A 144,179-nucleotide genomic window follows, 5' to 3' on the forward strand; every position below is an offset into this window, starting at 1 on the left:
CAAGAGCTTGTGAATTACTGTCCCTTGCAGTTGGCATAGAGAATAAGATAGCAAACTGAAAAAGCCATAGAAAAACCAAAGACCAAAAACTGTGTTGATTGTGTTGCTGTTATTTGTAAATAAGGTTCCTTACAGTTACACAGCATTGCAAAGATCTTCATTTTCCTGAAGCCCATTTTTTCTGCCATCATGAAAGCAGTTTTTTGTGTTTTTTTTTTTTTTTTAAGCAGTTTAAAAAAGATTCTTTTAAAGCTTGTTAAGATGTTTATGAGCTAGATTTTTTTTTATCTCCCTGATGTTATTTTTGGTATCTCCCTGGGTTGGAAGTGATTTGGTTTTGCAAGACATAAGAGTATTCAAGGGAAACTTTTATTTCCACAGGTAACTTTGTTCTATGCGTTTGCTGCAACAGGCAGTGTGAAAATCAATTACCTCTAACAGAAATGGTGTTGCTCTGCCATCTTATGGTAGAGCTGAAAACAGAACATACTGCTGGTTTTGGCTGTGTTGCAGATTTCTTTGGCTTTTTCTATGACTTTTGCAGTCTTTTGCAGAAACAGACAAATGAAAACCTCACCACCAGTAAAAACAAAAAGGAAAAAAAAAATCCTCTTCGCAGCCTTCTGCCTGGAAATCAGCCCTGACATTCTCAAATTTACCTTTCTACGGATCTGGCACAAAATGAGGAGTTTTATGAGTGTGCTGCTTTCATGGCTCTCTCCTCTCTTCTAAAAGCACCTCTCAATCTAAGTCAGAGCTGAATGCTGTCTGCCTGTTTCTATAGTTCTTCCTATGCAGTATTTTATACTGAATCTAAAAAAAAAAAAAAAAAAAAAAAGTAATAAAAGCTGTTTAGTAATGGTGGCCAAGCAGGAACAAGAGCAAATAAACCACGGTTACGTGTTACTTTCTGCAACAGGGGAAGCTGTTGACTGACCCAGAGAAAATACAGTGATTAGGGCTTCCTTCTGCTGTTTTAAGCTACTTTGACAATTCTTCTCTGACCTGCTATCATTTGGACCTGGTTCCATCTCTGTATTTTTACAGCAGTGATACCTGCAATTTTGGATGACCACTTCTGAACTTAACCAGGAATCTGTCCTGCTGAAGTGATGTGAAGTACAAATACTGCAATAGCAGCATATTCTTGCTAAATGCACTACATATTTATCTTCAGTATATTTCTTGGAAAATACACAGTAATTCATCACAGTCCAACAGCAATTAGATAGGGCATTAATATATTTTAAGCCTATTTCTTACCATTGTCTTAAGTTAAATGTTTCTCCCACGTACTAAAGTCAAGTGTTAAAATCTGCATTCCCTTTACTGTCTAAAAGTCAGGTAAATGGCTTTATTTTGGACCATGCATCTGCATAATAAGAGATGTAGGGTTTGTTTGGTGTAATTATGTAGTTGACTAATTCTCCCTTTACACCTTGCTCTATTATGGAATTTTGAGCCTTATTAGAAGAAAAAATATAACATGAGCTTGCAAGCAAAAGTTTACAGGGTAAGAGCCCCTAAAGCTGGTGAGGGAGAAAGGTGGAGTAGTTGTCTTGTTGATTTGTTTCATACCAATGGCAGAGGAGAGATTAGATGTCTTCTTTTTGCAAATGAAGAGCTATTGCACGTGTTAATTATCAGCGTGTATCTTCTTTATAGGATCAGGTGTATAATAAAAATTATAATGCAATCATAAAACAGACATGCTAAATGTCATTCTTAAGTTCTTATGTTCTGAAGTTGTTTGTGTTTCATGATAAAATGCTAAGGCCATCATAGAAATACTTAATCAGAATGAATGTTTAGACCTCGTAAATCTGTGTCCAGCATCAGCCCAAACATGAGAGAAGCAGTGAACAAAGTGAGAGTTGATACATGAATAGTTGAGTATTTGTACAAGATGTTGAATATACAACTCATACAAATGATTCCTATCATGAGAATGCAAGGGAACAAATTTTAAATCTCAAGTCTGGTATGCATACATATAAGCATATTTAAGTGGCTTAAATAATTATACTGGAAAGCATTCTACGTCACTGGTTGTGCTGAGAGGACTAAATTAGATATTTAGGAAAAGAAAAAAAATCTCACCCTATCTAAAAAGCCTGTTTGGATATTTTTTTTTTCCTGCTAAATATGCTAAATGGGACTAGCATCATTTCAGCTGTCCTCCTCAAAGCATCGCGTGGTATGAAAGTGTGCTCGTTAACATATGTACTTGTCTTGCAATAGGAGCTGTGTGAAGGCTCATCTTTATGCATGCAGTCACAAAGATGGATTGTGGTAAGACTGAGGGGGGGTAGATGGACTTGATTGCAAAGCAGTGCACACCAGGTAAGGCAGCCGGTGGGAATGGAGGACCTGTTTCTCTAGCGTCCGCCATATTTCTCATAGTGTTGACGTGCCTGCTGAGTGGGGAGAAGAACGACTGTGTGCCCTTTGTCTTGATAATGACTAACTCGTACAAAGCCTCCTGAGCTCACATTTATTGCATTTCAGGCTTCATTTTCCTGGATGTGATGAGGGTGAGAAAGGGCTAAATATAGATCCTGGAGATCTGCAGAACAAAGCCAGTAATAGCTGGTATGTTAGCTCAGCATAAGGCAGTACAATTGTGTGAAATAAATGCCTTAGTGTTCCTATGTTTGTTTTATTTACGTTTATACTGAGGAGCTCTCATTGTGCTTGGACTGTTTCATTAGAAATAAAACATTCCTGAGGGGATGCCATAGGTCTGGGAGCTAAGCAACCAAGATCCTCTGACCCTCACTGACTTGCTTAGTATGTATGGCAATCTTTGAATATTGCAAGTTCTGCAACTGCATGCAGTAAGCTAAGCACAGTCCTGTTCCCTTTCTCTTCCTTTGTCCTTTCCCAGTTTATCAATTATGCTGTTGATGTAATACTGAATCCTATCCGAAGAAAGCTTAGGCCTCTATCTTAACATGTGCCTTTTTTAGCGCACACTACTACTACATTTGTTGACATTGCTCATCTTGTTAGATTTTGTTCTTGTTTATTTTGGAAGATAAAATCACTATCAGTAAGAAGGCTTAGCTTCTAAGTAAAAATGTATTTCACAGTATTATCTACTGCAGGTACAAATAACCGAGCCTATGACTATGATACTTGTGTACTGCTGGGTTCTAAGAGCAGGAAAACAGAGCTATTGTGAAAAGTAGGAAAATGCTAGCAGGTGTGGTTTCCTTTGGTTCTTGATTTCCAATTGCTTTTGTCTAGTATAGCAACTATTCTGCTTTGCTTTGCCTCACGAAGAAGAGCTTAAAGCATTTCTCTTCCAAAGCTTCTCTCTTTGTGTGGGAAATGTTTATATCTGGAGAACAAATGACCTGGGGAAAAAAAGTCTTGTGGAATTTCTGTGGGCTTTTATTCTGCTGAGCATTCTTTTGAAGGAACTTGATATTGTACAGTTTGTTTTGTGCCCTGACGGATCAGCTCAAGAATTTAGGAGAGTGTAATAGAAGTAAAAACACTGTTTAAAGCTAACCTTTCTTGCTTTACTGCTCCCTCTGAGTTCTTGCTTTAGTTAATTAGAAGCAATAAAGCTTAACTGAGCGTCTCTCTGTGAAGCAAGAACACTGTCCCTTTCAGTTGTGCTGTAATGGGCACACAGTAGCATGGGAGGATATGCTTAAAGCACAGAGTCTTAGAATGTAGTCTGCATCTAAGGGAATCTGATAGATGAGGGTAAGGGGTGGGTGTAAGTAGTGCAAGGGTGGTAGTAACTATCTTCTTTGAGCTGTGGAGGTATAGGGTGACTGTACCTTCTAATTCCTGTTATCCGGCTGAAAAATTATGATGATGCTTTGTTCTTTCAAGGATCTTCACATCTTAAGAAAAAGGGCTTTGTAATTTCCAGTGTGGTGGTTGATACTTCAATGTTGCTGGGCATTTAGCTGAGGTGCAATTGCTATCCAGAACCAGATAAGAAATCATAATAAAATCCAGTTTCCTGGTTGGTTTGGGTATTTTAAACTGTAAGTGGAGAGAGGAATGGAAAAGAATGAGCTGATCTGTCTAGTGCATGCATTAATTCTTCATTGCGTTGGTACAAGCATTTAATTTCTGAGTAACAGCTTTGATCAAGAAGCCAGTCCAGCTATAAATGGAAATGCAGGTACATGAATAAAGATTAATATTTAGCTCTCCACACAGCTTGACCAGATCTGAGACTAGCACAAACAAAAGAGCAACAACAAATGCTTCCATTGGAGACTGGTGCAGCTGCCCTTCTGATAGCAACCTAAACTTGTGTTAGTTTAAAGCAGCCATGAACCTACAAGAGTGTGAAAGACATCTTAATTTTTGGATTACTTGTAAAGTATTTTTTTTGCATTTTCAACAGTTACTGTTTGTTGTTGGTATAGTAGCAATCAATCATTAGCACTGTTTTTATTAATAAATGGACATTCAGTAAATTCAGAATAGTCTTAGATGAAAACTTGTCTCCATTTCTGAAGTACTAATTTGCTTAATTTTCAGTCAAAATTTGGCTTCCCAAAAGTGTCCTAACAACTGAAAAAACATTGGTATGAATCTTTCTGGAAAATTAATTGATAGCATTATGAGCATTTTGTAGCAAAATTTTAGTTTTCTAAAGTTTTAAACAATGTTTGCCAAACCTTGCTATATTTGTAAGCCATAAAAAACAGCCTGACTAGGAGCTCCATGGTTGATGTGCGAATGTTGAGATGAGGTTCTGTTGTTTGTATTAAGCAAGAGGTCAAATTAATTTTGCAGATGAGTTTTGCTGGTCAAAAAGTACACAAATCCCAACCACAGAAACTGAAAGTGTAATGAGATAAAATGGCATGGTACTCCCAAGATGAGACTATTTGTAGAAGGGGAAATATATTTGTGAGTATCTGAATTATTTAATGTTTTAATTCTGGGAAAAGAGGATTTCAAGGAGGGAATGCCTTCAGCTTTTCATAGAATCATAGAATCACAAGGTTGGAAATGACCTGCAAGATCACAGAATAGAATCACAGAATCACAAGGTTGGAAATGACCTGCAAGATCATCCAGTCCAACCACCCTCCCATTCCTATCAGTGCCACAAGCTACTAAACCATCTCTCGTAGCTCCTCATCCAGGAGCCTCTTGAACACTGCCAGGGATGGCGACTCCACCACCTCCCTGGGCAGCCATTCCAGTGCCTGACCACCCTCTGAGAGAAAAAGTTTCTCCTAATATCCAACCTAAACCTCCTCTGGTATAACTTCTTGCCATTTCCTCGGGTCCTACTATTTGCCTGGGAGAAGAGGCCAGACCCTTTTGCACCACAACCTCCCTTCAGGAAGTTGTAGAGTGCAATGAGGTCTCCCCTGAGCCTCCTCTTCTCCAGACTGAACAATCCCAGCTCCTTCAGCCTTTCCTCATAAGATTTGTGCTCCAGACCCCTCACACCAGTTTTGTTGCCCTTCTCTGGACATGCTCCAGGGCCTCGGTGTCTTTTTTGTAGTGGGGGCCCAGAACTGAACACAGTACTCAAGGTATGGCCTCACCAGTGCTGAATACAGGGTGATGATCACCTCCCTGCTCCTACTGGCCACACTATTTCTAATGCAGGCCAGGATGCCATTGGCCCTCTTGGCCACCTGGGCACACTGTTGGCTCATGTTCAGCCGAGCATCAACCAACAGCCCCAGGTCCCTTTTCTCTTCACAGTCATCCAGCTGGTAGCCCTGGAAGTGGAAGTGCAGGACTTGGCACTTGGCCCTGTTGAACCTCATCCCAGTCACCTCAGCCCAGCAATCCAGCTTATCCAGATCCCTCTGAAGGGCCTCCCTACCCTCAGGCAGATCAACACCACCTCCCAGCTTGGTGTCATCTGCAAACTCACTGAGGATGCACTCAATCCCCTCATCTAGGTCATCAATAAGGATATTAAACAAGATGGGCTCCAGTACTGAGCCCTGGGGGACGCCACTTGAAACGGGTCACCAGCTGGACTTCACTCCATTCACCACTAGCCACTGGGCACAGCCCTCTATCCAGTTCCTTACCCAAAGAAGGGTATACCTGTCCAGGCCACGGGCAGCCAGTTTCCTCAGGAGAAGCCTGGGAGAGACCATGTCAAAGGCTTTCCTGAAGTCTAGGTAGACTGCAGCAACAACCTTTCCCTCATCTACCAGTCTGGTCACCCAGTCATAGAAGGAGATGAGGTTGGTCAAGCACGACCTGCCTTTCATGAAGCCATGCTGGCTGGGCCTGATCCCCTGGACACCACACACATGCTGTGTGATTGCACCTAAGATGATTTGCTCCATGACTTTCCCTGGTACCGAGGTCAGGCTGACAGGCCTGTCATTCCCTGGATCCTCTTTATGGCCCTTCTTGAAGATGGGAGTCAAATCAGCGAGCCTCCAATCCTCCGGGACCTCTCCAGTTAACCAGGAGCGCTGATAGATGGCTGAGAGCAGCTCGGCAATCACCCCGCCAGCTCCCTCAGCACTGAGGGTGCAGCCCATCTGGTCCCATGGACTTGTGACAGTCCAGGTGGAGAAGGAGCTCTCTGACTGTCTCCACCTGAATCGCTGGAGGTATATTCTGAGTAGGGTCCCAGACTTCCAGATAAGGGCGTAAAATGCCCGGAGGATAATTGGTTTGCCTATTAAAGGCAGATGTAAAGAAGGCATTGAGGCCCTCAGCCTTCTCCTTATCCTCAGCGGCCACATTCCCTGCTGCATCAAGTGAAGGATGGAAATTCTCCTTGGTTCTTCTCTTAACGTTGGTATATTTGTGAAAGGATTTCTTGTTCTCTTTTATTGCAGTGGTCAATCTGAGTTCAAGTTGGGCTTTTGTCCTCTTAACTTCCTCCCTGCATACCTTATCAACTTCCTTGTAATTTCCCAAGCAGCCTGTCCCTTCTTCCAGAGGACATAAACTCCCTTTTTCTTCCAGAGTCTCAACAGTAGTTCTCAGCTCACCCATGTTGGTCTTCTCCTGCAGCTCTCCTTATGACATTCAGCCTGTTCTTGTGCCTTTAAGATTTCCATCTTGAGGAATGTCCAGGCTTCCTGGGCCCCTTTACCTTTAAGAAGTGACTCCCAAGGGACCCGTGCTACAAGTGTCCTGAACAGGTAAAAGTCCTCTGTCTGGAAGTTCAAGATAGTAGTTTTGCTGGTCACCCTTCTGACATCTCCAAGAATAGAGAATTCTGCAATTTCATGGTCGCTCTGCCCAAGACAGTCCTCAATCTTCATATCTCCCACCAGTCCTTCTCTGTTAGTGAAGAGCAGATCTAGCAGGGCAACACCCCTGGTAGGCTCTCCTACCAGTTGCATTAGGAAGCAACCTTCCACACATTCTAGAAACCTCTTGGACTGCTTCCTCTGTGCTATATTATATTATCAACATATATCAGGGAAACTGAAGTCTGCCACAAGAACAAGTGCTGGAGATTGCGTGGCTTCTGCAAGCTGCTCATGGAATGCCTCATCCATCGCTTCATCCTGATTAGGTGGTCTATAAAAGACCCCCTCCAAGATGTCACCTCTACAGGCCTTCCCACGATCCTTACCCATAGACTCTCTACTTTGTCATTCCCAACCCCAAGCTCTTCAACATCAAGACAGTCTTTAATATAAAGGGCCACACCACCACCCTTTCTTCCTCATCTATCCCTTCTGAAGACCTTGTAGCCATCCAATGCACGGTCTTTGAAATAAGATGAAGTCTTAGTCTGAAACAAGTGAACATAAAGTTAATCATTCTCAGTGTGTCTGTTTTTATGTGTAATTTGTTTGTTTGTAAGTATATTAAAGTTGAATGATCTCTTTTATTATTCTTTTCAGGTCTTTGTATGCATATTAAATGCCTCTTGTTTTACAAAAATGATAGGATTTTGAGAGTTAAACTGGATTTTCTTGTTACATCGGAAAGAGGCATAATATGTGTCAAGTGATTGGAATTACAGTAGATCTAAATTGGTATAAAATAAATTTCTTTGAAAATTGAAATTAATGTAAAACTATCAAAATTTAAATAATTTAATCCCTGTTAAAAGTAAATTAAAACTAAAACTGCTTTCACTAGATTTCTATTTCCCAGGAACTACTGGATTCATAAATGTATATATATGAAAGCATTTATAAAGCATAATATTTAATCAATTATGTTTTTTTAAGATACAAAATTATTAATTTTATAGAATAAATAGGTTTTCTGGTTTTCTAGCAGTGGCCTTGTAACAAGTTCAGAAGATCAGTGAACCTTAAAAACACGTTTTTCATTCTGGTCCTGTCAGTGGTGAAGAGCAAAGGGGTCCTTAAGGTATTCAATTACAAGGGCCCCTCTGAAAGTAATGCCTCCTATTTTATTGTGTTGGCCCATGATGTCAGAGGTGGATGTTGGTGGTATGGCAGTAGAACTAGAACCTTCCCACCAGTACTCTGTTACATGTTGTTGTGTGACAGATGGCATTGACATGGAAGTGTGAATGAAGCAAAGGTGTAGAATTGAATTCCTTCATGCATGAAGAAATGTCACCCATTGATATTTATCAACACTCTAAAGGTATTTATCTCTACATTTGTAGAGACCAACCAGTGAATGTGAGTGCAGTGACACACTGGGTGTTTCAACAGTGGTGATGATGAAGATAGGTCACCTCCAGGGGTATAGACTTTTACAAGCGTGACATGCAGGCTTGTGTTCATTGCTGGCAAAAATGCATAGGTAGTGGTGGTGACTATATTGAAAAATGTTTTGTAGATGAATTTGCTCTATCAAATAGTGTTATTGTGCTCTTTGTATCTGTTGTAATTTCCATGGAAATAAATTATTTTTGGAATAACCTATGTGCAAAGATATGAGCTGCTAACAGGACGAGGCCAGCCCTACACTGGGATTCGGAGTAGGTGGGTGGTTGGGGATTGTCGTAAGATTTGACCTTTGCCTTTGTTTCAGGAGTGATGCTGGCAGTGCTGCTTGCCAAAGCTGTGAGTTTTAGGAGCAACAGAAGCAAGCTAGTGAGAGAAATAGGTAAATCATTGTTGCCTCTGTCTGTGCATACTGTGTGAAGATAGCTTCAGGGGGAGAAAGATTAAAAAGAATAAAATGAGAAGAACAAAGAATAGTTAGACAGGAAAGCCTGTCTCCCAGGCAAGAGACAGGTTGTACAGAACATGCCATTCTGTGCTTTTTCTTCCTGATCTCCTGGGCTGCTGCACAGTAAGTGTTGCCTCTCTGCCATAAATTCGAAATGAAATGATTGTTTCTGCATTTGCCAGTGGACCAGATGTTTGTATTTCTTATCAATGATCAGACAGGTGTTGTTTGCACAGCATCATTGCTGAGATTTTTTCTTCTTTCTTTCACATCATCCTGTTGGATGGCATCATTCCAAGGGATGTCACTGTGGTGGATAATCAGAGAACTTTGCAGTATACAGAACTGATACTGGGGATTTGAGGCTTTTGTTTTGTCCCTGCAAAACACAGAGGAATTAATGAAGGAAAGCAGCTTTCAAAATGTTCAAAATGATTACAGGTGATCTTGTCTGTCTGAAATGGTGTTGGTGATGCAGATTTTGGAAGTTGCAGAATTAAATGTCTCTGTAAGACCAGTAGGAAAACTTCAGTCTAAAGAAGTTCTGTATATTTATAACAGAAGAAATAACAGCAATGTTTTCCATGACAGATTTTGTATTCTATTGCTTCCTATGAATTTGCTTATTTGGGGTAAAAGTTGGTTTCTGTTCTCCTATTCTAAAACTGATGAGACAAAACTTTTAAGTGGCAAATTCACAAGATAAGTTATCTTATGGTTTCTGTTTCAAATCTCTTACTGTAACTGCTAGTTTGTTCTTTATTTAGGATTCAGACAGCCTTCTAGGAGACTTGCACTTAATTTGCTATTAAAATGCAACTTAGTCATCCAAGTGAGTTGGAGCTGGTGCTGCTGACTGCAGCAATACTGAAATATTGAAACGTTTTTAAAAAGCTAAGCCCTGACCTCCTTAATTGTTTTTAAAAAAGGAGAGATAACACTGCTTCTCTGAAGCAAAAAAAAAACATACTGTGACGCAGAGAGCTATCTTTGTACAGCAGGAGCTATCTGTGTGTCTCATACAACACAGCGTGCTGTCAACCAAATTACAATCTCTTGTGGTTCTCAGACTGAGAAATTGGCTAAATATAATGTATGCAGGAAATATAAAGTATTGCCTGTTCAGGAGCTATAGAAATTGTTGGGGCAAATATCAATTGATACTTTGTTCACATGTGTTTTTCTGTGTTTAGGTCAGCCTGGTTAAGTGTTGCTAGCAGAGCACGCAATATCTACTTCTGTTGTTTGAAAAAAAAACTCCTAGTCTTGGGAGGGGGGTGAATTTCAGCTGGTATTTTACAGCAAAGACTTCTGTAATGAATTAAGTCTTATGAAAGAATCATGCTTCATTACATTTGAAAAACTTACTTATGCAGTTAGGTGCTCTATGGCTGGATTAATGAGTAACTTCTACCTCAATTAGTTGATGTTCTCCTGTGGTGCAATATTTGGGCTTCTTTGTCACTATAAAAACTCTCCTTGTTTTCAGACTGTCACTTCGAACCCCAAGATGTGCATTACTAACAGTGAGCTGCTGTTACTCCTCATGGGGGTTATTTGTATTACAGAGTCCCGTGCTGTATCACACACTCTTCAGAAAGGTAGGATCAAAGTTTCACATCTAGCTTTAACAATTTTCTACACACTAAAGGTTTTGTTTGTAGGCAGTGAGGGCAGTGACTGCTGAAACAAAGGAGCTGCAACAGTTTCACCCACTGGGATTTTGATCCTGAGTGGTGGTAGATGAGGTACAAGGTAGTGTTAGAATAACTGGTATGGTTTTAATTCCCTGGTTTTATTCCATTCCTCTTTTTTAATTCCTTGCTTTTATTCCATTCCAAGTCTGTAATATAATGTTATTTTTAATGAGTAATTTTCAAGCAACTTCTGGCTGATTTATTGATGATTCAGAATGAGTAAAATAAATATGAATTATAAATAACTAAATTAACTACTCTCAAAACTGCAACAGATTAATGAAGGTCCTAATTTGGCAAGTTACCTGTGGGATGCAAACAAAATATGAGTCTTCCCTTACGTTGTCTCGGATCTTAAGATCCAGAATATACTTCTTTTTGGCAAAGTTAGTAAAATTGCAATTGTTCTCTTTCCTTTGTGAAGAATTACTGATCTACAGCAAACTAGAAAAGAAAGCACTGATTTTATGCTTCCATTTTAGATTTGCAGCTTGATTTCCTTCCTAAGTTCTGCAGAGCACTTTCTTCATTGCAGAATTCTATTCTGGCTGTCAAAACAGATACGGTATCTAAAGCATTATAATCTGCTCATTTCAGCAGTCCAACATGTAGCAGCATGTCTGTCTGTACGACGTTCTCTTGCTTCATTACAGAGCCATACAGGTGAAACTGATGCAGCTTACATAGAAATTTCTCATCCAACCAATGATGATTTTATTTTTTTCCCCCATTTTTAAACACAGGACCATATTCTTTTTGGTACAAGCTAAATCTCTGTATAAAAATGTTGTCTTGGGGTCCTTTTTTTTTCTTTCCTCACTTCATATTTGCACATGGCAGTGCAGTGACTTATCCCATTGTGGATTTAGGCTGGGCAGCTCATTATAAACTGTGGTTCCTGCCCTAGTAGAGGCACTGCACCTGACCTATGTTTCAGGCTGTCTTCCAATTGTATTTTGCTCAAAAGTGGAAAAAATAAATCTAGATTAAATCATTCCTTCTTTTTCTTGTTTTTACTTCTCAGATCCTAAGTGCGGGCAGAAAGTTCATGAGACAAGACCATGGAGTGACTTTAACCTTTTCACTCGGATTGTTGGGGGGAACCAGGTGAAACAGGGCTCACATCCATGGCAGGTTTGTAGAAGCAAATGTGGTTTTATCTTCGGAACAAAGCCCTTCTTTCTTTGTTTTTACAGAAATGAGAAAAGAAGAAAACCCGTTATACTTTGTTATACTTTGTACTTATTTCCACTTAGAATGTATCACTGAGCTCTGCTCTGTTTTTCAGTGGAGCAGACAGAGAGGATATAGATCTGTTATGATCTATGACAAACCTTTGCTTATCATTTATTATCTCATCATTAGTTCTGAAAAGAGTGTGTTTAGATTAGGCTGTGTAAAGAGGCACGAGTGAAACTGGTCAGAAATAAAAGAACACCTCAGCACCCCAACCATTGTCTAGGATCACAGACTTGCAGTTTGGAAGATGGAATACCTCATGAAGCTTGGAGTTTTAAGTTTAGAACGAATTGGATAAAGACTGTGGTATAAACATCAAAGACTCTCTCATGCTCTGATTTGCCCAGTGACCTACAAAGGAAAAATTCTCAACTTACTGGTAACCTTTACACAATCTTGAGTAATTCAGTGAATTGGTATCTGTTACATGTATGTTGTTTTTATCCAGGTACGAAGTCACAACCAAGGGAGACAGCAAAGTTTAGAATCACTTATGCTCAAGGAACATAAGAATACCATCAAAATCTGTTTGACTGAAGTGCTGCATGAACCTTAGCTATGTGAATCTTTAAAGAATACCTGCGTACACAACTCTGTCCTTTCTTTCTCAAGTGCAGTCAAAGCAGATGTAAAGATCTTGTGTATTTAACATGTCTTTATGTGAAATAGGTTTCCTTGAAACGAAGAGAAAAGCATTTCTGTGGAGGCACCATAGTTTCTGCTCAGTGGGTGGTCACGGCAGCTCACTGCGTCGCAGACAGGTATGGATGCAATCCATGGATCACATTGCATTGTGGAGCAGGCTGCAGGCGCAAAAAAACGTTGAGTGTAAAAACTTGTATAATGTAGTGTCTTTTTCTGGAGATTGCTCATGGATGCTGCTCTTTCATTTGTAACTAGCATTTCCCACTTTTTATCAGAAAGGGAGAAATACCTTTGAACATTCCATAAATAAGAATAAATGGCCTTTCAATTCGGATAGAGACTGATTTTGAAATTGTAGATCACAGAATAACAGGATCACAGAATTGTAGGGGTTGGAAGGGACCTCCAGAGATCATCGAGTCCAACCCCCCTGCCAGAGCAGGTTCCCTACACCAGGTCACACAGGTTGGCATCCAGGCAGGTCTTGAACATCTCCAGAGCAGGAGACTCCACCACCTCCCTGGGCAGCCTGTTCCAGTGCTCCGTCACCTCACTGTAAAGAAGTTCTTGCGCATGTTTGTGCGGAACTTCCTATGCTCCAGTTTCTGGCCGTTTCCCCTTGTCCTGTCTCCACTCACCACTGAAAAGAGTCCGGCCTCGCCATTCTGCCCCCCACACCTTAGATATTTATAGACCTGGATCAGGTCCCCTCTCAGTCTTCTTTTCTCAAGGCTGAACAGACCCAGTTCACTCAGCCTTTCTTCATAGCAGAGATGCTCCAGGCCCTTCACCATCTTTGTGGCCCTCCGCTGGGCTCTTTCCAAGAGATCCCTGTCTGTTTTATACTGGGGAGCCCAGAACTGGACGCAGTACTCCATATGAGGCCTTACCAGGGCAGAGCAGAGGGGGAGGATCACCTCCTTTGACCTGCTGGCCACGCTCTTTTTAATGCACCCCAGGATGCCATTGGCCCTCTTGGCCACAAGGGCACACTGCTGGCTCATGGCCAACCTGTCATCCACCAGGACACCCAGGTCCCTCTCCGAAGAGCTCCCCTCCAGCAGCTCATCCCCCAACCTGTACTGGTGCATGCAATTATTCCTCCCCAGATAGAAGTCTAATATCACGATAACCTACTTAAGATTATCAGGTGATTACAATATTTTTTTTCAGAGGTAGAAGCTGGCATTATATATTCAATTAAATGTTGAATAGACAAGTACTGATCTCTTGCATACTGATAATTCAGCCTATGCTCTAAAAAAAAAAATAATTAACTAGGCAAGATTTTGGTTGTGCCTTCACAGAGATTATAATGATCTTGTAGCCAATACTTTGTACTAATGAATCATTTGGAATTATAAATTTGGTCTTTATTGGACATGGTATGTGATCCCATCTTGGTTAAACTACCCAAAAACTGAAGCTTGTGTTAACTGCAGAAAGACAGGCAGTAACTGAATTAGTATGAAGTCTCTTCATACAGTAAGTCATCAGGCTGATGAATAAATTTGAAGCAGAATAGTAAATTTATCATGGTGGCTTGTGGATTTTTTTGTTTTGTTTTGTTTTTTTGATTCCTTGCTGCATGTTGGCTCTTGTGAGGCCTCATCTGGAGTACTCAGTCCAGACCTGGAGATACCAGTATGAGAAAGATGCAGAACTCTTGGAATGGGTCCAGAGGAGGGCCACTAAGATGATCCGAGGGCTGGAGCACCGCTCCTATGAAGAAGGGTTGAGGGAACTGGACTTGTTTAGTTTGGCAAAGAGAAGGCTCTGGGGAGACCTCATTATGACCCTCCAGTACTTGAAGGGAGCATAAAAACAGGAGGGGGAATAGCTGTTTACAAGGGTGGGTAGTGATAGGACAAGGGGGAATGGTTGTGATAGGACAAGGGGGAATGGTTGTAAACTGAGACAGGGTTAGGTTAGATATTAGGAGGAAGTTTTTCACTCAGAGGGTGGTGACACACTGGAACAGGTTGCCCAAGGAGGCTGTGGACATTCAATTCCTTGAGGCATTCAAGGCCAGGCTGGTTGTGGCTCTGGGCAGCCTGGTCTGCTGGTTGGTGACCCTGCACACAGCAGGGGGTTGGAACTGGATGATCATTGTGGTCCTTTTCAACCCAGGCCATTCTATGCTTCTATGATGATTCTATGTTTTGAGTTGGTACTAGGAACCCTAAGTCAGGATTCACAACATTTTTGAAACATGAACTGCGAATGCTAGAGAAGTGGTCTTAGATTTTTTTCTGTACTTCTTCCACTGGAGAAGCAGTGTGATCAATCAACTTTAAACACAAGAATCGGATCTCATTCTTTAGCAGATCACTTAAATACCGATAGGAGTGAAGGAAATCTTATTTTTTCACTGTTCTTGTACCTCCCAGTTTCTAATGTAGGGCTGATTCAACTTGTGTTGACTGCACATACTATACTCTAAAATCTGAAGATGAAAGGTATTAGATACCATTAGTAAAACTCTTCTGTTTACAAACAACTACATTTTCCCTTTCATTTTGAAGATTCTGTAGTTGAATTTTTATTTTGCAATTCTTACAGGAACCTACTCAAGTATTTGAACGTCACTGCAGGAGAGCATGACTTAAGAATCAGGGAGAATGGAGAGCAGACATTGCCTGTTAAATATATCATTAAACATCCAAACTTTGACCCACGAAGGCCGATGAACTATGACATAGCCCTTCTTAAGCTGGATGGAACCTTCAACTTCAGTAAGATCATATTTATCTGTGGCTAAAATAAAGAAGCAGCAGCACAGATAAATTATCGAATGATAGATGAAGTTTTAAATGCCATAGAAATAATTCCCTTTTTAAAAAGTGAGAAATAAAACACGGGATTTTTTGTTACTTTTTTATTTTTATTTTATGATGATGCTCTTTCAAATAGTTATCAAGAAATTTCATGTATGGCAGGTTCATCAGTTTTGCCGGCATGCCTTCCTGATCCAGGTGAAAAATTTGAAGCGGGATATATCTGCACTACTTGTGGCTGGGGCCGTTTAAGAGAGAGTAAGTTACTGGAATTTTTCTTTGACATTCTGATTTCACAGTGTTTTTGTCAGTCATTCATTCCTGTGTTCATCCCTTTCTTAAAATGGGCAATGAATTGTGAAGCAAATCCGTATCTGCATAGAAAGCAGATACAGATACTGTCTTCAGATCAGTGAATGTTTTCTTGTCAGATTTTCTTACTCAATTTTAGATACTTTTTTTAGAATTCTCTCTGTTCCAGTATGCAGTGTTTATTTCTGAAGCTAAGAGCTTGACTGCGTAAGCTGTACAGAGACCAGAAGTAACTGTCAACTGGGAATAAGCTTATAATCTCAAATTCGAATCTCTGCGGGCTTCTGTCTATCCGTAAACTGTTTCAAAATGGATCACAAAAATATATGGACCTGTATATTATGTTGGAGACACTTTGAAATTTATTCAAGTAAAACTGCTTATATATGCAAAACTGTATGTTTATCAAAACATGCTCATAGCCATAGGAAGATATGGAGCAAGTTTTCAGCGTGTTTTTCTTTGTGTATTAGCAGTGACATTAAAAGTTCACCACTCAGTATTTCATTTTGAACGATTTTTTTTTGTTCCAGATGGAGTGCTCCCTCAGGTTCTATATGAAGTCAATCTACCAATTCTAAATAGTAGGGAATGTTCAACAGCATTGTCAACTTTAAAGAAGCCCATCCAAGGTGACACTATACTGTGTGCTGGATTTCCAGATGGAGGAAAAGATGCCTGCCAGGTCAGTTGAACAAAGAGCCTTGTGTACTTGAACTATTTCTCAGAAACTCAAGTTTCTAAGTGCCTAAATGAATAAATGTAATTTTGTATTCTATTTCAATGTGTGAATTCTTTAAAAGCATCTATATGGGAGAACACAATTCCATGAAACTATTTTAATTATTGTGTGAATTGCACGACAGGTTCCTGACAGCAACTTCACAATGTATCCCAGTGCTGTGATGTTTAGGGCTTTTAAACTTCAAAGCACTTGATAAAAACATTGAGTAACAAATGTTCCTAGCGTAGTATGCAGGAAGTTAGAAAATACTGCCTTGGAAAACAAGGGAAAAAAAAGATGATTCCTTGTCTTGGGAAAATTTTAAAATGGCAAAACAAACAGTCTCCTTGCTCCTTTTGTCATGAGTAAATGACAAATAAATTCATCTCTCCTGTCATCACAATCCTGACTAAACACAGTAAAAAGGAAAGTCTTTTTTTTAATGTTTTTTTTGTTTGGTTGGTTGTTTGGTTGGTTGTTCCTTTTTTTTCTTCCAAATGACTTCTCCCTGTGTGGCAGGTTTATTGCTGCACTACAAAAGACGACTTAACAAACTCTTCAAGGCTAGCTCAGTGGTACCCGTGCTCTTTTTGTGACCTGTGAGTTTTGGGGGTTCTTACAGGGAGACTCTGGGGGTCCTCTCTTGTGCCAACGTAAGCACGGTGCCTGGATTCTCGTTGGTGTGATTTCCTGGGGGATGGGATGTGCTCGTGGCTGGAGAGGTAATGAGAAGAGGAAACATTATGAAAGAGGGTCTCCTGGAATATTCACAGACCTCAGTGCAGTGCTTTACTGGATTCAAGAAAATATGAGCGCTGGTATTAAGTCTCTATAAACATTTCTCTCTCACCTCTGTCGCTTTTCTGTCTCATAATCATATTTCATTTAATTTTACCGTTTTCAAGATATAGTACTCATATTTCTCCCACTAGAAACTGGCTTCAACTGATGATTAGGAAAAAAAAAAAAGGACCTTCGTATTGTCAAAAAAAAATGAATAGGGTTTAGTTTCTGAAAAATATGTTCTCAGTTAAAGGAAAATAAGAGAAAGGCAATGTCTTTTCTATATGAACTTACAATAATGGATCACTGAGTTTTCAAGAAAAAAAAATATTAACCAAAATTACTATAGTAACTGAAGATTATTGGCTCCAATGAGCAGCAAAAGTGATTTGGTAAATGAAATGGGCAGTCAGTTCTCAGTTGCATTATGCTAGGTTTCACTACCCACTTTTTTACACCATAGCACTGGTGCAAAGAATCTTGGCTGTTACTGCAGTCAGGCTTAGCATCTCTGTGTCCCTGGTAATAAGGTGGTAGTTGGATTCTGCTACCCTACCTTGAGATGTGTAGTTCATCAGGTATATACAGAGAGAATGCTGCTCAGACTGAGAGGCCAATCCATGTATTATTAATTCTAGATGTATCTTCTCTAGAGTTCGTTATTTAGAAGCCAGCTCTGCCTGAACTTGCAATTTTGATTTCAGCCATAGTTTACTGTAGGCACGATGTCCTCAAGAATTCAAACTTTCATCAGTGCTAGCTGTATCAACCTACTATCTCACACTGTTAAAAAAAGCCTACACTGTGAATGAGAAACTGTAATAACACTTTTTTTTTTCACTCCTTTCCCTACCCGTCCTTCATTAGATCTGAAAATGAAAAGTTCTACACGTGAGTAGTATTTTTTCAACATTTTGTATCTGCATTAGAATCTAACCAGCCTTCTCAAATAATCTCATATGTGATCTGCAAAGAAAAAAACGTATTTATAGTATGACTTATTAATACACTTTAAAATGTATACTTTAAATACATAGGGTTTTTTTTCTAGCTTAGTAAGGAATTTCCTGAAGAAAGATAGTACATATGTGCAGGTGACTTCAAAAAGGAATTTCCCTTAAGACAGATAAGGCATTAATTTATTGAAATGCAAATAGAATTAATGGGAAAAAAATGTAGAACAGAACATCAAGCAACGCATGAAATCTAATTAATGATGTTGGTTCTGTGCATGAAAGCATAGATTCTAAACAGAAAACATCAGGTAAAATTGATAGTAGTTTCTGCTCATCTGTGATGAATCTATCTACTTATCTGGTGTCTATTTCTGTGAATGGAATGTAAAAACAAACAAACAAAAAATTGTTTTCATCTATTCCTGAATATAATTTATTTAACAGCTGAGGTTATATTTTGATTCCGTGTGTGTACTTTGTTTTTGTCTTGCTAGCTTAGCTTGGCAAGGAGAAGGAAAGGCAAAGAGGAGGCATTTTTACGGGTATCTGTGGTTTCTAGCAGTAGTCATCCAGAGAAAACCACTTTTGCTTCCTCCAGTCCCCTATTGTACTGTTGCAAAAGTGTTCTGCTGCAAAACAGCTAATAAGTTTATTACAAATGGTCAGCAATAAAAGCATAATCCTGAGGTATGTGTTTTTCCTGTCCAAAAAATCCTGATACCAAAATCATCATTTAACAAATACTTTTATTAGGGTGATAAGAAAGCACCGCTGTTTTTACAGTGGCAGAGCTTGGCTTTTGCCTCTAAATTATGTGATTTAAAAGTGACTTGCTATCATTTCAAATAGAAGAGATGGAAGACCTAACGTAATTCTGCCATCAGAAACAAGGTACAGATGAACAGTCTTACGTCCCACAATATTATCTAGATGTTTGGTGTAACAGAGGACTGTGTATGTGTCAAACCTGATTCTTGTTCTAACTCTACAATGCAGCATTTTGTAGTGTTCAGGATGGCAAGCTCCCAGACAGTGAAGGAGAATTAAATTTTCCTGGAAGTTCTGAACAGTTCTATCAAAGCCATCAGTGAGTAGACAAAACACAGACTTCCCAGAAGATCTTTCTGGTACCTGTGTTGCTTTTGTTTTTTTCTTCCAGTTTTGTGAATGGGAACAAATTTGTCATTACAGGTTGTGTGTATGGACTCTGTTTGTATCAGAAGGAAATTATATATTGCTTCGTTTTTCCCACTTCGATATAGAGCTGGAAACGTTTTGCGACTATGATTCTTTATCAGTCTATTCAAAAGACAACAGACTTGTTGGTGAGTTGTTGTCTTTTTATTCTATAAAATAATGTCAGTGTATCCTTTCATTCTAACAGCAATTGAACACAGAGAGAACATTTCAGTTGACGTTTTACTCACATTTTCACGATAGAATTCTGTGTGACCTGGTCTAAACTGAAAGATGACAGATTGGAAGGGGGGGGAAAGAATGGAAAAATGCCTGTTGGGGAACTGTGTCAGCATATGAATTGCTGATGTCAAGGATTTTTAAATGTGCATCTTTTATTTGTGCTAACGGATTAATAGGCAATAGGAATAGAAAGACAATTTCTTTTTCAGCTACAAAGTTTTATAAGCAAGTGCTAGAAATTTTACAGCAGAGTTTTCTCAAATGACTGAAGACTTTAAACAGTGATTATTCTCTGATATTTTGTTTCAGGGAAATTCTGTGGAGGAGATCTTCCATTACCTATTTTGATTGGGTCCGACAATATAAGGCTGAAATTTGTTTCTGACAACAAGGATCATGGGACTGGTTTTTCTATGACTTATAAAGCTCTTACACCACGTATCCATCCTGGTAAGTCTAACTCAGAGAAAGCTTCTGTGATTTTTCCTAAGCGGATGCCATTGTGAACAAGGTAATTGTGCTTTGGCTGATGCGTGGCATTGTGGAAAAACTGAGATGCCAGTAAGAGATAGGGACAGATGCTGTTCAGAAAAAAACCCTCCTGTTACTTTGCCTCTTCCCTAAATCCTCTAGAATGATTTAATTTCCTTCTCCACTTACAGACAGTTTTAGAAATTAATAGAATCAATCACACAAGCCAAATATCCAGTGAAAGCTACTTTCAATTTTGCTCTGCAGAGTGGTTTATCATCACTAGGGGGCAGGTACAAGTGTCATCTCCTGAGTCTGGACAGTACTTACAAAAACAGACACCTGTTGTTTCTGTTTCTGTAGCTTTTTCAGTCAGTTTCATTCCTTTATGATCTGCAAGGGCAGGGAGGAATCCCCTCTGGGGGGACTTGCCACTGCTTAGCAAGAAAGTCATCCCTGCTGATTCCATACCTCCACTTTCATTTCCAAATAAAATTGGCAAATGTTCTTCTGACGTGCCTGTGTCCTGCACTTCTATCACTCCCATACAGGTAACTCACTCTGCAGCACACTGCCTGTATCACAGGGGACGTGCTGTAGTCACGACTGAACGTCTCTTCTGCCTGGGAACAGATTGAAAACATTTTGTTATGTTTTTCTTGCAGAAGGATTTGGCTTGCTGCTGTTTTCCTATTTCTGTGTGAAAGCACCACAAGAGGTTTTCTGGGTTTCTTTTTTCCCTGTTGTGTGTGTGAATAGTTTAATAGGTGCCTCAATTTTTGTTTCTTGATGGATTTCTAGATTCTGGCTGTGAGTCCTTAGCTGTCCTTTTTGAAGAAGGAGTGTTGCAAAGTATGCACTATCCAGAGCACTACAGCAATCTGGCAGACTGTCAATGGATTATTTGTGCGCCAGAAGACCATGTAATAAAGGTAAAGTATGTGCCCTTCTTGTGTTTGTGGAATGAAAGTGGGCATCATTTAGTTGACAAGAAAGTGTGCAGCTAAAGACGAGCAAGATCTAGCAACATAAGCTTGAATAATGCTGTTGGACACACTTGAGAGAAATCCCTTTCTGTCCCAAAAGGCAGATAGGTTTGGACTTCTCCTTTGGGTTATAGTAAAATAGGATTTCCTGGTTTAAATTTTACCATGATGCTTTCTTCTATCAAATTTAATGTTATGTGAGGGGCCTGAACACCACAGAGATCAGACTTTAAGAGAATCCTTGAGATTATTAAAGACATTATTTAGAGCTTTGAATTCCAGTTCGTGAATTCAACAGGATTCACTTTCTTCTTCTTCTTCTTCTTCTTCTTCTTTTTTTTTTTTTTTAAAGCTTACATACCAGTCTTTTGAAGTAGAAGAGAGTGAAGATTGTTCTTATGATGCTGTTACTGTGTATGAAGATGTGGAAAAAGAAGAGGAAATTGGTTTGGCTTTTAATTTTGGCATACTTTGGGGACCTATTATTTCTGTGACTTTCAGTAGCCTTCTTTTACAGTGTAAACTGAAATTTACCTCCAGAGTCTCAGGTGTTGCTGCAGGTACTAATTTCAGTACCTTGAAAGTGCTTGCTTGTATTGGTTCTTCCGTTCCTCTTATGGATACAAAAAGTCATCTAGCAACAGTTGTGTGCATTTACATTCTATATGGAATGCAATCTGAATTCATGTCTATTTAAAAAATAAAATGGAGGGGGGAGAGGCATAAGGCTGTCATTTGTTTTTATAGTAAATAAATGATGCCAGGCAGAAAGCACCCAGGAATTCTCCCTTTCAGCATCCAATTCTTCACTCAAGATGAATGTTCATGCAATTCTCATACAATGCTTAGCTGGAGATTCCTTTGGCTTACATCAAAAGAAGGAAAGACTTGTGCCACTCAAGTCTGATACTGGTACTAAGGTTAGCACTGGCAGATGTTAGTGTTTCAATGCTGACAAGGAAACCCAAGTTTCCAATGTAATCTACATGCACTGGCAACCTACGACTACAAGTGCTGCCATAATATCTTGTGAAATAATGCCAAGAATCTCCTTGTTCTTGTGAGATAATTACTGAACAAACTGACAGAAATAGTAGAACAGTTGTTCAGCCTCCATTGGCTTATCCGACACTCTCTCGTGCACAGTTTTGGGTTTGTTTTACCCTCTCGTGTAACAGCTGGAATGCACATTCTGTGTATGCACTGTTGAAAAAGGTAAATATGAAAAACTACCTTTTAATCCTGTGTGAACCTTTGCTTTCTCATTTTTAGCTAGATCATGTGGGTTTGTCCTACCAGCGCCTGTTCTAAGCTCCTCTTCCATGATGCTGGTTGTCTTTCACTCTGATGAAACAGAGAACTTTGAAGGATTCAGAGCTACAATCACTTTTGTACATGTTACAGGTAATAGAATTCCGTAACTTGGGAGGCTGCCTCACTAGGGCAGCAGAAAGGGCTCTGCAGTGAATAGTGATATTCAGAATGATTTTGCTCTAGGAGATTTCACCTAATGCATTGTTTCAGTGAAAAAATCTTTATTGTGATCTTCTGAAGGATTGAGCAGAGGATCAGATGAGTGGGTAAAGAAAAACAATGAATCTCCCCCAAACCTCAGGGTTTTGTTTTGTGTAAAGTATTCTGGTACATTTTAAATGGTTCTTTACTACCATGTGAAGTTGTAATAACATAGATTCCTCAGGTACAAATCTATTCCTTTCTCAGAAATGATTATAAAGGAAATAAAAATTATTTTGTAGTTAAAAAATATTATTCGGGACAGCCTGCTAACACAGTTGCTGTTTTCATTTCCTAGATTTAGATACCTTGGATTCTGCTAGTGTACAAGTATTTGAAAATACGAATATGACCGAAGAAGAACTGCAGGTTACAGCAGGTTAGTCGACCTGAATTCTTATTTCTTCATGGGAATGTGAAGTACCTCTTGGACTGCAACTTAAATGCCATTTTCTCCAAATGTTTCAGAACTGCACTCTGCATTGTCTCAAGATGTTTCATTTTCGTGCCAAGGAAATAAAAAGATGAATAGTAATGTTTCTGTGTTTTAGCTTTCAAATGACAGAACCTGTTTCTCTTGTTTCCTTCAGCATCTTGAATTATTTAGAACAATACAATGACATTATTTCAGCCTGCAAGTCAAAATAGACACTGCTTTATGGAAGATGATTGCAAAGACTGCAGGATAGCTGGAATTAATAACTGGAGTTTTAAAGCTTTTTTTGTTCTTGCCTCTAGTAGTTTATGAAGAATGGAATATGTTTGCATTCATTGTAGATCTGAGACTAAAACTTTTGAAGTGCCATAGGTTGCTTTCACCTCATTGATGCTCACCTTTGGCAAAAAGCACCTCCTTGTGCTGTCTCTAAACATGTGGGTAATTTCTAAGGAGAGAATTTGAAAGATGTAGAAAAAAGCATTGGGGGGGAAGCCTGGCAGTTGTGGGGTGGCTCTTAAATGAGCTGTTCTTTGCCTCATCAATCTTAACCTCTGAAAATCTTCTTGAGACATTAACCTTTTCTTTTTTAGATGATGTTTGTGGAATGCCTTCAAATCAGCCGAGATTCATCTTCAGTAGGATAATTGGAGGTGAAGAGGCTGTACCACACTCATGGCCTTGGCAGGTCAGCATACAAATTTCAGATCAACATATCTGTGGAGGAGCAGTTGTTGCCAAAGAATGGATTGTCACAGCTGCTCACTGCTTTAATTCTAAGTAAGTACACTTGGATGAATCCTCTGGGAATGTCTGCATTACACAATGAATCTCTGCAGGGTAATATTTGTGCCCGGGGAGATTGGCACAGTATTCTTCTGCTCCACACACATGTACTACGATTAGTGTGGCTACCTAAGAAATAACCTACTCTGTAGGCTTGGTTTTCATTCAGATCAGTTTGCAGAATGTATGTGAGGATACTTGTCATCCATCAATTATTCTTGGATAACTTCTCTCTGGATCCTTTGTAAAGGAGCATTATTTCCTCAAGATGTTAAGAGGACACAGAGGAAGCTTTTGTGGCCAGAGTTGATGCTATTTCCTTACTAGGAAGCTATCTATCTGTTAGTTCAGATCACATGGATGTTTTTCTGTTTTTATGGACAGAAGCCAAGAAGGTACTATGTGTGACTTTCAGATTCTTTAAAATATTTTCTAAAATGCAAATTGATTATTCTTGTAGGCTGAACTGACTCTTTTCCAGTTTCAAATGAATCATAAATACATTAATTTAAACTTCATATACTTTGGCTCTTAAGTCATTAAACTTTTCTTTTTATTTTTTATTTTTTTTTATTTTTTTTTAAATCCTCCCAGGATTGATGGTAACTCAGTATTCTGATTCAATTTTTAAATAAGTTGCAATTACTGAAAATGAGGGTAAAATTTCAAAAGCCCCAGATGCCAAATATGCTCAGATATCTCTATTTTCTGTTGGAACTTGAAATGAAAATGCTGTTTTGAAATTTGGACTTTGGCTTTTAGGTTTCTAAATATCAATTTGCAAAATATTGTCAAGAGCATTATTGTAGTGTGGTGGAAGTATGGCTTTAAGAGCCATGGTATGGAGGATTTCTCTATTGCATGCTGCAATCACATCAGAATTTGTGTGTGTGGCTTAATGTGATTTCATCAGGGAGTTACGACACCTTTCAATGTGTGAGAGGGTTTGGTTATGAAAACAGAGGATGAAATATTTCTGTTGCATTTGTTCATATCATTTATTTGATGGTATGAGTTATTGTGCTTTAAGTGTTATCTATTTTTCTCTTTATGATAGAAACCAGCACCATCCCTGGAATGGTGCTGGCCATGATGTGGAGGCGCTGAGTTCTACAACAGGCAGCCTCAGTCTTTATGAACCTGATCTTTCTCTTAGTTCACCGTTTGAGGGATGCCATGGCCTCATCACGAGAATGTTTCATGCTCTCTTGAAGTCAGTAAGAAGATTTCCATAGATTTTCATGGGAATGTTAGCCCAGGAATATATAGGGCTTTCAAACTTATTTTGGATGGGGGAGATTATAAGAGTCTTGCATTTTAGGAATGTTGTTATAACAGCCTGAGAATGTATTTATCCCTTCCCCCCCCCCTTTTTTTTTGAGGGAACTCTTCAGAAACTTATGGATGGTGGTCACAGGAATTCATGATCTTACAGAGCAAGAATACAGACAGGTAATTAAGGTTCAGCTTAATAAGAAAATAAAAATAAATCTTGCCAAATTATTTTTAATGTAAATGCACCTCTCAGATTGCTTATGATGCAGCAATCTTTCAACCTGAATGCTGGTCTTAATCTGCACTTGCACAACAGTTTTTATGTGACTGCCAGGGAACTTGTATCAACACAGACCTGTGCGGTCATCAGTAACGAAATCTAAACCTTGGCATCCCAAAGGGTGCTTGAGTGAAGAGTATATTGTCTTTAGTACAAAGATAGAAATAATAAGGGCTAAAGGCACAGTTTTCCTGTTTACTCAGACTGGACTAATGTTTTTCCAAGACCCTCTGCCTCCACTCGCTGAATGGAGTTTCCTGCACGTTCCCTGATTCATATCTGAGAGCCGTAATCTTGACTTGTTAATGTAAGGAAGTTGATAACTTCAACAGCTGCTTTTAGATGTTTCTTTCTCCTCAAGCATCTTGCGTATACCCTGAAAATTTATAAAACCAAAGGCTTAAATTCCCAAGTTGTTGAGCAAATGTCAATGTCCTTACTTTCCTAGAAAAGATCAGTAAAGCAATACATTATACATCCGAGCTTTAACAAGATCACTATGGACTCTGACATTGCTTTACTGCAACTGGCTGAGCCCTTAGAATTCAACCACTATGTGCATCCTGTGTGTCTCCCTGCAAAGGAAGAAGTGGTTCAGCCCTCCAGTGTATGCATTGTCACAGGGTGGGGAGCACAGGAAGAAGGTACGTAGTCTTTGCCATTTTGAGGGTTGAGCAAACTGTGGCTGCATTTTGTAGTTTGTTCAATGTTGCAACATGAATTCTATCTGTACTTTTGATTCTTGGACTCCTGGATTTCACTTACATGAGTTCAGATGGTCTTGCATGGAAATGAGTAGAAATAAAGCAATCAGTTTGAAAGGAGGAGAGTCAAGCTGTTTTCTGGAAGCCTTAAATAAGCAGACTGTATAAAATCTAGAGATATGTAGAGGAGAGCAGTCCTGCTGTACTAAAAGAAAAAAGCAAAGGGAATAGGAGATATTTATCATTCTTTGTGATGAAAGGTGAGGCGGGCATCGTATCATTAATTAATGCCTCTGCCAGTTTCTAAAATGTCTTTTATTTCAAGATAGGGAAAAGAATAAAAAGTTGCATCAGCTGGAAGTTCCCATCTTGATGCTTGAAGCATGTCAGACCTATTACATAAATCTTCCGAGTAGAGTGACTCAGAGGATGATCTGTGCTGGGTTCCCTCTGGAAGAAGGCAAGGATTCATGCACAGTAAGTGGCTTTCTAATACTTGGGGTACAGCCAGATGGATTCTGAAAAAGAGGAGTATTGAAACCTCGCTATGAGCTGTTTTCTTGCAAACAGGCTGTAGATCAGGCAAATCCAACCTGCAGCCATCGCTCAGCAAGAAATAACCGGCACTGTTCTATTAACTCTGCTTCAGCTGAAAGCAGGACAGGAGAGTGCAGTGCAGTGCCAAACCATGTTACAGCATGGCATGTTGCCATGTTATGCTATATGGCATGTTTTATGCATGGCTAAACACGTGAGCAGCTTAGACCTATTTTTACCAAAGTTATCTTTTAAAAACATAAAGAGTGCTTTTAGATGGTAACCGCATTCCTTTGTCCTTGTACAGGGTGATTCTGGTGGCCCATTAGTTTGTCCTTCAAAAGATGGCTCAGGATTTTACACCCTTAATGGAATCACTAGCTGGGGCTTGGGCTGTGGAAGAAAGAGCTACCCAGGAGTATACACAAATGTTGGTGTTTTTGTGGACTGGATCAAGCAGAGCATTAACAGTAGCGGTATGTGTGGAAACGAACAAAAACAATTCAATGAATCTTTTGGCTATTGCTAAATACTTTGAGGCTACCTTTATTATTTATTCGAGGATACCATTTTTATACTTGGTGTGCCTAGCACTCCCTGAAATTTAAGCTGTTTAAAGTATGTCTGGTGAGTGCTCAGAAGTAGGTGAATCTAAATCAGTAGTCACTTCTGAAAACTTTATTGGTGTGTTGTTATTCATGTCTTTTGTGTTTTTCCTTCTGATGAACAGTGCTTTTCTATGAAAATCACTCTATGATTTTCATTACTGCTGCTTTGCTGCCTTATTTCTTAAGGCTAGCAAAGGTGAGGAGGTGTGAAATGACACGTGGCAACAGTGAGTCCACTTTGATAAGTATACTGACAGCCTTCGATGATCTTTCCAACATCTATCCTGTTTTTTTGTTTGCTTTTTTCTTTTTGTAGATCTGCCCGTTTTCATGGTGTAACTGTCAAAAGAGTTGTGATGGACTACACTGTAGAATGCTTCCAAAGTACAGATGTCACTAAAAGCAAAATTTGGTGAGAGCGTATTAGTTTGTGACTGCTGAAGAGATCATGGAGTAGCTGATACTTAACTTGATCAATTTACTGCTTGTTTTCCTGATTGAGACCTCAACCTTACATGTGTGTTCTTGGGATATACATAAGTTACTTACAGGTTTCTGACACTGTCAATCTATACTAGAAGGAAGGATAGGTCACCACACACTGTATGTCAAGCATGCACTCAAATGCAGCCCTGGAGAAAACAAAAATCTATGCAAAATAAGCATGTATGTTAAACAACTGAAGTCAGTTATCTTTCCCTAAGGTCAGTGAGAGTGTTAGTTCTGGCTCTGAGGGGACCCAGGCAGTGGTGGTACATCTTTAAGGATCAAAATAACACTGTCTAGTGATTAGTCATGTAAATCAATCCAATTGCTTGCAAAATAGTATTTTAATATGCACAAACGATGGTCCTTAGAAGCCTGATCTGACTGACTTGTGTATCTATTATTAGAATGATTTGACTACGTTATTTTCCTGTCACTGTAACAATTTTTCTACATATAATTGTGCCAAAAGAATTTTGGTACTTGGGAAGGTGCCACCAAAAGCAGAATAGATATAACTGTGCTCAAAACTGCTTGGGCTTTTGGGATTTAAGGAAGGTTCAGTAGGAGAGCCTGGATCACTTACATGAGAACCTTCTGGTCTGCTTACCTGGTGGAATCATCCATCGATGTGAATCCCCATGAGCAAGCCCAGCTTGTGTGTAAGATTGTGCAAGATTTTACCATCTTGTTAGATTAGAATTCCAGTGAAAGGCATTTTGTGGGCATTAAGTGACTTGTTATCAATGTAGGGAATTCTACACAGTAAGGGCTGTGCTTGGTGCAAACACTCATCTCTACGATCCACAGCTTTTCAATAACCTGGGGTACTGAGTATGTTTCTCGTGCTTGATCTAAGGTTTCCCTTACATCAACCATGGTCCCAGTTTAAATGTTTTAAATCAGTTACATACAGTATGTTATTTTAGGTCTGTTAATCTTAGCAGTGGAAGTATTGACAGAAGTCTGAAGGAAGCCTTGATGACCTGTTGAAAACATTTATAGCGTGGTGTTGCTATGTACTGTTCCAACTTTCTGTATTGAAGAAAAGTTGGTGTTTTGATTAAAAAGTAACATCACCTTTTCTGGATAAGAAAACTTCCTATTTTAACAAATTGCTTGTTGTTCAAACAGAGGTGTTCAAAAAGACAGGTGGTCCAGGCCAGCAGCCTCTGGCAGCATGCAGTAACTGGCAAATGTCCTAATTAATCTATCCGTATAATCAAAGAGGTACTGTGTAATTCACACGCTTCAAAGTGAGCACATCTGCTTGTAAATAGCAATTTGTTTAATGCCCAAATGGCTGCTTGCACTAGAAATTGTGATGACAGGCTCCAATTAGATTTGCAGGCTGTGCTGTGCACGGCTGTAGGTTTAGAAACTAGATCAGTATGGATAGCATAATAGGTGATATGAGTATAATCCTTTGACTCAATGGCCTGGAAAACAGCTAGGAAGGAAGTAAGATATCTTGTCTCTGCTGATATTAGTAGCAAAACATTTTGTGTCCAGATGTAAAGTCCTCAGTACAGGAGAGATGTGGACCTCGTGAAGCATGTCCAGGGGAGGGCCACAAGAATGAAAATACTGCATGGTGAGAGGACAAATTCAGATTGATTTCAAAGATGCATAAGGCATAGCTGTGTTATTGACAGGGTATGCTTGTTCCATCTCCGAGCTCTTGGAAGGGACTCCTGAAAAGGAATGGAGGGGAAATATCCTTTGTGGTTTTTCATTGTGGAAGCTTGTTATTGTTTGGTTCTGGGGGGAGTTGTTTGCTGATGCATCAAGTGTAACTGTGCTGGAAGTTGGGGTGCCTCATCTCTTGGATGTGGTTCTGTTTTACTTAATGGGAACAGGAGGACTTAAAGTACCTGTGAAGTTGTTTTTCTGTTTGTTCGTTGTTCTGCTTATTAAACAAATACAAGAAATAACTAGTTTTAAAAAAGTGCAGAAAACCAACCCCAAACCAAGAAAAAGCAGCGACGGGGGAACTGCAGGTGGTATCAGCTGCACTCCTATTGAATGCAATGGACATATGGATAGATGCAGAGTTAACATCACTTAAAATGCCTTATGTGTGTTAGGAGCTCTATCTTCCTGTATTTGATTTTACTGTTACAGTACTTATTTTTACTTGGCTGCATGACGCCGACCTTTTGCATTTCTGCTGGTGGTTTCTCAAGTAATCTCATTTTGCTGTTGTTATATCTTTCTAGGCTATTGAAAACTGCAAGGGTCTTTTATCAATAAAAGAAGCGTGAACTGTTTTGGGATGCAAATAAAATCTGATAGAAGAAATTAAAAACAATGCTTTCAATTGAGTTAATGCAGTGGGATTGTATTTTGGCTTGGACTCTTGTGTATATGTTGTACACTTTATTCTGACCTGTGGAACAGCACTCAGAGACTCACAGAGAATATGAATGTAAGGTAGTTTTATTAGATTTAAGGTTTATACCTTACAATATGCATGCTCATAATACTGCAAACTAAAAAAATGCCCACTCGCTCTGGACAGTGGGTTGTTCTGTTGTTAACTAATTCCACGAATGTTTTCTTGTTTTTCACTTCTTCTTGGACCTGTGCAGTGTAGTGTTTGGTCCTTTCGAGTTTTGTTTCTTTTGTAGTGATTGGTCCGGTTTCTTACCTGAAGGCGTTAGACCTGGAATCCCAGGTATTTTCTACTTCCCATCGTACCACCGACAAGCGAAAGCCTTGCCCCGTTTCTAGCAAGCCCCTCCCAAGTCCCGCCTATACCGAGCAAGCCACGCCTTAATTAATTAATCTCCGCCTTTTCTAAGTAGGCCACTCCTCAATCTCCGCCTCACCTCCCTTCAGCTGTTCTCATGAAATCCAAGTGTGGACCCCCTCTCCCCAACCCCTCTTCCCCCCCGTACAGCCCTGCCTACAACCCCCCTGTACAGGGACCACGCTAGCATCTCTGCCTGCAGTCAATTCCTTAGCAGTTGCAGGAGAGCTCCCTGAGCCCTGCAATCCAAAGGTAGACTGCTGCTGTAAAATGTCAGCAGGGCTCCCCGAGTGCTTAAAACCTGGACGTACACCTTTTGTATTGTTCTGTGTAAGTAAAAATGTCTTCTTTGCAACATGGCATGGAAGGGAATTTACAGACTTCAGGGAGGATGTTTCCGTATGAAAACAAAAAGCTGCTATCTTTGGTTGTGAACCCCCCACTGTCTGCCGACAGTGTGCACTGCGCTACCTGGCCTGGAGGAGCTGACTGCTGTCGCTTTGCAGGCAGGCGGCGGCACGCGGCGGCGGGCCGGAAGCCCCGCGCTGCCCACTGCGTTCTGCTGGGCACGTGGGAGGAGCAGAGCGGTGAGCGCTCGCCGCGTAGAGGCGCCCCGCCGCACCCCAGCGGGAAGCGCCGTACGAACACGAGGCATTGCGAGGCGGAGCCCGGAGGCGGGCGGGCGGAGAGCGGGAGAGTCGGTGCGCCTGTCGGCCGTGACCGCCGCCATGGAGCCGTTCTCGGTGAGCGGCCCGGAGCGGGGCCGGTGCGCGCGAGGGGTGGACCAGGTGTTCCCTGACCGCTGCCCTTCTCCCCGCAGGGTATCCCCACGGTCGTCGCGTTGGCCGCGGTGGCCGCGACGGCGCTGCTGCTGCTGCTGCTGAGAGGGGCGGGGCGGGGGCCGGGCCGCCCTGTCACGCTGCGGGACCCGCAGGCCAAATACCCGTTGCCGCTGGTGGGCAAAGAGGTGAGCGGTGGAGCGGCGGCGGGTCCCGGGGCTGCGGTACGCGGGGCGGAGCGGCGTTCCAGATGGGTCGCTGCCGGCGCGGTGGTTTCCCACCAAGGCTGGGCTCCTCGCTGTGTGCCTTGAAGTCCTGCCTTGGAGCTCCGTTAAACCCCAGGCTTCCGCGGAGTAGCTCTGCAACTCGCGTTGTCCTGCCCTGCCCGACCTTTGACCATAGGCAGCGCGGGTGCTGAGGGGGGCCGTGCAGCTGAAGGGGACAATTCCTTGATCCTAAAACTCAGAGTTGTCTAAACTTCGTTTGCAAAGCTATTTGAGCTGCTCTTGCTGGCTCCTGGCTGCGTGCTAACAAAGAACGGGCTCCTAACTCACAGTGTGGGGTAGAGCTGAAATCAACAGCAGTGGTGTGTTGGCTTCATTTTGAATTTCGTGTTTTTTAAATAGGAGATCAGCCATGACACTAAGAAATTCCGGTTTGGGCTCCCTTCACCAGATCATGTCTTAGGATTACCCGTAGGTAAATACTTACAGCATTTAAATACATCTATTTTTGAGAATGAGGATTGTTAAGATCTTGAGTTCCTGTGTTGGAATTCAGAGCTCAGCTGGAGTTGAGAGCTGCACCTGGAAGCTGCCATGTCAGAAGGAAGTGCCAACTGGGTTTCCCAAAGAGTCCCATTTCAGATTTTCTTTGTGCTCTGTCCTGCTTGTGTTACATGGTGTGGTGTAGTTCAGAACAAGAAGGTGAAATGCAGGTGAAACTGAACCAGTCTGAGGAAATTAACCCCGCTCAAGATACAGGCAAAAGAGGTACCCTTCTGAGCTTTTTAATACGACTTACTTCTGTTCTGCTTTTCTCTGGTGCTTCAGTTTGTCAGGTGTCCTCAGGTTTTTGGCAGCTGCAATCACACCCACGGATAAGGAATAGAATTCTTCTGCCTGGAAAGACTGTAACGATTGCATGCAAATCCCAGTGGAAATTTGTATCAAAGATGTTGCAATGTTCAGAGCCATTTCTGTGCATGCACTGAGCTTTGACACAGATACGTGTACAGCTTTGGCTTATTTTCTGCACTGGGAAATTCATTTCAGACTAGGATTGGCACAGTCTTCTTTCTCGTACTCTGAAAGTGCGATGGCATTGAACCTTGGACCTTGAATTAATGGTAATTTATGCAGAACCGTGTTGCTGGCTGATATGGCAGATGGAGCCCTGTTTGTATTGTGCTGTGTTTGGCAGATTTCTTGCTGTATGCACAAGTTCCAGTTCTGTGCTGTGGGCATGTCCTTCTTGCATGCACCTGATCAACCACCAGTCTTTCTTCAGGTTCTCTTTAGGGTCATATGGGACATGGAATTGAACTAACCATGTTAAATTGGCAAATTGTAAATGCTTTGGCACATGCTGCCTTTTGTTTGGAGTTCATTCATAAGAAGTTAGGAATATGATATTGGAATTGTATGGGCTGGATTCCTGCCTCCTACTTTTACCAAGATCGTTTTGCTAAAAGTCTGCTACTGCTGCTTCTGCTTTGTGTTTTTAAGTACAGATCAATGCTGCTGCTTGTGGAGCTGGGTGGCAGCAAATGCTGTGTTTTTATTAGCTAAATACCAAATCTAAATACAGAACAGAGCATCCTACAAGGCAGGTACCCTCTACAGCCAAGCTGTGTAAACTGGAGAAAAAATATAGGAGTTATGGCTGTGAAGATTGGTTTGTTTTGTTTTTTTTTCCCAGCAATACAGATGTGGTGTGAATACATAACAACACAGGATAACACAAAATAACATCAGTTGGTGAAAACCAAACTTTCTAGCCTGGGCCATTTGCTTATTACCTATAGCAACCTTTGCATAACAAGAACTCCCTGGAACTGAACTAAGAGAGATTTACCCTTTCCATAATACATACAGTTCCATAATTTCTTGTGGTTGTAGAAAAATATGCGCTTCTTGTGTTGGCTCTTATTTGAAGGTGAACTGCCTGAGAATACGTGTGCATGTGTGTGCCATGAAAACAATAATGAATTATACAGCTTTTTAAAGGTCATTTTTCCAAACTAGATGCAGTGGTTAAGGCTGCATGTTTTATCTTCCACTTGCATTGTAAAGATTAACTCCACTGTTGCTTGTGCTTGGTGGCTTACAGTACATGTTTGTCTGTTTTGTCGTCTTTGCCAAATAATATTTTGAAACCAGGTAACAAAAAAGCTCATTAGATTGTAATTCTTTCTCCATAGGCCAACACGTTTACCTTTCTGCAAAAATCAATGGCAATCTGGTGATCCGAGCCTATACCCCAGTTTCCAGTGATGAGACAAAAGGTTATGTTGATTTGATTATAAAGGTAAATTTTAATTTCCTTTAATACAGATGAATTGCTTACTGGAAAGAAGGGAACTATTTCATTTTAGTGAAATAGAGTTTATTTTAATTGGTTGCCTTTCAGATAGGATGACTGCATGGCAAACTCACACCTGCTCACGAATAATGACTTGTGTATCTGTTGCATGTCACAGAGAAATAGTAGAGGTGAGGGAGATGGAGCAGAGAGCTGACAGTACTGCAAGAACTTCTCTGTTTTTGTTCGTTTGGGTTTTGTTTGTTTGTTTGTTTGCAATGAACAAATAGCAATTGCTCTCCCTCAGGCTGCCTTATGCTGCTATTAGTACTCACTGCTGATACCTGAAAGAAGGAACATGTTAGTAAGAACTGTCTTTTGTGACCCTAGAGAGAGAGAGCAATTATATGTCTTCAGCATCAGAAGTTGTGCTAATGGGCTTATTGAGAAAATGGGATAAGGAAACAAGGAAAATCTTATAAACTAGGGGATGCTAGATGATTTGATCCCAGGTCTGGATTTTCCAGTTGTTTTCTAAGACATTTTGCACTTAGGCAAAAAAATCTGGGCTTTTTTGTTTTCTCTGTTCTTCACGTTACATATACAGTGAATGGTTATTAACTACTTAATATTTATCACGCATCTTGAAAGGCTGAAATGCTAGCATGTGACTGAAAGGTCACAGCAAGAAAAGATGCAGTAATGCTATTTTCAGAAGGGGTGCTTACAAAAATGGGGGTAACGTAAGGTTCTTTTTGGAGAGATGGTGAAAGGAGGGCATAATGTGCCTGACACATGTTCTAACTAGCCTGGCTGTTTGCATAGGGTGTTTTACTTACTTAGTCTGCTTACTGTTGCATGGCATGACAGGTAACTGAACAAAGAATTGTTGCAATCTTTCTTCCAAATGGTAAATGTCAGACCTGCAGTGCTGTGATCTTCAGTATATCATTCTGACTCCATGAAAGCTAATGGCTGATGTCATAGAAATGCTTGTTTTTATAGGTTTACTACAAAAATGTGAATCCTAAGTTCCCAGAAGGTGGGAAGATGTCCCAGTACCTAGACAACATGAAGATTGGAGATGTTATTGACTTCAGGGGGCCAAATGGATTGCTTGTCTACAAGGGGTCAGGTACTGTGACACAAAGGTGGGAGAGCAGAAGGGAGGAACTTAATTAGTTATTATCAGAGGCGTTTGATAAACTGTGGTTTGCAGAGAAACTACTTTGAAAAGTAGGAAGAGAAAATCTACGCTTTCTGATCTTGCCCGAAAGCCCATCAGAGTTGCTTATGATGGGAAGAGTACTTCGTGTTTGCAGAGTAATAGCTGGTTGTTGTCTTACTCCTGGGACCATATAATTAAATCTGAAAGATCTGCTGTTGCATATTTACTAGGAAGGCTGCACTGGAAATCCCTCGGATATGGACGTGGAGAGAGATGTTCCAGATACATGGCAGGTTGTAGCCTCAAATGCCCTCTGAAAATCTTGGCAGTGTTACTAAATAATTTATTAACTGCCAGCCAGCTCCATTTAGGTATTGAACTGGGTCTGAACTGGCCGGGAGGAAGTCGTCTATTCAAAGAAATAAACTTCTTTGAAGATGCTAGTAAAAGGCCAAAGGATTTTGTATTTATCTTGACTGAGAGGCACTGTGCACTTAATATTCCTGCTTCAGGGGAAGCAGTGCTCAGCACTTCCCTGGATCATGGCCTTTTACAATGAATAATACACTGATGAATCAGTTACATCTCAGAGGACTTGAGTGGTGTATGTTTTACAAACGTTCTTTCATCTCTGATTTGGTTGCTGTGAAGAGTAGTAGCTAGGAGAGCTGGTTACTAGTTATAGATTTCTTTAAAGATTATTGGAGTATGTCCAGTGTCTTTTATGTATTATACTTCTCCTGGGCTTTTCTCTTGGGTGAATACAAACTTTCTGGTTTTGTAACAGTTTTAAAGTGACGATGCACTCAGGCGTAGAGCAGAAATCAGCAAGGTCTTATCACAGGACAGTAAAGGCAGTCACGTAACTGACTGCAAGCAGCACAATGATCTCCTTAACTGAAAGCAAAAGACAGAAATGAAGTTCTTGATGAAAGGATGCAAGGATTTGATTATCTTTGTGGCATCTTGCTTGATGCTGGTTTAATACAACTCCTTTGAAAGTGGACACACAGAAATGGCTGGATCCATGGTGTAAATGAAGATGATGAAGGTGGCCTAATAAACTTTTCTGTCGAGGCTATGGTTACCCTTAGCTATCACCAGCTTTTGCAGTTGCTGAGTGATGTAGTCAGTGATAAGGGAATTCCTGAGTCGATCACAAATGATGCTGGGTAGCTGGCAAGATGAAGCTCAGAGTGTGCAAAGGCTTCTAGCCTTTACACTCAATGCTGTGCTGAGCACATTTAGCATGTCCAGCAGATCTGCCCTAATTGATTGGTAGGCAGTAGTAATGTATTCCCATGGAAGTTGCATCTGTTTTTGTTTAGGAGTTAACGTGTCTATAGGTTTTGAATATTTCTTCTAGGTACCTTTCTGATCAAGCCTGATAAGAAGTCTGAAGCACAGAAGAAGTTTGCAAAGCATGTGGGGATGATAGCTGGGGGAACAGGTACAACTATTCTCATCACAGCAAATGTCACTCTGGAGAATTAAGCGGTCTTCAGGGATGCTTGGGAGGAGTCTAATGTGCTATACTTTGGCAGCAGAGCGCTTCCATGAGCACTAAGCTGCTCTTTCACACTGCTTGCATGTATTTGGTGTTTGGATCCATCTGGGATAAAGAACATATTTGAAGTGTTGAGTCAGTTGTGTGTTTTAAGAGTTGTGCACTTACTGGATCTCCTCTCTTCTGAGTCCTGTTATGATCAGAATCTAACTTGTATTTCTTTTTATACATGAGTGTTTGGTGACACTGAAGCATTCCGGCAGCTTGAGCTCTGCGCTGAGGGTTAGCAGCTTCTTTGTAGTTTTAGTCTCAATTTACTGTGTGACCTCAGAGAAGTCACTTTACACAGAGCTCCAATGTCAATGACAAAAAATATTTTAGGAGAATATCCTGCAGGTGAAATCAGTGTTCTTATCACATCCACTACAGATGAAAGCCCCAGAACGCAAGCACTGTGGTTTTGTTTTAATCTTCATCTATATGAAATAACAAAAACCCTTCAACTTCTGCATTGAATCTGCATTGCACTGAAGACCAAGTGAAGGCAGCAAGAATATTGAAAGTGCAGCTTTATGTAGATTGAAATATTTGCATTTTTAACTGCTTTGTTTTGAACAGGAATAACCCCTATGTTGCAGCTGATCCATCATATCACAAGTGATCCTAAGGACTCTACAAAATGTTACCTTCTTTTTGCTAATCAGGTAAGTGTGCTGATGCATCCGTTTGTCCTTTTATGGCCTGCCTTTTTTGCTGGCTTAAGTTTTTGAAGCTGCTGTGACACAGAAAATACTGCTCTACATGCTTCATATCTTTCAGTGTCTGTCTGATCTGTAATTCTGGCTGAATGTGTATGACAAAATGTGACCTGAGATGGCATATTTAGTATGATCAGCATAGATAGGACCAGAAAGTAGTTACTAAATAAGTTTCTATTGTATTGTCTTGGATTAAAATGATTTAAGAAGGAGAAAGTGAATTAGAAAAGTATTTGCAACTATTTACCAATACTGTATGGTGCTGTTGTAGTTTCAGTGATATTTCAGTTGTTTTGAAGATGGCTCATAGTTTCACTCATACTCCATAATTCCTGTATTGGAATAAATTGTGAACAGATTGTTGCTCCTGCTAATCTTACTCCTTGACTGACTGCAAAGAAAACAGGACTTTGTTCTGTTTAATTCTGTTAACCAGGGTTAACAGGAGCTAGTTGTGATTCAGAAGTTGTTCAGATTGACATCTTTAGAATTGTGTTTAGGTGACTATTAAGTCTCATATTTGGAAGCTCTTAATCTGTAATGATAGTAGCCTGTCATGCAAAGGGAAAGTTTGAATGAGTTACCATTGTATTTGTCTTGTTGCACGCTAGGTAAGCTCACAGCAGAGGCTATATTAAGGTGTTTTAGAGCTAAATAGCAGTGTTGTTTTGCAGACAGAAAAGGATATATTGCTCAGAGCTGAGCTAGAAGACATTGCTAAGAAGCATCCTGATCAGGTCACGCTCTGGTATACACTGGACAAGCCTCCACAAGGTAGGCTACTGGTACACACTGGACGTATGCTTGCTCTTGTGAAAACTGCTGCTGTTTTCATAACAGCAGTATCTTTGTGTTGATAAATCAGTTTAAAGCACATATCTTTGTGCACTGAGATAGTGGGGAGAAAAGGATGCTTTGTTCACTTAAAGTAGCAGAGGTATTCAATGATACTGCTCCTTGAAACCACCTAGCATTTCTTTTTCACTTTTGTAACAACACTGCTGTCATCACCGAGCTTGTAACCTTACCGGTCCTTTCTAGAGTTTTCCAAATGTGTTGAGTAGCACAGGTCTGAATAATCTGCCCCTGTACTGCTGTCCTGGGTGACCTTTCTCTCCTGGAAGAAAGCCTGATTTATTCTTCGTGTTTATTCCTGGCTGATATCTAATTTGTTTAAAGCTGTCATTTATTCATAGGCATTCTTGTCTGAAAGTCTGTATAGTCCCTTTTCAGCCAGATTCTTGTTATCCATGTGCTTACTGTCCTCTTTAAAAGGAACCACAGGGTTTGAGCAAAGTGAGAGATGGGTCCCTGTCTGCTTGCAGTGATGGTGGCATAGCTTCAGCTACTTTGTGACAAAAACATATGCAGTTTAAAGAGATTTCAGACTGTACAGAGTCAGATTAATAGTTTGATGTGTTTGTTTCAGATTGGAAGTACAGTTCTGGCTTTGTCACTGCAGACATGATTAAAGCCCACCTCCCTTCTCCTGGCAGTGAGACGCTCATTCTTATGTGTGGGCCACCACCTATGATTCAGTTTGCATGTCAGCCTAACCTGGACAAACTCAGCTATCCCAAGAGCATGACATTTTCTTATTAACAGTGATGTCATCCAGCTCTTTTTCTTAAGTAAGTATTGCATATTTTCCTACAGGAACGACTGGTATGTAACTGTGCAGCATTTCTTAATTCTGTGTGTGTTTTTTTTAATGGCATAGTTTAATTTCTGTGAGTTTTAACTTCACAGTGACCTTTGACTACTAAGAAATGTGAAATTATTTTTCAATTATGTGGGAAGTAACTAATTCATAAGTTAATATGAAGTGTTACACCTGCAGTTCTAACGAAAAAAGTGTGTAAATTCAGAAGCAGGACAGTGATAAAATGAGTTGTTTGTTGACATGGATATGGTATTTGGGAGAGGGCTGTGAAAACTGGAATAGGATGTGAGCACTCTGTAAGTAATTAATTCATTCTGGTGAAGGTGAGAACAAGGAACAGTGTTTTCTCAAAATGCTGTTCTGCAGCCCTTTACAAGACTTTAAACAAAATGCCAACAGTATGTCACTAAAAAGCATCTAATCAAAATTTAGGTAATATGTAATTGCTTATTACTGTAATAGTAGTTCTCATTCATGTGGAAGTTATTGAGGAGGATTCTGTAACATCATGCTGTTTTCTGATGGCCTGAGTGTTTGTTGTTGTGGCCATTCCCTTTGCTTAAGAGAAAGCACGGCTTCTTCCTTCCTATTTTAAGCCTTGCTGAGTTGGTCTTACATTCAGCTGTACTTTGTCTGAGTATTTTTATCATGTAGCATTGAATTTTTAGTCATCAGTGCATGCAGTACTGCATATTCATTTTCAGGAATTAGTTCATGCTGCAATTGCTGTAAGGTCTGAAAAATCTCAAAGACAGTAGACTTGATTCTTCAGTTGCAAACAACTGTGCTTACTAAATATTTTAATTCCTCTGAAGCAAAATCAATCGTTTAGTAGTTAAAGCTTGACTTAGTGAAGTTGCAGTAATAATGCAGAGGAAGTCACAGACATTCACAACTGTGATTCTGTCACTGATAAGAGATCAGCTACCTCTGTTTCTGTTAGAATCATTCCAGTCAGGAAGTAATAGAAGAATATTCAGAATTTATTCATAACAGTCAAAGATGTAGGCATGTACGCCTGTGTTATAACTAGGATTTCTTACTATATTAAAAAAGGAGATATTCACATCAAGCTTAGCACAACACTACAGTGAGTTATAAATACTCCCTCAAAAGAAAAAGGGAAAGCTGCTTGGAATAGCTCATTGAGACTAAGGCTGCCCCTGCCAGAGCAGTTGTTATAGTATTATGACTAGGATGAATTTGATCAGTTAATCTGACAGGGTATTTCATGTGTCTGTTAGTATATGCCCACACTAGTGCTGACTGCACTACTCCATTGCCAGATCAGAGGGGGCATGTTTAGTTTGTTCATGTGCAGATTCACATATCGCTCCTTTGGATTTTTATTTACTTAATTCTTCAGTGACTGAAAAAAAAAATCGGCCTTAATTTTAACATTTTGGGCATGCTCTGGACAGCACCTGAGATTTGCTATTTATTTTGGAAGGTTTGTGGCTAGGAGTAGCCCACCCTTGGGCTTATATTAATAGATAAACCAACATCTCGCAGCAAGAAAGGAGGAAGTAATGCAAACCATGCATAATCATAAAAAGCCTTTTCTTTCCAGTTGGACGGATTTCTTTTTTGGCATTTCTCTGTATAAGATACAGTGTTAGTTATTAATTACCTTATTAATACATAAAAGGCATGTGCTATCAGATTGCACAAGCATTTGCAGCTGTGAACACAGCACTTTCACCCTTGAACTGCCCCTTGTGTAAGTAGGCAGAAGCTGCATTTCCCTGTCACAGTACTGCTGTCTTACCTACCTCCACGTGATTGCTACAGATTTATTTTGTCAAAAGAAACAAGTTTGCTTTACTATAGTCCTTGATGTGCCCTAGTCATGTTTTACATGTGACAGGCAATAGTATTGATTTCCCACTGCTAAATAAAACACTATGTGAAAATCTGCCTGTAGCTGGAATGAAAGAACTGAAAGTGTAAAATAATATGACCAGTTCTTATGCAAATATTACAGTTTCTACTACCAGCTCCAATCCTAAAGGCTGTTTACAGGCATATGTTTAATTAGCTTTAACCTCTTATAGCTCTTATAATTTATTCCTTGTCTTCCTGAAAACTGTGCTGCATCTTATATCAACCAGGTATTATGCTGAGTGTTCTCTCTGAATTGTGTGGATTGTTCAGAAGGCTTATGAGCACCCTGATGCTTCCACATGTGCCTCAGTACTAACCATTTTAGACAAAACAGGAAATTACAGAAAAAGCCCTATCAACACTTCAACTTCAAGGCCTACAATTTAAAGCAATCACACAGAAAATTTTGTTGCAGAGTACAGCAAGCATCATCCTAGTATTCTAGTTATATTTTGCATTAATTATTTTGCATTAGTTATTTTGATTGTGCTTTGAGTTAGCTAAAGATTTGTGAACAAGCCATCTTGATTGTCACTCTCCTGCAAGGGCTTGGTTGGATACAATTACATTTTATTTTTCCTATTCTAAACCATGCTTATTGAACAACAAAAAAGGGCAGGGTATGTTCTAGTGAAAGGGGTGAGGGTCCTTCTATGGCAAAGTATTTCTGGCATGACTGCAGTAATAGTGAGCCATGACAGGTGTGCTTGCCAGCACATCTGAATTGCTAGGTGGCTCTGATTAGTCCATGTGGTATAATAGAATATTAATGATTCCCGCATTACAACTTAATTATAAAAATTAAAAAAATATATACAAAAGACTTTTTCTATAGCAGTACATAGATATACCATGTAAAAGACGATAAAATACAAGGGTAAAACATACTGGCTTTCCAGACTCTGCATAAAAAACAACTGTGTAGCACTTCTTTCAGCACCTCTTTTACATTATATTATATGGAAAGAGTGCAGAGGAGTTACCTGTGAAGTGTTGCTTTGCTAGCAATACTAAATACTATGTGGTGTGTGTCACTAGAGGAAAAGAGGTAAAGCTTTTCTGTACCACAGCATCAGGCTTCTCCTGGCCTGCCCCAGGCAGGCATGAGGTATTAGTGGTCTTGGTCACGCTGAAATATCATCTCCAGTCTTCTAAGGTAGGTGTTAAAAATCTGCTGTCGTTTAGCATTTCATCTTGGCTTAACATTGTCTGAAAAAAATCACAGCAATATTAAAACAAGTAGACATAGTCTACTCTACGTCCATAGTTTAGAGAAATAACTATAGTTTAGAGAAATCCAACTGTAATGAGATCAGATTTACAACAGAGGGGGTTAGAGCCATGCAAAATTAAATTGGAATCTCCCAAATGGCTGCTTTAAATAGCAAAAGTAGAAATTTTCACACAGATGTGTGGCATTGTTCGTACACCTGCAGTCAATTAACTAATTTAACAAAAATGGACCAACATGGAGTCAGGAGTACATAGTTATTTATTTCCCTGTGATATTTTCTCTCTTGTACATCTTCAAGTCTTACCTCTTTGCCAGTCCTTGGGAGGGATGCCTCTTACTGTGTCACAGAGATAAATTGGTGAAAACTTAGAAGATGCTGAAGTGAAACTTAATTTCTAGTAAAAGTGATTCTTTTTTTTGAGTGTCCATGCATGCATATAGCATGCAACCAAGCTATAAAGGAGGTGCATAACAAGAGTAGTGACCCACTTACTCTTAACCACCACTAGCAATACCCGAATTTCACTGAGTTGTAGCAGATTACATTTGTGACTTCAAAAGGAATAAAATTGGTACGTACCGTAAGATTGCTTATGCCTTGAGAAAAAGCCCCTATTTGCTTTACTGTTCCTTCTGAATGTTCCATCTGTAAAAGTATTCAGCAGCTAATTCAATTCAGACAGTATGTGCAATGTTATTCACTGTACATGCATCATGGGGAGGTACCTCTGCCTTGACAAAGGGAGATGCTGTAGTTTTAAAAGCTAATTTCAGCACATTTCCGAGTTGCATGTGAATAAAAATGTCTCCGTGCTGTAGAGTGTATGAAAATGCATTAACAAAGGATTAAATCCTGATTAAGAGAACTGATTTATGGAACCTGATCTGTAATTTAGACAAGAAAAGGAATAGCATAAATAACTACCAGCCAAGAGTAATATTTTCCAGAAGACGAAACATGTAATTCCAGTAGTAGAGCTGCCTCCATAGGCAAGCAATAACAATCCTACCTCTGCTTACACAAAAAGGCTATCAGTACTAGGGCACTGAGGTTTTGCTGTGTGACCACACTAGAAATCAGGCTTAAGTTAAAGGCCACTCTGCTAGTGAAAAATAGAATATTTCTGTAATGTTTGAATAGCTCTGTGTTGTAAGCTGTCAGAGTTAATGCATTTCCTTTCAACTCTTAATTGTGTAAATGGACATCAGTACTAAATTAGTGTGTATATTTGTTTGTCAGGGCTTACTACTGTCACCATGTAGGAGCAGCTCTGGATTTTTACTACGGTGCACACTAAAAAAGACAACAGTTAGATAATGAAAACAAATGAGATGTTAGATGCAGTAAACCATGCAAATGACAGAATGACTTCCACAGGATTAGCAATTTTGTGGCCATTTTCTCACTGAGTTTAAAATGTTTCACTATGGTCACAGGAATTAGAAGGGTGTACCCCAGCTGCCTCTTTGTGGGTCTTGCATGTTGTCAAGTCCACACAAGCCTCTGGTAGCTCCATTTTTCAGGGTTTACATTCCTTTACACAACAGCAAAGTAGAGTAGAGTTTGGTGGGTTTTAATTTTCATCATTTATGCAATGTCTGGACACAGTTTCATTAAGCAGTTCACTACTAAATGACAGAAGTGAATTATTTAAGTGTTGGTTTATTAATAATTTTGTTCATTACCGAGGCCATTGTTTTCATGTCTACTGTTTAAGCCTAACTACTTCCCATGTACATAATGAAATAATGCAGTTGGAATCCTTGATTAATCTGTTAGAAATATATGATCCAGTTGTACTTTAATATATAACTCGATAGTTCTGTACAAATTAGTCCAAATAAACTTATCACATTAAAAACTGCCCATATAAAGAACAAAGGTGTGTGCCATACTCAGGTTATGAAAGCCGAAAGTACAAAAGTCTTCTGTTTACTGCAGCCTCTACCTTAATTGCCAAAATACACTGACTGTGGTAGTGTAAAGGTGTCAGGTTCCTGAAAAAGGGCTTGAAGATGAATGAGTTCATTGTTATGTTGATGGAAAAAAAAACAACCAAACACACCTTGACATTCTTAGTATAGAACTCTTTCAAGTGTCCATAGCCAGTACTTTCTCAATGAGTTCATGCAGATACAGCAAATACTGTTATATGCTAACATTTGATTATTTGCAAGCTTTGGAATGCAGGAAGAGGATGAGATGAGAATGGCATCAGTCTGTTTGTCCCACCTGATCCAGTTCCCTATCAGTGAGTGGACTAAGGCCTTTGTATCCAGTGTAGTTCTTCTGAGTACCATTTGTAGCACCTGGGTTTGTATCCATGGGACAAACATAGTCCGTTGATTCATCAAATTTCTTTTTTCTTAAATTTCCAAAATGTGAAAATCCAAGTTTCTTTGGCTAAAATAAAAAGAAAGCAAGTATTAAACCTGAAAAATAAGGTTATTCTTTAAACATTCAATATCCTTTCCTTTTTATTTACTTAGGTACTGTAATTCTTCAAATAGATTCAGAACTGTATACATTGAATTGTTTACAAAGTGGGGAGTTACAGTTCATTTAAGTAAGTTCAAGTAAGTTCCCTTCAAAGAAAAGAGGAGATTGCATGCTCATTTCAGAAACAAATTTTAAAAGTTAACTGCAAATTAAATGCCTTGGTATCTAGAGTTAAGAACAATGTAGCACTGCTTCTAGAACAGATCTTTCCCCACTCACATATGTATGTCCTGTATTTTCTTTATGAGAAGTGAAGGAGTAAGGCTGAGATTCTGTAATATCTTGTTTTGAAAAGCAGCTCATACCCGAACTTTGGCAGTGGTGGTCAGAGGTGTGTAAGCTGTTGACTCCGTTATGTCCCTTTTTTCTTGCTGTGTCTCTGGCCCAATTAATACATTAAAATTGGTTGTTAGGTGGCGTCGCAGTAGGGTCTTCTGAGGTGGAATATTCAGCAGCATTGCCAGTGTGTCACCGTTGAAGCGAGGTTCAAGAATCTATTAAGATAGGGTTTGTTTTTTTTTTTAATAATATGGTTAAATATTTGCAATAGTAAATCATTATGGTCCTTAGCAGAAGGATTTCTTCATTCCAGCTGTCCACAGTAGACATTTTTAAGTCAGCAGTATTATGACATTCACTAGGTTTGAATAGGAAATGTGTGGAGTTAGACATTAAGAAATGCAGAGTGTAACCAGACAAATGCCAAATTATATTTATCATCAACAGGGTTGCTTTGGGGATTTTTGAGCTCTTCTTTTTTTTTTTTTACTACTGTATTATTATTCTAAAAACAAACTTAATCTTAGTACAATTTTTTTTCTATTTATTTTTTTCAAAAAATCTGCAGCACATCAGCATCACAGTATTTCAGAACTCTTGGCTTTTCTAAGCTACAAGCTGTATTTTGGATCAGAAAAACTCTTTTCAGGCAAGACAAATGTGAGTTCAAAACAGTTATTTCCTGTGGCAGGGTGTTAGCATAATTTTATTAAAGCTGCTCCAAGGGACACTCAGCAATAGAGTAATTTTCTCACAGTACAGGTTGTTGTTCTCTAATGTACTACTGTTACTGTTAAGCATACACAGCTCAGCATTGATATCTTAACAGTTGCTTTGCTATTTAAATTTTCTTTTGTAAAATTAATATGTACAGATGCAGAAGCTTTTTAAAATGCCTGATCATGCTTTTATTTTGCAAATGTCCACTTGTGTTTCTTGCTACGTGACCAGAACAAGATAAAGTAAGGTTTGCAATACAGTCTTGTCAATTCTTCATAGATATGTAGTAGGATGTTAAAAAGAATTCTTACAATGAGGCCACCGTGCACTCCACTTCCTCGGAGGTTTGGTGCATATTCTGCCAAATCAACTGATCTGAGCCATTCCATCACTCTGTGATTGGACCACTGCACCACTTCAGAAGGTGAAACATTGCTCTGTTCAAGTAACCAGAAAAGATGGTGACAATACAGCCTGGTCTGTCACAGCATGTTCACAAAATGAATCTTGAGTTTAGATGAAAACATTGTTCCCTTCTCAACACAGAGGAGCATTTCCTCTTTCTGTTCAAGGCATCTCTTAAACATCCTCTAATCTGGTGGTATGTATTAGTCTAGGACAGATTAAACCTATGTACAGCATCAAGTTCTAAAATAAGAGTACACATTCTAAATGCAAAAAAACCCAAACATTTTGAGAAGAACATTATTAACAAGGCTGTCATAGTATCACTAAGAATAAGCTCTGGTAGGTAGAGTGAAAACAATATGCAGTCTTTTATAATTCAATTAAGGAAGCCAAAAAAGAGCATTCCAAATAATTTGCTCGAAAGTTGAATTAACATAACTGAGAAAGTAATTTTAAAAGAAAGATGCATAAGATTCAACTAGTAAGTAGCTCAATCACTTGTGAACTGAGCAGGTTTTTATTATCAGAGAGGACATGTTATATTCCAGAACAGGAATGCAACACAGCTTCTGCTTTAGAGGCAATTCCCTAAAAGCTGTGATTGAGGTATTATTGTTCATGGAGTATAATAACAGAGTAATTAGTGCTTGCATAAATGAAGTTACTTAAACATACTTTTACCTCCTCAACTGGTCGTCTGCGTAGACAGTGGGGGTTAAAACTGTTGATGTGCAGCACATGAATGGCACACTTAATACTCAGATGATGCAGCTGACTGGTGACTTTTAGAAAGAGAAGGTCGTTCTGTAAAGGAGAGAGTCTTTTAAGCAGCACAGAATACATTCAAAAATAGTACTTTTGCCAAGAAGAAAGATTTCAAGCTTTGTATGTAGTTTTTGGTTTATAGTATTGTACCATATTAACATGGTTAAAAATGGGAGGAGAGTTTATAGCCAGTTAAATAAAACCAAGGCTCATGGACAGTTTTTGATCATGCTGCAGTGGGATCACAGAAGCTAGCAACTCATACCTGGCATGGACCAGTAGAGATCATACTTCTGTGGCAAAGGTTCTGCAAGCAGCTTAGACATGGTTCTGTTTTTGACTACTGCTAAATTATGTTACTGTGCTGTGATGAAAATACAAGAACATTTATCTAAACCTGGGCAGGGAAGCTGTACAAGTAACTTCCTTTAGGAGGAAGTTTTTCACTCAGAGGGTGGTGACACACTGGAACAGGTTGCCCAAGGAGGTTGTGGATGCCCCATCCCTGGAGGCATGTAAGTTCAGGCTGGATGTGGCTCTGGGCAGCCTGGTCTGGTAGTTGGTGACCCTGCATATAGCAGGGGGGTTGAAACTAGATGATCATTGTGGTCCCTTTCAACACAGGCCATTCTATGTTTCTGTAAGTAAACATAATGGGTATATGTATTGTATTGTTTGCTGCTAATTTGATGAGAGCTGTACAAGTTACTGGATTTGTTCTTTACCTTTAATTTACCTAATGTTGTTGATAACTTAGTGAGGAGAACAAAACATTCCAGAAGCTGTATGTAAAATAGGTCATTTTACCATCAATTATTTTGTATGATATTGAAAGAGAAACGTCTTGCAGAAGTCAGCTGTAACACTGTATTACTAGTCCTAAGGTGCATAAAACAGGTAATCTTGCACTAAACAGTACATAGAAGTTCCTACCTGCACTGTTTCTGGTTTGCAAAAAAACAAAAAACAAAAAACAACCTTGTAATTCTTTGCTCACTCTGAAATTCAGAGTTTGGCAAAAAACTATTTTAGCTTACCACAGTTAAGTACTGCAGCATTCTCCCATCGACTCTGGACTCATGAAACTGGTCTTTGTACTGAGGTAAACCAATATCATCAAGCCAGCCTGTAGATAGAAGAACAATGGTGTATCCAAATTTGTATCAGTGAGAATGAAGCCAGCTTCCTCTGAGGCACTCCAGTAGCTCATTCTACCTATTCACTTTCCAAAGGACAGCCTCTTATCGGGAACTTCCCAGCAGCCAACAGCCAGCTTTGTCAACAGTACCTCTGCTGTATTTTAAGTATGTACTTTCTGCAGTGTAATTTAGCTCTTGCTAGACTGAGACCTCTCACCCCTATTTGTATTCCTTCCCCCTCAAGAAGGATGGGCTGCCTGAGACACGTGCATGTTTAAGCAGTCACCAGCCATCTTTTTAAGAGCGCTAAGTTTAAACAGGACAAGTTATCTCATGGAATGATGATTTTTGTGTTGTTCTGAACATTCAAATAGGCAGTTTTATAGTATGAACTTTCCGTGGGAACTCTACCGTTCAGATGGAAGAAAAGTTGTGGAACAATTTGTGAAATGTGGATGCCATCATCAGATTATTACATGATATTTATTAAATTTTCCACCCAGTGCACACACTTAAGATTGTGCTGAAAGACCATACAGTCTATCGGAGAGAAAAATTCATCTGATGATTGATCTGAAAATACTTCCGTTTTTTGACTGCTATTTCCCTATAGTAAAGAAACACAAAATTTTCTGAAGAATTTTTCACTTACGCGTCACCCAGATATGATCGAGTTGTGCAGACTTCTCATCTTGTTTTGTGTTTATTGATTTAATGGCCAAAACTAATTTCTTCCTGTGCAGTGGGTGCTTTATTCCCATTTCCTGTAATAATAACCATTAACAAATAGTTTGCTTTGCCTCTGGCCCTCTTCATCTCATTAAACATCTATGAAAACATTTCAAAAATGTAGAACTGCCTGTTATTGGTAGGGGCCTAGTTATACAGAAGCAACTGGAGTTTGCTTAAGTGAAACAGGTACAAATATTACCTTTTCCATGTCCTGAGGCGTCGCAGTTAACAGTGTATGGCCTGAAGTCACCCACTGCCGGGCAAAAATGACGTACTGCCCAAGACCAAAGTCCTCAAGCCAGTTACAAACTCTTTCAGTACTCCACTGAGCAAATGGAGCATTGTAGTCACTGAAAAATAAAAGAACTCTTTGAAATTCATAAAGGAAAGATAATGGAAATTATGAGAAAGACCATCGCAAACTAGAGGAGATACTACAGGCCAGTTTCTAGCACGCTTTATTCTGTGCAGTAATCAGCTCTAGCAGCCATTCTTGCAATACATGCTGTGGTACGAGTATCCTCTTAATTTGACTGCCCAGCTTCTTTTTCTGGTCATTTGCAGCAGGGCAAGAAGAGAAGGATAAAAGTTTCAAATAGAAATGGGAAAGAACAGAAAGAGGTAATTGCTGAATCTTCATGTCTGCAGATATTCCTACAGGAGATGATGAGAAATTTTCTGAAGACATTTTTTTGCTGCTACCTGCAGTTGAGGGAGTGCAGAAAAGCAAACCGCTTGGGTTATGCTTTCTACCAGAGAAATTCTTTCCAGTTGTAGAATTCCATGTGTAATTAAGTATGTTAATGCATATTTCACGAAAGGAACATTTTACCGTTCAGTATATTTAACAATACCATATAATAATCTGTGTAAAAAAAAAAAAAAAGAAAAAGAAAAAAAATGTTACTTTTTCTGGCCTTTGGTTTCCTTTGATCTGGATAACCGAGGTCCGGCTGTTGCACGGAGACCACCCCTTCGAAACTCTGCCAAACCCAGATCGTCTGCAGGGAAGTTACCAGACTGAGTTCTTCTTATTCTTTCAAAACAAGAGCGCCAAGACAGTACTGTTAGTGTCCAGCAGCAAAGTGTTTCATACGGAAACTATAATGACAGCTGGAAACTGTATTAATCTCCCCGTAGAGCACAAACATCTGATTCAGGCAGCAGCTGATGAAGGAGCAGGCAAACACTGTCTAGACTTATCTCAGAAAAGAAAGAAAAGCTTTGCAAAGCAGCCATGACCCTTCAACTCAAATAATAATTCACAGAGGTCAGACTTGTAAATGGCTGCAGTTCTGAAGTAGATAAAAGGCACACAGTAAAACTTGGTACTCTCAACTGTCAGCATAATTACACAGGAGAACATATTATTTCTTCCAATAGCACGGCACTCTGAACCTTACCATCCACTTTCCTCCAGCCGTGTATACAAAGAGACACAACTACCCGTACAATCAGAGAGCTGCTTTCCCTCCTCTTCCTGAATTTTATTTTACTCTTGCTGTATCTTTTCATGAGAACCAAATGAATTCTCAGTTTGAAATGCTGTGATGAGGAACTAAAAAACATTATCTTACTTTCCCCAGATTTTCTTGATTCCTTTTGGACTCTTTCTGTTTTCTGGAGACAGTGGAGACTGTGGACCTGAATCCATTCCCAAAGAAAGAGGTGAAAGATCATCTGAAACTACTGTACCGTCCATGTTCTCTGTTTCTCCTGGGTTAACAACAATAATTGTCAATAATTAGTACAAAATGTGACAGGGTTGTTATACGGCAGACTAATACTTAAATTAAAAAATATAATAAAGTACAGATAGCTATAAAAATGTTCTTGTATAAAAATAATCTTAAAAAAAAAAAAAGAGTAGTTGTACCTTTGATACAAGAAAACGGTATTATAATATTGTAATTTCAGTGTATTTTAAAACCTTAATTCCTGATCTTGATCTGCTGTTGCGTTTCCTATTTTTAATACCAAAATTCATCCATCAAAATCAGTGGGAATTTTACTGTTGACTTCAGTGAAAGTAAAATAAGACCAAGAATAAATATCTTTAAAAAAAAAAAAAAAAGTCCCATCTGAATGCTATACAGCTAAAGATTTTCTTTCATTTCAGTATTACACTTAAGGAGTTCAGTCTGGATTGCCCACTCAGTGTCAGTATTTTACAGAGAAGACGAAGGGAGGGAAAAAGGAAAGGAAAAAATAAGCAGCAAAATTCACGTTAAAAGTTGCATCTTGTTTGGATACGATACCTAGCACGGGTGCACTGACACTCCTGATGCGATCTTCCAGTCCCAAGAAGCAGAAAGTCAGATGAAGAAGCAAAGAAGATATAAATCACCAGCAAAATAAAGTTACAGAAGAGCAAAGTGGTAAGCTAGTAGTAAGCTAGAGTAAGTAGTAAGCTATTAAAAGCAGAAACAAAAAGAAAAGAAGCTGTTATGCTTGACATCAAAGGGATTGTGCATTGGTGTGCACAAGCCCCAGGAATCCTGGACCAGTCAAAGAGATAGGAATGATCATTTATATTTCATCAATTCTTTGGCAACTGTAACACATCAAGCATATACTACTGAAATAAACAATGTCTAAAACCACATCAAATTTCTGTGAAATACAGAACTGGAGGTATAATGAGTTTACTGCATGTGGAAGAAACAAACCAGACTCTGGTAATTCAGTGCTTTTTAAGAACTCATTGCTTGTTTCTAGAATAACATTCTGCTTTACAAGATTCCCCATCCTTTGATCCTGCATGTAAAAGACCTAATAGCATGGCCAATAAATTATCTGCTGACTATTAATGAGGATCTACAACATTGTGATCACAGAAAAACTACAACAAACAAACAAACAAACAAAAAAAAACCAACAAAAACCAACAAAACAATCCACCAGCAATCTATTGAAGTGTTTAAGCTATGCTACTTAGTGGTCTTAGGACCATGTGGCCTTACCAAACAAATGAAAAAACCACCACCAAAAAAATCCACAAACCAGCAAACAACTGTGACCCCACAACAATTAAAACAAAACAGATTTTTCCCTGAAATGTGTACATTACTGTTGGTTATACTGTAAAATGTCACACATTAAAATGTAGCGAGATGGGAACTGGGAGACTTTTCTTTTTTAACATACAGTCTAGCATAAATGTGCGGTTTTGTTTCCTTGTTTTTTAAGAAAGCATCAACAAGCTCACGATCACTGCAAGTAGACAAAAAAGAGGACCTTATTCCTAATATGAATATGTTTGGATCACCAAAAATTCTAATTTTCAGTAATAGATTTTTTGGCTTTTAAGAACGCTGCCTTCCAAAAAAAAACACTAAACCAACAAAAAGTCTCTTCATTACACTGCCACTGGTATTTGCAAATTATAACATCTGGTGCAAAAAGAAAAACAAATGCTCTAAAGTAAATCCAGCCTTTATTCTCTAGCAAACTTATCTAAAATACTTATGTATTGTTAAAGGAGCAGAGCTTTCCTCACTGAATCATCTGAACAGCTCAGTCCATTCATGTAACACAGCAGGTTACACAGTGTGCTATTTCCCCTTGTTGGTTTGCTTTTTTGCCTCTTCCATAACCCCCATGCTGCCTCTGAGAGGCACGGATACATACTCAGATACGGATACATACTCAGGCCCAGGATGCTGTTGTACTCAGTGTCATTCGTGTCAGGTGAATTTGACTCATTATATGTCCCCTGGTCTCCATTCTGCGTGGGTCGAGGAAGTTTTCCTGGCAAAGTTTGATATTTGCTGCCTTTCACAAGTGGCTTACTCTGCAGATTTGGTTTTTTAAGAGGAGAAAAAAAATAAAAAAATCACTCATTGCATTTACAGTCTGGCACACAATAATTTAAAGGTTTAGAAAAAGTATTTTGCAGTTTACAGTTCTAAATGACACCACCACCCTTCATGGTTCTTTTTACAGATATTCAATTTAAATCTAATTATCAGCTGCCAAGAAGTTCTAGGTAAGAGCCAGCCTTCTCTTCCCTTCTTTTCCCCTTCACCCAGACTGTAAATTATATTAAACAATAATATATACTGAATATTTCCTAGTTTCCTCATAAATATTCTTCTAGCCACCTCCGCTTCCTTCAGGACCCTGACACCACATAACAATTCAGTCCTTCCAAGGCCAACTTTGATAGCAGCATAAATGCATTTAGTCATTTCCCAGCCCATTCTTTGCTGCCACATTTTTCCTTTACACTTCACCCAACTGCCTGTGTTTTGGTCTTACAGATGTGTCTCAGTTTAAGCCAAAGGCATTTTGATAACTCAAATTTGGTCAGACGTTTTGCCCATCAGTATTAATGACATACAAAGAATCAACAACGAATTCAGGATACAGAAATTTAACTTTTGTAAGCTAAGTTACAGGAATAGAGAGTTTTTTTTTGTGGAAAAGAAATGATCCTGCACCTCCAATTATGGTAGAGGTGTACATTCAACGTGTGATTTGAAAGCAGCACAAAAACAATTAGTATTCCCCTGTTTAGTAACGTCATTTAATTGTTTTGGAACACCTCGATCAAACTTGTCTGGGACAGGATAATACATAATTACTGGTCTATCCATTCTTGTTTCAAGGCCAGAAGTGATTTCAGTGATTCTATAATCACAGAGCAGATTCCTCAGTTTCAGGGACTGTGTGTCTGACCCCTGCTCCTGTTTTGCCAACTGCAGTTTCACAACTGTCCCAGCTTGTACCAAAGATTACATGAGTAGAGAAACTTCATACTACTTTTATCAAAGATTAGCACTGTGTTTCCTGAAGCTGACTGACTTCCAACCTTAGATACCCAAAAAGCTTGGCTGAATAAAAAACACCACCACCATCACACAGAAAAAAGAAAAAAAAAACCCACTACCAAAAACCAAACAACTCTTCAATCCTTACCCCCACTTTCAAATTTTGTCAGGTAGCTGGACTTTACAAACATTTTAAAAGGGAAAATGAAGTGAAAACACAGCCACGACATCACAGCAGATAAATGTTAAGAGTTTACAGTTAATATACCTCTTGTTCTACAACAGGCTGTACTGGTTTTCCATCTACATACTATGGAGTTGCAGGGAGAGTAATTTCAAAGTTTTATGGAAAAAAGCAACAGACAAATGTTAGTATTAATATACATACACAAAACATCAACTGTAGCTTGATTACTATAGTGATGCTATTTAATACTATGACAATATGTTACAAGGTCTGATATCTCCTCATTTTCATTATGTATTTAATATTAAAAGCATAGGTTCAAAAGATTACAAAATTTGTGCCCAGTTTACGTTCTGCTATTAAAAGGATTTCAGTAATTCTGGGCTTCTGAGGGTTTCCATTGGACTTGCATTGAGCTGGGAATGTGACATTCACATAACACTTAAAACAATGTGAAAGTGACTGACGTAAGAGACCATAGGCAATGCTGTATGTATCCAGCTGAAACTATAGAAAAAGAGCTGTGGTAAAAATGAAGTGATAAAAAAAAAAAACAAACAAAACAGCATGGGGAGGTCAGAATCACCAGAATGTTTCATCTTACTGCTGGATGTAATTAAAATTTGAATCTTGTACAAAAAACAACTCCAGAAATGGTGTCGTTAGCACAAGTTCCACTGGACTCAGTGAAAGGAGCAAATTCTGGTGCTGAGTCAGCAAAATAATCTTTGTTTTGGCTAAGTTGTGACTAATTCATATTTAGTCAATCACTTATGTGCATAGGGAGGTCTGTTTCACTAAGAAGCCTTGTACCTAAATGAGGGCACATAATTTAAATGCCCTGATAAACATGGGGCTCACTGGCTATGGTTGTGCCATATCTTTGATTTCAGCCTGATCTTATCATAAAGACAAAGGTTTTTCAACTTAAGACAAAAATAATTTAAAAGTTATGAAAAGAAAGCAGACCTTCATAAATTCCACATGGAGTAAAGTGTTAGTTGTCATTCAGTCGGTCCTGTGTGCGACCACACTCAAATGAATGCAACATAAATTTCAAACATTTTATTTGGTGATTATCATTTTTAGACATGTAAGAACAAACTTAATGAAATTTGAAGTAGGAAAACAATCATATTACTAGGGAATGTGGTTATTATCCTTTTTAAATGGCATTACTAAGTATGCATAATTCATGTTAAGCCTAATTTTGGTACAGAAAATGTCAATAATAGTTTCACAGATTTTATGTGTAGAAAAAGCTTCAGTGTACACGACAAAAAATAAAACCTCTGGACCATAGCATAAGGAGATTTTGTAAATTGTGAAGTCTTAATTCTGGAATTAAGCCATAGAATTAACAACAGTGCTCCTGTTTTTAATGAAAACAGCATTGCTGCCATCTTCAATAATGCCATTTATATCAGAAGTCAAAGTTAGGGAGTAACACTCATAGTTATGTGCAAACACTCAAAAAGAAATCCTATGTGAAAATGCATGCCCATTCTCAATACTTTTTGATTGCTTTCAAGTTCTGTTGGCTTAACATTTTAGCAAACAGGAAATCAAAATTATCTTAAAACCACCTTTCTTAAACAAACTGTTATACAGTTCAACAGAATGGCTCCTCATTATCATTATAGTTATACTTCTCTTAAATACTTTTATCATAGAAATTCTGAGTACAAATAAACCAACCTTTTCCAGGGATTCACTCTGCAAGTCTTCTAAGCTACTTGACTTTTTTTTCTGTGGAACCCTTAAAATAATAAGAGGCAAAAAGACCACAATAAATATAATATGTTTACATCACAACTTTCTCATGACAGTTGTTGTATATCACAATTTCTTTGTCTAACAGATAATTCATAAATAGATTTGTTTGTACCCTAAAACTCATAGTACTGGGTTTAAAACATAGTGCTGACACAGATGAAGTCAGAAACGTGAAAAGGACTTTTAGTCAACTATGAAAGGCAACAAGTACAGTGACCAAGTTCAAACCATAAATTACTTTTTAGAAGCTCTGAAGCAAAAGTAGATGTTAATAAAGCTCTGCAAACACCATGCAACATTAAGGGCTTTTAAGAAGATTTTTAAAATGGAAGGAAAAAAGTTGTTGAAGAGCTGAGAGGACTAGATGCAACATTTAAACAGATTAAATAATGTAGACTTCAGACAACCTGCACAAAAAGTAAGAATAGCCTTGCCTGATTTCCGTAGTTTTGTGCGTCACTGGAGATAGCAAAGCTGGTGACAATTCTCCTGCAGAGACCTATGCAAAATAGAAGTATCATGCCTGTAACTCTGGTGTCTTCATCTGAACCTACAGTGAGGCACTGCCACAGGTTGCCCAAAGCTGTGGTGTAAGCCCCGTCCCTGGAGACACTCAAGGCCATGCTGGATGGGGCTCTGAGCGACTCCACGTAGCAGTGGGTGCCCCTGTTCACTGCAAGGGAGTTGGACCAGATGGCCTTTAGAGATTCCATCAAATTCTAAAGATTACCAGCAGGCACAAAAATTTAGCAAGGTCCAAACCCGTGTCTGCATTACCTCTGCTACAACAGAGAGACCAAGACAAACAACTTGAATTTACAGCAGAACCTGCTTCTAAGACATCTTTACTAAGTACCTCTGCTTTAAATACTTCTCCTTGAGGATTATTCAAAACATTCAACTTCCTTAAAGTTGCCTCAAGTTCTTCTTCACTGCCACCAGAGACAATTCTGTCCGAAGAGCCTGCAAGCATTAAAAGCAGAAATGGAGATAAACAGGTAAAAATACAACATTTAGGACTGTATTTAGGCTATCTAAATACTAGTTTCTAAATTCCACTTTTTGACTTCATCTGATGCATATAGTTCGACCTCAGCCACTTCACTCTACATGCCTCCTTAGGGCTCTGACTTGTAAGCAAGGTGATTTGTATTTGAGCAACAAATATAACACAGTCATCTGTTGTGCTCTGCTCAGAATACGTGAGCTGATTGTGAACCACGCTAACTCACAGTTTGGTGTTCTGAGGCAAGATCAAGTTGGTACCATTTTCTTTCTCACACTATGTCACTTTATAGGAATTATGTTAGATGTCAGATGTATCATAAAGCAGTGTCCTATTCTCAGTTTGAGGATAAACATGTAAACGTTTTTTTATCTGCGTATCTTGGAGTGAAACAAGGTTTTTATTCTTGTCAAATGTAAGAGGAGGGAAAGGGCAGCAAAACTTAAGGTATTAATTGCAGCTCTTTTTAGCAATATGTCATGTACAAAGAAGAAAAGCATCCTCATAACAGATTCCTTGTGATGAACACAAGTATAAAAAGCATGACATGAAGGGAAAAGTACTCCCAGATGGATGGCTGGTGGCTAATCACTGCTGCCATTCCTGAACTGAATGGTAGTGTAGAAATCTCAATATCGGATGCCATTAAAAGTTCATCATCTGCTAAGGTCTCCTGGTTTCACTTTACACTGTAAGAACTTGCTGTTTGTTACCTAATGGTCATAGAAATAAAGCATCATGCAAACGTAAGGCCTATCTGTATACTTTAATTCATCTGTAGATGATTAAAGTGTCATTTTAATTTTGAATAACAGATTCCAGAAGGGGATATAATGCTATCTAGCAAGACTACTTTAAACTTGTGCCTTTAGCTAACTTGATTGAACTATCCTAATTGTTTGTGTGTGTCAACAAATTATTTGTCAGCACAAGCATTCTGCTCAGTCTTCTTCACCCTTTCTTCTATAATTCCTTCTCATGCAACATCTACACCCTTCATTACATGGATGTAGGTGTTCTGCAGTCAAAGCCCGTTGCCCCACTGAGGTGTATAGAAAAGCATTTTAAGGAAAGCAGTGCTGACTTTGGATTGCCTTGACACATAATGAGTAGAACTGCAGAACTTCAGACCTGACAGATGAGCAGTGCACACAGCTAAACAACCAGAGCAGTCATCTCATCAACCATCATTCTTTTATATTCTATGATTCTGAATGATAAACATAAATAGCAGCAAAATTAGGCCCAAGAAGGAAATTACTAGTAACTGATGTGGAACAAAATTTAGGCAAAGTCCTACGGAATTCAGTTTCTCTGAATATTAATGTTGTAACTCAATCCTCAAATAGCCTTGATTTTTATTTATTTATTTATTTGTTTATTTATTTTTGCAGTGAACACAGGCTAAAAACCAGGAAGGCAACATCTACCAGCTAGAGACAAAAACACACAAGCCTGCTCAAGCAATACTGTCGCTCCCTCTACTCTTACAGCACTCCAACACGATACCAAGGTATGGATAATGAACTATATGAACTATGTAGAATTATTCATGTATATATTAAAGCCAACAAATAGTAGTCATAGTGGATGCAGTTTTTAAAACACTCAGAACCAGGAAGTTATTCACAAGACATTTTACCTTGAGCTGCAATCATTATCTCCTTGACCCTCCTGTACTGGCTTAGCAGTAGCGTTAACTCCTCTATTCGCCGGTCCTGTGAATAGCATTAAATAAAATGCATATTTTCTGCCATAATCAACACAAGAAACCATTCTTAGAGTTACTGAAAAAGCTGTTGAGAGATACTCCCTTTAGGAAGAACACTTTATTTTGCAACATTATTGAGCGTAATAGCTCTGCACTGAATATTTATGAGGCTGTGGGTAAACCATCTGACAACTAATTTAAACACTACGTTATCCAAATAAATGACCTTTGTTTCCCTGTGAGTATATCCAGGTATTAGCTCATAAAAACACCACCTTATGTTCCCTTCAAATGTTAAAATCTTATACAAACTTGGAACAATTTTGCAAAGCAATGATGCTACATCTTATTTTCTAGATGTAAATTCTAGCTTTTTTAGTGCTTGAGATACTAGATACTGTCTCACCGATGCTCTCCAGAATTAACATTGCTCTGTCAGATCCCCCATTTACTGGTTTTTAGGGATGTATGTTATTGTCATCACACCTTCATTATATATGAAGGTGTCACCATCAAAGAAAAAGCTTATTACCTGATTTGTTATCATAAAACAAGAAATAAAATTTTGTCAATTTAAGCAGGGAAAAAGTACTACAAAAATAAAGAACATTTTATGTAATAAAGTCAGTGGTACCTGAAGGTTTTGCACTTGAGTTGCCCAATTAATAGAGTAACAGCATAGAGGTTAGAGAGACCAAAGCCATATTTGCTATTTCAGTGGGTTTAATTTTGCATCCCCTAGTTTTTTATTACTCCTCACACCTCTTTTTTTGTTTTGTTTGCTTTTAAACTCGTCCTTATTTTAAACATGGCCACATTTTATTAAAAGATTTTACTTTCTTTTTATATCATAATCTGATCTGGGCATACCATTGCAGTTCAGATCAAGTTTGAAAGACTAAGAGCTACCTGTGCGACCTGGTGTAGGGAACCTGCTTTGGCAGAGGGGTTGGTCTCAATGATCCCTTCCAACCCCTACAATTCTGTGATTCTGTGAGATAAGCAAACCTTAGAGCCTTTCTCGCTCTAGCAGAAAACAAGAGATTTTGCTCATTACAGGTTTTGCTTTGCTTTCTGCTCTTCTCAGGAATCCCATGTACCTAACAAGTTCTGTGACAAGTTAGCAAGGTCAGCCATGCTTACTATTAAAAATCAACCTTCTGGCACAGTCTCATGGGATAATCCAAAAACCAGGGCACTATCATAATTAAGGAAAGCAAGTTATTCAGATCTTTACAGAGATTCAAAATTATAATTTCAGCTTTGTTACATAGAAAGAGGATTATTTTCTCACCTTTTCTTCATTTGCAGCCAATAATGATTCCATTCCTATCTTCAACCGTTGTACTTCTTGATCTAAAAATGTGATCAGAAAAATTCTTTCTACATTTAATCTAAACGGTATCTATTTTGCAATACTCTCTCTTATGTTCTTACAAGTAACCCAAACTATGTAAATTACTTTTAATTTAAAGCTTTTGAAAAGCTGAACTATTTAAAGCACCACAGAATATGAACATGCTGGGTTTGCTTGTAACAGTCTACACAATGCTTGGGAAGATTTCATATTCCCAAATTCCCGTAAGAGAAAAAAAAGAAACAATGAAACTTATTTTGCAAAAATGAGAGGGTGTTTGCTGTTCTGTATTTATGGAAATAAAAGTAAACATGGCTGAAAACTAATTATATTCCATGTCAGAAAAATATTATCCAGTTTATGAGATATTCAAGATCCTTCTTTGAGACTTGAAAAATAGCAATAATTATTTTCATATTCTCTAATAAGGAAAATTTGTAAATATTTTTTCTGAAAATGTCTCAGTGTAAATAACTGAGTTAATGTCTGCATCAAGAAGTAATACATAATTGCCTTACACAAGATAGCAGTACAATACAGATTCAGAGGTTATTAAAAATGTTGTACTCAGTGACTGAAAACAAACTTTCTGAAAACTGACAAGGTACTTAATGACGTCATCCCAACTTTGCTGAACCACATCCTTTGTTTTTTCTTTAGATAATATTCGTATCAGTTCCAACCTGCTTTGAAACAAGTATATATGATGGAGACAGAACTGCGTTGACATTAGAACAGACCCATTTGTTTCACAGAGCACTATGAAAAACAGATGTGGAAGGCATGAAGTCAGAGTGAGGAAGGAGTCAACAGCGTAAAAAAACAGTTTAAAATGTTGTACAACTAAATGTTGGTATAAAAAGTAATCAATCATTTTCAAGAACTGTAATTGTTTTCTCTGGTAGTGATTCTGAGAAATAGGCACTTTGTAATGATTACATTTTAAAACACGTAAAGGAACTTCGCAAACATTTCTCTTTCAAAAAAGAACACTTAACAACACAAGGCATGCTCAGACACAGCCAAATCAAAAACTGAAGCCAGCAGACAGTGGGCAAGCAATTGGAAAATGTTTAAGAAGCCGTTACAAATCACAGTGCTGCTCATTTCAGCTCATAACATAGACTTCAAAAAGACCTGGTGTTGAGGTATTGTTAAGCACACAAAGCAAACTTTACTTAGAATATATTTATAAGAATACCAAGTATGGAAACAGATTTTTATTCAGACTGATTTTTATTTTTATTTTAATTTACTGCTCTGATTAAAAACAAACAAACTCAAATGCTTTCCTTTGAGGAAAAAGGCTTTCAACTGAAGCCATCTTCTCAGGTATTATAAAAAGAGGTAAAGGTGAAGTGTTGGCTCTGTTAACCTTGACAATGTCAGTTTGAAGTCCCCAGCCATCTGATTAGTGAGCTTTTGATTTATTTTCTGAAGTGAAATCTTACTGAACAGGGTAAGTAGCTGTCTGCTTGCAGCAAGCAATAAAAGCAATTTCTCATGTATATTAGAATTAGACTGTCAAATCTAAACAGACATTGAATTACTGCTGCAGAATGCATTTGAGTTACAATTTGTGTGGAAGGAACAGTAAGAAAAAGCCACAAGTGAATTGCAAGGCTTACGGTTTTTTTTTAGCCTTCTCTTATAAACTTCCTCTATGGTGGTAAATGGTGGGAGTCAAATAAAATATATAGAAAAATATATAGAAAAAGCACAGATTAGATAAGGTTTGCATTTTAATGAGAATACACATTCTAGTATACTAGAAAGAACATTATTTTTCTACTTTATTTGAGAAGACTCCTGAAAATCTGATGAATTGTTACAATTTTTTTCAAAAGCATTATTACTGCTGCATACTGTCTCTTTTCAAATATAGTCTAAGTGTTTTCCTTAAGGTAGCATGAAGAATCTGTACAGACTCTTCTCCCACTGGATTCAAGCTGAATTGCACCTATCTTCAGCGTGAACTGGGCAAGACACTGCTAGAAGCTGAAAGTTGCTGAGCTCTCAACTTGTTGGCATACAGCTACCTGTCCCTTGAAATATCACAACTTGAGAACCTCATAGAAAATACAACATTCTATTAGTAGGAGAGTCTGCCCATAATACAGTGTTGTTAGAGAAAGTAATATCTAGTTAGACATGCAGTATTTCACATGCACTCTGCAAATGAATAAAATCAGCACTAGGTACATGTTAAGGTTTCACAGAACAGGACTGTCACTGCTTCCGAATAAACAACAGTCAAGTGAGCACTAAGAATGAGGGAGCACAAACCTCCTGAAGTCTCAAATAAAGGCACTATTTGTAAACAGTAGGTGACATCCACAAAGAATTTAGTGCAGCTATCTGATACACCATGGTAAACCTGCACACAGATAATCCTGCACTAAGAGTCAGTATTGTGGATGAAAAAGTTCACTAACGTCATAAAGCTCACAACTGACAGAAGCTGTAGGAAGACTGTGGCATCACTGGTTGTGACCAAAGGGTAAGCAAACTGATCAATCTGTTATTCACCTCTATCAAGTATGCAGACTTAACACAGAAATCTGTGACACAGTCCTGAACAAAGGAAAGATGTGCATTAACAGATGTTTTAGAATGTTAAATCATTCCAACATCATACCTCGCTACTATTGAGACTGTTTGTCTTAAAAAATGGCAACTGTCAAGATTTCTCAAAGTAATTTTGAAGGTATACACAAAAATATATATTCCTTCTGAACAACTCTTTGAAATTATAAATAGAATCCCAGTTGAAAAAATTTCAGTGGAATTCCCCTCCTCTTACCTCTTTCTGCAACTTCGCTATGTGATGAGGTCCTAGATAGCTGACATTGTAAGCGTTCAATTTCTGCATCTTTGAGAGCTAATTGCTCCTGAAGCTGGGCTATCTCAGCCTGAGAGTAAAACAAATTCAGAATAACATGATTATGCGTTCTCTGTGATTTTCTTCCTATGAACTAGAAGATTTCTAAACATAACACTACTTTGAATTAAGTTGTTTTCGCAGTTTGGGGCATTTCATAAACACTATACAACCTTATACATTTCCTGGTGTTCTTCTACAATTCCTTTCACAGAAGCTCCATTTTACAGTACAATTAGCTCTCAGAGAAGAGAGGATTGTGAGACATGTAACATTTTCAAGGACTCATGTATGTAAAGAAAATACAACACTACGAGAAAGCTTTCAATACTACACTGCTGATCATGCAATATTGACTGTGATAGGGCAACTCCTGAGTTTTGCATGAAGACCACTGTAAGACAGCAATTTTTTTTTCATATATTGTTTTTTATTCTAGTTACTACTTCATATAACTTGGGAAAAGTGATTCTTCAGCTTAAAATACAGTGACTCATCCCTTTTTTCTGTTTATGATAAAAACTGTCAATAGCATCCTTTACTACATTAGTAACTAAGTTAAGATTTTCTTCAGCAGCCTGTAGTCCTTTATATTGAATCATTGCATTTCCACCAGCAAAAGCATCAAGAACTTGCTTCTAGTTTAAAGAAAATAATTAAAATCCACTAATGTGTGACTAGTCTTTCAAAATATTAAAATAAAGGCAGAAAAATGCAAGACACTGAATATCAGCTGGACAGGATAAAATATAGACTAAAATATGGACTAACACAAACTTTCTGTTTTTAAACCAAGAAAGGAGGAGGCAGCTGGATGGCAGGAAGAGTTCACCACAATCCTGCCTGCAATCCCTCGTGGAACAGAGAAATCTGCCTTGTTGCATCTCTGAGGGGCTCCTACACTTCCCAGTGACTAATGTGCTTTTTATATCCAGTCATGGAAATACTCCAATTCCTCATCTAAGAAGCTGAAGCAACAGAAAGACAAAGCTGCAGACCTCTTAATACCAGATTTGGATACGCCTCTGCTGGTCTATTTGACCTCGTAGTTCTCTTAATTATTCTCTTTTCTTTTAAATTTTTCATTCCTGTCATCTCTGTAATTATTTTTCTTCTTCCTCTCTTTTTCCCTGTACTCTTATTCTCCCTTCCTATTCTGTAACTTCTCAATAAGTGTTACTAGTCATTGTTATTTTTGCTCTGCTTCTACCCTTAATCTTCATGTGTCTTGGCAGCTGACCACATGCTGCTTAACAAAATATTTTCCTCAAGACTGTTCATTGCTGACACGTCAGAGGAGACATTTTCATGGATATAAGAGCTTTTAACTTAATAAATAAATAATAATTAAAATTAGAGCAAAACATCAATATTCATCTAAGAATTTTCAAAAGAAATGTTAATACAGAAAACAGCTATGTGTCATTTCTGGATCAAACTTTCAGCTATTACAATCACAACTCAGTTTAATAATTTAAAATGTTCTTCCACGATACAGCCACTCAGAGAAGTCAGTCATTCATACAAACAGTGATTATAGCACTGCATGTATGAAAGGTAACATGATGACAGAAGTGTTCCTTGGATCTAAAAAAGGGCTAAAAATTCGAAGTAACTAAAGTGTAACTGTTTAACAATGAGAATGTTCAACCAGAAAAAAAATTACTGGCAAAAATGGTCAAGTGTGTCATATTAAGTTCCTCTAGATTGAATACAACAGCTTTCCAGAAGTTAAGGTCAACACAGATGTAAGCAGATACACATGCTCTCTGATACCGTCACAAAGTCAAAGTACATGGTCTACTGGTGTATTCTGGGTTTAACATCTAATAATCACAGAATGGATGGGACACCAAGGATCATGAATCTCCAACCCCCTGCCACAGGCAGGGCCGTCAATATCCCTATTTAATACTAAACCAGGTTGCTGAGGGCCCCATCCAATCTGGTCTTGAACACCTCTAGGGATTGGGCATCCACAACCTCTAATGAAATTCCATGGTAAGCAATACTCATCCAATTTTGCATGTCTCTTCAGTCTAGAAAGCACATTCTGCAGAGACTTGTCACCATTACACAAAGCAGGTATCTTCCCAGAACAAAATGCCTTTAAAAAACAAAAAACAAAACAAACAAACAAACAAAAAAACACCAAAAAAACAAAGTGTAGGAGACTGGAAACTGCAGGGAGAAGGGAGCAAAAGGCACAAAAAGCAGCTACAAAAACTGTTCTCCAAAATACTTAATACACAGACCAAGGAAACCCGGTTTTATAGTAGGCATTGACACTGTCACAAAAGTAAATGATGATCATCAGGAAGCGCGTATATCCCTTTCTAACTGAAGTAAGTCTGTCATTAGTAAGTGCTAAGCATTCTCCTTACTTTAGTTGCTTTTAATTTCCACTCATATTGATTTCTTTCATTTTCCAGTTCTTCCACTTTAATTTTGAGGTGTCTGAGCTCCTGTAGCAAACCCTGCAAAGGAAAAACAGATAAACATAAGATTACTCAGGCAGATATTAATTCTCCATGGTTATGAATTAAGGATCATGTATTAACCATGTAGTAATGAACACTGAACTATCAGATAAAAAAGCGGTGGTTTCGTCTAACCAGATAACAACTATTTTGAAAAGAGAGATTATTCTAAGGAACAGTTTTCTCTAATTCTCTATCAGAAATTACGAGCAAATTTCTTGGTCCTATTAAGGAAGACAGCTAACCTGGGGAAAGCTGACCTCGGAGAAAATGAGCCCACAGCTACAGTCTCATGCAGCATTAACTATTGTTTTTTACTTGTTTGCTTTTGCCACCATTTCAGAAAACAAGCAGAAGCATATGAAGCTCTAACGTGAGTTATTTCTATTAAAGTGACAGTCCAAAGGAACACTTAAGCTACTTACCAAGAAAAACAATTCAGACTACAAAATGCTTGTTTTTTGGCATTGAATGCCACACACGTATAGTGTGTGTATATGACTATCAATATACTACTTTCTGCATGGATGATTGCAACTTGGCAAACAGAGTTGCTGCAGACCAGAACTGCAGCAAACTCTTGTCTATTCCTCTGACAAATTGTCCCTTCTCCCTTTCCACCAGCCATATCTTAGTGTTCACTCTTGAGGACAACACAGTGACGCACTGGAACAGGTTGCCCAAGGAGGCTGTGGATGCCCCATCCCTGCAGGCATTCAAGGCCAGGCTGGATGTGGCTCTGGGCAGCCCGGTCTGCTGGTCGGCAACCCTGCACACAGCAGGGGGGTTGAAACTACATGATTGTTGTGGTCCTTTTCAACCCAGGCCATTCTACGATTCTGTGATTCTCGATAGAACTTCGATGAGACCAATGAACTGAAGAACGGAAAAATTCGGAAGCAAAGCCACGTTTTGGAATCTTGTATACTACATGCATCACACAACCACAGTATTATCTTACTAATGATCATTGTGAATATTAAAAATGGACTTTTTAAAGCCAGATCAACATCATTCAACCTTCATTTTAAGCAGTTTATGCACAATAGCTTTTGTTTAGACATCTGGCATGATTTTGACCAAATACAGCTAGGATCTACAAAGTAAATTTAAGAACGCTTTTCTCATAACTGCTGATGTCAGAGTCGGTAAAAATGTGTCAGATCTGCTATGTTACAGGCACAGGGAGATAGTTTTTATAGGATATACTTCAAATAGACTTACCTGAATGTGCATTTTATACCTGCGTTAAGCTTTTAGATATGCAGAAATGAATAATGATCAGCATTCAGAGGACTGGTTAGAGTGATGTTATTGTGAGGAAAGTTAACAAACTATCAAACCATGCTACACAGCAAACAAATCTCAGTGAAGGGAAAAATAAAAAAGGCAGACAAGGAGAAAACCAAGCCAACCAACAAAACCACACCAGTAGCATCGGCCTACAAATAAGATGCAAATAATATAAAACCTGAGAGAGGTGATGGTTCTTATGGATATCTGTGTTTATGTAGATAAGAGTGCAATGATGACCAAATTTGTCCTAGTGACTGGGTAGAAGATAAGGGGGCAAGGTGTCTAGGTTTTTTTGTTTTTGTTTTAGTAAGTTTGACAACCACCTCTCTCTTACTCCTACTCATGAGAGTCAGAATGATTAATGTCACTAATTCACAACATAACCCTGGTTAACATAATTTAGTTTCTGCAAGAGAAGAGGCAATACACAGGCTGCTGCTAATGTATACCTCTTGTACATCACACTGAGAGCAATTCTTCTGGCTGACAGTCTCTACCACTGATGTTGGGCTAGACTGAGGACCATTAGGTGTCACACTGGATTTCCTATCTTGGGATTTTCTTTCTTGGATTCTACTATTAATTTCCAGCTGCAGTCTACACATCTGCTCCTGTAGCTCACTTATCAGGTTCACTACCGACTGAAAATATGGGAATAACAAAAAAAGACAGGTGAGAAATAAAAATGCAGACAATATGCAAAGAAAGTATTGGTATAGCTGCAGCACAGATAAATACAGAAGGAATATCAGAGGCAACCTAAAAAGACAATGTGTTCCCTTTCTGGTAAAACCTGAGAATGGGCTTTGTATAGAACGACAGATTAAATAGAACAGAATCTATGTTCCAGACCAATACATGACTTTTCATTTCTTCCAAGTGAATTAAATTTAATGAGATTAATCCATCTCCCACAGGAGTAAAGAAGTTTTTAATGGACAAAAGACAAAGTGTATATACACATTTTTATTCTTCATTATCATACATATAAATCTTGTTGTAATCCGAACTCTGCTGATTCAGTAACTTCAAAGCTGCAGTGCCAGAGCATAAACTGCAAGAACCGGGCACTGCTTCAACCAGGTTAAGTATTGAATTATTCAATCTCAAGCTGCACCAGCAACCACAGACTACTTCAAATATTCACAAAGATTCTCTTTCAAAAGCTTACATGTAAGTTAGCTAAAATAAATTTACATCTATTAAATATTTTTGAAAAGCACTGTGCTTAAAATGAAATTCAGAATAGCAGCTGCAAATATTTCCCTTCCTGCATATCACTCTGAGTCAGGCTCACAACATTTGATGCTCAACTTTTCTCATCCAACAAATCTTTTACGCACCTAAATGAGGATTAAACTCCTTAAAAAAAACCCAAGAAGTTTAGTTGGTGCACCTGGCTCCAGCACACCAACTCTCTAGCATCCAGTGTTTTATAGGCTGAGATGCTTTTCCAGGGCTATTCAGTTAAGAAAAAGATAGTTTATTTCATATGAGCTCACCTAGACGAAACTACATCCCCTGTATTTTCAGTACTGCCACTTCGCAGCAACACAGGATATTGGTGAGGAGTGCATCCCTGCAGCTAATCCATCCTCTTAGCAGAGCACTGCAAAGCAGAACACTGTTCATACTTGCTGCATGTATAATTTAAATGCTATCCACAATCCTTCCATCTTCCATGCTTTGAATTTGTTTTCTCTTCTGTCGTCATCTCCACACTCAGACACCTCACTGAGGAGCAGAGTCCTTGTGGTACATATCTATCTCCTTTCTTTTAAGCACCACTTGTCTTTGTCAGAAAGCGCCATTAAACAATTTGTTAAGCCACTGGTCAAACAAGATGCACAGACTGGTAATTGCTCTGGTTGTAGCACAGTGAGAGAGTTCAGAATCACAACTACTGCTGCTACTTTTCTGCTTCATGTTCACAAAAGCAATGGGAAACTCTCTGCATCTACACAGACTTCCTTCAGGGAACACCTGACAGCATAGAAGTGGCAGAAAACTTTATTCTTCACTGGGATACCTTAATCTTTTCCATAAGCCTAACTCCAGAGCCAATGTATGTCTCACAGTTGTTTTCAGTTTCCAGATAAAAATGTCTCCTTTTTTGAGATTCTTTCACAGCATGATAAATTATTAATATTAAAAACCCTGTCTTAAACTTGATTCAGTTGAGGCAGCACAATCAACTCCACAGTGCTGTGCTGTGTCAAAGACCAGAAAGAATTACTTGGCTCGCTGACTCAAATTTCTCTGAAATGGCAAGTAATTGTGCATTAGGTATTTATATCAGAAGTGTCCACACAACAGCCATAACACGGTTTCCAACAGCATATAGCAAACTTCAGATCCTCAGCACAAAAAAACCAAACCCCACAAAACTTACCACATTAAAACAAAATATAGGAGGAGAGAATAAGGCCTGTTAGCAAGTTGAAATGGGCACTTATTCTTGAGGCCTCCTGATAGCAATAGGTCATCTCTATTGCCCATGTTTGGGTAAGGCAAGCTGCAGATAATCACTTGATCACTTGGGCTGCAGATAATCACTTGATCATGTTGCTCTCTCAAAACTTGCAAACACTGAGGAAACTTATTTCTAAGATTTCTAAGTTTCCTCAGGTAAGAGAAGTTACACAAATGCCCTCGGGTGGGATCTCAGAAACCTTCACAGCAGACAAGACAACATTATTCCACATACAGGGAATTCAAGTGACAAAGGCAGGAGTGAGACCATCCACTTACAAGTAGCTATTCTCTTGGCTCCTGTGTTATAACTAAATGCCATTATAAATTTAGCATGTGCATTTGAAGAGCCAAAGACAAGTGGCATTCAGACCTGAAATTAATACCTTTGAGAGCCAGATACTCAAACTCTTTGCTGCTAACTAAAACTAAACCACAGCTGCATAAGATAAACAGAAATGAATCTGATTAAGACTCATTAATATTTAGAAAAATATCTTAATTTGCTTTGTTTCTCCTCAAACCAACCAGAAAAATAATTATATGGATAAATTCAATGTGACTGGAAACAGCTGCTGTGAAATGAACTGACACAAAATTAAGAGTACAAAGGAAGTATGTTTTAGCTGACTTGTTTCACAATTTCACATCTTGTTTTAAACTTTTATTAACTTGCTATCATACTCAGAAATGGCAGTCAACCATAAATTATAATTAACGGGCACCTTAACAGTGTTTGAGTTCAAGACGCCTCCGTAACACGTGGTAGGGTGAAAGCAGTACTATTCTGATAGTAAGAAAACTATGAAATCACTGTTCTGCTCACCTCTGTCAATCCTAATCTTAGTCTTGAAAGCAGCAACCAGCCAACTGCACATAAGAGAAAGGCTCTGTCACCGACAGCTTCGTCCCACTTGTATAAAAGTATTAATTGCAATTTCATTTGACATATTAGACACTGAAAGAGCCTGTTGAAGTAGCCACAACACTCAGAGATACAATTACAGGAAGATTAATTTCATTCAGCCACTATCAGTTTGGAGAACAGTGTCACCCAAGAAATTAGGTTACCCCAGATTCTTTGCTTACTTAAGAATAGATTACTCACTTGAAAGTCATAGCGAGGCAGTGAAGGCTCAGAATGAATTTCAAATGACACTAAAGGCATGAAACATAAGCAGCATTTGCAGTCCAATAGTATTAAGAAAATATAATAATAAATTTCACTGTGATGTTTGAAACCATGGTTGTATTGAGAATTAACAAAATATAATAAAAAAAAAATAATAGTAAAGGGAGCTGAAGTTGATAGAGTAAAGCATTAGAACTCAAGTAAGCATTCAGTTGAACCCCCTGTTTGTCTTGAAAAATTGGATTACTATTTACTTATGGCAATCTGAAATAAATGTATAAAAGAGTTCAACAAGCAAACTGAAAATGCTTTTTATTTCTTACAGTTTTAGTTATAAGACTCATTTTCCTTGCTTTGTATATGTAGGCTTGCAACTTTCAATAGGCCAGAAATCTAATCACTTCTCGGGGCAATCAATAATTCATAGAATACTTAACACAATGATTCTCAACTTTTCCATTAGGTTAGGATCCTTTTCCATCTCAAGAGGGCATTTCCTATCACTTAAAAATACAACAAAGGCTTCCAGACCAATAAAACTAAACTTCCATCCTAGGAGGCTACACGTCCTGCTGCAGTAGCAGAAGAATTTCACAGATCACAGACTCACCTTCATCACAGCCCCAGACCTACTCAGCACTTAGAAATACTGTCAATGCAAATGCACTGAAGAGCTTTGTTGCTTTCCAGGAATTAGGCTGACTGTGGATATCCTGAACTAATTCAAACAGCTTCTTCCTGGTATTCAACATGTAATGGGAAGTGCTAAAGGCCTCTCAGAAAGATAGCAGCTGAAAACAGGCTCCCACCTGTAGCAAGTACATGTTGCACAGACCTTTTTAGATTTCCAGGTAGTATGCCACTGCTCAGGCCTTCCGTACACAGGACACTAATAATTATGGGTGAAAGAGCATGAGAAGGCCATGGATAGCAAAAACAGCAGCTGGTGCCTCTCTGGCTTGCAAACTGCCAGCAAATGCTCTCTGTAAGCAATCTTTGGATCTCTAAACAAAACTTCAGAGCACAACTAAGTCAAAAAACAAACACACCCAAACTTATGTCACTGCAGGTGAATTACTTAGAAGAATACTTGATAAATGTCTATTAACATTACAGAGAGCAATCTGTTTTCTAACACCGCCTGTATTACAGTTTCTTTTAAGGCAACATGGAACAAAGTCTTTTTTCAGTTATCGAAGCATAAATCTTGGCCAACGCACAGCCCTACTAATCCTTTCCTGCCAGGTAACCCTACCAGTTTATGTGGTCTCTCTACAGGAGATGGCACTTCATCTGAATTACTGTCTTCCATAATCCGTTACCTCTCCAGTTCCCACCTGCTGCTCACTACACAGAGGTTTCAACGGAACTGTGCTCCCTCAAAAAAATAGTTCATTTTATTCCTATTTCATACTCTCTTCCTTAGCTAACACAGTGAAAAATAAAGCTGTGTTGATATCCCGAACTTTCCAGTTCTAAAGGAGAAAAATGATTAGAATTTCTTCCAGTGCAAGTGATTTCCACCCCCCGCCCCACTAAATATTTGTTATGTAAACAAGGGAAAGGGATTATTTGAGGAAAATACCCTGCTCCTAGCCTGCCTCTCCCAACAACGATGAATACATTAAAATTACTGAGGGCCTCTGCATACAATTTTCTGCAGCATTCCTGATACTGCTAAACTTACAGTCTTCTCTGTCAAGAAAACATGGAAATAGATTCAATAGGCTTCAAACAGCCATGCCTGTGGAAAGGAAAGAGTTAAGTGAAAAAAAACCAGCATGCTGCTGGAATGGACTTTGTGTCTTGATTAAAGCCAAACAGCAAGCTCTGAAACATAATGAGAGAGGAAAAGAAACCACATCCCAAAAATGCATAATCATATTCCTCACTGAATTCACAGGACCAAGAGTACAGATGGGGTCTAAGAACGAGAGGAAACTGCATGCTGTTTCCAGATCAGCAGATGTATGACCAGAGACAGAGGACAAAAAAATAATGAAAAAGAAAGAAGCAAGAAGCTCACCTCAGCTTTGTTCTGTTTCTCTTCGTATTCACTCTGTTCCTTTTCCATGCCAACAAGCTTAATCTTCAAGTCGGAAACTTCAGCCATTAAATCTAATTTCTGAGTCTCTAGTGATGTTCGACTTAGCAGCTCCTGAAAGCAAAACAGAATATTTTCCCAAGTTATTTTCATTTAAACACTGACAGAATGCTGCATGATTTGCTGGCAAACTCATAGGTCTCTACCCCTTTGTTTACACTTTCAATACAAAAGCAAAATGGTTCTCTTCTTCAAAAGCCACAATCACTACTACTTTACCATGCAAAAAGTGCTTAACACTGCAAGTAGAAGAAGTAGCTAAAAGAGTTCAGAGTGATCAACTAGTTCACATGAAAGCAAATTTCTCTCTCCCTCTCCTCATGTTGTATATACTCTGAACTGTTTGAACTCTGTTTCTCAAACTCTGCAGTTATTTTCACCTACATGTTCTCCTGTGTTAATCACTAAACCACTGTCCTCCTCCTCACTTCAACACAATGTCTGGCACAGAGTCAATCCCTGTGCAAAACACAAAATCAGAAAACAGTACTAAGGCTGAACTAACACAATGCTACATAATGCCATAAAGACCTTCAGATGACACATTACAGAATGATTGACTACTTTCTAAAACACTCAGACTAAGCCATGTTTTAGTATTATAATGCAAAGTTCTACAACATTTTATCACGTGTTATTCAGCACAGGATGTACTGAAGCACAAGCACCGAACCAAAACCGAGTACCAGTGCTAAGCAAAATTTCTGCTGTCAAGCTAACAGTACTTGAAAAGTTAATACTGTATAGCAGTTAGTAACTTCACAAGAATACTAACTTTGGAGGGAACAGTACTGAATGAGAAATGGTGTGACATAAATGGAACCTAAGTGCAATGTCTAAACTGACTAACACCATAAGCTAGGAAACAACTGACCATGCTTGTGTGTCCTGAGCTCAGTTTTCAGATTGCAGAAATACTTGGTGGAGACGCTATCACCGTCTTCGGAAAACATTCCACATTCACCTTTATTGCAACTTTCAGTTTCCAAGAAAGCCAAAACCAGAATACACTATCCAAAATTGCCTCTCTTGGTCTCTAATTTCAAAATGAGAAATCCATTCAGAACTTTAAGTCTTACAGAACATTCAATACCTAACTTTCCAAGTGCCTAACTTCTTCTGTAAAAGATCTTAGGTTTCAGAATAGAGGCAGGTTGCTCCCAAAGCCACAGAATGTGTCTTGTCCTTCACATCACTGTTGCTGCTGCTCAGATGCACCACCCACTGCACCTTACTTTGCCAACATCCACCATTTGATCTCCATAAACATTCAGCCAGTGTTGACGAACATCAGTCAGTACCAATTTTTTTTTTCATGGAAGAATTCAGTAACACACTTGTGCTCCTCCTGCACTTCCATGTCAGACACCATTCTGTCAGACTGTCCCTCTGCTGCCATCTGTCACACAGCAACAACCTCTACTATCATCCCACCAAAATCCGCCTCTGATGTCATGAGCCAACGTAATAAAATAGAAGGCATTTTTAGAGCACTCTTCATGTATACTAATTTTTAGCTTGTTTTGTATTTTTAATTAGATGGTAATCCATAACTGACATTGATGTTTTGGTCATATTAAGCATACTGACAAATTTCAGCAGATTCCACTTTGGATTACATGGAAAGTGATTTAGAATTTGCATAGTTATTCTGGATCTGTACTAATGCTACTGAGAGTTCAGGAGCTGCCCTTTTGATCAGCACCCTTTTCTCATGTCTTCCTTTTACCAAGCTATGAAACATGTTGTATACCACCCTTTGGAGCCAAGGAAGCCACAAACCTTATTTTAAAAATGATGCCGTTAAAGATCACTTGGAACCCAAATCCGTTTTACATGTAAATTGTTTTAGTCTGCTGGGGAATACTGCCCAAATTAGAAATGGTACTGAACTCGCAACTGCATTACAACACCAGTTATCTAAGCCACCCACTATTCCCAGTGTCATGCCCACTCCTGCTGACACTGACAATGGGATTTGTGTATGGGTGGAAAAATAAACAAATGTAACCCACCCCCACTTTTTTTTTTTTTTTTACCTTGAACAGAATAAGTTAAGTAACAATCAAGACCATTCAGTTCTAAAAATCAGTCACCTAGTGAAATCCCAGAGCTAGCTAAATTCTACTAATATGATTTCAAGCACAATTATAAAACAAACAAACAAACAAACAAAAACTCTTAACATTCCAGGAATACAGGACTACATCTCCACTATCTTGGACAAATTCCAGAGGAATATTCCAGCCCAGACTGGAATGGGCTCTGTGCAGCTGGTAACACAGGAGACTTGTAGAGATTAATATACAGCTGAGATATAAATGAGAATTTGTATATGGAAATAGGGACAAAACATCAAAGAGACTGGCAGGATGGGGTGACTTTAGCCTCACTGACAGGCTCTATTCACTGTTGAACTGAAATAACATTTAGACTACTCTTTTTTTCTTTGACATTGATGTAGCATTTGATGATGCAAGGGGAAGATTTCTTAATAAGTCAAGGAGACAGCATCCATCTAGACATTTTCAACAACAGAGCTCCTTTGAGGTACTGTCTGGTATTAATGCTTAGTTTTTCAATAGACTCCTAAATTAAATTTGTTTGTGCAACAAAGAGTAATACCTCAGTCCTCTCCTGAGTTCCATAGCTCCATGTGAACGGTAAGGTGCTACCTGGGATGACTGAGCATGAAGGCAGCTTCTATTTACTGATTTTTTTAAACTCAAAATCTTAGTTTGTTCTGAAGATGGACGATTGGATCCTCATCTCGTGTAAACTGGCATAAATCTCTTGCCTTAAAATAGACAAAATAGCTAGCTATCCCTGGTTTGTTTTCAGTGGATTTACACTGATTTAAAACAGCTGACAATTTATCTTGCATCTAGAGTGCCTAACTTTTGCTTTGAAAGAAAGTGCCATTTTAAGTAACTGTCCCCTCTTGAAATGGATAGAACATCTGGAAGCAATTATTTTCCTCTTCAAGCAGATGCTCAGAGAGAATAACTCATTAGAGAATGTGACCCATTTTGCTACAGAGAAATTATAGTGTATTTCAGTGGTAAGATGCAACATGAAGCCATCCAGAATAAATATGAATTGAAAGAAAAGAAAATACAAATTTAAGTTATTGGTTTTAAAGCAAAAAAAAAGATAATGTAAGAGAGGGAAAATTGTAATTTGGCTGTAGTAGCTTTAGGAGGATCTTAAAGATCAGACGTATAGAACAGAAACAGAATGTATACTATGAAACCTTATGTATAATAAGCATGTTACTTGTTTTTCATTTAGTAAGTACTGTAAGTATAATTTATTTCCCTGTAGTTCTTTTTCTGAAAAATCAACTTTAAAAATTAAGGAAGAAACTGTTTTAGAGAAGGACAGTCACAAAGATGGTTTTGCAGAACCTGCAATCTGTGTATATCAGATGGATCAATGCCAAACTACTTCCAAACAACTGTATTTTTAAAATTCACACTGTGTATTTTTTATTTAATCATGCTTTTTTTTTTTCAATATTCTCAGTGAAACTGAAGCATGTAATATGTGTCACTTTCAGATTTTGTTGGCTTGGAAATACATATTTCTCATAAAGCTGCTTATAAAATTTAACATCATAGAAAATAACTTAGAAAGAAGCACTGCTCTGTTCTAGGCTGTCTGTTGCAAGCACAGTAAATTACAGAATATTTAGCAGTCTCCAAAACAGAAAAAAAAGGATCAGGCTACACTGATTCATAAATCATAAATACGATTTTAGTCAAGTGGACAAAAAGCACCCCAAAATCCCATTTTGCACTTGTACAAAATACAACAGTCAAAAATGTCTTAATTCTCATATTCATTAAAGCAGCCGAGAGATAGACAGAGAGAGAGAGAGAGAGAGAGGCAGACCCACCTACCTGGTAAGCAAAATTCAGCAAGAACCACTGCCAGAGAAGACCGTACTTTTTGAGTGCTGTGTGTCAGCTGTGGTGGAAATAAGATATTTAACTGAAAACACAGCTGACAGCAACGTACGTGTGTAATTGCTATGAAATGGTGCAAGTCAGTAGCCGAGAGTGAATTACAGCCCTCAAATTCATCGTTTGTCTATTATATAGTTAAGCAACAGAAAGAATTTCCCAGCGCACTGACGGTTTGAACAGTCCTTTGCGTACATCTGACAATCAGATGTGCCTGTAGCTGTTAAATAGCAGAATGGTGTACTGCTCACCTGTATAGATAAGCTGCACTTGAGAGCACGCTCTAAAAATCTCAAGCCTTCTAACTAGAGCAGCACGGAACACATTTCAAACTCTGAAACACTAAGCCAGCAGCTGGCAAGAAGTTACTGCATGTTATAAACAAGTGCTGAAATCCATTTAAGATCAGATAACTCAGGCAATTGAAAGCTGAAGGAATGAACCTTGCCAGCCAGCAAAGTTCCTGAGAAGCAAACAGATATATACCAGATTTGAACTGTGCAAAAAAGATAGGATTCTTGCTTCTTCAAGTACAAGACAACAGAAAACCAGAATAGGTTCATGTCAAAACACACTGAATTCAAGTTTTTACTCTTTTATAGCTCCTCCTTGCATTCCTTTAATCCAGTGTTTTTTAAAAAGAGTCTCCACTGTGCCTCACCAAGTCTTTGTCTAGCACACATTCACCTGCTATGTACACCCAGGTAGAAGCTGGCCATAAAATTACATCAGAGAGAAGGAAAGCACTGAAATTAACTCCTGTTTGCATTTAATAATTTCAGTTTCCATGTGTTTAAGACAGAAAGAACCCTAAGGCCAAGTCCTTTGTACTCTGCAACAGAATTTACTTGATGGAAGACAATTAGGTTTATGCAATGCAGCCATCTGACCGGTCCTTCAGGATTTGGTGCAGGTCTGATATAAGACAGACACTGCCACACAGATCAGTGTTTTGGCAAAATAAACATAGAGCTTCAATGGCAACAAGTATCTGTTAAACCAATCAAGTGCAGAACAGAAATAGCAAAGAGTGTTTTTACTTGTGGTAATTACTATACCAAATGCACATAAACTGTGGAGGTGAAATCTGTAAGTGCAGACTTTTCAAACTGAACTAGCACAACTGACAAGAGCAACAACACTAATTTCAAAGCACCGGTGCGTTTACACTATGCATGGCTGGTGCTTTCTGATATGGGCCAATATAAGCTACTTCATAGAGCAAAATTTACTTTTGCTTTCCAATCACGTTCAACAATTTGTATACAGTACAAATATATTAGAAATGGATTGTCATAGTATAAGTATTTTTTTTAAAGATAATTCTAGAAATAGGATTGTTTTTTATTATTAGAGACAAATTCTTCTCTATCTAAGGTGCAAGGGAGCTAACAATTCACACAGCAGTTCCGTATCTTTTACAAGCTTGATGGTAAGACTTGATGGCAAAATTGGAAGGTAATTCAGAGAGACCAAACTGGGGTCTTGTTCCCAGACAGCCTCCAGAAAGTTTTCTCTTATCTTTGAGTATGACTGAAGGACAAGGAAACAGTTTTCTTACAGCATAATACAAGGATACCTAAGGACTGATATCAAGTTTTGCCATTAACTTTCACAAGACAGTCCTACTTTGTTTTAAAGAAATTGCAAATGTCTTCAAGACAGAAAACGTTGTTTCTTAGAGTCTGTAGTAGTGCAAGTATTCTTAGGTAAGCAAAATGTTGAGTTTGATACTGTAGTATTACAAGTCAGGGAAACATACAGGTGATATTTTCTTCAGCTGCAGCTCTATAAACAGCTAGGTCAAATGAGCATCCACACCTACCTTGACCTCTTCTGTGAGCTGGTTCAATTCAGTAACACAGAGGAAAAAAACACAACAAAAAAAAGACGAACATCCTCTTCTTTTTATAACCCTCCTTGCTTTCTATCCAGTCACTGGGTCAAAATTATGAAAAATTATGAAAGTGAATACAAAAAAAATTGTAGAAGCACATGGACAAGGACAAGAAAAAGAGCAGAATGATGAAGCTTTTTTTTTTTTTTTTTAGTAGGAAACTGCTAGATAATATCAACTAATTTCCTCTGTGCTTTCAGTAAGAACTGTTGCTCCCTCCTCTTAGAGAGATGAAGAATCACAATTTCCCCCAAAGAACCTGCAATCTCTGTTGCTGCTATTCAGCATTTAAGATGCCCACTCTAAACGCTGAACAACCGTTTTATGTAATTCAGATAAAGTTTGTTCTAGCTGCATTTGAAAAGTTGCCATGATAGCTTTGTAGCTGAGTTCAAAACAACTGCATAAATCATAAGCCAGAAGGATTTTAGCCAGTAACCCCACCCGTACAAAGTGGGCAAGCCTCTGCTAGCATAGATTTAGCAAAAACTATTTTGCAGGGGAGAGTTGCACACCCTTCTGTTCTGGTACCACCAAATATCTTGTTATGTAACTTCATTAAATTATCTGAATAAAGTGCATTAGTCTTTAGTGTAGCATTTTGGGGGCAGAATTTTGTAACATTTCTTATAGTTCCCAAATTCAAAAGATATGGCTATCCTGGACTCATGTATACTGCTTCCCAAATAAGTAAATATGCTGTGCCTACTTATACTATATACCGCAGTTAGCCTAGTTATATAAAAAAAAAACAAAAACACATTAAACACATGGCAACGAAAGGCAATTATTTTCATTCATTTTCCCATTTAGAAGCAGCAGTTGACTTAAGTTCACAAAGGTAAGAATCAATGTAGTTCAATAGATTCTAAAAAAACAAGCAGATCCAAGTAAGATTGGATTTACAATGCACCTCAAGAGAATAACCGAAGTCTTCCTGGAAAGCAGGACTATCCATACCCATAGTTAAGACTGGATGATTATTTCTTATTACAAACAAGTTAGTTTACTGTAAAAATAAATACAGTTTGATTGCCCTTGAAAGACCAGAAAGAAGCTTTTTTTTTTTCTTTTTTTTTTTTTAAACTGGAAAAACGTAACATCAACATTAATATCTTTCATTTATTTGCTAACTACCACAGGCTTTTGTACAGAACACTGGAAACTTTTGGCTAACAAGATCTCGTTTAGATTAAAACAGGAACTTTCTACACTCTACTCCATCTTCCTGAAGTTTGAAAACATTTCCATAATTTAAGTAGTTACTGTTCTTTGAATTTCACTTCAGATATCTAAATTAAACATATCTGCTGGTTATATTTTCTAAAATGTCCTCTCCCTCCTTTAAGTAAAGCATAAAACTTTTCTCAGTTGTAAGCATTTGGGGTTGCAACAGTTGTGTGGGGTTGCAACAGTTGTGTGCGACCAATTTTGTTTTCTTTTGATGAAGAGCTTTAACTGCAAGAGGTTTAGGATACACATTTACCAGATGGAACACTACATCCTGCACATTCCTGGTCTAGATTTTAAAGGCTTTTTATAGTTTTAAATTTATTTTCAATATCCATGTACTGTATTACCAGCAGATTATCTGCATATGTCGTAACTTGTCTTGATAGAGACCCAAGACTGCACGTGGAAAGTTCTTTCATGTCCACAGACTTGTCAGCTCCGCAGTAACATGAAATGTAAGACACTTATTATTCATTCATTCTCCTCAATATATACCATGAAACAACAGCAATGAATTAAACCACGTAGCTTGAAATTATTGATTGAAATATTGAAAATTATCTTCATATACTTTTTGATTTTTCAAAAATAAAGGAAAAACTCCTAAATAAAGCAAAAATCATTAAAGAACCAACTTTGATAGAATAATTCATTTCAATGCACTAATTGTTCAGCTTTAAAGATATAGAAAAACTGAAACTATTTAAGTAAGACAACTTAATTCTGTAACTGCTACATACAGTAGGTACTCATAACCTGTCTAACCAGTTACTCAACCACATCCAAATTTAGTTCGTCAGCACAGTACGAACAATACACAATAGTTTCATTTTACATGCTGCCACATACGGCATTATGCAACCAGCCAATAAAACATTTCTGCAACGGGAAAACAAAGAAATATTTATTGCAAAAAAGTAGTTTGCAAAGTAGCAAGAACACAATAAAAAGAGGCAATTCTTTTTCTGTTTTCTCTTGCTACCAAAGGCACTCCCACATGCAGGCAAACAGAGAATGTACGTTCTCATCTTTCTCAAAGGAGATTATGCAAAAACCTTTCCAATCTAGCTCTTTACCTGTTGAAGCATTTCTTCTGTAGCATTCAGTTTCAACTGATGTCCCTCAAGACAGATTTCTAAGTCCCGTATTTTCTCTCCTTGAGCTTCTACCTGGTCTGTAAGAACGCTCACCTGTAATAAGAGAAGAGAAACACAATGATACTGAACTGACAGTAAATAAGTTTGAATTACCTTGTACAATGAACATTCAAATGCACATTTTTACAATGAATTCCCTTTTAAAGTCCTCAGTTGTTTCACACACTTTCATAACTTGCTCTATTGAAATAGACAACACTCCATTCTCGTGTACAAATAGTTTGATTCAACTCCTGTCCGCTTAAATCGTTTTTGTTGGCTTTTTTTTTTTTTTTTTTTTTTAGTATATAGAAGAACATTTCTAGAAGAGCTAGAAGACTACTTACAGGTAGCCTGAGTCAGTTCACGTACAAGTCTGAACAATCAGAAAACAGTAAACAAGAACATAGTACACTGAAAATATTTTAAGTGGTATAGAAACACTGCTATTTCAGGTTCTATTGGTACTTTGTTTCCCTGAGCAGGTAAATGATAAAACTGCTCATTTGGAATCTAACCGATTAATTGACATCTTACAAGAAGAGAAAAATAGCTTACCTATAACAAAGCATGTTGAACTTACAAAGAATGCAGTAAGTAAAAGGCATGTTTTAGCAGAGGCAAAGTTCTATTAAAAAAAAAAAAAATTCCCAGGTTTTGCAAGCCAAAACATGAAATCAAAAGAAGTGAGATACAGACAACAAATCCCAGGAAAAAGAAACAATAAGCCATACTGGTAAAGAACTGTGGGAATACTGGCTTGTGAAACTTAGGAAAATTAAATGCAGCACAAAATTAGAAAGATGTGAAAAAGCAATGTTAATTCCTATGTTAAGCAGCACATACACTCCATGTATTATTTTTGTTATTAATTTTATTAAAACAGTTTCCACCACAGACAACTTTGATTACACTAGAAAATGTTACCTCAATCAAAAAAAGAAATTAATATCAGGTTTGTATACTCTAAAATGTTTTAACAGAAATTTACCTATGCTCTCACATCCAACTCTGGAGTACCTCTGCTTAAAATCAATAACTATCCATTTTTGTTTTTACCTATTTTTGTTTTTTACCTAAGCACAATGACAATGCTAGCTGGGAAAGGAATGCAGAAAAGTAGAGTGTTTTATTTTTATGTCTTTAAAATCAGCTGTTCCTAGAGAAGAGCACAGATGGATACGGGACAAGAGAAGACAGGAAGGAGCAGGTGGAAGGAGATCATGATATTTTGCCACTCTTGCCAAGAAGGGCACTAAGACACATCTGAGCTGGCGGGGAGAAAGTAACTCCACACAAGAAAGTTTGTTGCTTACCAACTTTTTTAAATTTTGCTCGCATTACAAGGGTAAGGGAACACAGAAAACCCTGAGAGGTCAGAAAGCAAGAAGAAGCAAACTCAAGCCCCTCCTTCAATCTAATGCAGTTTCCAGAGCAAGAAAACAAGCTTGACAGAGGGATTGAGGTAAAGTTCCACCCAGTATTGTAACCTGTAAGAAAAGTTGTGTGTATTAAATGGGACCTGCAAAGCCATTTTGCAAAAGCTTAGCTTTAGAAACATTCTGTTGGATATTCCAATGCTAGGCTGAGATACATTAGCTAGTTCAAGCTCATATTTTCCCCTCCATTTAAGATCACACGTGCCAGACTCTTCTGGGAATCAGTAAGCAGCACACAGAGTACAACCTCAGTCAGTGTACGTTGCACTAGCAAGTCCATCTTGCCTTAGCAGTGCAGCACATACAGAAGACCTGATTATCTGACCATAGGTAATATGTTTTCTTTGAATATCTGTAATGGGGTATATTGTGTTCAAGAAATATTTAAACATTGTACCGAGGGACGTGCTTTAGTGGGATATATTGGTGATAGGCAGACAGTTGGACTGGGTGATCTTGGAGGAATTTTTCAACCATGGTGATTCTGAACAATTGGCCAAATTTAAAATGGTATAAAGGTTTAAAATATCTTAGAAACAAGATATTTGTAGGAAAAACAAACTAACAGAAAAAACATAAACAATAAGAACCAGATAGCTCAGAACCTAGCCCAATTCTGTACCTTTGCATCCTCTTATTTTTGTTATTCATGTTCAACTGCCAGAGAATTTATCACCATGAGAAGTCCACCTGTGCAGAATGACCATAAACAGCTGGCTGCGTGGCTTGAACTACAACCAAAATGTGTATATGCATATGTATATGTGATGACACAGGGTACAAAGGACCCCTTCAGGGTCAAGGCCACAGATACTTTAATTGAACCCTATGCTTCTGAATGAACAGCTGGGTTTGGTCTCTTCACTGTTGCTTCAATTATGTGTATGCGTGCAAGTGTGAGAAATGAGTGTACTGTGTGAAAAGTTGTTTGTTCAAAATAGAATCAATGTGCTTCACTCAACTACAACGTGATCCACAAAAGGTAATCTAATAAATATTAGTTGCAATGCTGTCTCCCGTACTAGAAAAAAAAACAAAACAGGAATTAAGAAAATATAAACATTTGAGTTCTAACTAGAAAAACTTATTTTTCACCCAGGATTTGTTTTGTTGAATTTTTACTTCGTAACGGCAGTTTTCATGTAATTGTAACTAAGCTTCAAGAGTGTGTCTTACAAACAACTTGTTGTTTATTTAACAACTGTGAGAATTCTGCAAACTTCTGTAAACAGTGCAAGTGTGAAAAGAACATAAAAGATAAAATATATTCACAGAAACTAACAACAGAAAGGAGAACACTTACCCAGTTTATTCAAGTTGTTTCTTTTTTAATGTGTGCATACACATACACACATACTCTTATGATGTCCTTTCACAAGTGTGCAGTGAATAAATATGCAAAACCATTTAAAGAACATCCAGCTTCAGTTAAAATCATGCAGTGCAATTTCATAACAGTGAGGATATTCAAGCAAAAAAAAAATCATTATTTGTACAATATGCATTTTTCCCAGAAAAAAAACATATGTGGAACAGAAATCTATTTGAAAGCAGGTTGGCTTGGTAAACTGAGAAATGGGAAACTTGGAAGAAGTTTGCATTTTTATTGTCATTTTTTTAATTCTCTGTTTTCACTGTCTCCTAATCGTTTTGATGATGCAGAGTATGCAACACACAAGTATGGAAAACATCACTTCTATCCACCTGTGATTTATCAAAAACATTCAATTTCTGATTTTTATTCCTGAGATTTACAAATCCTCCAGTGATGACCAAACCAACATCCATATGGGGTGTGTTGTTTTGCTTTTGAATTCCTTTTCTCAAGATGCTGAATAGCTTCTCGTATTACAACCTATCCATCCTCATAAATGGTAGCATGAAGAGACAAGCTACCCAGAGGAATGATAACACTGATGTGGCACACTTTTCCTAATTGAATTTTAAGGACTTTTATGGAGAAGAAAGTAAGGGAGGACGTGTTGTCTAGGAACTTGATGATATACAATATGTTTAATTTTTCTCCCCCTTGAAGAATTTCAGTCTTGCAACTCAAAAAAAAAAAAAAAAAAAAAAAAAGTGGTGTGCAGAATCTAAAAGGTAACTAGCATAACCCAGCAAACCTAGTATGAAATCTACTACAGCAGCATTAAGACCATGGAAAAAAAATTAGTAACACTGTCAACTTTCTTAGTCATTCTTCTTATTGCTGCTACTCCCTTCTCCTCCACTCAGTTACCTCACCATGAGACAAACTACAATAATTAAACAAATAATAAATTAACTCCTGACTAAATATCACATTTGCTGACATGTTAACATTTCTACCACAGAAAATACTCTATCACTCAGCTTCTATTCACTGAATGTCAACTACATAGACAATGTTTTCTTTAAAACATACCTGCAGTATGAGAGACTCTTTATCGCCTTCTAATCGTGCCAATCTTTCTTGATAGGTTTCATTATTAGTAGATGAATGATGATTCACCTGTGACTAGAGAGAAAAGGGCAGTAAGAATTTTTGCAGTTAATCTTAAAATTTCAAGCAGTAGTTCATAAAAATTGATATAGTGCAGTTTTCATAATGCAAAACACAGCAAAAAGTTTGTCTACATACCGAATCTTTACTTTGTACACGTTAAGCCTTTTGAATGTGCATTTTGAATACTTACTCTTTTCCAGCACTCAGTAATTGTATAGGAATAATTTTGTTATTTTCCAGCAAATTACTGTTTTTTTTTTTTAGAAGATGCCAGCTTACCAAGATAAAAAAAAAACACTGTTTACACTATTTGGACTCAACAGTATTTTGCCAAAGTCAAGGAATTTTGATATTTATTTATAAATACCTGCCATATGTATCACCCTATTCCTAGAAATTTACTGAAAGAAAAGTACAAATTCTTTTCTAATAACTAACAAATTATTTCAATCACTAAATTCCCATCAGGAACTATTCTGGTTACATAATTACTTACATATTTCTAAACATCTCTGAAGAGCGAGACCACCTAAAGCTTGGCCTATTCCTAAAAATTATATCTCATTTTCTACAGATCTTAATACACCAGAGACAAATACCCCAATAATAATAATAAAATAAATTCTTACAACAAGACAAAGACATATCTGCAGATTTTTAAAGAACAACAACAACAAAAAAAAAACAACAAAGCAAAACAAAACAAACTTTGGAAGAATTCATAGTTCCATGGTTCATCATGCATCTGGAAGCTTTATGCAATTGCAGGACTGGAACTGCTTGCTTAAAGTACCCAGTTGTAATATCACCCCATAATGGTTCATTTCCCTATTGCAGGCAATGCTTTTCTGCCTCGAAATAAAGCATGTTTTGGTTACATCAGCTTTCCAGCTAACATAAGAATCCAGCTACAGAGTTGCCTGTATCTGCGCTAGTTTGCAGCACGCTACTCAATTACAGTTGCATGTACAGCAGCAGCGGGAGGATTGTCATCTGTGTGAACTCTGTTCTTTTCCAACCAAACAAGTTTATCTATTTTTTCCATAGTTTCCTGATCTCAGCTGAGGTTTAGAGGCCTAACTGTAAAAGAGACCATGAAAATAAACATAGCACTAATTTACGCAAAGCAAGGAGTAGTTACCAATCAAATGCCAAAACACACTTTTCAAACTATGAAATACTGAACTATGTATAAGTTTAGCATCTTTAGTAGTTAAGCTATGATAACCTTCATCTCTGATATTTTTGAAAGTATTTTAATCAAATATATACATCAACAAACAGGACTGAGACATATCTGAAGAAATCATCTGATTCGTTATTCTGCCTTGGAACAGATGATTATTTGCAATTCTTGTTTTGTCTGCTTTTAAAATCTCTAGAAATGAAAACAGGTACCAGTCTTCACAGGTAATCAAACACCATCAATTTAACTTAGGTCCTACGTATTAAGCTGTATGGTCTTACAGACTTAAATAACTTTTGTAGTACTATAACAAAAAGAAGGTTGTAAGTAAGCACAATTTATTTCTGTATGTCTGTGTAGGCAATCCTTCGACTCCGGCTATACATCCTCAATCACACTGCCAGCAATTTTGCTTTAAACTATGTGAAGAGCGAAGTCCTTTAGACCGGAAAGCTTTACCATCGGCAGCTAGGTTTCCATTACAGCCAAACACTCCTCTCCATCTCATTACAAGCTTTTCCCAACAGACAGCCCACAGCCTTCCCCAGCATGTCTCTGACCCATACGCCATGGTAGGGGAAGACACAACTTCAAGCACCTAGGGTACAACAGCAGACTTCTAGGCAGGAGAAGATTCTCTGAACAACAAAAGCCAGCAGTGAAAACCACTCAGTCAGGCAGATCTTTGCACCTGTTATGCTGTTGTAATTTGCTGTTTTCCTATGCTAAATGTAACCAATCATGTAATCATTCCCCTGCTCCCTTTACAAGCACAGCATTATTGCCAACACACTTTTACATAAGCAATCCATCATCAGCATAAACTACAGTTCAACATTTTATATAATCAGTGATTGAGAATTAATTCAACGACAAATAAAGCAAAAATTTCACTGCACTCACATTTATCAAATATGCAGCCCCAATGATGTCTGCAGCACTGACTGATAAGGAAATATCCTATGTTGGAACTTCAATACTCAATACCCATGTAAGACCCAGTAGATCACACACCAGTGTGAACACAGAGAAGGAAAAAAATACCAACCCTGCCAACAGGTCAGAAAGAACGCTCAGATAAGTACAGGACAGTACAGTAGACAGAAAATGGCCTGCTTAAAAAAAAAAAAAAAAGTGGCTGATTGACACACAACAGTTGTTTAAGACTTTGGAAGTCTTTGTGGCATGCATAAAGACAAGATAAAAAATGTAACATGAACCAAGGCCATCTGTGCATGGTTGGAGTGCATTCAGCAGTTGTGAAAGACAGTACTGAGATAAAACTAAGTATAGTTACATATCACACGTATCGGCAGGACCCAAATATAGGACACAACACTGAAGTCAAGACTAGACAGCAAATCAGGGTAGGAAATCACAAACACACACTAAACTTTTGTAATCACATTATCGAAAGGTTGAATCACCAAGATTTTCTACAAAGATGTTACTCCAGAAAAAGTAACGTAGAAAATTAAAAACCATTACTTGAGCTTAACAATTTATAGCTAAATGTGTTAAATATATTTCTTGCAATGAAAGAATGGGTAGCATAATACACAGGAAACTTTCTGATAACATGATGAAGAAATAGAAGGAAATATATGTTCAGTCAAGGTGATTGGAACAGTTACAACTGCTGCAGTGCTACAAACAAGAAGTCAAGTATACAGCCTACGTGCTCTGTTAAGACAGAAACTGCAAAGCAGTTTCTTGAAGCACCTATACTACATAAGCAATCAGCACCTATACTACACTCTCCATAAAGAACCTGGATATAGTTTAGTGCCCCAACTGCATCAGATACGAATACAAAATATTTCCTTGAACAATTCAAAACCAACCATTTCTTCCACTTTTGGAAAAAAAAAAAAAAAAAGATTTTTGCATGTCAACACCTACTTCAACTTCTTATTCATCTCAAGTTTCCAGGTCTATCTTGAAAATGCTCTTTTACCTCTAACTTGGACATAACACTGATATGTGCTGGAAAATTGAGCATTTAAGTATCATTTACATGATCCAGGAACTACAGAATCCTATTCCAAGAAAAAGGCTCAAACATTATGATTATGATACCATAAATAAATTAAATCAGAATACAGATCATGATTCAACAGCTTCAGGTCAAAATAAAGATAAGCAGCAATAAATACAGCAAGAGTATGGCAAGAAAGGCAGGACATCTGATCAACTAGTTAGCTTAATTTTCAATAGCCTTCTCAGATAGGAGCTCAGAGTCCAGCAAATGAGGAATTTTACAGTTTCTTCCATAGTTTTATTATTTCTTCTGTGTTATTTTAACAGGATGCAGCATACTGTCAGAACTGAACAACCACCACTGTTTAGAGTTTCTGTACAGATGTTCTAGTCTGAAGTTTCTGAAACAAACTTGTTGAATCATGACAGACTGTAGGAGTAAGTCCCTTAAAGGAAGCACATTTTCAAGATAATGGAATTGAACAGAGGCCAATTTATGTTCTCCTCATGTGTTAAGTTTAATCTCTAAGAATTTCCAACACAGCTAATTTTAAAACTTCTGAAGTTGATCAGCCAGCTGTTACACAATTATTTTTCACTAATGTCTGGGTCTCATATTGGGTTATAGAAGAAAAAGAAGTTGAGAAAAGAAACTTGGCAGTCAGCTAGACTGGTGATTTGTAAGCTTTTTCAATAAGTCACTTGCCTCACAGAAAACAGATAATGGCAAAACCATCCTTTCCTCTTATTCAGTCACACGAATCAACTTCAGTTCCACTGATAATTGAATCAGATGCTTACGGCAACTGGAGTGCTTGCATTAGTAGGAAAGATTAGGGACAAACTTGATAAATTGTCTGCTGTTGCAGTTTAGAAGCTGAGAACAAGGAGTGTAGCCAGCACAGTTCAACCAGCCAGTTTTCCACAAACTACTAAGAGCACAAAGACTGCAGGAAAAATGTAGACTACAGACATTTTTCAGTCTATTTGGAGTTGATAATATTTAGAAGAATATGGACTTCCCAACTCCCCCCCTCCACTGTTTTGGGTCAGCAAAACTGATGCTGTGTTAGTTTTTGCTGTTGTAATATTGAGTCAGAAAACACAAAGAGTGAGTAACCAACAAAGGAAACACTTTGATTTTGGCACCTATCTGTTAATATAAATTTAATTTATTCTTTTGATACCTGAGATATATGCCCATGTGAATCTATGTATATTCACTCAGTGTACTTGAGGAGGGAGAGATGGCTGGAATGGGATTTCTGGATTTTGCCTTTCACCTGAAAGCAGAAGTAACAACTGGATTTTCTGTTTTCTCCTGCTCCTTTTTGAATAAAGGAAAGTGAAAGTCAAGCTAAAACAGCTAAGAGCACACAGTACAAAGGTAGGTAAATTTATACAGTCCTTAAAATCAAAGAATTTTACCAAACATTTACACTTTTTTCAGGAGAACTGCTAATGCTAGTACTTAAAGGAAGATGTCTATATGCAAGTCATGATGTTCATCCTCAATATCATCAGCTTAAGTGATAGAGCATGAGCTCAACCGCGTCACCTTTTGCTAGTAGAGATTATGTATAGAGTCAGAACCACTAATATATATCTTTCTCAGGTCAACCATCGGCTCAGCTGTGTGAAGACTTCAAAAGGTAAGTCCAAAGTAAGCTGCAAGAGTTATCAGGTGTTTTGATTTCACATGAAGGCATTTCTTTCAAAATGAAAAGCCTTAGCACCTCAGTGTTTTTCGGACAAGAGATTCTCCATTTTGCTACACTCCATCCGCTGCAGTTCAAATAGCTCAGTTAATCTACAATTTAATTAGAGACCCATTACACCATTTAGTTCTGTAATGAAACATAGTAATTTTTTTTAATTATACCTATATGCCTATGCACAAAATTTGGGCTATGTCATTTTTATTCAGAATAGTGTGCTCCCAGTTAAGGTCAGATAGCAGGATAAGAAAGCAACAGGGCCAAAAAGGAAACTGTATGGGAAACCTTTAACCCAAATCCCTTGGGAGAACCAAAGCAAACCCACGCTAAAGACAACAAACTTACCATTTGGGAGGCAGGGAAGAGAAGAGTTTTAGGCACTTTGGATTCCAACAGAAACTTAACAGCAGCAGATTTATGCTTAGATCTTGTAAAATAACATCAACTACCTACAAAATGCTTCCCACAAACTGCCAACCAATTACTTTATGAGAATGATGCTGCTGTCTTAGCTGCAATGATATAAGTGCCCTATATACATACAAAAAATTTTCCGTATCCTTCTAGAAAGAGACAACTTCAAGACGTGCTTCTTTTGTTATTTCCCATCACCTACTTTACTAGGCTTTATGCCTCACTAGCGAGATGTCTTTGAACATCTGAATCACTAACAAATGAAACCTGTGTGGTATCATGTTGCTATGGCAGGTACCATTCAGATCTAGGCCAGAATAAACAGATCAGATAGTTCTGACGTTACGACCACAATATCGTATGCCATAAAGTGCAACATAGCTGTGCTCATCATAGAGTTATGCCTTTGGTATTAGGCAAAATATTGTCAACAGAGAAAGTGAGAAATTTTACTACTACTGCAGGCAATAATATATATACACGTTTACTGTTAAAAGATAGAAAAATTAAAATATAAAAAAGCAGTAAACAAAGGAAATCTGTGATTCATATGTATTTTCTCTTTTTTTTGCTCTCTCTGCTCTTATATTTTTGTACCGACACTGCACATATGTACAGCCTATTCTTGGCAAACCACTTTTCACAGATCATTTTAACATCAAGAAAGCCTAATGGAAAGACTTGAAGCGTGGCAACACTTTATTCAGATTTGACCTAAATATTGCCTTGTCTCTCCCGTTGCTGCATGGTGCTTCTGTACATATTGTATTACAAGACTACTGATTAAAACCACATCCTTTGTTCTATGCATCTGAAAATTGTAGTTTTATTCCTTATTTTCCCCTGCCTGGATTCACCATTATTTATTTAACAACTGTTTGCTGCCCTAATACAGTCCAAGCCAAAAAACACCATGCAAATATGGCATGACAGACTGACTGCAACATCAAAACTGATTCTGGTTTCTGAAGTGACTTCTCTTAATGATGAAATTGGAGCCAGTTCTAGCATATTTCACCAGAGCTTATGAGAGTCTTTTGCAATTACTCTCTGTTAAGCGCCATTCATTAGTCTGGAGCAAAAAGCAACGGTATTTAGTCACAAGGCCTTGGATCCTTAATGCTACCACAGTGCCAGACATGAGATGCTAGGATTCTGGAATATGGAAATCAAATAAATAACCTTGATTTTTTAATTTTTTTACAAGATCACTTATCAAATAAACTTTGTATCACAGTGCTCAAAGTTCTCCTGGGAACTATGAAAGATTGTTTTCAGTTCTCCTGCACCCCATATACATTCAACCCCTAACAGCGCCTGCAAGGAAAAGAACCAATACCGATATTCTCCTTTATCTATCTTACATAAAAAGAATCAAGTGCAATCATTTAGTTATGCAAAACAGTTTGTACTATATTTGAACACAGTGTCTTTTCCGAAAAGGTACCCTCTGTTGTTAGTTCCTCCCAAATCTGTGAACATTTCTGCATGACACCATGACACATTCTTCTCTGAAGCTACTTCTTTCTCATTGTTTTATCATTCTCAGTGCACAGCGAATGCAACTCAGTTTGATAACGGCACACCTCAGCCTTTTGTCAGCAAATCTATCTTTTGGATATTAATAGGGAAGCAGAGGTGGCAGATATATCATATTTAAAACATCATTTAAATAACAAAGTAATGTGATCTCAAAAACCACTAAAGAGTTATCTAGTTTTAACTATACAAAACACAAATTAAACTAATAGTGTAATGTTCCCAACTGCTACTTCCTGTTGTCTCTTCTCCTTCACTCACCCACTCAATTCCCCATTTAATCCCCTCCCCATCCATACTCCAGAAACACAAAGAGTTTTGAGGAAGAGATCTAAATATTTTGTAAGTAAACTGAACTTCAACATTCCCAAGCTTTTGTTAAAGACTCAAATATCACAAATATTTTACATTCAAAGAAGCTACCCAAGTTAAAGTTCCTGTTCACATTTAGTACAGATATTCACCTACATTTTATGTTTACGCAGACAGTTAAAAATAGTGTGCACATATGTATGCATGTGTTTTTAATCAAGAGCCATGCAGAAGCACTAACATAAATAGCGTGCATGGAATTTATAACAAAAGTACACAGTTAAAATAGATTTTTTATAAGTATAATGGCAAGATGTACTGCTCACATGATATACAGTTAAATTAATATTGCAATTTAATAGAACAGTTTACTGTGAAGGAACTATTCACATCCCATTTTAAAAATCATAAAAACTGAAAAGTAAATAGTTAGAACCTAAGAAACTTAGAAGCAAAGACTAGATGATTTTTCCAAGATGATCAGACTTTTTTTTTTTTTTTTAATTTTGCAGGAAAACAAAAATTAATCTCCTTCTATTACACAGTTAATTCATGTTCAGATTCACATTCATCACAAGAATGAGAATAATAGCACTGCCTTTTAAAAAAGCATAATTTAATCAGAGAACTGTGAGCAGGAAAAAAAAATACCACCATTTTTATTCAAAACAAAAGCACACTAAAAGATCTCAGGCAGTTACAGCAGTGAAAAATTAAGTGAAGAACCAGTGCAAATGTTTCTTAATTTTAAACCACAATGTGATAAACAATGTATTCTAATTTTTTGCCATGCACTTCAATGTATGCTATGCTTTGCTATATTACCACCTCAGGAAAGCACGAGCGCTTACTAGAGCCTATTGCCGTTTGTTCACAGACTGACTCTAGAGTTTTGTTTTTAAAGACATAGACAGCTGATCGTCCCCCTGTACAGCCTACCCCCCATCAAGCTTCCTCCTCCTGCTTGAAGAAAAGTCCCTAATTCCTTTCTCACAAAGGAACTTACATTATTTCAGGTCTGAGGCACTCCGTGCGTTTCCTTCCGCAAAGCTGAGAATTCTGACTTAGATTGGTAACATGCATTTACAAAGACAAATCAAAGAACAGCAAATCACTTACCCGCTTTAGCCACGTGAAGTGCTTGTAAATATCAATCTCACCATCCATGCTTTGGGCCCATCTCAGCAGTCACGTTCCCAGGGCTAAAAGAAACTTTTGGAAGCAAGCGAGCTGCTTTGTTCTACAGGATATAGCTGTGACTTCTTCCCCTTTAAACCCATCTACTTCTAAATTCTTGAACGTGTGTACACATTTCAAGTTAAATCTACTGCCTCTGTCCCACAGTCTTATCCCAAACACTTCTCACAGATGTATATATAATGCACAACTGTATAAACTTCAGACTCTCCCCCAAACATCTGTTTTTTTAAACAGCAGATCTGGTTAGCAACCAGAACAATGTAAATCTAAAAACACTAAAAATATAACTTGCTAAACGGTCTTTAAAAAGGGATCTTTCAAGAACAGTATAAATCTGCAGAAACTATTCACTTTTAGCGCTGAATAACAACCTAAAATTATTAAGCTGTCACTGTGAAATTATTTTCAAGTAATGCTCTCCCTGGCTTTCTGCTTCAAGAGTGGCTGGAATTCATTACAAAGACCCCCTATTTCCTGTCTCTGTTTTACTCCCTGTTTATCGTAACACTACTCAGCCTTCTCAGTTTATTTCAGGCCCTGACTAAACCTAAAAATAAGTTATGCTCTTTGAATTAGTGGCCTGTCCTCACAAAAGACATTATAAAAAAGGAGAAATTCAAGGACGAGTCAGTGGATAATCTGATTATTCCATAAATAGTGCCAGGAAGGCAGTTTTCCATCTTAACTAAAGATGATGATACCCTTTTTAAGATTTTTGTCTGCTTTTGCTGAAACCTCGTGGAATGGCAACTTTTCAAACTTGCAATACGGAGATTAATGCATATGCAAAGCAACATTCTGGCAAAGAAGGGATCTTTAAAAATACTCCCTGTTACTGTGGGGTCCTCTAGTGCCTCTGCACAGTACTTATGACTCTAACCTTTCCCAACAAACTTCAGTTTCTTGATAGGTCCCACTATTAAAAGTGGCTTTGGTCTTAAACTGTAAAACTGTTCCATATACAAACACAATGTATTGGGCAATGCCTGTTAACACCAAAATGCTGCTGTCCCCTAGGATTTTTTGTGATGATCTCAGAATATTTATTTTGCTCCACTTTTTTTTTTTTTTTTTTTTCTTTCAGTTCCTACAGCCAAATACATTCATGCATTTAAGACAAAGTGCAAGAACATGGAGCCAGGACCAAAGTTGCCCATCACACTAACAGTATATGCAAAGAATTCGAAGTCTGAAACTGTATAATGCTCTGAAAAGCAGTTGTTAAAGGGATCTATCATACTTAGCCATCTATCCACCCTTCAAACTGGAAATCCTAGATAAAGGAGTTTCTGCAAAGAGTTTTACTATTTCAAATATTCTCGATCCTTCTGACCAGTGCATGTCTTTTTTGGATCTTCCAAGTGACAAGCAGAGACCTAGACTACCAGCCTTCTTTGAGTACTGGACAGTAATAAATATATCAAGTTCTATGACAAGAAAAATGTGAAAGGTTTTTAAAAAGTTAGTACTACGAGTCTTCTAAAGGTGCTAGAGTAACTAAAATTGGCAGAAAATGGAACAAGGTAGAAGAACTTTTCTAAAAGTGAACCATGCCAGGAGACAGCACCTGAAAAGAACTCGACTTTCTCTGTACATCAAACATACTTATTTCTATGCCAATTGTACAAGTTTTTATGCTATGATAACATTGGTGAGAGCAGCTCTTTCTTGGATAGAAATCATTTGAGATGCACTCAGTACAGGACATTTCTCTTTGTCTGATAGCCTCTGTCATAATTGACTAAGGGGGTTCTCTTGAGATTAAAATATGAAATCCCTAGGGGCGCTTTTATTTCCCAGAAAATGAGTTATCTGATTATAAAGAATAGCAAATGCATCAGACTTTCTCACATTACGGTGTATATACATACACATACATATATGTGTATATTTATACACATACTGTGTACAGCCAATTACAGAATCCCATATCCATATTTAATCCAGCTCAAAACAGAGGTTGCAAGACTTATTTCAGGCTTATTTAGCAAACTGGGGGAAAGTGCTCTGTACTCTCTTAAGACGTTCCACAACATATTATGTCTTAATGATTTTGCTTTACAGCAGAGAGAAAAACAAAAAAACAAAAAACCAAAAAACACTGAGAGAAAATTGTATTCTTCCACTTACAAGTACCTCAGTGTAGCATCTGCAGCTAGGCAAGTATCAATTTTTCCTGTTAAAAGTATTTTAAATCACAAACGTACCTTATTTTTGCCTTGTCACTTGTTCTGGATTTCATGCAAAGGTCTCTTGATTTTGTTACAGTCATTCTTCCTGATTAAGAGGTAAACGTGCCTGAATTTTCTGCATCTTATCAGCTATGAATGTTGACAACATACATTCCAGACAGTCACGTGTTCCCTTTCAGCCTGTCACCTGCTTGCTGAACTTTATGTCCTGCTTGAGCTTTGGCCTGAAAAAGTTTCAGGCACCAAATGAATTCAAATCCAAATTTGCTTAGAATTTCTCTGGAAAAACAGGTTATTTCCTCTGGGCAGTGTGAAAGCATGGAAAATATGTTGCAATGTGAGGATTGCTTCATCGGGTTAGTGCTGTGTTTAAGGAAAAAAAAAAAAAAAGCAAGTGAAGGAAATGCATGTTTACGCATAGTTCTTCACTGAGCACTGACTTTTAGTTGAACGGAGAGCTAAATATCAAACCAAATAAAATAAAATCAGCCCCCAACATCACTGTAATGCCAATACCCTCATATAAATAAGTCAAAGAGAGAGAATGATCTAGCTGTTCACTCAGTATTAAGTTTTCCTTCATCCATTACTCTACATCCATTACTTCCTGATCCTTATGTTTGAACTGGCTTGGAAGCAAAGGGATTAGAAACACACTATATCTGGGAAAATGTCCTCAACATGCCAAATTCACACATCTCTCATTGCTATGATGCAGAAAAACGTGGGAACTGGAGAGCAAGGAGAAAGAAAATATGAGAATGCACCTGCACGAGAATACAGGTAAAAAAAGAAATAGCAACAGAAATCCTTTTTGTATACTGAGGAAAGTTAAGCATTTCCAGTAAGATTGTTGTTCAGAGTCTTAATAATTACTAATTGACAATTTCTAAAGGACAGAGCTAGATAAAACTTATTGAAACAAACAAACAAAAAAGGCCTACTTCATTCTCTACATGAACATATTTGCTTTAATTGTAATAAACAAAATGAAATCAGCATCCTGGGAAAGACCATGAAAAACATTATGTGGACAAGCTCATCTATTTACAAAGACAAGAAACGTGCCAGCCTACTGTATGCTACTTCATAAATGTGAAGTGTAAAAATAACTGTAACTTGTTTTTCTTTCTGAAATATCACAAAACCTGAAAATGTTTAGTTGTGTTTGAACTGAACATCTTTGTTGACTGTTGCATTATTGCCTACTATGTAGGTATTTTATAGAATTACATTTTTACACTAAAGTTTGTTACATTAATGCAGTATACCATATTTAAAACAATGAAAAGCAATGCAGCCAGAAATGAAGTGACAGAACACAACGTCAAGTAAAAAACCGTTACCACCCATAACATTAGCTACAAAACTAAAGAGAAACGTGACACTCTGTGACTTAGTGCAAAGCCACTGAAGACAACAGCTAAAAGAGTCCTAGGCAAACGGAGTCCTAGATAATATAAATAAATCATTTTCATCCTTTTGAAGGCTAGCATGCAATTTCTGCATACAATCATGAATTCCTACGAGGAGGCTTGTAGTCCATCTGACAATATCAAGGTGCAGATAGCCCATATGGGTAAGAATTGCCCTCAAGGGCTAAACTTCATAGCATGTCACCAGGCTACCTTGAAATATTGGAACATTTAACATAAAAACAAGTCTTGATATTATAACCAGAATACTGTCTCTCATTCATGAGCGCTGAAAGCCTATGGCCATAACACAGTTCTGTTTAATTGCTTCTGGTCATTGTAATTGAAAGTTGACTCTATTAAGTATTATTGGTCATTACATGGTTGCAAGAAACTGCAGAAAACTAACCTCAGTACATCATTTTAAGAAAAAGATCTAGACCTACTTGCTGCAAAGGTATTTTCAACTTGCTTTAATTCTTTGTGCAGAATAGATTTTCCTATCTATGAAAAACAGCTAATACAGAATTACACAGAATAGCCAGAATTGGAAGGGACCTCAAGGATCATGAATCTCCAACCCCTCTGCCACATGCAGAGCCACCAACCTCCCCACTTCATACTAGACCAGGCTGCACAGGGCCCCATCCAACCTGGTCTTGAACACCTCCAGGGACGGGGCACCTCTCTGTGCAGCCTGTGCCAGCACCTCACCACTCTCTGTAAAGAACTTCTCCCTGACATCCAACCTAAATATTCCCTTCTTAATAATAATATCCCTAATAATAATATCCCTAATAATAATAATAATACAATGAACTTCGCTGACAGAAAATATGAAACTGACTCCCAGACAAGCAACAATGGAATGTTAAATAATAACAATAATAAATCAATTCATCCTGGCTTAGGTAAATTCCATGCAAGCCATTTACACCTCCCTTCCCAGCAGTTCCAAGGCATTCTCTAGTACTTATAAAGAGTAGGCATGAAGTATATTGCTGCTTCCTGTGTGCTGAGAATTACTCTTACATGTTTGAGGAAGTCAGAAGACCAGACCTGCCTGTTCAGGGCCTCCTTGCATCACTAACTCATTGAAAAGGAGCTGGAGCACAGCAGAGGACTGGGTCACTCAAAATTCAACTGGAACAACTGCTGAGAAAACATATCCATCTAGTATTTCAAACTGGAAATAATAAACATAAGTGCATACAGAATAATGGCTTGGCTATACTATCCCAAGCAGACTTTGCTGGTGTATTTTCAATTTAGCATGTGCCAACGCCACTTGGTAACGGGAAGATTCAGCTACATATAGCTCTGTCATGACTCTCAACATTTGAGTCCTGCAGTCAAACCTACCAGGAGATAGATGTACTGGATTTAACTGACATTGCTCACAACATATTCTCTTCCCATTCAGCTGCTGTTGAAGAGTCCTACTGCTGCATACATGTAATTCTTCTGTTTTTAGTAGCAATAACTTACATTCCAATTAAATATTTATACAGTACACTTCTAAAGACTTCTTGTAACAACAGTTCAGATATAAGAAATATACAATTATTTTTTCTTTTAACTAGCAGAGGATATTACTACTATACTCCATCTTTATAAAAGTATTTGTTCGAGTCTGTCTTGAGGTATCTTGCCCTGAGGAGAATGACCAGGGGATCCTGATGGACAAAAAGCTGGACATGAGCCAGCAGCTCTTGCCATCCAGAAGGCCAATGGTATCCTGGGCTGCACCAAAAGAAGGGTGGTCAGAGGGAGGGGATTTTGCCCCTATACTCTGCTCTTGAGAGGCCCCATCTGGAGTACTGTGTCCAAATCTGGGGATCCCAGTACAGGAAGGACTTGGAGCTGTTGGACTTGGTCCAGAGGAGGGCCTAAGATGATCAGAGGATTGGAGCACCTCTGCACCTCTCCTATGAAGAGGCATTGAGAGAGCTGGACCTGTTTAGCGTGGAGAAAAAAAAGGCTCCAGGGAGACCTAATTACAGACTTCCAGTATTTAAAAGCAGTTTACAAGCCAGAGGGAGATTGATCTTTTCCACAGCCTGATAATGATAGAACAGAATGGCTTTAAACTATTTAAAAGAGAGGAGATTTAGGTTAGATGTTAGGAAGGAATTCTTTTCTCAGAGGGTGGTGAGGTACTGGAACAGCTTGCCCAGAGAAGTTGTGGATTCCCTATCCCTGGAGGTATTTTGAGGCCAGGCTGGATGGAATCCTGGACAGCTTGATCTAGTGATTGGCAACCTTGCCTGTGGCAGGGGGTTGGAACTAGATCATCTTTAAGGTCCCCTCCAACATAAGCAATTCTATAATTCTCTCCCCTTTCTGTTTCCTCAAATTTAGTGCCTTCAAAAAAAGATTTTCAGAATTAAGCTTCTAAGAAAAAACATCATGAGGAAAATACTCAGGATTTCTCATGAAGCAGCATTTTAAGGATCAGTATATAAAGCTACACAGTGAAGTGGCTGAAATTTAACATAAACACTCCACTAGAAGTAAGATCAAGTTTTACAATCATGAAAATAAGGGTTTTCACCTATTTTTAAAATTATTTTAGGACCTCTGTAAGAACACTAGAGTTCTCCTTTGTACTCAAAGAAGTGATCAACAAAGATGAATTAATAAATGAACAGTGTAGACAGTCAGAGTTCTAAAATAAAACTGTACCTGAATGTATTCTCTCACAGCTCATTAATTCAAACATAGCCCGTTGTTACTGCAACAGTTCATTTTTAATGCTGAAATTACTATCTACTTCATGATACGTCCTGTGGTTGTTAGCAGTACTAAAATATTTATTGAGAAGCAGTGAAACCACACACAAAATGGTTTTATGTATTTGAAGTTTCCTTGAAAATTCTTTTAAATGTCTTATGACAACCCTCCTCTTCTTTGTTGTTCAGTTTTCAAGGCCAAAGAATTTACAAACATAAAGCATGTACAAGACTGCATGAATGCACTTGCAGGCACAAATTTTTAGTATAGTTCTTAAGTAGTAAAAAAGCTACTATTACTGAAGCTTTATTCCATTTTTGTTTCATCAAAAGAACAGCGCTTTTCTAACATCACAAAAATTGTTATATCCTCATTCCATTCTATGTAGTAACCACCTAAATTCAATGCTACTTCATCTATCTCAAATCAATGTTGTTGAGGTGAATACAGTACAGCTGAGTGCAAATTCGATATCTTGACGTTCAGAGATACCAGACTACAGAAATTTAAAAAGGAGCCTTTGCAGAATACACAAATTTGCAATATGTGGAAATTTTAGTTCCACAAAAAAGTACAAAATCCAACTCCACTTGAAACACTCTATCACCACCAGAGGTCCCATTAAAAATAAATACAATTAATGCCCTCCAGTGACGGAATAAGCAAAGTAATGTCAGATGTGAAACAAATCCTGAAGTTTTCATACCTTAGACACAACTAAATTTTCCCACATCTTTGGTATACATAACAGAATTGTTAAGAAACATTTGGTGATACTTCATACCTAATAATGGTACTAAATGATAAAATTAATGGAAGGCAAGACTCAATAATGACATCCAACTCTCGGTTCCACACAGGACTACCAAAAATTTTAAAACATGGAAGTTTTGTGCATGCTTATAGGTGTTTCTTTGTTTGTTTGTTTTAACTGTAAAGAAAAGTGCACATTCTAAGATTGAGTTTAGTGGATGTTTTGTAATTAAAAAAAAAAAAAAAAAAATTACACCTACTATGCTCAAATCCCCTCATGCATATAGATGTCCTTAAAATAAGTGTAGAACTTGTCCATACAAAACAGGGCAAAATATTTTAAGAACACAGTGGTCTCAACATACTGTGCTATAAGATCTGCTCCTCATCTGGATAAGGTTCAGTCCTTTCAATACAGCCAAATGTTTATTCCCTATCTATCCCAACATAAACATCTCTCACTCAGAAGCTAATGCTCTTTTCATTTACCATCATTGCCTGGTGTAGAATATACCTTGGAGTTTCAGAATACCAACAAGCAAAAGGATAAAGAATCATGCATCTTATTCCTATTTCTTCCTTCATCAGACAACATCACTGAATTCCAAATTGATAGATTTAAAAATGATAAGCTTTATTTATATACACACTCATATGTTATCTTCAGGAAAGAATGAATATCCACAACAGAAACAAATAAAAGCAAAAAATGTCACAGAAAAGTTCACTTTAAGCTTTGCTTTTATTACATCCAACACAACCTAAGGCCTATCAACTATTCATACTCCTGTGTTCATTTAGTCGTCACCTCATAAAGTGGTGATATCAACAGCTTTTTATGATTACTTAATATCTGCTGCAGTTCTCTAACAAGACAGATTTCAGTCATTATAAAAGTCACTGAAGCATGAGAATACTTGACCTAAGGCTGTTTACAAACAAACAAAATGATAAAGTTAGAAGTAAATACTCACCAGATTCTCTTCAAACCACTCCCGTATACATATTGCTGTGGCCCCTGGAATTTGATTTCGCAGTGCTTCTTTCTCTTGAGGATCCTCTAACATTTCCAAAGCCATCTTTAGATCTTCCAGGAGATGCAAAATTTGAAATGTGCCCAAATATACTGATGGAGCAGGTGACACAATATCATAAGCACAATTAGCATACTCTGCAGCTGACTTTGTACCTAAAAGAAGCGAAAACAGGAAAGTCTTATTTCAAGTGACAAATACTTAGCTACTACACACTGCTATATTTGGACTTCAAATATTGACAAGTTTCAATACTTCCAGTAAGACTTAGAAATAAAGCAGATATTAGTTAAATAATGAACACTTTAGAATTAAACATCAGAGCAATGATGTATTATATATGTATTATATGAAGCATATTTCAACCTAGACAACATTTACAATGTCTCTTAAATTACAGACTCCAAACTTTACCACAAATCACCTGTAATTTTCCATGGTTACCATGAGATGTCACTAACTTCTCAGCTACACAGAAGTCTCCACACAGAGCAGTGTTTCTCAAGCAAAACAAGCAAGATTCACTCAGCCCTTTGACAAGAAACTTAAATGAAAATAACCTGTATTACCAGAAATGGAAAAATATGTAACCTCAAACAGGTTTAAAGCACTTTTCACTGAGAACAAACTACCCAAAGTTCTGAGAACTTTGTGAGCTCTCCAAATTATAGAAAACTCTAAAACCCAGCCACTCGCTGACATCCTTTCAGCATCAAACATCTTTCCTCAGAAACATATCTCATGAAATGAAGAATTAGAAATTATAACATCTTTGAATCTTTTGTTTTAATACCCTGTTTAGCGAGCTATCTTTTTTTCAGTTCTGAGTTTCATTTGACACCGTTTGGTTTACTTAACAAATACTCAGATGGAAAACTTGTAAAACTTGTAAAGCTTGTATTGGCTTTACTTTTTATAGTTTATTTTATTATATATATAGTTCATTGCTCCATGTACATAACAGATTGCACTCATGTATGAATTCATTCCTGTTCTCTGGCATAAACAATCCCATGTTTTCTCTTATTTGACTTCATGGGAGATACTTACAAAATAAAAGGATTGAGAGGAGGACAGTAACATTTTACATATGTATGCTGTACTGCATCATTGATCCATACAAGGTGATCAAAATCATTTCCACAGATTTTTCCACTCACTCCTCTTTTTAACATCACTTTCACCTTATACTTTAGTTGCAAGAGGAAGAGAAGTCTTCATCAAGTTTTGAAAATTACTGGCTAAGATTTTTTTCCCTGAGCAGCTGTATTTCATTTGAAACACAGACGTATGACTAATCCAAGTTTCCCTCATCTGTGCACACTACTTTGCATTAATCAATGTTCTTTTGTCTGTTACAGTTGTTTATCAGCTCTGATTTGAACATTACATGTTGTTTGAACCCAGTGAATCTAATGGTATTTTACATATAGCACTATATACATATAATTTAGTAAATATAGCTCACAAATGCATTAACATTATGTCCTAGTACACTTGAATATCTTCTGCACCTAGATGGGCTTTTTGCCAGAACACTAATTGATCATTTGATCCTAACACTGTTTTCCCATCTCAGTGAGTCATCGATCCAAGAAAGCATTTCGTCTCTCATTTTGTGAATGCTAAACTTCACAATAATCTTAAGGGAAATCTAAATAATATTAACCAGATGTTCTTCAACCACTGCTTTGATGACTGTGATCTACCAGATCACTTACCTGTGCAGATGACTGCGTCGTTTTAATTCTACTGTTCTATTTATGTGTTGTTTGAATCAAAACAGTGCAAAGGCATCCTTGAACATTTCTAAGATTTAGCAACACTCAGTAGTATTGGCTGTCAGATGGGTTGTTTTGTTTGTTTGTTTTAAAGCAACACATTTATCTTCATTGCCTGACTATTTAATATAATTCTAAGCTCTTTTCAAACATTTAGTCCTATTTACTTGTATTACATATAGGTTTATTTTGATATGTCAAGTGTAAGAACTCATCTTATTTTCTGTCTAAGACTGCAGCCAAGATAGTATTTCTCTTCAATATCCAGTTCTAAGACTGCTAAAGACAACAATTTTACCTCCTAAATCAATTTGTCTTCCAGATTTTTTTTCCTTTTAAGAGAATCATCTGTTTTACTGAATTTGATTATTCTAACCAATAAAATATATATTCTTGTTTATTTACATCCTCCTCAATACCTATGCAAGCTGTTTATTTACTTCCTAATGCAGTTTAATCTAGCACAGTATGAACTAAAAACAGAAGTTTGCAAATTGTGTACAACAGGAACTTACTTCACATAACATCTTAAACCTTTTCATTTGGCCAGAGAGGTCAATTCTTACTTTCCTAAAGAGATACACACAAGCTGAAATCAGAAATAGCGTTGCCAGCAGAAGTGAAGTGATTGTGCCTCAGTACTCAACCTGGTGAGGACAAACTTTCAATGCTGCATTCAGTTTTAGGCCACTCGCTACAAGAAAGAATTTGAGGTCCTGGAGCATGTGGGGCAATGAAGGGCAATGAAGCTGTGAGAGGTCTGGAGGGTGAGTGCTATGAGAAGCAGCTGAGGGAGCAGGGATTTTTTAAGTCCGGAGAAGAGGAGGCTCAGGGAAGACCTTACAGCTCTCTACAAGTACCTGAAAGGAAGCTGTGGTGAGGTGGGGTTCAGTCTCTTCTCCCATGTAGCTAGCAGTAGGACTAGATCTGCAGACAATGCTTCAAGATAAATACAGATTTAAAGCAAATGTCCTGGGTTTAAATTGATTATGTTAGCAGCTCAGACAGTTTACACAGGCAATGTAAAGCCAAACTGTACAAACCACTGTAACTTGCTCGTGGACAGTACTGGTAACATCTTCTCTTACCCAACTAAACACCTCACTGCTTATCACATCTTGCTTCCATTCTTCGATTACAATGGTGACATGACACACAATTACTATCATATCCACCTTCTTCAAAAAACTATTTAAAATTCTGTAGGAAAGTTGTGATAGTTCAATTCAGTATTTCACTTGTGAAAGCTTCCTATTTTACTGCTTAGTTTCAAGTGGATCATAGGCTTGCTTCTCTTACTTGCTTTCCATATAGTTTGATATTAAATAGATTACATACAGTTCGACCAAAGGACAAGAACACATCCTGAAAAATTATGTGCGTAGGAGTAAGTATATCAATTTGCATTAGTTTAAATCTTCACATCATCACACTGCAAAATACATTAAACTTTATCTCCAGACAGTAAGAAACTGGATCTCTTTGCTGACTGAAAAAAAAAAAAAAAGAAAAAAAAAAAAAAGGAAAAAAAAAAAGGAACACCCCAGTGCAAACAAACTTCTAGATGTTACCAGTCAACTCTACCCTTAACAGCAATTAGTATGCATCTGACTTCAGTATAGGCAACTGATGGAGGGAAGAATATGGTTCAGTCACTAGAATTTCATTGATAGTCAAGAGAAATGAGTGTAGTTCTGAACTAAAAAAAAAAAAGCAGCAACCTCACTGTATGATTTTCAGCAAGTCAGAGTGTTCCTGTATCTTTTTTTTTTTTTTTCCCCCCCAAGGCCAAAAAAGGACACAGGGGAATCTTTTGTCATTATATTTATATGAAGTTCAACATGATGGTATTCTAGGGCAGCACAATTAATCATGATGAATGTATACCTTAAAGAGGGAAAATAATAAAGGAGGAAAAAAAAAGTAGTGGATAAAGACAAGCTGCTCAATTCTCACTTTCACATACAGCCAGTGGATGAAGAGGTTAAAGTGTACTACTTTCTAGAAAGAATAAGAAAACTATTAAAAGAAAAAAAACAACTTCAAGTTACATGTTTGGGTTACACATTGACCATGGAAGCACACTGTGTGTTCAGAGTTCCTTTCAGTTAGCTGAATGGTTTCAAAGAAAAGTCCCTTTTGGGCAAATACATAACCTATTCAGAGAACAACACTGTTTGCAGCATGTGAAAATAAATTACTAAACAGTACTATTGTATTATTATTTACTACTGTAAACAGTACAATAAAAATCAGAAAACCTTGCCAGTTTGAAAATCCACTCTCCTCAGCTTCTATTATAGACATTCATCTGTCATTCATTTATTATCACTTTTAGCAGTAAAAACTGTTTCTCATCTCTCATTCTCCCTTGCCCCTTTACTTCTTCTCCACTGCATTCATCAGTATGATCTGTTCTCTCTAGTATATGTATCTATTCTCTCAGTATAAATCTATTCTCTCTAAAACTGCCTGAATATGGTAATATTAAGCTCAACAATTAGTGGTTTACAAAGAGATTTTTCCTGAAACTGCTGATTTTTTTAGTCCAGAAAACAGTTAAAGAAAACATTAAAAAAAAGTTACCTCAAAAAATCCAAACCAAACAAACTGACCTTCAACAACAGACACCCCTCTATTCCCAAAATAAAACCAACAGAACCCAAAAGCTAATTCTAAAGTGGGGTACAGATTGCTTCCTATAAACCTGAAATACACAAATAATTGAGTTTTATCATTTATTCTAATCACCTTTGGACAAAGTTATAAACATTTACTCTGGCTTTTTAGTCAATCATTGTTGCACTGCTACAATATATATATATTTTTTTACCTGAGTTTTTACTCAATGAGTATATAGGTTGTCCAAGTTCTTCCTCTCTCCTTCAACTCTGCAAAGTATAATTCCCTTTTGAAGCATGGGTCTCTTTTTCTCACGAAGCCCTGAAAACTTGAATTTATGTAAACTAGCAGTAAAGTTTTGACGAGACAAAATTCAGACTTCTCACTCCTAAGTCTTCTCTCAAAGGAGTGGAGAGGTAACTCACACAATCCTTTCTTTTAATACAATAATGCAAAATACATCACAAATGTTGTATTTTGAATCATAGCTTGCATTAGCTGATCCTTAAATGTCTGCTTTTAGATCTTTAACTACAGTGAACAGCAACAGTTAAACTGGATTAGCAGGAAGCCCTAGAATAGTTTCCAAAGCTAGAAGTGTAGATTATGGCTATAGGTCATAATCAGATGCAAGTTTCATGTAGCTTGGATGATTTTCAGCTGAGCTTTATTTACAACCACTTGTGGAATACTTTAGACAATTTTCAAGAGCGTTCTATAATTTCATATGCAAATCATCTGCTCAACCCTTTTCCTTTTACATGCTTATAGATTTCAAGCAGTGATGCTCAGCACGTTATGTATGGTACACACAACTGCAACAAAGATCTCCCTTATCTGGAAACACAAGCCAAGCAGCCTTACAGGTGGTAGAGAAAGGAGGATGGATTCTGCAGTAACAGTGCAAATTTAGCAAAGGTAGGAAAACACAAATCTTAATGTTGTATTTGAGGTCAAGTAACAATAGCACAGGAAAAACACAATCAACACATTTCATTAAAAGACAAACAAATATTTCCATCAATCTCTTCACTTCTCAAACATTTCTCCATAAGCATTTACACACACACACACACACACACACACAAACTCACAAAGAGTGCATTTAGAGCCAAAGAAACCATTAGTCAATTAGAAGTGTTGCAAGTCAACAACTACCTCTTTTTAGCATAAAAATTCTACAATGGCTGTAGCAGCCAGTGGTAACACTAAATAATGTTTAATGACAAGATACATCTCTGCAATCAGGAGGAAAATATCTGCATCCAGTCTGTTAAAAAATAAAAGCATAATTTCATAAAAATCATATTATTCTGATTTCCAAAAATTAATACTTTTTTTGAATCAATTTCATCACCTAAAGTAGAAAACAGAACAGCTATGATTCTGCACTTAAAGAAATTTTGTTTGATAGAAGTTGCTCCAATCTACCTCTTAGAAATCTGTCTAACAACCAAATGACTCACATACTGAAGAATAGATAATGCCCTATAAACCACAAAAGAACCTCTGTGTCTCAGATTTTCAATTATATGGGGCTATGACCGTCATGGTTGAACTGCCTTTCTTTGCTACATACTGTATTGGCAGTTATTTACATTTCTCTGTCTTTTCCACCCTTTGCTGCTATGCCAGTGGAATTTGACAACATCATACTCTGAAGCCAGTTTCAATCCTTTCTCTTCAAGCCAAACTTTCTGAAACTTTTCATGGCAAGCTGCAGAACATCTTGTCTACCAGTTTGAACTTTAGCTAGAAAGTGGTTTTAACATCAGAGACAAGTAATTAAATACTGTTAGGCAATTTCCTCCACTCCACACTGGCATAACAACTCCATTAATCCTTCTAAAGAATTACTCTAGGAGAGCAATGCTTCCAAATCTATTACACTAATAGAAATTTTAGCACATATGGACTATTCTCACATGAATTCCATCTCATGCTGTTCCATGGACATGCTATATCTGCCTTGAGTTAAATTACGCCAAAACTTAATACAAATACCTATGATGCATGGATTTTGTTTTGCACAAACACAATGCAGTACTGCAGTTCAGGTATGTTGTTATTGGTACCCAGTCATTATGTGGTTCTTGTTTTATATTGACAGTCCTGCTTCTCTGTACTCAGAGACAAAAAATATTCCTGTTATAAAGTTTTCTACATTTTGAATTAAATCAAGAATTTGCAAGAGATCTTCTAAATCTGCTGTTTTGCTGAAAAGGCAGGACCACATTCAAGGGAAATCAAAGACCAACTTGATCATAAAGGACAGCTTTGTCTTTTACACATGCAGATGTTTAAAGTTGTTTTAAGTTGATTGTTTATAGCAAAATTCTCAATGCCTGTCAGCTCCATCATATTTTGTAGTATTCACCTGTTTACAGAGAGATTCCATCGGCATTACAAAGAGTATCTTGGCCCTCTATCTTGTCAGATACCCACACCCACATCTGTGAGAAAAAATGCTTACAATAGTGAGAATATGGGAAGCATGTTTGGGACAGCAGCCCAAATAGCTATAACAATCTCTTGCAAGGTTAAGCACTCGAAATTGAGGAAATTCCGAACTTCAAGTTGCTCTGGCAACCTTGAGTAAGGAATGAGTAGACGACGCCTCACAAGTGCAATGATCACTCAAGATGCGATGATTTTCATATGTCTTTAACCATATACCAAAACTGCATTTGAGCAGTTATATAAGGTCATGCTTAAAAGCTACAGTGTATGTAAAAGCCTGACAAAATACAGCAGCAAAAAAATATAAAAGTTTGTGAGTTCACGTCTTCTATGACGGTTAACAAACACAAAAGAAAGATCAGAGAGTCGATGTGAAAAATTACAGATTAAGCACATAAGCAGTTAGACTTTTTAAAGGTTTAAAAGATTCAAAATTGTTATACATCTGTTATTGCTAACAACTTCTAAGACATTATTAATTAGCTTTCCTAAGGTCAAGTATCTGAAGCTAAACCCTAGCATCTAACAAGCTATAACAAAGGTTACAAAGTGAGCACCAAGTATTTCTAATTTTATTCATTATTATTAATTTTCCTCTAATTTTAAGGATAATTGAAGGTCACCTTTTTCATCTTCTCTAACCCTCGTACTATCTTGATATACATTTTTACAAGATAGTTAACGATAGGAAACTATTCCTCTATCAAAGACCTGATTTCAAGTCATCTACAATTTCATTTCCTTTTGAATATCTCTACTGCTATACGATCTATGCATATTTTCTAGTCAACGGATTCAAAATGTCACTCTACTATAGCGAGTATTGTAGAATTTCTAAAATGCTCACCTTAATTAATATCTAGAAGTAACAAGGAAAACAAGTACTGTAGATATAGCTTCTCTTTTGCTCAGAAACAAAAGCCTAAATTATTGAACGTGAACAAAAAGTAAAAAGGGAAATACAGCAATCATAATTGAAGCATAGACCATTAACACAATTACAATTTATCTAGAAAATATAAGAAAACCACTCCAGTTGTTGCTTCAAGCTATAAAGAAACGAATTGCTCATTATTTCAATTATTCTGTTCTTGTAATCTCTACTTCAACTACAGTTTGTGTTAATTTGATATTGGAAATGAAATTCTACACAAATCCCTGTCCTACAAGTTATAACTAAATTATACACTGTTACTATAGAAATTAAACTTTGAATGTGAAAATTGTGTGACAGAAATCATAAAAATAAAAAGCCATCTGGTAGTATATAAAACCAAAGAGAAAATGGTAGGGTCCATTCTCTATTCACTCTTCACAATCACAAGAGGCTTGCACTGCCTGTCAGCTGCATGTCACCCAGCATACATTTCAGATACAACATCCCTTCAGAACAGACCACAAAAACATGGTATTAAGTGCTCTCTGTCTGGTCTGGACAACCTCAAATCCTTATGAAGCAGAACAGAGAATTCTATCTTCTTCATTTAAAGTGCTGCATGACTACTGCTTACATTCTGAATGAATCCTCTGAGTGAATACCTGATTGTTCATGGGTGAAGCATAAGGTCATTAAGAAATCTTTCATTTTCTACTATTTAAGTAGAAACTCAGTGAAAACCTCACTCTACAAAACCTAAAATCCACTCAAAGGGGTTCAAAAACATGTATCAGTATTTTTTGTCAATTTCTGCATTTTCAATCCAATTTCTGATCACCTAACTAGAGCTCATTTGGTAATCCAACACACACCAAGTAAGATCGCATAGCTCTGGAGCTTGAGCTCTTTCATTTCTGTACTCCAATTAAGATGGGTCAGAAGTTGTAGTACACAGCCAAGGTGATGGCTGAATGCGAGTGGACTGCCCTTGGAGAGAAGGGAATTAAAATACTAACAAACTTTTAGAGTTACTTTGGTCCGTTAATCTTTCAGTACTAATACTGAAATATTGGTACACACCCATGTGATAATACACTTGCATTATTCATTATTTTTCATTAAGTAATAACTGCTGGAGCTTCTGTTAAAATTACAGTAATTACACTGATTAACCACTGAATTTAAAGAGATTCTGGATCTACGGAGGATTATAGTATTGTGACATTAATTTTTACACTTTACACTTATGACAGTTGTTCACAAAAAAAAAAAAAAATGCATGTCCAAATTAGACAGAAATATTTTGAAAAACTAAAGTAAAATAAAAACTATTTTAATTCATTATGATTTATTGAAAAGAAAAATTAAACGAAGTTTATAATCCTGTGGAGAAACACATTTTAATGGATGGGGTACAAGCCAAAGAAATGAGAAAGTAATGACTTGGGCAAGACACAGATGGACACAATGTCATAAATGTGCTCTACAAGTAAAGAGTACGTAAACAGATTTGACATATGAATGCTTCCTTTAAAAACTCCCTCTGTTTCAAGTGCAAAGCATTCTGGCTAATGGATAAGTCATGTTCATTGACAATCACATTAGTCCTTTTTGCTATTTTAGCCAAATAGGGGTAATCATTTAGCATGCCTAATTTATATAGCTAAGAGGGTGGGTATCAGTAAAGATGTACTGAAGCATTAAAGACTTGGGAACACTCACTTATCTGTCAAATTTGATCAAGCCCAAAGAAATTTAATTTGTTAATCTTGTTTTACAATCCTACTCTCATGCACTCTAAACTCTAATATATTTTGTATTGCACTGAGATGCACAATCTACTTAAGACTTTTTATTTCCATTAACCAGAATCATCCAATAGGTATGCTACCATTTGAAGTAAGTGCTTTTACTTCCACAATTAAGAAGGCTAAAACTAGGATTACAAATCTGTAAATATTTGTATTGTGTTTGCATGCCCAGTTCTTTCCTCAAAATGTTAGAACAGGGCCTTATGCTGTAATAACTTCAGCTATTATAAGAATTTATGGTTTTCTTACTAAAAAAATTTTTTTACTTGCATGTGTATACATATATATCTAAATGTATATTTGTATACATACACATGTACACACCTCCCATACTCAAACTTCAAAAGTTAAACACCTCTAGACTTTTCAGTTCCCTGAAGCAATGATTAATGATCATTTTATGCCTGAAGCAAAGGTTTCTGAGGTCACAAGGAAAACATAGCTCTTCCTAGTACCCATTCAGGCCTTATTCTAAGGGATACCTCTTTTACCAACTACTTTTCCATAGTCATGAAATTTAGGCTTAGGCTTTGAATTCAGTGCTGCCCAGACACCATGGATCCATGACCTGAAAAAACTTTCAGCAGATGATTTTTATTATCTCCAGTCTGATGAAATAGCTCAGAACAGCTGACTTTTGCTGTTTCTAGACTACTCTAAAAGCACCTATGTTGGTGCAGATAATTTCTCCAATATTTGCATCACATAGTATTTATAAATCTGCAGTTAGAAAAATTCTTGTTTGTTTATTAACAGTCCCCACCCTGAAGGAGTTCTGTACATTATTTCCTCTCTCACTACATTTAAGAGAATATTCCTGTTTTCCAGACCCTCCCCAGATTGCATACAGAAGCCTAGTGGATTGAATTAGAGAGAATCAAACTTGGATAGTAACCATGTTCCTCAATTTGAGGCAAATTGGGATAATCACCAGTATCCAAGTACAGGCTCCAGCAGACATATTCAGTCTCTCAATCATACCAGAATATGTGATAAGCAGTTCTGGAACACACAGAACATTAGCTGGAAAAGAATGACCAGAAAAAACTTCAGTTATCCTATCTTAAAATCACTTTCCTAATTCTAGTAATGGAAAACAATAATTAACATAAACAATTCTCCAAACTATTTGAGTTTTGTGTTACAAGTAAAAATAAAGGAACAAAGTAATATTTTTTGGTTGGTATGGGTAGATATTCTGAAATCACATCAATTCAGTTAACATTCTGAAATCAAATCAATTAACATTGATGAGATCTGACAATGCGTGACTGGAAATCTTATTTCTTCACCATTATATACCTTAATATTATCCTATGTTCCACATAATACTGAATATAACTGGAAATTAGAAAAAAAATTAAGTAATGTGAAGTCAAAGTCAACTCTCCTGAAGCTGTCAATTTACTCACAACACTGTGGAAACATATAACTAGCACATCTAAGTCTTTTTGGTTTAGTCTGGGAATCAACACCACCTAGTTGAGGCAATCTCAAGTATGAGTACAAACTGGGAAGAGAACTTACTAAGAGCAGCCCTGAGGGGAAAGGCTTGGGGGTCTTTGTGGATGAAAAGGGGATTGGAACTGGATGGCCCATAAGGTCCCTTCCAACTCAAGCCATTTTCTGATTCTATAAAAACAGCTGTGAATGAGATGTGCAAAGCACCAACTGAAACAGATTATTTCTTACAAACTAACTCCACATATGAAAAGCATGTCTAAATCTTTATGGGCAACAACACCACTACAAAACAGCTGTGAATGGGGTGTGCAACCCACTGATAAATGCAGATTATTTCTTACATCACGTGTTTTGCTTCTCTGTATCATTATCTCCATAATCATGACAGCTTAGCAGAGGGTATAAAAGTAATGCTGGTAGGCAGCCTGGAACTATGTAATTCTAGAGCATATTTATCAGGATGAAACCCTAAAAAGTTAGGGGTTTTAAAAGGAATGGGGGAAAGAAAATTAAAAAAAAAAAAAAAAAAAAAAAGGGAAATCTAGCTCAATTATTTTTCTATCAAACTAGTAGAAGTATGTGATTATTTAATACAGTCAAATATTGCCATGCTGTCATGTATTGTCATATATTTAATGGATTACCTTTCAATACCATTGGGGAAAACAAACAAACAAACAAACAGAAAAGTAAACAACTATTATATTACCCAGAACTGACCTTGCAGCAATGGTTTTACAGAGCTGCTAGTCATGGAAATGCTACTGAGTAGCAATGTTATCTTTGTGAAAAAACTACGTAGCTAGTATGTCTTGGAAGGGAATACGCAATGGTATCTTCAGGCAAAACAAAAGTTCTCCAAACAACATATATTCAACATATTCAAGGATGTAGACCTCTTTGTCGTTTAAGGGCATCATATCGATCACATGAGGAAATACTAAACAACTTGAAATATTTTTTTGGAGCTTGCTTCCAACACAGAAGAGTGAAATTGATGAAAATCTTAGGAAGAAGTCTGAAAATCATCAAAATCATGTTAACTTTTCCAACACCTTCCGTCAGAAGAAAACATACCACAACTCCTGGGAGAAAGTCAGTATGTAATCTTAGAAAGTTAGAAATCTCCTATTTAAACTTCTTTGTTCTCTTGGAAGATTTTCTGAAGAAAACCTATCCTAAGAAAAGAGAAAATATTCAGAAAAATGAAAGATACATTCATCAAATGTTATCACCGCTGCATGTTGGGAAATGAATCAATTATCTCAGAAGAAAGAAAAGAAAAAATAAAAATATCCAGATGTATGCAGATAATTTAGGAGCACACGGGCCTCAGTGTTGCTTCAGCTCTTTTAAAGCATTAGCTTTACAAAAGGCACAGCATGGGCGTCATTATTTAAATTTGAAAACATTTAGTAGATGATTTTCCATCCTGCAAAAGTGAGATCACAGCCCTACCCAGATGCCTCTTCCAGGAGCTCATGCTGAACGCTGTGTGACCACAAACCCCAAGGGTACTGAGTGCTAACCATAGAATTACCTTCTCTTCTTAGATGCAGCAATGTTGAGACAAGAAGTTTTAATTGCGTTACCATAAGAGAATCAAAAGACAGCAAATTCTGTCTTGCATCATACCCCTTTCTGGCAGAAAACTATGTAAAAATAAAGTTCTAATTTCACTCCTGGATATGAATGCTAACAAAAAGAGCTATACATTCTAAATTATTAGGCCGTAAACATTATCATGAATAAGTTCTTTTATACATACACACACACACACAGAAAACTACATGGTTTATAAATACATTCTAATGTAAGATACAGATATATACTATCCAGATAACTGAATACATGGGTGAAAACATCACGTTTTTCAACAGACACACAGAAATACAAAAACAAAGAAACAAAAATCTAGCATATACTATTTTACAGTAAACTAAATGACCAAGCAAACTATAAATGTAAATTTTCAAACTAGTCATTGTAATTATTTTCTACAAAATTTCAACAAAATTCAAAGTAACAACAGGAAATAGGATTTCTTTAAGTTACCATATAACACTAGAACAAATTACATCTCTTATTTCCATAGTTATATGTCTGAGGTAGAATTATACGCTTTCTTCGGTTATATTACTTAAAATTTTCTTCACATAAATACTGAACCATAAAAACTTGTGTGTCACAGGGAACTTGGCAAACTGAGACAAATAATTAAAAACAGAAAAAATCATAGGAGGTAAAAAGATGAACAAGGTTAAATATAAAAATAATCTGTTGTAAATAATGCTGTATTTATACCTGCAATTATGTCATCCATCTGCTCCAAAGCTGCTTCAAGCATATGACTAGCATCAGAAGCCATGATCTGCAATTTGTTGAGACCTCTACTTTTCCAGCTGAAAGACAGATGAAATCACGTGTGTTATACCCCACCCAACCAGACAGAAAATATATTATAAAACAGTGAAACATGTTACACCATGCAAACAAAACTCCACACTATCAGAAATTCGGCTTTGTAATACAAAAACTAACAAATTGTTCCTATTCCTGATAGGAGATGTGGATTTCTGAGGTTCTCATTTATTCAATTTTTTCTTAAGGTTCTTTACTAAAACAAGGTAATACACATGGGAACAAAACCAAACAAATCTCAGACACTGGAAATCTGAGATTTGCCTGCTCCTCATTATTAGAAGCAATTTTCTATATCAAAGCTCTGTATTTTCAACCTTTAGCACCACAAGAAGAGGGTTTCAATAAATGAGCAAATGTAAGTGGCTTTTACTGTTTCTGAAAAAAAAAAAAATGAAGCTCACCTATAAGCCAAATGTCTGAGCTGTGATTTGACTGTTGCTACAAGAGTAAAGAGTTAATGCATACAAACCCGGTGCTGGCTCAACCCCAACAGTAATTATATCCAACATTTTTCACTTCTGACCCTTACATTACAGCACCCCAAGATCAGCCATTCTGAAATCTCTATTTATCATACTAACTGTCTTCTTCTAAATGTATGCAACAATCTCTGGTGTTCATTCAGTGACACTTTTTGGCACTGGCCACCATGACCAGTGACATGACAAATAGCTAAACCATCTACATTTACTCTCAGTTAGATACTTCCTAAATCCTAAGGAATCCTAAATCCTAAATCACCTGAATCAGAAGCCAGAGGATAAGACCAGATTTAAAATAAAAATCATTTAATTGTAATCATTTTATTGTCATTTCTAATGCACCACCAGAAAAGAAAATCCCTAAAAGTACACTTAAGGCTGACTCCATATTACTGCATCATAAGAAACATTGAAAATCAGTAATAAGACCAACGTAATGGAAAAATAATTAGTAGCAATTAAAATTGTTTTCTTTGTTTATAAATTACAAGCCCTAAGACAAAGTAGTGGTGAAAAAAACACACGAGGCTACAAAGAAAACTAATTTGTTAGTAACTTCTATGTTATCAGTGGTCCGTGTGTGCTACATCCACTCTGGTCAACACGTTCAACCATTATCTAAAAGGGACAACTGCAGGAATTAATGTCTGAAATCACTAGATTCTAATTTGAGCTCTGCCATTTAGCTAGTCATAATGGTTAAGCTGTTATCTAATTTCAGATCAAAGAGATTCAAAGAGCAGCACAATAATGCCATATTAAAAAAAAAAAAAAAAAAAGGAAAGAACAATCCTTAGTTTCACTCAAGGCAAACATCTATGAGAATAAATGTTGGTTTTGTCTTTCCATTTTTGTCTAAATAATAATTCAAGTATGAACAACGCTAAATGTAACTGAATTTCATCTAATCTCTATAGCAACTGACCCGAATGTTTCATTTAATGATATTGAAAATAATGCAAATTATCCTCAGAATAATCCTGAAAGTCCCTATGTCAGCTGATATAAAGTCAAAACACTGGAACGCTTACATGTGAACATTTCAGACACTTCCTCTGATTCTGTTGCATCAGTTCTTTAATTTGGGTAGATTTCCATCTTTTGTTATCATATTTATCTGCCAGTAGCTTAGCAGATTCATTAAAAACATTAGATACCCAGTTCTTAACTGCAGTAAGTCACCTTCCTTGCAATTTTTCCTCCCACCTCAAAGCAACAGTAACATGGGCCACAGTCACCTCAGTGAGAAAAAATCCACCTGTGGTAAGCAGCTGCCAAAGAGGTGCCTACGCTACCTTGCTGTTTGCGTGGATGTGGAAGAGAAGAGCCACTCCTCCACAGATCTATGGCCACCAGCTGCACTGGTAAATCAGGCCAGCAGACTGACTCAAATATGAAGGAAGAAAAACGTGAAAAATACTAAAAGCAGTGCAGAGTTTCTATCACTCGGATACGCTGCATGCTCTTCTTTGTTCTCTAAGTTAAGCTATGTGCTTTAAAGTAGGTAGAGAACTGCACACTTATTATTAACAAACTACTATTTTTTAAAAACATCAAATATTGTTTTCAACCATCTAGACTAAATAACCTACAGAAAACACTGAAATATTACAAACTTGAAATTTTACTTATAGAAAAGCTTGCTATTAAGATCTTGAGGTAAACCAGAAAGTTTTGTTGAAAAATAGCCCAAAAACTTTCTCCTATCTCCTCCCAGCCTCCACACCCCTCCTGTTTTCTCACCTGTATCTGCAGTGCATTTGCTGCTTAGTTTGCATTTGCTGGAGCAAGTAACATGCCTTGCTCCAGAGTGGTAATGTAATATTACTTGCTTGACATCTTTTTCTAGACAGACCTGTTGCTTCTGCTTCAGGCAAGTCTTATTTTCCCAGACACTCCCTCCTTCAGTTTGACTGTTCAGATCATTACTATGAAACTGCTTGTTAAATCTCATACTCCTTCAGTTACAATTTCTGATCTAGTTCTATAAAAGTCCCTGAAACTGTGGATTCTCCTTTTTTTGTTGTTGTTGTTGTTATTGTTAAATAGCATTAAACAAGACACCTGTATCAACCTCAAAGCATGCTGAGAGCCTAAATGGGATTTCTCTATTTGCTGGTATTATAACTGCAATTCTTTTTTATAGCTTTCATTCCTAATGACACCAACACATGCAAAACACCATGACTTATCTACATATACAAATACATATATTTTGAAAAATAGTTTTTGCTCAGTTTAGCAAAGCTGAAAAAAACTTCTATAATACTACAGTAAAAGCTTTAACACTAGCAAATTCTAAACTTTTTAACATTATATTAACTTGCACAGCAGTAAAATACAAGAACCAATCTACTCACCTTTTCACGTCCCTAAGAAGAATTAACTTTCTCCTCTGATCACTAAAAGCTGCTAGCTATTAACAGCCAAAATTTTACTGTTAAGCAGATGGAAGTCTAAATTGTTATCAACTCTTCTAAGCCACACACTTACAATATTTTAGAGCTCGGTCCACAGATAAAGAAACTGCAACCCTGTTTGTCATAATTACCTAAGTAATAAGATCTTCCAGGAAGTGCAGAGCAAACTGCTCTGCGTGCACTAAACTCATTCTGCTCAACTAGCTTTACCCTGTAAATCCTAACATGAGATTTGCATTTCAAATAATGATTTCTCATAAAACTAACTTGCTTAGAGCCTGTACACTTTGCAAATTTCTGATCCTACCTTCTGTACGTAAGCCTATAGTTTACTGTGTCCAAAAAGAACATAATACTTAACAGATGCATTGGCAATTATGAAAAGCCTTAATTAAAACTGAATCTTCCATAACTATTCAGAGATTAGAGTGAGTATTTAGGCAACTCTTATTTACAGTCTTTTTCGTTGTTTACTCCAAATAACAAAACTATAAATGTTACCAGTAGTGGAGGGGGTGGGGCTTTTAACAAGAACTCTAGATCTTCTTAATATAACTTAATATCAGTGCTCTGGGAAGCCTTATAATTCCTCCTCTGTATAGAAAACACAGCTAATAATTAAATACCATCACTTTCCTCCCCCCCACAGTTCCCCCCGCGTTTTTTTATTTTTATTTTCCTCTAGGATAAATAAGTACATGTTTGCAAACCGTATCAAAGAATCACACTGAAATATCGCTTTGCTCTGTACATGGTGGTATAATGAAAGCTAAGGCTCAGAAGTCCTCCACACATTCAGCTGCAGGACAACTCGAGGGCTGGAATGAGCATATGAGCACAATTTCCATCCCCACCATTTCCCACCTTGCTTCTCCCCCAGCCACCCACACTACTGCACACAGTCACCCCACAGACCTACAATTGCTGATTCATCTCTCCAGCTTGGCTCAGGAGTTTTCATGAAGCCATCAAACACAGAAGTCCTATTTGGGTACTGGCCTTTTAAAACCTAGCATACCTCTCTAATTAAGTTAATCCTTACTTCTAAATAACTGTCCACAGCTGCTGATATAGAATTTCTGACAATCCCTAGAATGGCAACCTCGTGAAACACTACTTATACAGCATCCTCTGAGACTATGCACCCCAAATCATGTTAATCCGATTATAGGTTAAAATTAAATTGAAGTTGTTCATATAAACACTACCTGCTCTATTTCCTCTTTGTGTGCTTACTGAAAAGACAGAAGGGTAAATAGAACTCTTCCTCATTCATTACTCTTTAGGAAATAAACAAAAACAAGATTAAAGCTTTTTGTTTTTTTTTTTAATAGAACAAATAAAATGGAAATACAGATCCTTTTTCAGCTAGAAAGTGTAAAGGCTCCACCAAGGGAGCGGGGGCAGAAATGGGAGGGGGTGCAGAGGGAAAGCTCTAGGCAAGCGTAGATTTGCACAAGTTGCACAGAGACTTGTAAAAGAATCATTTTCAGTCTGTGGAAGAAGAAAAGCACTGGGAAAGTCAGCACACTGCTGAGACTCCCTCTCTGAAATGATATCCTTAGGTTGAGCACTGTGCTAGTACAATACCTCTATGAGGAAATGAGCTAAGTTTGTTACCTAAGTAAATGAGTTAAACTAACTTAGATAGGCAGGCATATAAAACCACCATACTGTATACTGCTGAGAAAAGTTAGGGAATAAAAACTACACCACTTCTAAATGTACTGTGCAAAATACTTTAAAAATAAAGAGAACTGAGCATAGTTAAACTTATTGCATTACAATGTAGCCAAGTCAAAAAGCAAAAATCTGTTTTCAAGAATAAATTAGCTAATCAGAGTCTAAATTTAAACACTGTATGTAATGAAAAGCAAAAGGAAAAAAAGTAAAAGGTAAAATGAAAGTGCTGTTAAATATCTTGTAAATGTTTTTGCTGATTCTTTATGACACTTAAAGAACACAGATCAGATTATAGCACCTCCTCCACAAGACACAGGCAGTCTGTTACAGTTGTTACTGGTACTGGAACTGCATTTCCTAACTCATGTTTGTGCAAGGACTCATCCTTATGTATAAAAGCTGACACTGACAGAATGGCATGAGAAAAGTGGAGTTTCTTCAATGCCTCCCTACAGCAGTTTTATCAGCTGCAGAAAGCTTGGTCAGTTTGTTTTTTTTAAAGAAATCTCTCATAAATCTTTAAAAACACTTCATCATTTCATTTTAAATTGTTATCGGACACTTTAAGCTTTACCTCTTTTACACACAGTAGCAAGGGAAATTTTGTAGCTTCTGACTTTGTAAATCTTAAAATAAAAGTTGCATTCAACATGAATTATTATATTAAATGAAAATAAAACCCTATCTTTATTCAGCTGTCATCTAACTAATTCAAATTTCTAGCTTGTAAAAATTAAAAACTAAGCACCACCACATGTTCCAGTTTCCTTTCATGAAGGTCAGTATTTCAATCAAGCCTTATGCAAGCTACTGAACTCCAACCCCCATGCCTGCAAAACCCCTTTTTACTACTCCTCTAAAAAAGAAAAAGCCAGAAAGTTTCAAGATTTGGAAACCTTAAACTGAGAAGTGAAATAATGAATGATTCTGTGAAAGTTAATTCATGCTGCAGTATACTGAAAGATTATAAATTGCAATAAAACATGGAATTAAGTCTTTTCCTAGAGTAAAACAATGAGATTTTGACAAAAATCAGCCCGGAAAGTCAACTGTGTTCTGGGCTGTGTTAAAAGAGGAGTGGCCAGCAGGGAGAGGGAGGTGATCATCCCCCTCTGCTCAGCTCTTGTGAGGCCCCATCTGGAGTACTGCTGGAGCCCCCACTATGGGAAAGATGCGGAACTCTTGGAGGAGGGCACTGAGATGATCAGCAGGCTAGAGAACCTCTCCTATGAAGAAAGGTTGAGGGAACTGGGCTTGTTTGGCTTGGATAAGAGAAGGCTCCGAGGAGACCTCATTGTGGACTTCCAATACTTGAAGGGAGCGTAGAAACAGGAGGGGGAAAGACTGTTTATGAGGTGGATAGTGATAGGACAAGGGGGAAGAATTTTAAACAGAGACAGAAGGGATTTAGGTTAGATGTTAGGAGGAAGTTTTTCACTCAGAGGGTGGTGACACACTGGAACAGGTTGCCCAGAGAGGCTGTGGATGCCCCATCCCTGGAGGCATTCAAGGCCAGGCTGGATGTGGCTCTGGGCAGCCTGGTCTGCTGGTTGGTGACCCTGCACACAGCAGGGGGTTGAAACTAGATGAGCATTGTGGTCCTTTTCAACCCAGGCCATTCTGTGATTCTATTAAAGACTTATTGAGAGAAAGTATAAGATTTACAAGAGCATTACAAGATTTCCTCAATAGACATTCTAAAATCTCAGACAAGCTACAATGCTGGAAAAAAAATAAATGAATAAAACTAACTCTTAAAATCTTGGAGACTGGGAAAAAAGAACGTGTCTTGTGGCTTATAAATACTTCTTATGCTTTTTCAAATGTCTGATAAGATGTGGCTATCACAACCTACTGGATCAGGCCAGTCCCTTCAAACACCAGTGTTCACGTTTTGCTTGCCTTCCTGCATTTCAGTAAGTTTTGTAAATAGAAATTCTTGCTAAGCTCTTATGGAAACAACTCTGCAAAATAAGCATTATTAACAAAAGCTCATTTATTAATCAATTAGATTTATGTCCATACATTTCTCTAGGGCTACACAAGTAAGGGCACTATGAAATAGATTTTGCATTAATTCTACTGTAACTGATATATTTATAATTTGGAATGTTAGTCTGAAAGTGTTCCATTGAAGGAGGCTAGAACTAAAAAGAGGTCCAATGCCTCAAATCTACCCACACTGCCTTTCCGTTTCTTTCACTTTCTTAATATACACAGCATATCATTCTAGAAATCAGCTGCTTTGTCAACAAAGACACTCAGCCATCTGGGCCTGTGCAATTCTTGGTCCTAGTGTTAAACTTGTACTGTATTCAAGACAGGTGGCCACCAAATTTACGTGGCCGAAAGCAGAGAACTGTTGTGTATTTTTTGAACAATACAACACCATAAGAACAGTCACGTTGGCTCTGACTAGAAGTCTGTGTGTCCCAGTGCTCTGTCTCTAATGATGTTCAGTGCAACACAGGTGTGGAATCATCAGCCCCCTGCTCTACCTTTCCCAATAACCAAAGAGAATGAGACTTTTAAAATCACAAACTGCATAGGGATCATCATGTTTCATAATGTTGAAGGACCAGTCTTCTGTGGATTTATCCAATTTCTTTTTGACTCATTTTTGAGTGATGTTTTCAGTGAATGCTCCTATATTACCAAGAGAGTGCGTACAGCTGCCCACTTTCCATGCCACTATTTTTAGTACCTTCCCAGCCCTATTCCACTTTTTCTCCTATAACATCCCCATTTATCTGAGGAGCAAATCCCTCCTCAGAATCAAACCAATCCATACCTTCTGACTCACTCGCTGAGGTGAACGAGACTGTGTGTGGCATTCAAGTTTCCGACCTTCAGAAAAATGACACAAAAGAAATACATGATGCATGATACGTGACTGTGAACGCTTCCACACAGAGTAAAAGCAACAGATTTTTACAGAAACAACTCCACTTTGGAGGATTAAAAGAATGGAACGTGCTAAGTATTGCTTAAAGTGAACGGACGAAGTAGGAGAGGGTTGCTAAAGGACACCAGTGGATACTGAGACATGCGAGATTTCTTTGTGTTGCAGAAAAGCAGAACAAATAGGAAGATTATCAGAAGAAAACTGACTCCCTGCAATCAAAATAAAGAATTTTCAACCACAAGATTTTCCAGGTAAAAAAAGCTCAGGTTCAGGTTAGACCGCACAGAGAAACAGTCCAACAGGGATGCAACACAACTACTCCTGAATATTTCTCATTATCAAGTGATAAACTTGCACATCATCTGGGCTATAAAGCTCTGTTCTGAATTTCCCTCAACTTTATCAATGTGATAACAAAAACTTTTGTGAAGTCTGAACTCAGTTTTAGACAAAATTTAAAAAGAGACAGCTTTTTTTGATTTTGTGAAATCAAATGCTTCCCATCACTGAAACAATTTCTGCAGTACTTCAAGAGGTTTAACGCGGCCCACCCCGCATCTGTGAATGTATGTGGGCTGAGTTCACATAGGCAGGAACTGACCAGTATCAAGTACTTCTACTTTCAAGTACGTTTCAGGTTCAGTAGTTATTTTAGGGAAAGTGACTGTGGGAAACAAAGGAAAAAGTCATACTCCTAGAAACAGCAAACAATTTAAATGATTCGGCTTGGATTAAAAACATTCCAACTAAGAATAACAAATGGGTCAGTATGGAAAGGACCATATGCCAATATTACTCATCACACCACTGAAAATATAAATTTTACAGCTGCATCAGTTTCATGACTATGAGTATTTTAATTTCAATTCTTTCCTGGAGATTAACGAAAATAAGGGAAAAGTTGTCCTCATGATTTTCTACCTCTGAGTAAAGAAAATGTACAACCAGGAACTAAAATTTATCCACAGCATGTTAAAATCCTGATCTTTCTATTTATTTTACTCCTTTCTATTCAGAATCTCCTAGCAGAAATGGCCAATGAGTAAGGAAGTATCTGTATCAGGTATAATGCCACAGCTGATTTCTAAATTAGAGAATGGTACATTCTGTCACACTGACTTTTCATACTTAATGGATTAACCTAATTTTCTAATTATGAGTGAAGTAATTATTTAGGGAAGCAATGTTACACATCAATAACTTGACATCCAAAAGCAACATTCAATATTTTTAAAATCCACAGTCCAGAGAACCTTGTAATATCTCCCAGTTGAAGAAACATTATTACAGGTGGCAACATGTTACATGTGTTATCCTTTATTCCTGTTTACTCAGCAGACCCTAGAAAGAACACGAATACCAGGATGACTAGAGACAGATTAAGCACCCCCTGAAAATAGAAACTGACTTTAGAGGGAAGAAGCAGCAGCCCACAACAAACATGTGACCGGATACGTAGGTCTCCTCAATGAGCTGTTCTATGGAGAAGCTGTATTTTCTCCCTGGAAAATGCATTTAGCTAGGAAAGGACCTTAATAGTGTCATAAAATTGAAAACACTCAAGTGCTCAGCTTTTCTATTTCACTTTCATCTGTGCAAGCTATTAGTGTTCCCACTTTATTGCCATAGCTGGAATGCTTCATGTAACCAAATATCCAGTTTTGACTATGTGGCACGATCTTTTTATAGCTTACAAACGAGCTCTGAAGTGACCAGCACTGTGCCTCCGTACAGTAGATACATCCGATAGAACATGAAACAAAAGAGAACCTGGAAATGTTTTTACATTGCACCTTTTATAATCAGTCATGCCAGGCGTTTTTAAGTTCCTACCAATGAAGTTCCTACACATCACATCACACTGCGCCTGTGGAGCGTTTCAAGGAATTCAACCAGATTCATTTTTCAAATAAATATATTACTTACATTTTAATAGTGACCAAGAAATATTTGCCAAAACAAAAACTACAGTCTAAAAATTGTTCCACTACGTGCTACTACCAGCCCAACCAAAAATTCTTTCATAGGGTTGAAATAAATTTAAAAAACTGCAGTTAGGGTGAATGCTGGAGTAGAAGAGTAATTGAAGCAGTAAGTTGTTAGGGTTACTGTCTCTGAAATAAAATCTTTGAACTGACATAGAAGAGAAATGAAACAGAACTATTTACTTTACACGACCTGAATGTCACTGGAGCAGGGCCAGGAATATCCCGAACAGCAATGACACCTGAGGGGATACTTAGTGTCAGGCTTTTACATATCCTGTCTCACTTGGGAGCATTTCATGTTTCACTTTTGATCCTATTTCAAAAAAGCAATGGAGTTTCTTAAGTAATAACTGCATTGTGTATTTAACTGTTTGATAATGCCTTCATAGAGATCTTTTCGCTGCAATAACCACAGTGCTAAAAAACTTCAGCTTTGAGCTTGCAAAGTCCTCCAATTCCTACCAGCTGATTTGTCTTCATTGTCTTGGCTTCTTCTCTCATCTAATTGGTAACAGAACTAGAGGAAACGGCTTCAAGCTGCAGCAAGGGAGGTTCAGGCTGGGCATTAGGAAACACTGCTTTTCTGAAAGGGTGGTCAGGCACTGGAATGGGTGCCCAGGGAGGTGGTGGAGTCACCGAGCCTGGGGGTGTTCAAGGAACATTTGGATTTTGTATTGAGGGATGTGGTTTAGTGAGAACTACTGGTGATAGGTGGATGGTTGGACTGGATGATCTTGAAGGTCTTTTCCAACCTTGGTGTTTCTGTGATTCATGAAAAATTCCTAACAAGTTTCTTGCACCTGTGGCCAAGTGACAGCGCGTAAGTATCAAAATAATAATAATATTTAAAAAAAAAAAAGAAAAACACAAAAATTATTCAAAACATCCATCCATTGAGTGAAATAGGGACCACAATTAGAGTTCAGTGTCTTTTTTCAGACTGTTCAGATTGTTCAGCAACTGGATAGAAACCTTACCATAGATTACCATATTGGTAATTGTGACAATGTGATACTAATTTTATAAGTAAAATTTGATTTGCTATTATATGATACAGCCCACTGTGTTTCAGTGATCCTTAAAAACTCCAAGTGGAAATATAAAAGACAGTTCTATTCTTGGGACAAATAGAAGAAGAATCCACGTGCTTGTGACAAAAAGTACTGAACTACTGACCTGCCATGAGGAAATTGTTTATTTTCCATTAGCTGTCATTGATACGGTATCTTTTTGGTCCATGACAGGAACAGTTCTTTTTACTTGATTATTTAAGAAAATAAAATCAAAGACACTCACTACAAAATTAATTTTTACCACCAAGCCACCTAGCACATCAGTTTTATCAGTCTCTACTAATTTGGAAGCTCTGTTTCTGAGTATCCTAATCCGGATTTCAAAGGACATGAGCAGGCACTAGCTCATTTGCCAAAAAATGACTAGTGAATCCAAACCAAATTCATTCTAGTTATACAGGAACAGTTGAGTCACAGCCTAAACCACTGATTGAGCACCTGGGAAAGAACCTGGTCAGCCTTGAGAGCACAGGTGAAAGCAATTCAGCTGTGTGACTGGAAGGGGAGGAGGGTGGCTGCACCGCTCTTAGATCCCACTTAAGGGCTGACTGCCATGGGAGAATAATCTCTTTCTGGAGCTTTCCCCTGTGAACCTAGAATCTTCTGATATGGGTAAGCAATCTTCTTCCCTTATAGCATCTTTCTATTGTGCCAATCCTTCTGTCATTATAGCTCTGGTGAAACACCTTTTCCCATCGTATTCATCTGTCCAATTGCTACGCCAGTGCATGAATTTCCTTCCTGTACAAAACAATTTGTTCTGACACACGCACAGCTCTCTCCATTTTCACAGCCCAAGCAGTTAGTGAAGTGAGAGCCAGATGAGGCATCATTCACAGTCCACAAACCAAATCGAACATGTTAACGAATTTCCTAACTAGTGGAGAATGCAGTCAAAGCAAAACAGATTCAGACCACAGTTCTTGCAACAGTTTTCTAATCCTTAGCCTCATATAAAGCTCTTACAAAATGCAGCGTGCACTGGACAGAGTACTGGTAAGTAACTGGTACAGAGTACATAAAAATTTCTTTCACAACATACTACGTGATTTGCTGTAAAGCAGGCCAGAACAGACCTTTTTCTTGCAAAAACTGCAAAACAACAACACATTTCTTCCAGTAAGAAAGAGTTCTACACAATGTGATTTTCCTTTTGCATACTTGAGGTTTGCCAGATCAGACCTTAAACTGTTGTTTCCACCTTTGGGTAAAATTACTGCTTCAGGTACATGTTTGTGTGTGTGCAGTAAGAGCATTTAATGCAGAGTTAACAAGGGGTAACACAAGCCCATGTCTGAGTACACGTGCTAAAGCTCCTTCCATATTTCCTTCTGTTTCTAGAGTTGTTAATACATGCCCTGAACACATCCCAGGACACAGTGACTCGTTTTGCCATTTTTTTTCTGTTGATGTACTACATGACCATAAATCTTCCAATGAAACTGTTTAGGGAGTGATGGTATGAACAATGGAAAATGACTCACGCTTGTGTGATTTTTCATTTGCACCCTCACTGCAAAGCATATGAAGAAGTACTATCAGAAATAAGCCAAAGTACAATTTTGTACCTTATGTTGCACACAAAACCTTGAGATGCATGAAGAAAAGGAATAAACACAATTTCACATGAGAGCTCATTAATTTGTAACTCATAAGAAGAGTCCTATGAAGCATATGGGAACACCATCCCAGAATAACTGAATTACAGAGTTGAAGTTCAGAGGTTGGAAGGAACCTCTGAGAATCACCTACTTCAACTCCCAGGACCTTGTTTGTAATAGTACAAATGTTAATGTTGGTTGCAATGTCACTAAGGTGCTGCAAGTAGAGTACGCACATAATTTAACAGAAACTCAGCTATGAATTACAGAGGAATAGTACATTTTAATTATAAGATGGAGAACTCTCATGCAATGATGCTTTAATGCATCCTTTAAGCACAGTGAATCCAATCCCTGTGAAATGCAGAAACTCTGTTCTCCGGGATGGTTTATTGTTTTGTGTTGTTGTTTTTAATACACTATTTAGGAATAGGGTTTTCCTATCCACTGTCTTCGATAGAGATATTTTTTTTCCTCTTGTGTAGTGAAACATCAGAGTATTTCGATTTGGAAGCCGAATGCATTACATACCTTAATTTATCATCACAGAAATACATCAATAAATCTTACTGCAATGTCATTAAACTAAGATGTTCTCATTATTCATTATAAAGCAGATGTTACGAACTGCACTGCATTTAGCAGAATAAAAATGCCAATGACTATATTACAGGGACAGATTGGCAAATATTTTCCCTTGCTAAACTTTGACTTCTGAAAACATACCACGGGTAGTAAATAGTACAGATGGGAAATTATTATTATTATTTTTAATATAAACAGAGACAGAAACAAGAAGGTATCTCCAGGTAAATCATCTCTGAATTTGGAGAACAACCAGATTTGTTTTCAGAAGCAGATAAAGTAAAACATCCGTTGCCATTCCATTAGTGCTTGAAATCCAGAGTAGAATTAAGCAGCTTAGATTTATCCCTTGTCAGTTGTTTCTGTAGCATAAAGACAGAGCCAGTAAGTGACTCATTCACCGAATATTCATACAGCATGCATCATTGCTTTGAAGAAAACAAGACTCACATTCAGCATTTGATAAGCAACTACATGAATCTGTCTTGTGTCATACAGTATATCTTACCTTTGATCCCCCTTAACACATTTCACTTCTCAAGCTGTAATGCTATAATGGGATGGAAAGTATCACGATAATAACAGGGTGGCAAAGTCTCTGGCAATAGCAAATGAGGATGAGCCCAAATACAGCAGCCACAGATACAGGGATGAAGGAAAAGACCTACTTACAACTTGAAGGCCTCAGTTAGGCAGGGATCTCTGGCAAGAGACACCATCACCTTCGCTGCCAGCCCTTAAAGGAGGTCTGACAAGGGGTGGATCCTCCACCCTTCCAGTTGCTCAGGTGCATTGCTTGCACCCGAGCTCCCCCTTCCCATCAAGTGCTCCATCACTGATTCAGGCTGTGACTTAGCATTTGCTCTACACAAGTCTAGTTCTAGATTTTGTTGAAGGAAACCCAGGCCTGCTGATCTGTTTTCTCCAAATTCACGTCTGCTTCAGGACTTCACCAACTTACCACTACATCTTTTGGTAATACGTAAAGATTTCTCTTACAATTAATAGTTCACACTTCTGTCATTTTACATCTCCAGCATTCACATCCATTATTTTCCAGTTCAAGCATGACGTCCACCACATGCTGTCTTGTCACCATTTGGTTTCATGTTATTTCTTCTCTCTAAACTAGGAAAAGCTGCATTTTCAGCATTATTCAGCCCTCAACTTTGATCCTCACGTCACATTTCAGCTGGATATTTCAGTAAAACAGCATACATTTCATGTGGATATAATACAAAACAAGAATATATTTTATATACTAATGGCTCCCCGTTATCTTGTAGATCATTCAGCAGAAAATCAAATTTTTACTGTCCACTTTAATGGTCTGGGCAAAACACATAAGACTAATTTTGAAGAGCATCTTCATTATCTCTTTACTTTGAAATGTAAGTATAAGACTGCGCACTTTCCAATTCTCTGTATAGAAGTGTGTTACTGGTCCTGTACAGAATGCACTCTGCTTCATTGGCAGAAGGAGAAAACAAACAAACCCTTAAGAAACAAATAACGAAAGAAAACAAAATATACAAAGTGTCAGAATAATTTTATATTTAATCAGTTACTACTTGGAACTTTTGACAGTGACTCCTAGAAATTGAATCTCTTCCCTGATGAGTTTCATTCAGAATATGTTACAACTATAAAGGCAGGAAACTACTCTCAGTTCAGTACACATAAGGAACTACTTAGTAAATAAGCTGCCTCACAATTTCAGCAAGAAAGCTAACTTCAAAGTGAAAAAGAACTGGGGCCTTATGAATTAATTCTTTGTGAAAAATTAGAATAATATTCTTTTTCTCTTTTTGAAAGAGAATGCTGAAAGGTATATTCTAAAGAGATCATTGTGGATTTTACGTATATATACATATGTATATGCAGGAAGCTTAATAGGAAAACTACATGTTAGGACTGTCTTATGTATGTGAAGATATCTATGGGAGATTTTTCTTCTTTAATCAGTATGAAAACACACAGCTCTTTCTCCTCAGCATCTTTAGCTCATAGGTCTTCCAGAAATACTAATAAGCTACACAATACCCATAACAATCTTGCTTTACAGATGATCAAAGTGAATTTTAAAATCCAGGTTGTTGTTAAAGTCCTTTAAAAAACTACACTGTAACTTGGCAGACACGCAGTATAAACAAAATCCACAAACTGAACTACACTGATAACAGTGCTGTTAAGATTAACTTTTCTTTCAGAAAAGAATTACCTTTTTTATTTAACTTCTTTGTTCTCTACATCAGTGGATTGCCAAATAAGAGCAAAGTGCTGTTGGGAAGTAGCACCTTGGGATTATAGTAAATAAGTCCCATGAGATAGAGCGATAAAAACCAAGTAATTATAGTGTTACAAGGTCACAAAAGACTTGTAATAAAAACATTGTGTTAAAAAATACAGGCAGAGGCATCGAGCTATGAAAGTACTCTTATATTGTTTCTTCAGTGTGCATCCATTTAAAATCAAAAGAAATAAGAAACGTGCTGCATGAAAGGCTGTCAGGAAAGAATTCAAGCCATCACAGTTTATCAGATGCATCTCATCACCTCAGAGCGGGTGAGTCCAGAGGAGGGCCACAAAAATGATCCAAGGGATGGAACACCTCCCCTGCGAGGACAAGCAGAGAGAACTGGGGCTGTTCAGCCTGCAGAAGACAAGGCTCCGGGGAGACATGAGAGCAGCCTTTCAATATCTAAAGGGAGACAATATGAAGGAAGGGGACAGACTCTTTATCAGGATCTGTTGTGACAGGACAGGTGGAAATGGCTTCAAACTAAAAGAGGGGAGATTTAGATAAGTTTTTTGGTTTGTTGTTTTTTTTTTATGATAAGGGTGGCAAGGCACTGGGACAGGTTGCTCAGAGATGTGGTGAAAGCCCCGTCTTCAGAGATGTTCAAGGTCAGCATGGACAGGGCTCTGAGCACCTGATCTAGCTGTGGATGTCTTTGTTCATTGCAGGGAGCTGGACTAGATGGCCTTTAAGGGTTCCTTCTAACTCAAAAGGTTCTCTGACTTCTTATCCATCTACTGAAGTGTGGTAACTGATCACGGTAACTGGTACCTCCAAGGCCAGCATCGCTGGCTAAACTTTATCTGGGAGCTTGAGAGTGAGAATTTGAAGATTATATCATAAGAAGTTTACTGAACTCTGAGTGTAAGGGAGGAAATAGAGATTATAAACATCTCCACAGATTTGCACAATGAAATCTCACTAATATACAAGCAATTTTTAAAATTCTTCTCTACTACCCTATGTTGTGTTTTTTTACATTACTATTCCTACACTAGTAGTTAGTTCTGGAAAGTTCAGAAAAGACTTGCCTGGGATAGCTTGTTGAATTATAATGTTTGTGTCTATACTGAGTGATCATTATCACAGAACGTATTTCCTTCTGCATAATTTCTCTGCTTTGATAAGCAGTAAATCCTCTGAAGCATACTACAGACATCTAAAGCCACACAGAGGCTCTACATTACCTATGCAAGCCATTAGTTTTCCTAATCTTTCCAGGTCAAGGCCCTCATTTGTTTGAGATGAAAGACAATTCAAAACATTTTTCCTCCCTATCTTTAGTGAAGTGAACTAAGTTTATGAATAGTCTAATAAGAGTGAGAACAGTATCTAGGGATGAGGGCTTTAAGGTTCTGTTGTTTTGTCTTGTTAAAAAGAGAGGGCTGGGAAACAAAGCAAACTGGAAATAAGCAACAAATGAGAGCTAAAGCAAAGCTGCAAGAAGTAAAAAAGTAAAAACAAAAATTAAAAAATAGAGTAGATCAGCTCCTTGAGGGTTTTCCCCCCCCCCACTTTTGCACTCACAACATCATCTCCTCTGCTTTCCTCCTTTGTTATCAAAGCTTTCACTTACTCTCTTCCACCTGTTCTCTGTACATCTTCCACTCATACACACTTCACCACAGTGAGACGCGCTGTCATGCCTTAGATCCTGCACAGATGATCTAGAGCAGCAGACACTCAGTGGAACAGAACGTGATAGGGGAAAGGGTAGAAAAAAGCCACTCTTTCACCCTGCTTTGGATCTCTCTCAAACTACAGACTGGAGAAGAATTGATTCAAGAACCCAGGATGCTCTACTTATGCCTTTCCTGCATCCTTGATGTCCTTGCATCCAGCATAATCCTAATACAGATAAGGTAGCTGGAGTGACAAAGATGGCAGCAGCAACGTCCTCTGCAATCATTCCTTCAATTCCTTTCTGAGGTAGAAGATAAAAGCTTAAAGGGAACAATGCTCCCAGCCCAATTCCTACCATGCTTCAGCCAAACAGGAGACTAATGAGATTAATCAGTTCCTGCCCCCTCCTTTTAATTTGATGTTTCCCATAGGGCAGAGTCCTAGATGTATCACAGATAAATGCTATTTTGTCAAGCCTCTAGATTATTACCTGGCATGACAAATGAAGCATTTAAGATTTGGGAAGGGATGCTATTGCTAGTGTAAGAGTTATAGGCACATCATGTATGTCAACAACAGATACAAACATTAGCTATTTATGCCAAGATTAATCTTGAGTTCAGCTAAAGTCTCATTTTGGGGCCTTGACATCATTTTTCTCTCTCCCATATTCATATGTCCAAGCTTGTTCAGGTTTATCCTTATTTGACCTTTCCCTCTTCTGCTATTATAGGTTCTCCTTCAAGCATTTCTCCATTAGGAAAATGCAATGAAGCTTGCAGAGCAGATCCAAGTCCAAGTCAGGAACACAAGCAAAGCATATCAGTATATCCGGAAGGCTGAGATTCAGCCTTCTTCACTTCCCCAATCTACTCCCTCCAGATTTCCATACGAGTTTCAGAACAAAGCTCTTCATGCACCTGCTCACATATTGCTACTCCCTGTTTAAAAAAGAACAGAAAAGTCAGGCAGAAAAACACCCCCCACTGTTCCCTCTCCTATCGAACCCCTGCAATTGAAAATCATCACAAAGACTACGGAAATACCATGTGTTGTGCGTGCAAATCGCCCGGAGCACACGCTGCACTCCACCCGCAGGCGGTCAGATCCACCAGGCTGCCACTTGAACATCTCACACCGCTCCACACAACACCAAACGCAAGTTGGCACCTAAAAGCATACGGTCACTTATCACCCTCACAGGTGCAGAAAGGGAGATGCTTTCATCTTATCAGCGTGACAGCACGAGCGGTGAGCCCTCGGACGGGGATCACTTGTCATCCCACGCACTGCCCTCCATTCTCCAGCACACCGCCAGTCCCGTCTCCCAGCTGCTCCTTCACAGCGGCCCCCCCTCCCGAGGCGGCTTTTCGCTCGGGGCCGCGGCTGCGCCCGCCTGTCACCACCGACAGCGTTTCCAAGCTCCATGTCAGCGCAACAGTTTATTTATTGAACCGCCGCTGCAGCTCTAGTTTCAAAACTTCTCTCCCTGCGAGAATAAACACCGCAGGACCTCAAAACCGCATCTATTTAAAAACCTTTTCGAACAGCACGGAGCCCTTAACTCTTAACACCGTTAAGAACACACTTCAAAGGAGAAGCGGCAAGCACTGCAGCCCCATCCGCGGCAGCGCTCCCGGAATATTTCCTGATAAAAACCAGCCGAACCGCCCCAGAAAGAGCCGGCAGCCCCCGCCCCGCTGACTTACCTCCAGCCGCCGCCTCACCACCGAGCCCACGCCGGCAGCGCCCGCAGCTGCAGCCCGCCCATCAAGCAGTGCCCGCCCGCGGGACCGACCTGCGCGGTCGCGCAGCTGGAGCTCGCGCCCCGCTCCCTTCACGAGCACGAGGAGCGGTACCGCGATAACTTTTCCGGTCATGTTCCCGCCCAGACAGGTTGAGGCGCTTACACGGCTCTGTCACGGCGCGCGTTTGCCGGGCACCTCTGCTTACACCGGCTTTACGAGGAGCCGACCGGGCAATGGTAAGCGTTTAGCAGAAAGCAAAGAGTTTCGCGTGCTTATAATTAAAACGCACACCTTTTGCTCTTTGTGGAGCATTTCCATTTCAGCAGGCCTCTTGCAGCCTTACCTCTGTGATACTGTTCACTTCCAGCTAGATAGCCTAAGCTTATTTAACACACCTGATGCTTTAATGTGATTACGTTACTTCCAATGATTGTACCCAATTTTATTGTAGATAATACCCAACTGTAGATTATACCCAATTTTATGTAGAAACATTTACACACAATCACAGCACTGTAGGCATAGGAAGACATGGCCTAGTCAGTCCCTGTACCAAACCAGCCTCTCTATGCTAGGTTTCATAGGAAAGCATTCAGATAGGTCTTCAGTATCTCCAGAGAAAAATCCCACAACCTCTTCCCATTTTCCCCTGGGCCCTGTGAATAGCTGCATACAATTTCAGTATTTTCTTTAAGCTTATGCATAATGTTGAGACTTTGAGTCATGGAAAAGATTTTCCTAGTAAAGAATTGGATCTCAGTGTCAAAGCAAACGTGCCCAAAAGTGGGGAAGAGAGAAAATGGGAGGCAGAAATCCTTTTCAAACATCTCTGAACATGCTAAAGAATAATTAAAATTGGCAAGAATCCAGAGGCTGGGTTTGGCTTGCTTTTGAATTTTTCTTTGTCTACCTCTCAGTTTTGAGGTAATCATATTAAATAGGTCATATGGAGGTGTGGTCAGCTTTATAATGTTTGATAGCACATATCTTTCACAATGTGGATAGCAAAAACTATTACTATAGCACTGCTTGTTGCAGTATTGTTTCACTGTCAGTGGAGTTTGGATCCTCCTGGGCAAAGCCCAGAAATTTTTTCAACACCATTTTTTCTTCTTTTCCCCAGTTAGCCTTGCTGACTAGTTAGGGATGTGCCCAGGTGACTTTCCACATGATGAAAGCACCATCTGGGAACTCACATACCCCTTTACAGCTATGTAGCTTTGTTACCTCCTCTCTTGTTCACAGCTGAGCTGGAATTGTTGAGGCCCTGCTGGCACGTCCCCAGGGCATGGCCCAACCTGAGTTTTGTGAAGGGACAGGACTTGGAACAGAGGCTGCGCAATTACTGCTGCTCACTTGGGTTGCAGTGAAGGGTAGAAGCACAGAATTTGAGTGGCACAAAGTGCAAAATGCAAAATGGCATCCTGCCATTGCTGCAGAATTCACTTGTTATCATTTTACATCATTATCTATGATGCATGGTTTGCTCACACTTACACAACATACCATTGGAGAGAATCCAAATTTTGGGCTAACTTTAGTGTGTTGTTCCTGTCTATACTAAGTTGTGTTGAATGCCATTTTCACAGAAGTGGGTTAATTCTATGTCTCTCCCTCACTGTAGCAGTTTGCAGAGGCTCTACTTCAGCTGTCCTGGCCTATTACCAGGCTAATTACCATTCCATAAGTCCCTTCTTCAGTAAGAGTGGTTTCTTTCTGCAGTAGTGCAGACATATTACTGTCACAAAGCTAGCACTGTGTCAAGTCTTTGCATCTCATATTTAACAATGAAGCTTATTCAGGGAGAGCAGAATCATCCTCATAAAAAAGATCTATGAAAAAAACAAGCAGGGAACCCAGAAGAGAACACTGCTGGATAGTGCTTTAAGGACTGTTTTCATTTCTTCCATGTTTGAAATCAGTGGAGAGATATCTGTCAGCTCCCAGGTGTTGCTCTTTAACAATTTGTCTCACCAAGATATAATTGCCATGGCACTGCAGTCCAACTTACTTAAGAGTACTTACAAGAGATGTCCTTCTTTATGTAGTTTTTTTTTTTTTCTTTTCTTTCCAGAAGATAATTAAAATAAAGGTTAGCCACAATGTAATTTCAGTTCTTTCCCTAAATCACAGCAGTCATTCACAGGCTGTGTTTTATATGAAACATCAACATTAAAACATAAAGCATAAATATCAAGATGCAGGACTGGAAGCTACGTAACTTCTTGTCTCTGAAAACAGAACCAGTTTTTTAAATACTCAGAGGTTTCCTTCCATGTAAATTTGGTCAAATAAGCTGTAGACTGGAAATCATGGAGTAGACTATCCTTCTCCACTGACTCCATACAGCTAATCCATAATGTTTCATTAGAAAACTTACCCTGCCTTATCTTTAAGAGAGATTTGTTGCCAGGTATGTTACCAATTTTCTCTGCACAAGTGGAAAGCATTCTTGCACTCTTTGAAATGTTTTTAAACATATGTCCATTGAAAATGAGTAAGATTTGTTGCCTTTTTTTTTTTTTTTTTCTTCTGTTTTCCTGGCATTATTTAGTAGACTTAAGGTGAAATATTTTAGATCAGAGTTTAAATAAAAATAGTTTGTCTCTGCATAAAATTAATCTTGAAATCTTACTGGACAAGTAGAGATATTTGTATAACACCAAACTTACTATTTTTTCCCCTCTATTTAGAACACCATCATCTTTTCAATTATCTTGTGTTAGGGCAGATGAAATACATTAATTTTGATTGCTTTGCATATAGTTTTCCTAGAGAATACTAAAGATTTTTTTTTCCAGTCTTCTGTTTATACTCCAAAAATTTTAAATGAGCAGTTCATGAAATGCTTCTAGAAATGTACCATTACTTTCATTCAGCATTTTAAAACACATTTAAAAGAGCCATTGATCTGGCCGCTAGAATTTAATTAGTTGGGTTTTTCTGTCAGACAGCTGTAACTACCTAAGTTTTGCCAGTAGCGCTACAAGGCCCAGCTCCACCTAGCGTTCATCTTTTAGAAGAGGTATGAACGATCTCGAGAGAGTGCTCAGAACGAACAAATCTTGGCTGCCAGGTAATGGCTCAGTCTGTATGTTTTGTAGCTATTTAAGGGTTGGCAATCCTACCGTAGTACGTGAAATGTGCTCAGTGGAGGGCAGGTGCAGCTTTTTCAGGCAGGCACGGCTGTTCAAAACATCTGCCTCCAAGTTCATTCTCACCATCAGGCAGAGGCCCTCTTAATATAGATTGGAAAATGAAACTTTTACTGTGAGCTACTCTGAGCTCACACATAGAGACTACGTTACCACATAAACTGTTATTCCATTTCCTATATACTGAGGCCATTTGGAGTCATGGGACTCACTTAGTCAAACTGAACTCTCAGTGCTGTGCAATTTGGTGTTTGTTCAGATTTGTTTGAATTTTTTTGCATGGTGGAAAAAGAATACATGCTAGAAGGTAATTTCAATATCAAAACATTGTTAAGTGGTTTCTTTAGCACTAATATCCACAGTTCTATTAAGCACTGGCAAATGTTTCCAGCTAGCATTTAGGCTTGAGTCAAGTAAGATATATCTTCTGTGACTATTTAAAAGTTTTCTTCTTTAATCCTCTAGCTTCAAACATAGGAGAGCCCATAACAACAGGATAATTCCAAGTTTGTCTTACCCACATATTTTGCTGTGGAAGGTGAGGGTCTGTCTTTATTCTTTTTCCAGACAGCACTCTTGATCACTTCTGACTTTGATGGTTGTGACCGTGCAGTTCTTTATCTCACTATCATACAGATGCAGAAGCTATCACTTCCTCTTTGTTTTAGAGAAAATCCTCAAACACCTACAGTATATTTCATTTGGTATCACAATTCATTTAGTCTGGTATAGCAAAATATCTTTTACTTAGCTACAAAAGCAAACCACAATGTGAATCTTGTTGCAGCTCCCAGGCAGTAAAGATTAGCTTTTAAGCTTTCACCTGACCTCTGGTTTTGCAAGAGCAGGCAAGGTCAGTTAGTGTGACTCAGCTGAGGTGCAGTAACTCAGTCACATGCCTGAGCTCTCAGATTGTTTACTGTTCAGCTTTCTTTTGTTCGTATTTTCTGATGTTTGCTAAAATATGTCTCCACAGAGTAAAGAAACAGTACTTTCTATGGAAATTTTAGAAAGATCAGGCAATATGTCAGTCAGGTATAATGAAGTCTTTGGCTGATACATGTCTTAAAATTATTTTAAAGTTCAGCCTGCCAGCAGTTACTAAAATCTACCACAGGAGAACTCCAACAAGTCTACATCTGATCTCCAACAGAAAGGTAGTAGGTCTCTAGTTATAATCGTTGCCTTGGATCCAGTAGTTGATAACCTGCAAGTGTGTGCCTTAGCATGAGTAGCTTGGAAGTTTTTAGTGATTAGCCGTGACTGATATTTAAAAGGAAATCCTAGATTTTCAGATTCCTTGGGGGCTTGTCACCTGTACCATACAAAATGTACATTTCCTGTCGTAGTGGAAATGCTAAGTCATGGCCTGAACCTGTGATTGAGCACCTGGTGGGAAGGCAGGGCCACTCCAGGAGAGCTGAGCTGCATGCAGTGCGTTTGAGAGACTGGAAGGGCTGGAGCCAGGATCCACCTCTTCCCAGACCTCCCTTAAGTGTTGGCAGTGGAGGTGAGGGTATCTTGCTTCAGATCTCTGTGTACATGAGGTCTTCTGAATGCTAGTGGCTTCTGTCCCTTATTTGTGTCCCTGACTGTTGTATTTGATACAGTGCAATCAAAAGTGAGCCAATCCTCACTTGCTGGTTTTCTGAAATTGAAGCTCGCACATGAAATGTATATTTTTCTCTCTATTGCACTGCAGAATTTCAGCAGTTCATATTTTTTTTTTTTTTAAAGCTAATGTCTTTAGTGTGTTTGTTCTGTCTTCAAACAGTAGGCCTTACTGATAAGTGTCTACATCTTGGTCACCATGACTAGCTTTTTGGAAATAAAAGGAAATATATGTTAAGTTTTTATGTTTAAATTAACTGCTATAGGAAACTGAACATATAGTAAAAAAAACCTGACTACAAACACTTAAATTTTATTTATATTACCCATAAACTTCAAAACTAGTTGTTAAGAAACTAGACTTCAGACTTGATAGCATATCTTATATAAATTGGGAAGAATTAGTGAGGGTTGGTAACGTCAGTCATATGAAAAATTTCCTTTCTTCTGTAGGGCCAAAACAAATCACCTTACTGTTTTCACTCTAATTAGGGTACATATCTAATGTACTTGATGGCTTCTGCAAGATACACAAATCTCATTTGAAAGTTGTGTGAGGAAACCTGTGTTGCAGGTGACTTCTGAATCTTGTGATTTCACACTGATTGCAGCTACACATAAGGTGATGAATATGCTTATATCTGCTTAATAATTCAAACTGTTTCTTCTGTGCTATGCCTTTATTTCTGTAAGTTCAAATGGAAATCTGAAAGGAGCACCTGAGTATCAAACACTTACTAGTGCAATAATAAACGTATTCTTGTTGCTGTTGCTTAAGGTGGTGACTTTCTGTATGTAGATCTGAATTGTGACTCACGTGTTCAACCTGGGAAATAATTCAGTTTTTGTTACTGCATACAAGTTTTTCTTTCTGCAAATATTTATGTGCTTTTCAGCAGATAAGACTTGCCTTTGGGTTCCTTTAAAAAACACAATTGTAATGTTCAGTAATAAAGGCTAGTTCATGATTCACCAAGAATCTAAAATGCTGACTTTATTCATTACAATTGTATAAACATGCACAAAGAAAAGAAATATTTGCTTCCCTGAAGTAATGGGATGAACAGGGATATGAATTCAGCTTTGAACTTTCCTCGCTTGCGTACCACTAGCTATCAGAATTCTATTCCTGTGGATGTAGCACATTCCTTTTCAAAAAGTATTCATGTCTTGTTTATGAACATTCTTTGTTGTTTTTCTTGGACAGTCAGCCATCTGGTGTTTGATTGTTTTGTGAGAAAAAAACCAAGTTCATCTGCATAGGCATGGACAAGGATGAAAAGTAAATGTGATTGTTATGAATAAGAACACTTGAATTCAATGTAGTGAGTAACATTAGGTAAATATAATAGCAGACATATTAATCTGCATATACACTTCACCAAACAGTTTGGTTTACATAGGGTATGTTTAACCTGCTACTTCTTTGCCTTATAGCCCTTTTAAAGGGAGTCACTAAAGCTATGGCTTGCGAAATCAGCTACAGCTTAATTGTGCCACCTGCATTTTGGTGCTATATCTGATAAACCTGTAGGGGTTTGTGTTGCAGGAGTAGCTGGATGATTGTGGGTTGGAAAAAATGTTTTCTTTCTGACTGTAAGATAAGCTTAAGTTGAACAGTTGTACAGCGTGGATCTGGGAGTTGGCGTTAGTGATCCTTGGGGGTCCCTTCCATCTTGGGAGGTTCAATTTCACATGCAAACCTGTAGAGGTATGAATCGAAAGTTTTATCTTTGTGTGTCTGTGTGCTCTTGCTTTTTTTTTCCTGTTTGTATGTGCATTTGTGCTCGTCAAAACAGAAATATGCAAGTTGATAATACACAACAATAATAATAGGTAACAATATACAACATTTTAAATGAACTTGAAATTACTTGGGTAGAACAAACGTACATCCTTTATATCTATTGAAGAATTTTTAAAACAGAACAAAACAAACAAACAAAAACAACAAAAAAAGACACCTGGAGAAAAAAAAGCAAACATACAAACAAAAAAAAAATCCATTGTTTTTTGTACATTTCATGAGAAAAACAAAATTCAAAATATGTAACATAAGATGACACTATAAACTTAAGAACTTAATTTTGGTATTTGAAACTTTTTTTCTCACTGTAGTGACTAATTCCAAATGGTGGATTCAATACGTGTAGTGAAAATGCGGAGTCATCACCTGAAGCAGTGATTGAGCACCTGGTGGGAAGGCAGAGCCAACCTAGGGCAGCTCAGGTGCAAGCAATGCACTGAATGCCTGGAAGGGATGGAGCCAGCATCCACCTCTTCTCAGACCTCACTGAAGGGCTGGCAGTGGAGGTGAGGATATCTCATCTGGAGACCCCTGCATACCTGAGGACCTTGCAAGCCTTCTAAAGGTAAGCAGTTTCTTTCTCTTATTTCTGTGCCTACTGCAATCGCATTTAAGCAGATCCTTGCTTACTGTAGTTGAAGATCTTGTTGCTCTGCCATCTCATGCTTTCTACCATGTTGTAATATATAAATTGCTTATGCTAAAAAAAATTACTGAAGTGCTTTTTAGACCTTCTTAGGAGTTAACACTTTGCATAGTGATGTATGTTCTGAGCATACTGCAGTTCCAATTGGCTCTGCAATTGAAATCACTGAATGCAGATGACCACTTCTTATGTGAACTCAGGAAAGAAGCTAAGAGTTAAGGGTTTAAATCAGTGTTTTTTTTGTTTTTTTTTTGTTTTTTTTTTAACCTATTCAAAATACAAATAAGCAAAATAACCCCAACAACCAGAAAAAAAAACCTACAACTTTTCTGTACAAGTTGCTTCTACCAACTGCAGATGTGGCACTGGAAAGTTGCTTACATCTTGTAGATACATTAAAATTGCTTGTGGACAAATACATGTGGAAGCAAAAAGCCAAAGTAAACCTCTGCAACTCCTAGAGGGAAAAGCATCTTATCTACATGAGAAAATATCATTTTCAATTTGAATACGTGCACAGGAAATTACACTGACACTTTGCCTTCTAATCTTCTGTTATGGTAAATGGGTAGTGATAGTGAAAGCAGTTTAGGACTAGGCCTTTAAAGTAAAAATCAATTGGGCAGACTCATGAAAAAAGAAATCTTTAGTGATACTGACACAGAGAGAGTCCATCTGGCACGAATCGTTAAAGCACAGTTAAAAGTGCACAGTGTTCTTATGCTCTTTTTTGGTACTTCTGTGAGATTGGCAATAGGTTTGTTTAACTCTCTGGTCAAGAAAGCTACTTTTGTGGTCTTATTCTAGATGTGAAGGAAATGGATGGGGTTGTATTATAAATATAGCAAGAAAAAAACGAACAGAATTTATGTTTTAAGAAGAATGATCCAGTGGCTTGCTTGCAAATTGTTGGAGTAAATTCCCTGGGAAGAACACAGAGTCCAAGTTATTAAAGGCCTTACAAATAGTTGAAGCAGACTTATTCAGTGATGTTTCCTTCTGTTCTCTTTCCTTGTGTTTGCACACAAACAGTCAGCAAATCAACATCACTACTAACATCTGCAAATTACAGATATTTTACCATTCTTATATTTCTCAAGTTAGAAGTCTTGAAACTTTGCCGCTCCTTGTGAATAAACCTCAATTTCAAAATGTGCCAATGCTTTTAGTCTCTTTTTCATGTGGTGTGAAATAACCTCGCGACACTCATCCATGCAGGACCTACTTCTTCTCAAAATTAGGCCATCTATGGATTTATTATGGAGTTTGGATTTCCCAGGCAGCGAGGTTCAGAGACTGCCTAGCCTGAGTTTTTGAGGGTTGTTGATTGATATAACCTTCTTGAATATGGAATAATAATGAAGTGTGCTGTACTCTACACACTGTTATACAGAGAGAACCTTCAGGAATGCCTTTACTGAAAGAGCAAGCTTAATTCATATTTATGTCAAAAGCCTTTATTTGTTAAGATTACACATCCTTTTACAGTAAGGATCTCAAAGCATTACAGGGGTGGTTAATACTTTATTTTGCATGTGTAACTTCACAGATGAGGAATAAAAGGCTGAATAATGCAATATGCCTTTCACCTATGGTCACACAGCAAATCATATCCAGCCCTCCTTGTTCTAAGTCTGTCTCTAACTGCTCCTTGTGGCCTCTACAACATGGAATTAATGCTGTAGTCATTAAGACTGTTTAGAATGATATTTTCTCTTGCTAAAATCAGACCAATATTGTAATTTCTCAGTCCATATGCTTTTAGCTGTGTTCTGGAACTCCTTTACAAAATAATTCCCTGATTTTTGTTCTGTGTAAGCGCCTTTTAAGCAGATCAGCACTTTCAGTGTAAAGAACAAAATGGGTTCTCTATGGATTGCTTTTCTAATACTTTTTTTGTGTAATAAACATTCAGTTAAAATCCGGATGCTAAAGCCAAAATCTGTATTTTCCTAGGTTCCAGCGTCTGTATTTTGTTTTTTGTTGGATTGTTGTGTTTGGTTTTTTTTGAAGCAAATGAAGCTGTATTTCTGTGGAGTTCCTAGCAAAGGGGAGCAAGTAATGTGCACTCACTTGCACTACTTGGGCTCATCTTGTCCACACTTTCTGTATGGATATTTTGCTGGAGTCAGAGGATAGGAAAGAAAGACTTAGCTATGAACAATAGAAATGTTTGGGAATATTGAAAAAGTACCTTAGAGCTAGATGCTGACAGTGGAAAGAAAGCAATTACTGCTAAGTAAACAATTAAACAGCATGTGGTTCGGAACAGATACGGGAATGTTCCCTCCTACAAATAAACAGTAATACACTGAAAAAAGTTGCAAAGTGGCAAATTGAAGCTGATAAGTGAGAATATCTATCTGCAATTAATGTGTTTGGTAGACCGAACGTGGCCTGGGCAGCTACGCAGGCAATAAAAATTTTGAAAAAAATTTCACAAAAAAATTTTTGTGGAAATAGGCTAGAAAATCAGTTTTTAGAAATAGCCTTGATATGATGTGCAGGAAGATTGTGTGTTAAACATCAGCCATGTGTTTGCAAGGATGTATAGTGCTTTGCTTTGCAAAATGATGAATCTTTGCTGTTAGATCACTATAGATAGCTCCTCCAGTACCATGTGATTTTTTTTTTACAGTCCTTTTGATAAAGATTTCTTTTTTACAGTGAACTGAGATACTGAAGGCAGTAAAATAGTTTGTGTTTGATAGGAAGGGCTTAATTGATTTCCATGACAATGAAGCAGAAAGCATAGTTTTAATAGGAGTAGAACATGTCAGAGATGTGTTTGTGTGTATGTATACACACCCATTTTATTTTTACCGTGCTCTTTAAGACTAGTTTGTATGTATTCATATGGTACTAATTCATGAGTTAATTCTTATTTATGGATACATATTTTTAAATGGACACTAACTTAAGATCGCTGGCATGTATAAGCATTAATTTATGTGAAAGAAATGAAAACTGTAGCATGTGGTCGTTGTTGTTCATCAAAATTATATTAATTCCACACTGACATGAGACTGTTAGCTTTTAGATGTATTTGAAAAGTTAGTCAAGATTCTAAGCTTTTTTCTGGTTTTGAAGCTTATAAATAATCTGGGATCCATCACCCCAGGCAAGGAGCAGCTTTTCCTTGGGATCATAATGAATAGTGGAATGGCTACCCTGACGTTTTGGAAAATGCAATACTGGTATTTCATATGTATTTGCAGTACCCAAAACATCATATACACATTGTATGCGAGAGGTGCCTCCACTAGGAAAGTTGTACACCACATAGAGTGTGTTGCATGCCATGAAAGCTGCTTCAGCATCCTTGCTGCTGCATGTTGTATCCCAAGTGTGTTCCACTGACATGGTTATGTGGTTGATTTTGGTAATTACAAGGTTTCCTCCAATCTCTGGTTCTGCATGGATTGCCCAGAGCCCTTGCTCATCAATAGCAAGATCTATTTTTGTAGATGGAGAAAGTTGATAGGCAGGAATTCTTCCAGCCCCTGGCAGTAGCATATAGTCAACTATATTTCTTTTCTGGATATTGAATTTAATTATTTCATTTAAAGAGCCGTGTCTGTGATAGAACAGAAAACCCTGATAAATAATGTGGCCAGTCCCTTCCCAGGGAAATGGCAGGATGACTCTGCGAGCTTTTAGTGTATGATTGCTTTCCATGAAAGTCATGATGTTTGCAAATTCAAAAATAACATTATTCACAGTGCCATTTAATAAATAAATCTTTGTGTGCTTCTTGCCAGGATCTTTCATCCAAGAACCATGCTTATCTCCAGTCTTCTTGACTATCTTTAGGGACTTTACACTTGTAAGCATGTAGTCACAACCTGTAAATAAATACCCAAAGGCAAAAAAATCAAGTTAGAATATTTGAATTTTATAGTTTCCCTTCTTTGAATTATTTACTTTCTTCTTAACCAACCTAGATGCCAAGGTGAGTATATCAATAAAAGTGGCATCTATGTGGCCACTGTGAAATATGTGGCTATGCTAAATAGTGCTGAACCTAACTTTATTATATGTTTCACATCTCCTACCAAAGGAACAGCAAACCTTCAGCTACACGTGCTGCTTTATTAGACTGGAATTACTCAAAAGGCATTCAGTTCATGTACCTGATAGGAAGTTAGTGTGGATAACATAGTAGTGATTTCCTGATTACTCTAATCTATTCTCTTATAGGGCTATAATTTTGACTTCAATTAGATCAGCGCAAGAAAATAATCAAATTTATTTCCTATTGAAAGTACACAGGCTAAAATCTATCCTCCTGATAAGTGATCTGTGTATGTGTATATATATTTAGGAATTCTCTTATCCTCTGTTAGCTTCTTTTTCTGTTAGCTGGGTGGTGCAGTTCACAGCATAGATGGAAGGGCTGCCATCCTGAGGGGCCTGGATAGGCCTTTAAAGTGTGCACATAAGTTCTTAATGACATTTAACAAGGTCAAATACAAGGTGTTACACTTGGGATTGATCTTGAGCCAGATGTGCATACAGGCTGGGAGAAGAACTCACTGAGAACAGGTCTGTCATGAAGAACTTCATCCTGATGGATGAAAAGCTGGACTTTTTACATGGTCTTATAGTAATGTGACAAGGGAGAATGACTAAAAGAGAGGAGGTTAGGTTAGATGTTATAAAGAAATTTCTTAGAGAGTGGTGAAACACTGGAACAGGATGCCCAGAGAAGTTGTGTATGCCCCATATCTGGAGGCATTTCAGGCCAGATTGGATGGGATCCTGGGTAGCCCAATCTA

At 37.8% G+C, this 144,179-nt stretch overlaps 4 protein-coding genes and 1 long non-coding RNA gene across 15 annotated transcripts in view; 3 read left to right on the forward strand and 2 right to left on the reverse strand.

Annotated features, from left to right (window-relative positions):
* The first annotated feature begins 8,993 nt into the window (after positions 1-8,993).
* On the forward strand, positions 8,994-28,104 carry OVCH2 (ovochymase 2). Of its 5 annotated transcripts, none has more exons than XM_042882066.1 (22): positions 8,994-9,207; positions 10,574-10,685; positions 11,806-11,915; positions 12,690-12,781; positions 15,228-15,400; positions 15,605-15,700; positions 16,288-16,439; positions 17,101-17,296; positions 18,129-18,152; positions 19,214-19,304; positions 19,409-19,542; positions 19,946-20,086; positions 20,909-21,039; positions 21,446-21,539; positions 22,366-22,497; positions 22,907-22,987; positions 23,638-23,824; positions 25,213-25,282; positions 25,834-26,029; positions 26,415-26,566; positions 26,934-27,102; positions 27,551-28,104. In XM_042882066.1, exons 2-22 carry the CDS (start codon positions 10,595-10,597, stop codon positions 27,571-27,573), a joined length of 2,535 nt encoding a protein of 844 aa, XP_042738000.1. In that variant the 5' UTR covers positions 8,994-9,207; positions 10,574-10,594; the 3' UTR covers positions 27,574-28,104. The 5 variants fall into 5 exon arrangements, 4 of the variants coding, with proteins under 4 accessions (XP_042738000.1, XP_042738001.1, XP_042738002.1 ...); XM_042882067.1 differs by having other exon boundaries at positions 25,225-25,282; XM_042882068.1 differs by having other exon boundaries at positions 17,101-17,200.
* A 3,023-nt stretch (positions 28,105-31,127) lies between these two features.
* Positions 31,128-51,341, forward strand: LOC122185789 (NADH-cytochrome b5 reductase 2). The gene is made up of 10 exons (XM_042881897.1): positions 31,128-31,215; positions 31,293-31,439; positions 31,878-31,950; positions 33,674-33,780; positions 34,780-34,909; positions 36,309-36,392; positions 37,068-37,153; positions 37,882-37,981; positions 38,637-38,838; positions 50,118-51,341. The coding sequence occupies exons 1-9, from the start codon at positions 31,201-31,203 to the stop codon at positions 38,807-38,809; spliced, it is 915 nt and encodes a 304-aa protein (XP_042737831.1). The 5' UTR covers positions 31,128-31,200; the 3' UTR covers positions 38,810-38,838; positions 50,118-51,341.
* Positions 39,654-115,299, reverse strand: PPFIBP2 (PPFIA binding protein 2). Of its 7 annotated transcripts, XM_042881889.1 has the most exons (30): positions 115,289-115,299; positions 114,177-114,213; positions 113,656-113,753; positions 100,277-100,491; positions 83,780-83,872; positions 79,877-79,990; positions 71,628-71,759; positions 66,447-66,638; positions 64,606-64,698; positions 62,144-62,252; positions 60,969-61,001; positions 59,278-59,339; positions 57,915-57,990; positions 56,123-56,229; positions 55,701-55,765; positions 55,189-55,249; positions 53,572-53,613; positions 52,180-52,324; positions 50,790-50,822; positions 50,109-50,247; positions 49,439-49,567; positions 48,731-48,881; positions 48,452-48,563; positions 47,698-47,786; positions 46,577-46,699; positions 45,799-45,924; positions 44,794-44,982; positions 44,222-44,392; positions 42,569-42,634; positions 39,654-41,963 (listed from the first exon to the last, which is right to left on the reverse strand). In XM_042881889.1, the coding sequence occupies exons 1-30, from the start codon at positions 115,296-115,298 to the stop codon at positions 41,892-41,894; spliced, it is 3,084 nt and encodes a 1,027-aa protein (XP_042737823.1). In that variant the 5' UTR covers position 115,299; the 3' UTR covers positions 39,654-41,891. The 7 variants fall into 7 exon arrangements, with proteins under 7 accessions (XP_042737823.1, XP_042737830.1, XP_042737825.1 ...); XM_042881891.1 differs by lacking the exons at positions 39,654-41,963; positions 100,277-100,491; positions 113,656-113,753; positions 114,177-114,213; positions 115,289-115,299 and adding exons at positions 92,129-92,211; positions 94,417-94,556 and having other exon boundaries at positions 41,973-42,634; positions 46,571-46,699; XM_042881890.1 differs by lacking the exons at positions 39,654-41,963; positions 100,277-100,491; positions 113,656-113,753; positions 114,177-114,213; positions 115,289-115,299 and adding exons at positions 92,129-92,221; positions 94,417-94,556 and having other exon boundaries at positions 41,973-42,634; positions 46,571-46,699.
* Positions 115,300-132,359: 17,060 nt separating this feature from the next.
* LOC122185803 overlaps positions 132,360-144,179 on the forward strand; it is a 39,025-nt gene continuing 27,205 nt past the window's right edge. The window contains exons 1-2 of the long non-coding RNA XR_006180977.1: positions 132,360-132,418; positions 139,067-139,320. This is a non-coding gene — a long non-coding RNA (uncharacterized LOC122185803). The remainder of the gene's footprint in view (positions 132,419-139,066; positions 139,321-144,179) is intronic.
* OLFML1 (olfactomedin like 1) overlaps positions 140,521-144,179 on the reverse strand; it is a 9,258-nt gene continuing 5,599 nt past the window's right edge. Inside the window, exon 3 of the mRNA XM_042881926.1 lies at positions 140,521-143,246. Within this exon, the coding sequence (XP_042737860.1) occupies positions 142,468-143,246 (779 nt within the window). The 3' untranslated portion in view covers positions 140,521-142,467. The remainder of the gene's footprint in view (positions 143,247-144,179) is intronic.

The sequence above is a fragment of the Lagopus leucura genome, unplaced genomic scaffold, assembly GCF_019238085.1.
Source record: "Lagopus leucura isolate 7727_CA_CO unplaced genomic scaffold, USGS_WTPT01 Super-Scaffold_100033, whole genome shotgun sequence".
Classification (NCBI taxonomy): Eukaryota; Metazoa; Chordata; class Aves; order Galliformes; family Phasianidae; genus Lagopus; species Lagopus leucura.

Excerpts from the sequence above, each read along its gene's own strand:
- OVCH2 (XM_042882066.1), top strand. The coding sequence starts at position 10,595 with ATGTGCATTACTAACAGTGAGCTGCTGTTACTCCTCATGGGGGTTATT. Across the intron at positions 19,305-19,408 it reads CAGTTCTATCAAAGCCATCA|GTTGTGTGTATGGACTCTGT; the intron begins GTGAGTAGACAA and ends TTGTCATTACAG. Across the intron at positions 26,030-26,414 it reads GTGGGGAGCACAGGAAGAAG|ATAGGGAAAAGAATAAAAAG; the intron begins GTACGTAGTCTT and ends TTTTATTTCAAG.
- LOC122185789 (XM_042881897.1), top strand. Across the intron at positions 33,781-34,779 it reads ATGTTGATTTGATTATAAAG|GTTTACTACAAAAATGTGAA; the intron begins GTAAATTTTAAT and ends TTGTTTTTATAG. Across the intron at positions 37,154-37,881 it reads ACCTTCTTTTTGCTAATCAG|ACAGAAAAGGATATATTGCT; the intron begins GTAAGTGTGCTG and ends GTTGTTTTGCAG.
- PPFIBP2 (XM_042881889.1), bottom strand. Across the intron at positions 100,492-113,655 it reads GATGGATGACATAATTGCAG|GTACAAAGTCAGCTGCAGAG; the intron begins GTATAAATACAG and ends CGCTTCTTTTAG. Across the intron at positions 79,991-83,779 it reads AAGAGTCTCTCATACTGCAG|GTGAGCGTTCTTACAGACCA; the intron begins GTATGTTTTAAA and ends CTCTTATTACAG.